The sequence below is a fragment of the Oncorhynchus nerka genome, linkage group LG2 (genome assembly GCF_034236695.1).
Source record: "Oncorhynchus nerka isolate Pitt River linkage group LG2, Oner_Uvic_2.0, whole genome shotgun sequence".
Lineage (NCBI taxonomy): Eukaryota > Metazoa > Chordata > Actinopteri > Salmoniformes > Salmonidae > Oncorhynchus > Oncorhynchus nerka.
The window spans coordinates 86,137,998-86,282,176 of record NC_088397.1 but is presented as its reverse complement, the minus strand read 5'-3'; the positions used below and the strand labels follow the sequence as shown (position 1 = coordinate 86,282,176).

Sequence of the window (144,179 nt, the reverse complement as noted above, 5' to 3'; positions counted from 1 at the left end):
GACCAGTATCCAGCTCTGTCCCCCCCCATGTCATAGGACCAGTATCCAGCTCCCCCCGCCATGTCATAGGACAGGTATCCAGCTCTGTCCCCCATGTCATAGGACCAGTATCCAGCTCTTCCCCCATGTCATAGGACCAGTATCCAGCTCTGTCTCCCCCACCATGTCATAGGACCGGTATCCAGCTCTTCCCCCATGTCATAGGACCAGTATCCAGCTCTGTCCCCCATGTCATAGGACCAGTATCCAGCTCTGTCCCCATGTCATAGGACCAGTATCCAGCTCTCCCCCCATGTCATAGGACCAGTATCCAGCTCTGCCCCCATGTCATAGGACCAGTATCCAGCTCTGTCCCCATGTCATAGGACCAGTATCCAGCTCTGTCCCCCATGTTATAGGACCAGTATCCAGCTCTCCCCCATGTCATAGGACCAGTATCCAGCTCTGTCCACCATGTCATAGGACCAGTATACAGCTCTGCCCCCATGTCATAGGACCAGTATCCAGCTCTGCCCCCCATGTCATAGGACCGGTATCCAGCTCTGTCCCCCATGTCATAGGACCAGTATCCAGCTCTGCCCCCCATGTCATAGGACCAGTATCCAGCTCTGTCCCCATGTCATAGGACCAGTATCCAGCTCTGCCCCCATGTCATAGGACCAGTATCCAGCTCTGCCCCCATGTCATAGGACCGGTATCCAGCTCTGTCCCCATGTCATAGGACCAGTATCCAGCTCTGCCCCCCCATGTCATAGGACCAGTATCCAGCTCTGTCCCCCCATGTCATAGGACCAGTATCCAGCTCTGCCCCCCATGTCATAGGACCAGTATCCAGCTCTGTCCCCATGTCATAGGACCAGTATCCAGCTCTGTCCCCCATGTTATAGGACCAGTATCCAGCTCTCCCCCCATGTCATAGGACCAGTATCCAGCTCTGCCCCCATGTCATAGGACCGGTATCCAGCTCTGTCCCCCATGTCATAGGACCAGTATCCAGCTCTGCCCCCATGTCATAGGACCAGTATCCAGCTCTGTCCCCCATGTCATAGGACCAGTATCCAGCTCTGCCCCCCCCATGTCATAGGACCAGTATCCAGCTCTGCCCCCCCCATGTCATAGGACCGGTATCCAGCTCTGTCCCCATGTCATAGGACCAGTATCCAGCTCTGCCCCCCCATGTCATAGGACCAGTATCCAGCTCTGTCCCCATGTCATAGGACCAGTATCCAGCTCTGCCCCCATGTCATAGGACCAGTATCCAGCTCTGCCCCCCCATGTCATAGGACCGGTATCCAGCTCTGTCCCCCATGTCATAGGACCAGTATCCAGCTCTGCCCCCCCATGTCATAGGACCAGTATCCAGCTCTGCCCCCATGTCATAGGACCAGTATCCAGCTCTGTCCCCCCATGTCATAGGACCAGTATCCAGCTCTGTCCCCCCCCATGTCATAGGACCAGTATACAAATCTGTGTCCCATGTCTATGACCAGTATCCTTCTCTGTCCCCCCTTGTCATAGGACCAGTATCCTGCTAAAAATATGCCCCCAAATACAGAGGGGAACTCAACTGTGCTCAACTGAAAACCTTTCCCCTCTGTAAAGTAACGAGTGTCAAAGTGAATATAGTGATGAGAATCAAACACATTTACACGGTCATAAAACGGAGTTGAGGGGGCAAGTGTAACCCTGAAATGACTACAGATCTAGCAAGACAGAATGGAATAAAGTAGAGAAGAAATGTAGTGGTAAATCTTGCAAAGGAAACACGTTCATCTTGGGGGATCTAAAAACAATGAAGTGTATGTCAGTGCTCCCCAATCAAAACAATTCAGGCTGATTGCAGCCTTGTTTAGTTTGTCCAGTGACCACCGTAAATGGATGATATACCAGTCCAGATTAAAAGCCAAAGCAGTTTATTTACAAGGAGCTGTCACAAGTGATGTAGACGGCCGCTTCAGGTCCAAGTCACCACAGATACTGTAGTTCGTGTCCGTGTGGACGTGTGTGAAAGGGGAAGCATGTGGCATGTCATGGATGTACACCAATGAATTGCTGGCCTGTGCATCTGCCAGTGTGTGTGTGTACGTGTGTTTTCTACAGAGTGTTTAAGTGAGAGTGTCAGTGCCTGTTCTGTTGTGTGTCTCTATTCCCTGCCGCAAAGACTTCTAAGAGAAGGCGAAGAGTGTCAAAAGGGATTTGGCCAGGATGGGGCCGCATGGCACGCTGCCATTCACATCGAATCAGGCGCACGGGGTGAGCCCCACTCAGCCTCCGGGAACACCCAGCGCCCTCTTTACTAGTAGAACCCCCTTCCTCACCTCCACCCCCTCCCCCCACTCCCCGCACCACAACCCCCCACCCCGGACCACATCCGCCCCCTAAGACCACATCCGCCCCCTTTTCCTGCCTGAGAGCCCCATCTCTACCACGCCTCAGCGCGCAGCCCCCAGTCAACCCCCTTGCTCAATCTGCACACACACACACACACACAACACACACACACACACACACACACACCATGCCAGTGCTGTCCACTTCCATTTATCGCCCTTACATCCCTGGCACCCACCACTCTCTCTTTCTCTATATTTTTCCCTGGATTTCAGAGGAAATAGCTAAGGGCCAGATTAGGGTTTGGCTGCCTCTTTGAGTTACCAGCTAAAATAAATATTCCCAGGATGACTCCTATTGCCCAGAGGACGTTTACTCTTGTATATGCAGCTCGACACACACACACACACACACACACCACACTGCTGCATTTCCGACATACAATGTGAGACAGTAGACGAGGCAAAGGGATATCCCCTCCACTCATCCTGTCCCCTAAACCCTTAACCTCATCAAGACCTCCCCTCCCCTCCCCTCATCCCCTAAACCCTTAACCTCATCATCACCTCCACTCATCCTGTCCCCTAAACCCTTTATCCTGTCATCACCTCCACTCATCCCCCTAAACCCTTAACCCCATCATCCCCTCGACTCATCCTGTCCCCCTAAACCCTTAACCTCTTCATCACATCCAATCATCCCCTAAACCCCTCACCTCATCATCACCTCCACTCATCATGTCCCCCTAAACCCTTTACCTCATCATCACCTCCACTCATCCTGTCCCCCTAAACCCTTAACCTCTTCATCACATCCACTCATCCTGTCCCCCTAAACCCTTAACCTCTTCATCACATCCACTCATCCTGTCCACCTAAACCCTTAACCTCTTCATCACATTCAATCATCCCCTAAACCCCTCACCTCATCATCACCTCCACTCATCATGTCCCCCTAAACCCTTTACCTCATCATCACCTCCACTCATCCTGTCCCCCTAAACCCTTAACCTCTTCATCACATCCACTCATCCTGTCCCCTAAACCCTTAACCCCATCATCCCCTCCACTCATCCTGTCCCCCTAAACCCTTAACCTCTTCATCACATCCAATCATCCCCCTAAACCCCTCACCTCATCATCACCTCCACTCATCATGTCCCCCTAAACCCTTTACCTCATCATCACCTCCACTCATCCTGTCCCCCTAAACCCTTAACCTCTTCATCACATCCACTCATCATGTCCCCCTAAACCCTGTACCTCATCATCACCTCCACTCATCCCCTAAACCCTTAACCTCATCATCACCACCACTCATCCCCTAGACCCTGTACCTCATCATCACCTCCACTCATCATGTCCCCCTAAACCCCTCACCTCACCATCACCACCACTCATCCCCCTAAACCCTTTACTTCATCATCACCTCCACTCATCCCCTAAACCCTTAACCTCATCATCACCTCCACTCATCCCCTAAACCCTTAACCTCATCATCACCTCCACTCATCCTGTCCCCTAAAACCCTTTATCTCATCATCACCACCACTCATCCCCTAAACCCTTTATCCTATCATCACCTCCACTCATCCCCCTAAACCCTTTACCTCATCATCACCTCCACTCATCCCCCTAAACCCTTAACCCCATCATCCCCTCCACTCATCCTGTCCCCCTAAACCCTTAACCTCATAATCACCTCCACTCATCCCCTAAACCCTTAACCCCATCATCCCCTCCACTCATCCTGTCCCCTAAACCCTTAACCTCATCAAGACCTCCCTCCCCTCCCCTCATCCCCTAAACCCTTAACCTCATCATCACCTCCACTCATCCTGTCCCCTAAAACCCTTTATCTCATCATCACCACCACTCATCCCCTAAACCCTTTATCCTATCATCACCTCCACTCATCCCCCTAAACCCGTAACCCCATCATCCCCTCCACTCATCCTGTCCCCCTAAACCCTTAACCTCATCATCACCTCCACTCATCCCCTAAACCCTTAACCCCATCATCCCCTCCACTCATCCTGTCCCCCTAAACCCTTAACCTCTTCATCACTTCCACTCATCATGTCCCCCTAAACCCTGTACCTCATCATCACCTCCACTCATCCCTAAACCCTTTATCCTATCATCACCTCCACTCATCCCCCTAAAACCTTAACCCCATCATCCCCTCCACTCATCCTGTCCCCTAAACCCTTAACCTCATCATCACCTCCACTCATCCCCCTAAACCCTTAACCCCATCATCCCCTCCACTCATCCTGTCCCCTAAACCCTTAACCTCTTCATCACATCCAACCATCCCCCTAAACCCCTCACCTCATCATCACCTCCATTCATCCTGTCCCCCTAAACCCTTACCCTCATCATCCCCTCCACTCATCCTGTCCCCCTAAACCCTTAACCTCATCATCACCTATACTCATCATGTCCCCCTAAACCCGGTACCTCATCATCACCTCCACTCATCCCCTAAACCCTTAACCTCATCATCACCTCCACTCATCCTGTCCCCCTAAACCCTTAACCCCATCATCCCCTTCACTCATCCTGTCCCCCTAAACCCTTAACCTCTTCATCACATCCAATCATCCCCCTAAACCCCTCACCTCATCATCACCTCCACTCACCCTGTCCCCCTAAACCCTTAACCTCTTCATCACATCCACTCATCATGTCCCCTAAACCCCTCACCTCATCATCACCTCCACTCATCCTGTCCCCCTAAACCCTTAACCTCTTCACCACATCCACTCATCATGTCCCCCTAAACCCTGTACCTCATCATCACCTCCACTCATCCTGTCCCCCTAAACCCTTAACCTCTTCATCACATCCAATCATCCCCTAAACCCTTTATCTCATCATCACCACCACTCATCCCCAACCCCTTTATCCTATCACCTCCACTCATCCCCCTAAACCCTTAACCCCATCATCCCCTCCACTCATCCTGTCCCCCTAAACCCTTAACCTCTTCATCACCTCCACTCATCCCCCTAAACCCTTAACCCCATCATCCCCTTCACTCATCCTGTCCCCCTAAACCCTTAACCTCTTCATCACATCCAATCATCCCCTAAACCCCTCACCTCATCATCACCTCCACTCACCCTGTCCCCTAAACCCTTAACCTCTTCATCCCATCCAATCATCCCCTAAACCCCTCACCTCATCATCACCTCCACTCATCCTGTCCCCCTAAACCCTTAACCTCTTCATCATCCACTCATCATGTCCCCTAAACCCCTCACCTCATCATCACCTCCACTCATCCTGTCCCCCTAAACCCTTAACCTCTTCATCACATACACTCATCATGTCCCCTAAACCCCTCACCTCATCATCACCTCCACTCATCCTGTCCCCCTAAACCCACATTTACATTACATTTAAGTCATTTAGCAGACGCTCTTATCCAGAGCGACTTACAAATTGGTGCTTTCACCTTATGACATCCAGTGGAACAGCCACTTTACAATAGTGCATCTAGGTCTTTTAAGGGGGAGGGGAGAAGGATTACTTTATCCTATCCTAGGTATTCCTTAAAGAGGCGGGGTTTCAGGTGTCTCCGGAAGGTAGTGATTGACTCCGCTGTCCTGGCGTCGTGAGGGAGTTTGTTCCACCATTGGGGGGCCAGAGCAGCGAACAGTTTTGACTGGGCTGAGCGGGAACTGTACTTCCTCAGTGGTAGGGAGGCGAGCAGGCCAGAGGTGGATGAACGCAGTGCCCTTGTTTGGGTGTAGGGCCTGATCAGAGCCTGGAGGTAGTGAGGTGCCGTTCCCCCTCACAGCTCCGTAGGCAAGCACCATGGTCTTGTAGCGGATGCGAGCTTCAACTGGAAGCCAGTGGAGAGAGCGGAGGAGCGGGGTGACGTGAGAGAACTTGGGAAGGTTGAACACCAGACGGGCTGCGGCGTTCTGGATGAGTTGTAGGGGTTTAATGGCACAGGCAGGGAGCCCAGCCAACAGCGAGTTGCAGTAATCCAGACGGGAGATGACAAGTGCCTGGATTAGGACCTGCGCCGCTTCCTGTGTGAGGCAGGGTCGTACTCTGCGGATGTTGTAGAGCATGAACCTACAGGAACGGGCCACCGCCTTGATGTTATTTGAGAACGACAGGGTGTTGTCCAGGATCACGCCAAGGTTCTTAGCGCTCTGGGACGAGGACACAATGGAGTTGTCAACCGTGATGGCGAGATCATGGAACGGGCAGTCCTTCCCGGGAGGAAGAGCAGCTCCGTCTTGCCGAGGTTCAGCTTGAGGTGATGATCCGTCATCCACACTGATATGTCTGCCAGACATGCAGAGATGCGATTCGCCACCTGGTCGTCAGAAGGGGAAAGGAGAAGATTAATTGTGTGTCGTCTGCATAGCAATGATAGGAGAGACCATGTGAGGTTATGACAGAGCCAAGTGACTTGGTGTATAGCGAGAATAGGAGAGGGCCTAGAACAGAGCCCTGGGGACACCAGTGGTGAGAGCACGTGGTGAGGAGACGGATTCTCGCCACGCCACCTGGTAGGAGCGACCTGTCAGGTAGGACGCAATCCAAGCGTGGGCCGCGCCGGAGATGCCCAACTCGGAGAGGGTGGAGAGGAGGATCTGATGGTTCACAGTATCGAAGGCAGCCGATAGGTCTAGAAGGATGAGAGCAGAGGAGAGAGAGTTAGCTTTAGCAGTGCGGAGCGCGTCCGTGATACAGAGAAGAGCAGTCTCAGTTGAATGACTAGTCTTGAAACCTGACTGATTTGGATCAAGAAGGTCATTCTGAGAGAGATAGCGGGAGAGCTGGCCAAGGACGGCACGTTCAAGAGTTTTGGAGAGAAAAGAAAGAAGGGATACTGGTCTGTAGTTGTTGACATCGGAGGGATCGAGTGTAGGTTTTTTCAGAAGGGGTGCAACTCTCGCTCTCTTGAAGACGGGAGGGACGTAGCCAGCGGTCAGGGATGAGTTGATGAGCGAGGTGAGGTAAGGGAGAAGGTCACCGGAGATGGTCTGGAGAAGGAGGGAGGGGATAGGGTCAAGCGGGCAGGTTGTTGGGCGGCCGGCCGTCACAAGACGCGAGATGTCATCTGGAGAGAGAGGGGAGAAAGAGGTCAGAGCACAGGGTAGGGCAGTGTGAGCAGAACCAGCGGTGTCGTTTGACTTAGCAAGCGAGGATCGGATGTCGTCGACCTTCTTTTCAAAATGGTTGACGAAGTCATCTGCAGAGAGGGAGGAGGGGGGGAGGGGGAGGAGGATTCAAGAGGGAGGAGAAGGTGGCAAAGAGCTTCCTAGGGTTAGAGGCAGATGCTTGGAATTTAGAGTGGTAGAAAGTGGCTTTAGCAGCAGAGACAGAGGAGGAAAATGTAGAGAGGAGGGAGTGAAAGGATGCCAGGTCTGCAGGGAGGCGAGTTTTCCTCCATTTCCGCTCGGCTGCCCGGAGCCCTGTTCTGTGAGCTCGCAATGAGTCGTCGAGCCACGGAGCAGGAGGGAGGACCGAGCCGGCCTGGAGGATAGGGGACATAGAGAGTCAAAGGATGCAGAAAGGGAGGAGAGGAGGGTTGAGGAGGCAGAATCAGGAGATAGGTTGGAGAAGGTTTGAGCAGAGGGAAGAGATGATAGGATGGAAGAGGAGAGAGTAGCGGGGAGAGAGAGCGAAGGTTGGGACGGCGCGATACCATCCGAGTAGGGGCAGTGTGGGAAGTGTTGGATGAGAGCGAGAGGGAAAAGGATACAAGGTAGTGGTCGGAGACTTGGAGGGAGTTGCAATGAGGTTAGTGGAGGAACAGCATCTAGTAAAGATGAGGTCGGGCGTATTGCCTGCCTTGTGAGTAGGGGGAAGGTGAGAGGGTGAGGTCAAAAGAGGAGAGGAGTGGAAAGAAGGAGGCAGAGAGGAATGAGTCAAAGGTAGACGTGGGGAGGTTAAAGTCGCCCAGAACTGTGAGAGGTGAGCCGTCCTCAGGAAAGGAGCTTATCAAGGCATCAAGCTCATTGATGAACTCTCCGAGGGAACCTGGAGGGCGATAAAATGATAAGGATGTTAAGCTTGAAAGGGCTGGTAACTGTGACAGCATGGAATTCAAAGGAGGCGATAGACAGATGGGTAAGGGAGAAAGAGAGAATGACCACTTGGGAGAGATGAGGATCCCGGTGCCACCACCCCGCTGACCAGAAGCTCTCGGGGTGTGCGAGAGCACGTGGGCGGACGAAGAGAGAGCAGTAGGAGTAGCGGTGTTGTCTGTGGTGATCCATGTTTCCGTCAGAGCCAAGAAGTCGAGGGACTGGAGGGAGACATAGGCTGAGATGAACTCTGCCTTGTTGGCCGCAGATCGGCAGTTCCAGAGGCTACCGGAGACCTGGAACTCCACGTGGGTCGTGCGCGCTGGGACCACCAGATTAGGGTGGCTGCGGCCATGCGGTGTGGAGCGTTTGTATGGTCTGTGCAGAGAGGAGAGAACAGGGATAGACAGACACATAGTTGACAGGCTAGAGAAGAGGCTACGCTAATGCAGAGGAGATTGGAATGACAAGTGGACTACACGTCTCGAATGTTCAGAAAGTTAAGCTTACGTAGCAAGAATCTAATTGACTAAAATGATTAAAATGATAGAGTACTGCTGGGGTAGGCTAGCTGCGTTGTTGACACTACCCTAATCAAGTCGTACCGTTGAGTGTGAAGTTTCTACAATGCTGCTTATCGGGAGCTAGCTGGCTAGCTAGCAGTGTTGGTTACGTTACGTTGCGTTAGGAGAACGACAATAGCTGGCTAGCTAACCTAGAAAATCGCTCTAGACTACACAATTATCTTTGAAACAAAGACGACTATGTAGCTAGCTATGTAGCTAGCTACGATCAAACAAATCACACCGTTGGGACTGTAATGAAATGAAGTGAAAAAGTGATACTACCTGTGGAGCGACGGGAATGCGACCGGAATGCGAAAGTTCTATTCAGTAGACGTTGGCTGGCTATTGGCTAGCTAGGAGTGTCTCCTACGTTAAGGACGACAAAATAGCTGGCTAGCTAACCTCGGTGAATTAAGATAATCACTCTAAGACTACACACTCTAAACTACACAATTATCTTGGATACGAAGACAGCAAAGACAACTATGTAGCTATCTAATACTACACTAATCAAGTCGTTCGGTTGAGTGTGATAGTTACTACAGTGCTACGGTAGCCGGTGAACGTATGCTAGCTGGCTAGCTGCTAGGCAGATAGGAGGGCGACGAAATACGATAATAACGCAATTATCACTCTAAGACTCCACACTCTAAGCTACACAATTATCTTGGATACGAAGACAGCAAAGACAACTATGTAGCTAGCTATGTAGCTAGCTAACACTACACTAATCAAGTCGTTCAGTTGAGTGTGATAGTTACTACAGTGCTACGGTAGACGGTGAACGTGTTGGACAGATAGGAGACGACAGATAGGAGACGACGAAATACGATAATTACGCAATTATCTTTGATACAACGACGACTATGTAGCTAGCTAAGAGGAAATTGCTAAGATTAGGCAAATCAGACCGTTGTACTATAATGAAATGTAATGAAATGTAATGAAAAAGTTATACAACCTGCAGACCGAAGCGCGGATGCTCCAACTTCATCACATCCACTCACCATGTCCCCTAAACCCTTTACCTCATCATCACCTCCACTCATCCCCTAAACCCTTAACCTCATCATCACCTCCCCTCATCCTGTCCCCCTAAACCCTTAACCTCATCATCACCTCCACTCATCCCCCTAAACCCTTAACCTCATCATCACCTCCACTCATCCTGTCCCCCTAAACCCTTAACCTCTTCATCACATCCAATCATCCCCCTAAACCCTTTATCTCATCATCACCACCACTCATCCCTAACCCCTTTATCCTATCATCACCTCCACTCATCCCCTAAACCCTTAACCCCATCATCCCCTCCACTCATCCTGTCCCCCTAAACCCTTAACCTCTTCATCACCTCCACTCATCCCCCTAAACCCTTAACCCCATCATCCCCTTCACTCATCCTGTCCCCCTAAACCCTTAACCTCTTCATCACATCCAATCATCCCCTAAACCCCTCACCTCATCATCACCTCCACTCACCCTGTCCCCTAAACCCTTAACCTCTTCATCCCATCCAATCATCCCCCTAAACCCCTCACCTCATCATCACCTCCACTCATCCTGTCCCCCTAAACCCTTAACCTCTTCATCACATCCACTCATCATGTCCCCTAAACCCCTCACCTCATCATCACCTCCACTCATCCTGTCCCCCTAAACCCTTAACCTCTTCATCACATACACTCATCATGTCCCCTAAACCCCTCACCTCATCATCACCTCCACTCATCCTGTCCCCTAAACCCTTAACCTCTTCATCACATCCACTCACCATGTCCCCTAAACCCTTTACCTCATCATCACCTCCACTCATCCCTAAACCCTTAACCTCATCATCACCTCCCCTCATCCTGTCCCCCTAAACCCTTTACCTCATCATCACCTCCACTCATCATGTCCCCCTAAACCCTTTACCTCATCATCACCTCCACTCATCCCCCTAAATCCTTAACCTCATCATCACCTCCACTCATCCTGTCCCCCTAAACCCTTTACCTCATTATCACCTCCACTCATCCTGTCCCCCTAAACCCTTTACCTCATCATCACCTCCACTCATCCCCTAAACCCTTAACCTCATCATCACCTCCCCTCATCCTGTCCCCCTAAACCCTTTACCTCATCATCACCTCCACTCATCATGTCCCCCTAAACCCTTTACCTCATCATCACCTCCACTCATCCCCCTAAATCCTTAACCTCATCATCACCTCCACTCATCCTGTCCCCCTAAACCCTTTACCTCATCATCACCTCCACTCATCCCCCTAAACCCTTAACCTCATCATCACCTCCACTCATCCTGTCCCCCTAAACCCTTTACCTCATCATCACCCCCACTCATCCTGTCCCCTAAACCCTTAACCTCATCATGACCTCCACTCATCATGTCCCCTAAACCCTTTACCTCATCATCACCTCCACTCATCATGTCCCCCTAAACCCTTTACCTTATCATCACCTCCACTCATCCTGTCCCCTAAACCCTTAACCTCTTCATCACATCCAATCATCCCCCTAAACCCCTCACCACATCATCACCTCAATTCATCCTGTCCCCTAAACCCTTAACCTCTTCATCACATCCAATCATCCCCTAAACCCTTTATCTCATCATCACCACCACTCATCCCCTAACCCCTTTATCCTATCATCACCTCCACCCATCCCCCTAAACCCTTAACCCCATCATCCCCTCCACTCATCCTGTCCCCCTAAACCCTTAACCTCTTCATCACCTCCACTCATCCCCCTAAACCCTTAACCCCATCATCCCCTTCACTCATCCTGTCCCCCTAAACCCTTAACCTCTTCATCACATCCAATCATCCCCCTAAACCCCTCACCTCATCATCACCTCCACTCACCCTGTCCCCTAAACCCTTAACCTCTTCATCCCATCCAATCATCCCCCTAAACCCCTCACCTCATCATCACCTCCACTCATCCTGTCCCCCTAAACCCTTAACCTCTTCATCACATCCACTCATCATGTCCCCTAAACCCCTCACCTCATCATCACCTCCACTCATCCTGTCCCCTAAACCCTTTACCTCATCATCACCTCCACTCATCCTGTCCCCTAAACCCTTAACCTCATCATCACCTCCCCTCATCCTGTCCCCTAAACCCTTAACCTCATCATCACCTCCCCTCATCCTGTCCCCTAAACCCTTTACCTCATCATCACCTCCACTCATCATGTCCCCCTAAACCCTTTACCTCATCATCACCTCCACTCATCCCCCTAAACCCTTTACCTCATCATCACCTCCACTCATCCCCCTAAACCCTTAACCTCATCATCACCTCCACTCATCCTGTCCCCTAAACCCTTTACCTCATCATCACCCCACTCATCCTGTCCCCCTAAACCCTTAACCTCATCATGATCTCCACTCATCATGTCCCCTAAACCCTTTACCTCATCATCACCTCCACTCATCATGTCCCCTAAACCCTTTACCTTATCATCACCTCCACTCATCCTGTCCCCTAAACCCTTAACCTCTTCATCACATCCAACCATCCCCCTAAACCCCTCACCACATCATCACCTCAATTCATCCTGTCCCCTAAACCCTTAACCTCATCATCACCTCCACTCATCATGTCCCCCTAAACCCTTAACCTCATCATCCCTCCACTCATCCTGTCCCCCTAAACCCTTAACCTCTTCATCACATCCAATCATCCCCCTAAACCCCTCACCACATCATCACCTCAATTCATCCTGTCCCCTAAACCCTTAACCTCTTCATCACATCCAATCATCCCCCTAAACCCTTTATCTCATCATCACCACCACTCATCCCCTAACCCCTTTATCCTATCATCACCTCCACCCATCCCCCTAAACCCTTAACCCCATCATCCCCTCCACTCATCCTGTCCCCCTAAACCCTTAACCTCTTCATCACCTCCACTCATCCCCCTAAACCCTTAACCCCATCATCCCCTTCACTCATCCTGTCCCCCTAAACCCTTAACCTCTTCATCACATCCAATCATCCCCTAAACCCCTCACCTCATCATCACCTCCACTCACCCTGTCCCCCTAAACCCTTAACCTCTTCATCCCATCCAATCATCCCCCTAAACCCCTCACCTCATCATCACCTCCACTCATCCTGTCCCCCTAAACCCTTAACCTCTTCATCACATCCACTCATCATGTCCCCTAAACCCCTCACCTCATCATCACCTCCACTCATCCTGTCCCCCTAAACCCTTTACCTCATCATCACCTCCACTCATCCTGTCCCCCTAAACCCTTAACCTCATCATCACCTCCCCTCATCCTGTCCCCTAAACCCTTAACCTCATCATCACCTCCCCTCATCCTGTCCCCCTAAACCCTTTACCTCATCATCACCTCCACTCATCATGTCCCCCTAAACCCTTTACCTCATCATCACCTCCACTCATCCCCTAAACCCTTTACCTCATCATCACCTCCACTCATCCCCCTAAACCCTTAACCTCATCATCACCTCCACTCATCCTGTCCCCTAAACCCTTTACCTCATCATCACCCCCACTCATCCTGTCCCCTAAACCCTTAACCTCATCATGACCTCCACTCATCATGTCCCCCTAAACCCTTTACCTCATCATCACCTCCACTCATCATGTCCCCCTAAACCCTTTACCTTATCATCACCTCCACTCATCCTGTCCCCCTAAACCCTTAACCTCTTCATCACATCCAATCATCCCCCTAAACCCCTCACCACATCATCACCTCAATTCATCCTGTCCCCTAAACCCTTAACCTCTTCATCACATCCAATCATCCCCTAAACCCTTTATCTCATCATCACCACCACTCATCCCTAACCCCTTTATCCTATCATCACCTCCACCCATACCCCTAAACCCTTAACCCCATCATCCCCTCCACTCATCCTGTCCCCTAAACCCTTAACCTCTTCATCACCTCCACTCATCCCCCCTAAACCCTTAACCCCATCATCCCCTTCACTCATCATGTCCCCCTAAACCCTTAACCTCTTCATCACATCCAATCATCCCCCTAAACCCCTCACCTCATCATCACCTCCACTCACCCTGTCCCCCTAAACCCTTAACCTCTTCATCCCATCCAATCATCCCCCTAAACCCCTCACCTCATCATCACCTCCACTCATCCTGTCCCCCTAAACCCTTAACCTCTTCATCACATCCACTCATCATGTCCCCTAAACCCCTCACCTCATCATCACCTCCACTCATCCTGTCCCCCTAAACCCTTTACCTCATCATCACCTCCACTCATCCTGTCCCCCTAAACCCTTAACCTCATCATCACCTCCCCTCATCCTGTCCCCTAAACCCTTAACCTCATCATCACCTCCCCTCATCCTGTCCCCCTAAACCCTTTACCTCATCATCACCTCCACTCATCATGTCCCCCTAAACCCTTTACCTCATCATCACCTCCACTCATCCCCCTAAACCCTTAACCTCATCATCACCTCCACTCATCCTGTCCCCCTAAACCCTTTACCTCATCATCACCTCCACTCATCCTGTCCCCCTAAACCCTTAACCTCGTCATCACCTCCCCTCATCCTGTCCCCTAAACCCTTTACCTCATCATCACCTCCACTCATCATGTCCCCCTAAACCCTTTACCTCATCATCACCTCCACTCATCATGTCCCCCTAAACCCTTTACCTCATCATCACCTCCACTCATCCCCCTAAACCCTTAACCTCATCATCACCTCCACTCATCCTGTCCCCCTAAACCCTTTACCTCATCATCACCCCCACTCATCCTGTCCCCCTAAACCCTTAACCTCATCATCACCTCCACTCATCATGTCCCCTAAACCCTTTACCTCATGATCACCTCCACTCATCATGTCCCCTAAACCCTTTACCTTATCATCACCTCCACTCATCCTGTCCCCTAAACCCTTAACCTCTTCATCACATCCAACCATCCCCTAAACCCCTCACCACATCATCACCTCAATTCATCCTGTCCCCTAAACCCTTAACCTCATCATCACCTCCACTCATCATGTCCCCCTAAACCCTTAACCTCATCATCCCCTCCACTCATCCTGTCCCCTAAACCCTTAACCTCATCATCACCTCCACTCATCATGTCCCCCTAAACCCGGTACCTCATCATCACCTCCACTCATCCCCTAAACCCTTAACCTCATCATCACCTCCACTCATCCTGCCCCTAAACCCTTAACCCCATCATCCCCTTCACTCATCCTGTCCCCCTAAACCCTTAACCTCTTCATCACATCCAATCATCCCCTAAACCCCTCACCTCATCATCACCTCCACTCACCCTGTCCCCCTAAACCCTTAACCTCTTCATCACATCCACTCATCATGTCCCCTAAACCCCTCACCTCATCATCACCTCCACTCATCCTGTCCCCCTAAACCCTTAACCTCTTCATCACATCCACTCATCATGTCCCCTAAACCCCTCACCTCATCATCACCTCCACTCATCATGTCCCCTAAACCCTGTACCTCATCATCACCTCCACTCATCATGTCGCCCTAAACCCTTTACTTCATTATCACCTCCACTAATCCCCTAAACCCTTAACCTCATCATCACCTCCACTCATCCTGTCCCCTAAAACCCTTTATCTCATCATCACCACCACTCATCCCCTAACCCCTTTATCCTATCATCACCTCCACTCATCCCCCCTAAACCCTTAACCCCATCATCCCCTCCACTCATCCTGTCCCCCTAAACCCTTAACCTCTTCATCACCTCCACTCATACCCCTAAAGCCTTAACCCCATCATCCCCTTCACTCATCCTGTCCCGCTAAACCCTTAACCTCTTCATCACATCCAATCATCCCCTAAACCCCTCACCTCATCATCACCTCCACTCACCCTGTCCCCCTAAACCCTTAACCTCTTCATCCCATCCAATCATCCCCTAAACCCCTCACCTCATCATCACCTCCACTCATCCTGTCCCCTAAACCCTTAACCTCTTCATCACATCCACTCATCATGTCCCCTAAACCCCTCACCTCATCATCACCTCCACTCATCCCCCTAAACCCTTAACCTCATCATTACCTCCACTCATCCTGTCCCCCTAAACCCTTTACCTCATCACCTCCACTCATCCCCCTAAACCCTTAACCTCATCATCACCTCCACTCATCCTGTCCCCTAAACCCTTAACCTCATCATCACCTCCCCTCATCCTGTCCCCCTAAACCCTTTACCTCATCATCACCTCCACTCATCATGTCCCCCTAAACCCTTTACCTCATCATCACCTCCACTCATCCCCCTAAACCCTTAACCTCATCATCACCTCCACTCATCCCCCTAAACCCTTAACCTCATCATCACCTCCACTCATCCTGTCCCCTAAACCCTTTACCTCATCATCACCCCCACTCATCCTGTCCCCCTAAACCCTTAACCTCATCATCACCTCCACTCATCATGTCCCCTAAACCCTTTACCTCATCATCACCTCCACTCATCATGCCCCCTAAACCCTTTACCTCATCATCACCTCCACTCATCCTGTCCCCTAAACCCTTAACCTCTTCATCACATCCAACCATCCCCTAAACCCCTCACCTCATCATCACCTCCATTCATCCTGTCCCCTAAACCCTTAACCTCATCATCACCTCCACTCATCATGTCCCCCTAAACCCTTAACCTCATCATCCCCTCCACTCATCCTGTCCCCCTAAACCCTTAACCTCATCATCACCTCCACTCATCATGTCCCCTAAACCCGGTACCTCATCATCACCTCCACTCATCCCCTAAACCCTTAACCTCATCATCACCTCCACTCATCCTGTCCCCTAAACCCTTAACCCCATCATCCCCTTCACTCATCCTGTCCCCCTAAACCCTTAACCTCTTCATCACATCCAATCATCCCCTAAACCCCTCACCTCATCATCACCTCCACTCACCCTGTCCCCTAAACCCTTAACCTCTTCATCACATCCACTCATCATGTCCCCTAAACCCCTCACCTCATCATCACCTCCACTCATCCTGTCCCCCTAAACCCTTAACCTCTTCATCACATCCACTCATCATGTCCCCTAAACCCCTCACCTCATCATCACCTCCACTCATCATGTCCCCTAAACCCTGTACCTCATCATCACCTCCACTCATCATGTCCCCCTAAACCCTTTACTTCATCATCACCTCCACTCATCCCCTAAACCCTTAACCTCATCATCACCTCCACTCATCCTGTCCCCTAAAACCCTTTATCTCATCATCACCACCACTCATCCCCTAACCCCTTTATCCGATCATCACCTCCACTCATCCCCCTAAACCCTTAACATTTACATTTACATTTAAGTCATTTAGCAGACGCTCTTATCCAGAGCGACTTACAAATTGGTGCATTCACCTTATGACCTCCAGTGGAACAGTAGTGCATCTAAATCTTTTCAGGGGGAGGGGGGGTGAGAGGGATTACTTTATCCTATCCTAGGTATTCCTTAAAGAGGTGGGGTTTCAGGTGTCTCCGGAAGGTGGTGATTGACTCCGCTGTCCTGGCGTCGTGAGGGAGTTTGTTCCACCATTGGGGGGCCAGAGCAGCGAACAGTTTTGACTGGGCTGAGCGGGAACTGTACTTCCTCAGTGGTAGGGAGGCGAGCAGGCCAGAGGTGGATGAACGCAGTGCCCTTGTTTGGGTGTAGGGCCTGATCAGAGCCTGGAGGTACTGAGGTGCCGTTCCCCTCACCGCTCCGTAGGCAAGCACCATGGTCTTGTAGCGGATGCGAGCTTCAACTGGAAGCCAGTGGAGGGAGCGGAGGAGCGGGGTGACGTGAGAGAACTTGGGAAGGTTGAACACCAGACGGGCTGCGGCGTTCTGGATGAGTTGTAGGGGTTTAATGGCACAGGCAGGGAGCCCAGCCAACAGCGAGTTGCAGTAATCCAGACGGGAGATGACAAGTGCCTGGATTAGGACCTGCGCCGCTTCCTGTGTGAGGCAGGGTCGTACTCTGCGGATGTTGTAGAGCATGAACCTACAGGAACGGGCCACCGCCTTGATGTTAGTTGAGAACGACAGGGTGTTGTCCAGGATCACGCCAAGGTTCTTAGCGCTCTGGGAGGAGGACACAATGGAGTTGTCAACCGTGATGGCGAGATCATGGAACGGGCAGTCCTTCCCGGGAGGAAGAGCAGCTCCGTCTTGCCGAGGTTCAGCTTGAGGTGGTGATCCGTCATCCACACGGATATGTCTGCCAGACATGCAGAGATGCGATTCGCCACCTGGTCATCAGAAGGGGGAAAGGAGAAGATTAATTGTGTGTCGTCTGCATAGCAATGATAGGAGAGACCATGTGAGGTTATGACAGAGCCAAGTGACTTGGTGTATAGCGAGAATAGGAGAGGGCCTAGAACAGAGCCCTGGGGGACACCAGTGGTGAGAGCACGTGGTGTGGAGACGGATTCTCGCCACGCCACCTGGTAGGAGCGACCTGTCAGGTAGGACGCAATCCAAGCGTGGGCCGCGCGGAGATGCCCAACTCGGAGAGGGTGGAGAGGAGGATCTGATGGTTCACAGTATCGAAGGCAGCCGATAGGTCTAGAAGGATGAGAGCAGAGGAGAGAGAGTTAGCTTTAGCAGTGCGGAGCGCCTCCGTGATACAGAGAAGAGCAGTCTCAGTTGAATGACTAGTCTTGAAACCTGACTGATTTGGATCAAGAAGGTCATTCTGAGAGAGATAGCGGGAGAGCTGGCCAAGGACGACACGTTCAAGAGTTTTGGAGAGAAAAGAAAGAAGGGATACTGGTCTGTAGTTGTTGACATCGGAGGGATCGAGTGTAGGTTTTTTCAGAAGGGTGCAACTCTCGCTCTCTTGAAGACGGAAGGGACGTAGCCAGCGGTCAGGGATGAGTTGATGAGCGAGGTGAGGTAAGGGAGAAGGTCTCCGGAAATGGTCTGGAGAAGAGAGGAGGGGATAGGGTCAAGCGGGCAGGTTGTTGGGCGGCCGGCCGTCACAAGACGCGAGATTTCATCTGGAGAGAGAGGGGAGAAAGAGGTCAGAGCACAGGGTAGGGCAGTGTGAGCAGAACCAGCGGTGTCGTTTGACTTAGCAAACGAGGATCGGATGTCGTCGACCTTCTTTTCAAAATGGTTGACAAAGTCATCTGCAGAGAGGGAGGAGGGGGGAGGGGGAGGAGGATTCAGGAGGGAGGAGAAGGTTGCAAAGAGCTTCCTAGGGTTAGAGGCAGATGCTTGGAATTTAGAGTGGTAGAAAGTGGCTTTAGCAGCAGAGAGAGAAGAGGAAAATGTAGAGAGGAGGGAGTGAAAGGATGTCAGGTCCGCAGGGAGGCGAGTTTTCCTCCATTTCCGCTCGGCTGCCCGGAGCCCTGTTCTGTGAGCTCGCAATGAGTCGTCGAGCCACGGAGCGGGAGGGGAGGACCGAGCCGGCCTGGAGGATAGGGGACATAGAGAGTCAAAGGATGCAGAAAGGGAGGAGAGGAGGGTTGAGGAGGCAGAATCAGGAGATAGGTTGGAGAAGGTTTGAGCAGAGGGAAGAGATGATAGGATGGAAGAGGAGAGAGTAGCGGGGAGAGAGAGCGAAGGTTGGGACGGCGCGATACCATCCGAGTAGGGGCAGTGTGGGAAGTGTTGGATGAGAGCGAGAGGGAAAAGGATACAAGGTAGTGGTCGGAGACTTGGAGGGGAGTTGCAATGAGGTTAGTGGAGGAACAGCATCTAGTAAAGATGAGGTCGAGCGTATTGCCTGCCTTGTGAGTAGGGGGGAAGGTGAGAGGGTGAGGTCAAAAGAGGAGAGGAGTGGAAAGAAGGAGGCAGAGAGGAATGAGTCAAAGGTAGACGTGGGGAGGTTAAAGTCGCCCAGAACTGTGAGAGGTGAGCCGTCCTCAGGAAAGGAGCTTATCAAGGCATCAAGCTCATTGATGAACTCTCCGAGGGAACCTGGAGGGCGATAAATGATAAGGATGTTAAGCTTGAAAGGGCTGGTAACTGTGACAGCATGGAATTCAAAGGAGGCGATAGACAGATGGGTAAGGGGAGAAAGAGAGAATGACCACTTGGGAGAGATGAGGATCCCGGTGCCACCACCCCGCTGACCAGAAGCTCTCGGGGTGTGCGAGAGCACGTGGGCGGACGAAGAGAGAGCAGTAGGAGTAGCGGTGTTGTCTGTGGTGATCCATGTTTCCGTCAGAGCCAAGAAGTCGAGGGACTGGAGGGAGACATAGGCTGAGATGAACTCTGCCTTGTTGGCCGCAGATCGGCAGTTCCAGAGGCTACCGGAGACCTGGAACTCCACGTGGGTCGTGCGCGCTGGGACCACCAGATTAGGGTGGCTGCGGCCATGCGGTGTGGAGCGTTTGTATGGTCTGTGCAGAGAGGAGAGAACAGGGATAGACAGACACATAGTTGACAGGCTAGAGAAGAGGCTACGCTAATGCAGAGGAGATTGGAATGACAAGTGGACTACACGTCTCGAATGTTCAGAAAGTTAAGCTTACGTAGCAAGAATCTAATTGACTAAAATGATTAAAATGATAGAGTACTGCTGGGGTAGGCTAGCTGCGTTGTTGACACTACCCTAATCAAGTCGTACCGTTGAGTGTGAAGTTTCTACAATGCTGCTTATCGGGAGCTAGCTGGCTAGCTAGCAGTGTTGGTTACGTTACGTTGCGTTAGGAGAACGACAACATCTGGCTAGCTAACCTAGAAAATCGCTCTAGACTACACAATTATCTTTGAAACAAAGACGACTATGTAGCTAGCTATGTAGCTAGCTACGATCAAACAAATCACACCGTTGGGACTGTAATGAAATGAAGTGAAAAAGTGATACTACCTGTGGAGCGACGCGGAATGCGACCGGAATGCGAAAGTTCTATTCAGTAGACGTTGGCTGGCTATTGGCTAGCTAGGAGTGTCTCCTACGTTAAGGACGACAAAATAGCTGGCTAGCTAACCTCGGTGAATTAAGATAATCACTCTAAGACTACACACTCTAAACTACACAATTATCTTGGATACGAAGACAGCAAAGACAACTATGTAGCTATCTAATACTACACTAATCAAGTCGTTCGGTTGAGTGTGATAGTTACTACAGTGCTACGGTAGCCGGTGAACGTATGCTAGCTGGCTAGCTGCTAGGCAGATAGGAGGGCGACGAAATACGATAATAACGCAATTATCACTCTAAGACTCCACACTCTAAGCTACACAATTATCTTGGATACGAAGACAGCAAAGACAACTATGTAGCTAGCTATATAGCTAGCTAACACTACACTAATCAAGTCGTTCAGTTGAGTGTGATAGTTACTACAGTGCTACGGTAGACGGTGAACGTGTTGGACAGATAGGAGACGACAGATAGGAGACGACGAAATACGATAATTACGCAATTATCTTTGATACAACGACGACTATGTAGCTAGCTAAGAGGAAATTGCTAAGATTAGGCAAATCAGACCGTTGTACTATAATGAAATGTAATGAAATGTAATGAAAAAGTTATACAACCTGCAGACCGAAGCGCGGATGCTCCAACTTCATCACATCCACTCACCATGTCCCCTAAACCCTTTACCTCATCATCACCTCCACTCATCCCCTAAACCCTTAACCTCATCATCACCTCCCCTCATCCTGTCCCCCTAAACCCTTTACCTCATCATCACCTCCACTCATCATGTCCCCCTAAACCCTTTACCTCATCATCACCTCCACTCATCCCCCTAAACCCTTAACCTCATCATCACCTCCACTCATCCTGTCCCCCTAAACCCTTTACCTCTTCATCACATCCAATCATCCCCCTAAACCCCTCACCTCATCATCACCTCCACTCACCCTGTCCCCCTAAACCCTTAACCTCTTCATCACATCCACTCATCATGTCCCCTAAACCCCTCACCTCATCATCACCTCCACTCATCCTGTCCCCCTAAACCCTTAACCTCTTCACCACATCCACTCATCATGTCCCCCTAAACCCTGTACCTCATCATCACCTCCACTCATCATGTCCCCCTAAACCCTTTACTTCATCATCACCTCCACTCATCCCCTAAACCCTTAACCTCATCATCACCTCCACTCATCCTGTCCCCCTAAACCCTTAACCTCTTCATCACATCCAATCATCCCCCTAAACCCTTTATCTCATCATCACCACCACTCATCCCCTAACCCCTTTATCCTATCATCACCTCCACTCATCCCCCTAAACCCTTAACCCCATCATCCCCTCCACTCATCCTGTCCCCCTAAACCCTTAACCTCTTCATCACCTCCACTCATCCCCCTAAACCCTTAACCCCATCATCCCCTTCACTCATCCTGTCCCCTAAACCCTTAACCTCTTCATCACATCCAATCATCCCCTAAACCCCTCACCTCATCATCACCTCCACTCACCCTGTCCCCTAAACCCTTAACCTCTTCATCCCATCCAATCATCCCCCTAAACCCCTCACCTCATCATCACCTCCACTCATCCTGTCCCCTAAACCCTTAACCTCTTCATCACATCCACTCATCATGTCCCCTAAACCCCTCACCTCATCATCACCTCCACTCATCCTGTCCCCCTAAACCCTTAACCTCTTCATCACATACACTCATCATGTCCCCTAAACCCCTCACCTCATCATCACCTCCACTCATCCTGTCCCCCTAAACCCTTAACCTCTTCATCACATCCACTCACCATGTCCCCTAAACCCTTTACCTCATCATCACCTCCACTCATCCCTAAACCCTTAACCTCATCATCACCTCCCCTCATCCTGTCCCCTAAACCCTTTACCTCATCATCACCTCCACTCATCATGTCCCCTAAACCCTTTACCTCATCATCACCTCCACTCATCCCCTAAATCCTTAACCTCATCATCACCTCCACTCATCCTGTCCCCCTCAACCCTTTACCTCATTATCACCTCCACTCATCCTGTCCCCCTAAACCCTTAACCTCATCATCACCTCCCTCATCCTGTCCCCTAAACCCTTTACCTCATCATCACCTCCACTCATCCCCTAAACCCTTAACCTCATCATCACCTCCCCTCATCCTGTCCCCCTAAACCCTTTACCTCATCATCACCTCCACTCATCATGTCCCCCTAAACCCTTTACCTCATCATCACCTCCACTCATCCCCCTAAATCCTTAACCTCATCATCACCTCCACTCATCCTGTCCCCTAAACCCTTTACCTCATCATCACTTCCACTCATCCCCCTAAACCCTTAACCTCATCATCACCTCCACTCATCCTGTCCCCCTAAACCCTTTACCTCATCATCACCCCCACTCATCCTGTCCCCCTAAACCCTTAACCTCATCATGACCTCCACTCATCATGTCCCCCTAAACCCTTTACCTCATCATCACCTCCACTCATCATGTCCCCCTAAACCCTTTACCTTATCATCACCTCCACTCATCCTGTCCCCTAAACCCTTAACCTCTTCATCACATCCAATCATCCCCCTAAACCCCTCACCACATCATCACCTCAATTCATCCTGTCCCCCTAAACCCTTAACCTCTTCATCACATCCAATCATCCCCCTAAACCCTTTATCTCATCATCACCACCACTCATCCCTAACCCCTTTATCCTATCATCACCTCCACCCATCCCCTAAACCCTTAACCCCATCATCCCCTCCACTCATCCTGTCCCCCTAAACCCTTAACCTCTTCATCACCTCCACTCATCCCCCTAAACCCTTAACCCCATCATCCCCTTCACTCATCCTGTCCCCTAAACCCTTAACCTCTTCATCACATCCAATCATCCCCTAAACCCCTCACCTCATCATCACCTCCACTCACCCTGTCCCCCTAAACCCTTAACCTCTTCATCCCATCCAATCATCCCCCTAAACCCCTCACCTCATCATCACCTCCACTCATCCTGTCCCCCTAAACCCTTAACCTCTTCATCACATCCACTCATCATGTCCCCTAAACCCCTCACCTCATCATCACCTCCACTCATCCTGTCCCCCTAAACCCTTTACCTCATCATCACCTCCACTCATCCTGTCCCCCTAAACCCTTAACCTCATCATCACCTCCCCTCATCCTGTCCCCTAAACCCTTAACCTCATCATCACCTCCCCTCATCCTGTCCCCCTAAACCCTTTACCTCATCATCACCTCCACTCATCATGTCCCCCTAAACCCTTTACCTCATCATCACCTCCACTCATCCCCTAAACCCTTTACCTCATCATCACCTCCACTCATCCCCCTAAACCCTTAACCTCATCATCACCTCCACTCATCCTGTCCCCTAAACCCTTTACCTCATCATCACCCCCACTCATCCTGTCCCCCTAAACCCTTAACCTCATCATGATCTCCACTCATCATGTCCCCTAAACCCTTTACCTCATCATCACCTCCACTCATCATGTCCCCTAAACCCTTTACCTTATCATCACCTCCACTCATCCTGTCCCCCTAAACCCTTAACCTCTTCATCACATCCAACCATCCCCCTAAACCCCTCACCACATCATCACCTCAATTCATCCTGTCCCCCTAAACCCTTAACCTCATCATCACCTCCACTCATCATGTCCCCCTAAACCCTTAACCTCATCATCCCCTCCACTCATCCTGTCCCCCTAAACCCTTAACCTCTTCATCACATCCAATCATCCCCCTAAACCCCTCACCACATCATCACCTCAATTCATCCTGTCCCCCTAAACCCTTAACCTCTTCATCACATCCAATCATCCCCCTAAACCCTTTATCTCATCATCACCACCACTCATCCCCTAACCCCTTTATCCTATCATCACCTCCACCCATCCCCCTAAACCCTTAACCCCATCATCCCCTCCACTCATCCTGTCCCCTAAACCCTTAACCTCTTCATCACCTCCACTCATCCCCCTAAACCCTTAACCCCATCATCCCCTTCACTCATCCTGTCCCCCTAAACCCTTAACCTCTTCATCACATCCAATCATCCCCCTAAACCCCTCACCTCATCATCACCTCCACTCACCCTGTCCCCCTAAACCCTTAACCTCTTCATCCCATCCAATCATCCCCCTAAACCCCTCACCTCATCATCACCTCCACTCATCCTGTCCCCTAAACCCTTAACCTCTTCATCACATCCACTCATCATGTCCCCTAAACCCCTCACCTCATCATCACCTCCACTCATCCTGTCCCCTAAACCCTTTACCTCATCATCACCTCCACTCATCCTGTCCCCCTAAACCCTTAACCTCATCATCACCTCCCCTCATCCTGTCCCCTAAACCCTTAACCTCATCATCACCTCCCCTCATCCTGTCCCCTAAAGCCTTTACCTCATCATCACCTCCACTCATCATGTCCCCTAAACCCTTTACCTCATCATCACCTCCACTCATCCCCTAAACCCTTTACCTCATCATCACCTCCACTCATCCCCCCTAAACCCTTAACCTCATCATCACCTCCACTCATCCTGTCCCCTAAACCCTTTACCTCATCATCACCCCCACTCATCCTGTCCCCTAAACCCTTAACCTCATCATGACCTCCACTCATCATGTCCCCCTAAACCCTTTACCTCATCATCACCTCCACTCATCATGTCCCCTAAACCCTTTACCTTATCATCACCTCCACTCATCCTGTCCCCCTAAACCCTTAACCTCTTCATCACATCCAATCATCCCCCTAAACCCCTCACCACATCATCACCTCAATTCATCCTGTCCCCTAAACCCTTAACCTCTTCATCACATCCAATCATCCCCCTAAACCCTTTATCTCATCATCACCACCACTCATCCCTAACCCCTTTATCCTATCATCACCTCCACCCATACCCCTAAACCCTTAACCCCATCATCCCCTCCACTCATCCTGTCCCCTAAACCCTTAACCTCTTCATCACCTCCACTCATCCCCCTAAACCCTTAACCCCATCATCCCCTTCACTCATCATGTCCCCTAAACCCTTAACCTCTTCATCACATCCAATCATCCCCTAAACCCCTCACCTCATCATCACCTCCACTCATCCTGTCCCCCTAAACCCTTAACCTCTTCATCCCATCCAATCATCCCCCTAAACCCCTCACCTCATCATCACCTCCACTCATCCTGTCCCCCTAAACCCTTAACCTCTTCATCACATCCACTCATCATGTCCCCTAAACCCCTCACCTCATCATCACCTCCACTCATCCTGTCCCCTAAACCCTTTACCTCATCATCACCTCCACTCATCCTGTCCCCTAAACCCTTAACCTCATCATCACCTCCCCTCATCCTGTCCCCTAAACCCTTAACCTCATCATCACCTCCCCTCATCCTGTCCCCCTAAACCCTTTACCTCATCATCACCTCCACTCATCATGTCCCCCTAAACCCTTTACCTCATCATCACCTCCACTCATCCCCCTAAACCCTTAACCTCATCATCACCTCCACTCATCCTGTCCCCTAAACCCTTTACCTCATCATCACCTCCACTCATCCTGTCCCCCTAAACCCTTAACCTCGTCATCACCTCCCCCTCATCCTGTCCCCCTAAACCCTTTACCTCATCATCACCTCCCCTCATCCTGTCCCCCTAAACCCTTAACCTCATCATCACCTCCCCTCATCCTGTCCCCTAAACCCTTTACCTCATCATCACCTCCACTCATCCCCCTAAACCCTTAACCTCATCATTACCTCCACTCATCCTGTCCCCCTAAACCCTTTACCTCATCACCTCCACTCATCCCCCTAAACCCTTAACCTCATCATCACCTCCACTCATCCTGTCCCCTAAACCCTTAACCTCATCATCACCTCCCCTCATCCTGTCCCCCTAAACCCTTTACCTCATCATCACCTCCACTCATCATGTCCCCCTAAACCCTTTACCTCATCATCACCTCCACTCATCCCCCTAAACCCTTAACCTCATCATCACCTCCACTCATCCCCCTAAACCCTTAACCTCATCATCAACTCCACTCATCCTGTCCCCCTAAACCCTTTACCTCATCATCACCCCACTCATCCTGTCCCCCTAAACCCTTAACCTCATCATCACCTCCACTCATCATGTCCCCTAAACCCTTTACCTCATCATCACCTCCACTCATCATGCCCCCTAAACCCTTTACCTCATCATCACCTCCACTCATCCTGTCCCCTAAACCCTTAACCTCTTCATCACATCCAACCATCCCCCTAAACCCCTCACCTCATCATCACCTCCATTCATCCTGTCCCCCTAAACCCTTAACCTCATCATCACCTCCACTCATCATGTCCCCTAAACCCTTAACCTCATCATCCCCTACACTCATCCTGTCCCCCTAAACCCTTAACCTCATCATCACCTCCACTCATCATGTCCCCCTAAACCCGGTACCTCATCATCACCTCCACTCATCCCCTAAACCCTTAACCTCATCATCACCTCCACTCATCCTGTCCCCCTAAACCCTTAACCCCATCATCCCCTTCACTCATCCTGTCCCCCTAAACCCTTAACCTCTTCATCACATCCAATCATCCCCCTAAACCCCTCACCTCATCATCACCTCCACTCACCCTGTCCCCCTAAACCCTTAACCTCTTCATCACATCCACTCATCATGTCCCCTAAACCCCTCACCTCATCATCACCTCCACTCATCATGTCCCCCTAAACCCTGTACCTCATCATCACCTCCACTCATCATGTCCCCCTAAACCCTTTACTTCATCATCACCTCCACTCATCCCCTAAACCCTTAACCTCATCATCACCTCCACTCATCCTGTCCCCTAAAACCCTTTATCTCATCATCACCACCACTCATCCCCTAACCCCTTTATCCGATCATCACCTCCACTCATCCCCCTAAACCCTTAACATTTACATTTACATTTAAGTCATTTAGCAGACGCTCTTATCCAGAGCGACTTACAAATTGGTGCATTCACCTTATGCCCTCCAGTGGAACAGTAGTGCATCTAAATCTTTTCAGGGGGAGGGGGGGTGAGAGGGATTACTTTATCCTATCCTAGGTATTCCTTAAAGAGGTGGGGTTTCAGGTGTCTCCGGAAGGTGGTGATTGACTCCGCTGTCCTGGCGTCGTGAGGGAGTTTGTTCCACCATTGGGGGCCAGAGCAGCGAACAGTTTTGACTGGGCTGAGCGGGAACTGTACTTCCTCAGTGGTAGGGAGGCGAGCAGGCCAGAGGTGGATGAACGCAGTGCCCTTGTTTGGGTGTAGGGCCTGATCAGAGCCTGGAGGTACTGAGGTGCCGTTCCCCTCACCGCTCCGTAGGCAAGCACCATGGTCTTGTAGGGGATGCGAGCTTCAACTGGAAGCCAGTGGAGGGAGCGGAGGAGCGGGGTGACGTGAGAGAACTTGGGAAGGTTGAACACCAGACGGGCTGCGGCGTTCTGGATGAGTTGTAGGGGTTTAATGGCACAGGCAGGGAGCCCAGCCAACAGCGAGTTGCAGTAATCCAGACGGGAGATGACAAGTGCCTGGATTAGGACCTGCGCCGCTTCCTGTGTGAGGCAGGGTCGTACTCTGCGGATGTTGTAGAGCATGAACCTACAGGAACGGGCCACCGCCTTGATGTTAGTTGAGAACGACAGGGTGTTGTCCAGGATCACGCCAAGGTTCTTAGCGCTCTGGGAGGAGGACACAATGGAGTTGTCAACCGTGATGGCGAGATCATGGAACGGGCAGTCCTTCCCGGGAGGAAGAGCAGCTCCGTCTTGCCGAGGTTCAGCTTGAGGTGGTGATCCGTCATCCACACGGATATGTCTGCCAGACATGCAGAGATGCGATTCGCCACCTGGTCATCAGAAGGGGGAAAGGAGAAGATTAATTGTGTGTCGTCTGCATAGCAATGATAGGAGAGACCATGTGAGGTTATGACAGAGCCAAGTGACTTGGTGTATAGCGAGAATAGGAGAGGGCCTAGAACAGAGCCCTGGGGGACACCAGTGGTGAGAGCACGTGGTGTGGAGACGGATTCTCGCCACGCCACCTGGTAGGAGCGACCTGTCAGGTAGGACGCAATCCAAGCGTGGGCCGCGCCGGAGATGCCCAACTCGGAGAGGGTGGAGAGGAGGATCTGATGGTTCACAGTATCGAAGGCAGCCGATAGGTCTAGAAGGATGAGAGCAGAGGAGAGAGAGTTAGCTTTAGCAGTGCGGAGCGCCTCCGTGATACAGAGAAGAGCAGTCTCAGTTCAATGACTAGTCTTGAAACCTGACTGATTTGGATCAAGAAGGTCATTCTGAGAGAGATAGCGGGAGAGCTGGCCAAGGACGACACGTTCAAGAGTTTTGGAGAGAAAAGAAAGAAGGGATACTGGTCTGTAGTTGTTGACATCGGAGGGATCGAGTGTAGGTTTTTTCAGAAGGGGTGCAACTCTCGCTCTCTTGAAGACGGAAGGGACGTAGCCAGCGGTCAGGGATGAGTTGATGAGCGAGGTGAGGTAAGGGAGAAGGTCTCCGGAAATGGTCTGGAGAAGAGAGGAGGGGATAGGGTCAAGCGGGCAGGTTGTTGGGCGGCCGGCCGTCACAAGACGCGAGATTTCATCTGGAGAGAGAGGGAGAAAGAGGTCAGAGCACAGGGTAGGGCAGTGTGAGCAGAACCAGCGGTGTCGTTTGACTTAGCAAACGAGGATCGGATGTCGTCGACCTTCTTTTCAAAATGGTTGACAAAGTCATCTGCAGAGAGGGAGGAGGGGGAGGGGGGAGGAGGATTCAGGAGGGAGGAGAAGGTTGCAAAGAGCTTCCTAGGGTTAGAGGCAGATGCTTGGAATTTAGAGTGGTAGAAAGTGGCTTTAGCAGCAGAGAGAGAAGAGGAAAATGTAGAGAGGAGGGAGTGAAAGGATGTCAGGTCCGCAGGGAGGCGAGTTTTCCTCCATTTCCGCTCGGCTGCCCGGAGCCCTGTTCTGTGAGCTCGCAATGAGTCGTCGAGCCACGGAGCGGGAGGGGAGGACCGAGCCGGCCTGGAGGATAGGGGACATAGAGAGTCAAAGGATGCAGAAAGGGAGGAGAGGAGGGTTGAGGAGGCAGAATCAGGAGATAGGTTGGAGAAGGTTTGAGCAGAGGAAGAGATGATAGGATGGAAGAGGAGAGAGTAGCGGGGAGAGAGAGCGAAGGTTGGGACGGCGCGATACCATCCGAGTAGGGGCAGTGTGGGAAGTGTTGGATGAGAGCGAGAGGGAAAAGGATACAAGGTAGTGGTCGGAGACTTGGAGGGGAGTTGCAACGAGGTTAGTGGAAGAACAGCATCTAGTAAAGATGAGGTCGAGCGTATTTCCTGCCTTGTGAGTAGGGGGGGAAGGTGAGAGGGTGAGGTCAAAAGAGGAGAGGAGTGGAAAGAAGGAGGCAGAGAGGAATGAGTCAAAGGTAGGCGTGGGGAGGTTAAAGTCGCCCAGAACTGTGAGAGGTGAGCCGTCCTCAGGAAAGGAGCTTATCAAGGCAACCCCATCATCCCCTCCACTCATCCTGTCCCCCTAAACCCTTAACCTCTTCATCACCTCCACTCATCCCCCTAAACCCTTAACCCCATCATCCCCTTCACTCATCCTGTCCCGCTAAACCCTTAACCTCTTCATCACATCCAATCATCCCCCTAAACCCCTCACCTCATCATCACCTCCACTCATCCTGTCCCCCTAAACCCTTAACCTCATCATCACCTCCACTCATCCTGTCCCCCGAAACCCTTAACCTCATCATCACCTCCCCTCATCCTGTCCCCCTAAACCCTTTACCTCATCATCACCTCCACTCATCATGTCCCCCTAAACCCTTTACCTCATCATCACCTCCACTCATCATGTCCCCCTAAACCCTTTACCTCATCATCACCTCCACTCATCCCCCTAAACCCTTAACCTCATCATCACCTCCACTCATCCTGTCCCCTAAACCCTTTACCTCATCATCACCCTCACTCATCCTGTCCCCCTAAACCCTTAACCTCATCATCACATCCACTCATCATGTCCCCTAAACCCCTCACCTCATCATCACCTCCACTCATCCTGTCCCCCTAAACCCTTTACCTCATCATCACCTCCACTCATCCTGTCCCCCTAAACCCTTAACCTCATCATCACCTCCCCTCATCCTGTCCCCTAAACCCTTTACCTCATCATCACCTCCACTCATCATGTCCTCCTAAACCCTTTACCTCATCATCACCTCCACTCATCATGTCCCCCTAAACCCTTTACCTCATCATCACCTCCACTCATCCCCTAAACCCTTAACCTCATCATCACCTCCACTCATCCTGTCCCCCTAAACCCTTTACCTCATCATCACCCTCACTCATCCTGTCCCCCTAAACCCTTAACCTCATCATCACCTCCACTCATCATGTCCCCCTAAACCCTTTACCTCATCATCACCTCCACTCATCATGTCCCCCTAAACCCTTTACCTTATCATCACCTCCACTCATCCTGTCCCCCTAAACCCTTAACCTCTTCATCACATCCAACCATCCCCCTAAACCCCTCACCACATCATCACCTCAATTCATCCTGTCCCCCTAAACCCTTAACCTCATCATCACCTCCACTCATCATGTCCCCCTAAACCCTTAACCTCATCATCCCCTCCACTCATCCTGTCCCCCTAAACCCTTAACCTCATCATCACCTCCACTCATCATGTCCCCCTAAACCCGGTACCTCATCATCACCTCCACTCATCCCCTAAACCCTTAACCTCATCATCACCTCCACTCATCCTGCCCCCTAAACCCTTAACCCCATCATCCCCTTCACTCATCCTGTCCCCCTAAACCCTTAACCTCTTCATCACATCCAATCATCCCCCTAAACACCTCACCTCATCATCACCTCCACTCACCCTGTCCCCCTAAACCCTTAACCTCTTCATCACATCCACTCATCATGTCCCCTAAACCCCTCACCTCATCATCACCTCCACTCATCCTGTCCCCTAAACCCTTAACCTCTTCATCACATCCACTCATCATGTCCCCTAAACCCCTCACCTCATCATCACCTCCACTCATCATGTCCCCCTAAACCCTGTACCTCATCATCACCTCCACTCATCATGTCCCCCTAAACCCTTTACTTCATCATCACCTCCACTAATCCCCTAAACCCTTAACCTCATCATCACCTCCACTCATCCTGTCCCCTAAAACCCTTTATCTCATCATCACCACCACTCATCCCCTAACCCCTTTATCCTATCATCACCTCCACTCATCCCCCTAAACCCTTAACCCCATCATCCCCTCCACTCATCCTGTCCCCCTAAACCCTTAACCTCTTCATCACCTCCACTCATCCCCTAAACCCTTAACCTCATCATCACCTCCACTCATCCTGCCCCCTAAACCCTTAACCCCATCATCCCCTTCACTCATCCTGTCCCCCTAAACCCTTAACCTCTTCATCACATCCAATCATCCCCTAAACACCTCACCTCATCATCACCTCCACTCACCCTGTCCCCTAAACCCTTAACCTCTTCATCACATCCACTCATCATGTCCCCTAAACCCCTCACCTCATCATCACCTCCACTCATCCTGTCCCCCTAAACCCTTAACCTCTTCATCACATCCACTCATCATGTCCCCTAAACCCCTCACCTCATCATCACCTCCACTCATCATGTCCCCCTAAACCCTGTACCTCATCATCACCTCCACTCATCATGTCCCCGTAAACCCTTTACTTCATCATCACCTCCACTAATCCCCTAAACCCTTAACCTCATCATCACCTCCACTCATCCTGTCCCCTAAAACCCTTTATCTCATCATCACCACCACTCATCCCCTAACCCCTTTATCCTATCATCACCTCCACTCATCCCCCTAAACCCTTAACCCCATCATCCCCTTCACTCATCCTGTCCCGCTAAACCCTTAACCTCTTCATCACATCCAATCATCCCCCTAAACCCCTCACCTCATCATCACCTCCACTCACCCTGTCCCCCTAAACCCTTAACCTCTTCATCCCATCCAATCATCCCCCTAAACCCCTCACCTCATCATCACCTCCACTCATCCTGTCCCCCTAAACCCTTAACCTCTTCATCACATCCACTCATCATGTCCCCTAAACCCCTCACCTCATCATCACCTCCACTCATCCTGTCCCCCTAAACCCTTAACCTCTTCATCACATCCACTCATCATGTCCCCTAAACCCCTCACCTCATCATCACCTCCACTCATCCCCCTAAACCCTTAACCTCATCATTACCTCCACTCATCCTGTCCCCCTAAACCCTTAACCTCATCATCACCTCCCCTCATCCTGTCCCCCTAAACCCTTTACCTCATCATCACCTCCACTCATCATGTCCCCCTAAACCCTTTACCTCATCATCACCTCCACTCATCCCCCTAAACCCTTAACCTCATCATCACCTCCACTCATCCTGTCCCCCTAAACCCTTTACCTCATCATCACCCCCACTCATCCTGTCCCCTAAACCCTTAACCTCATCATCACCTCCACTCATCATGTCCACCTAAACCCTTTACCTCATCATCACCTCCACTCATCATGCCCCCCTAAACCCTTTACCTCATCATCACCTCCACTCATCCTGTCCCCCTAAACCCTTAACCTCTTCATCACATCCAACCATCCCCCTAAACCCCTCACCTCATCATCACCTCCATTCATCCTGTCCCCCTAAACCCTTAACCTCATCATCACCTCCACTCATCATGTCCCCCTAAACCCTTAACCTCATCATCCCCTCCACTCATCCTGTCCCCCTAAACCCTTAACCTCATCATCACCTCCACTCATCATGTCCCCCTAAACCCGGTACCTCATCATCACCTCCACTCATCCCCTAAACCCTTAACCTCATCATCACCTCCACTCATCCTGTCCCCCTAAACCCTTAACCCCATCATCCCCTTCACTCATCCTGTCCCCCTAAACCCTTAACCTCTTCATCCCATCCAATCATCCCCCTAAACCCCTCACCTCATCATCACCTCCACTCATCCTGTCCCCCTAAACCCTTAAACTCTTCATCACATCCACTCATCATGTCCCCTAAACCCCTCACCTCATCATCACCTCCACTCATCCTGTCCCCCTAAACCCTTAACCTCTTCATCACATCCACTCATCATGTCCCCTAAACCCCTCACCTCATCATCACCTCCACTCATCCCCCTAAACCCCTCACCTCATCATCACCTCCACTCACCCTGTCCCCTAAACCCTTAACCTCTTCATCACATCCACTCATCATGTCCCCTAAACCCCTCACCTCATCATCACCTCCACTCATCATGTCCCCTAAACCCTGTACCTCATCATCACCTCCACTCATCATGTCCCCCTAAACCCTTAACCTCATCATCCCCTCCACTCATCCTGTCCCCCTAAACCCTTAACCTCATCATCACCTCCACTCATCATGTCCCCCTAAACCCGGTACCTCATCATCACCTCCACTCATCCCCTAAACCCTTAACCTCATCATCACCTCCACTCATCCTGTCCCCCTAAACCCTTAACCCCATCATCCCCTTCACTCATCCTGTCCCCTAAACCCTTAACCTCTTCATCCCATCCAATCATCCCCCTAAACCCCTCACCTCATCATCACCTCCACTCATCCTGTCCCCCTAAACCCTTAACCTCTTCATCACATCCACTCATCATGTCCCCTAAACCCCTCACCTCATCATCACCTCCACTCATCCTGTCCCCCTAAACCCTTAACCTCTTCATCACATCCACTCATCATGTCCCCTAAACCCCTCACCTCATCATCACCTCCACTCATCATGTCCCCTAAACCCCTCACCTCATCATCACCTCCACTCATCCCCTAAACCCTTAACCTCATCATCACCTCCACTCATCCTGTCCCCTAAAACCCTTTATCTCATCATCACCACCACTCATCCCCTAACCCCTTTATCCGATCATCACCTCCACTCATCCCCCTAAACCCTTAACCCCATCATCCCCTCCACTCATCCTGTCCCCCTAAACCCTTAACCTATTCATCACCTCCACTCATCCCCCTAAACCCTTAACCCCATCATCCCCTTCACTCATCCTGTCCCGCTAAACCCTTAACCTCTTCATCACATCCAATCATCCCCTAAACCCCTCACCTCATCATCACCTCCACTCATCCTGTCCCCCTAAACCCTTAACCTCTTCATCACATCCACTCATCATGTCCCCTAAACCCCTCACCTCATCATCACCTCCACTCATCCTGTCCCCCTAAACCCTTAACCTCTTCATCACATCCACTCATCATGTCCCCTAAACCCCTCACCTCATCATCACCTCCACTCATCCTGTCCCCCTAAACCCTTAACCTCTTCATCACATCCACTCATCATGTCCCCCTAAACCCTTTACCTCATCATCACCTCCACTCATCCCCCTAAACCCTTAACCTCATCATCACCTCCACTCATCCTGTCCCCCTAAACCCTTTACCTCATCATCACCTCCACTCATCCTGTCCCCCTAAACCCTTAACCTCATCATCACCTCCCCTCATCCTGTCCCCCTAAACCCTTTACCTCATCATCACCTCCACTCATCATGTCCCCCTAAACCCTTTACCTCATCATCACCTCCACTCATCCTGTCCCCCTAAACCCTTTACCTCATCATCACCTCCACTCATCCCCCTAAACCCTTAACCTCATCATCACCTCCACTCATCCTAAGTTTTGTGAGACAAAAAAAAGAACACAATAGAAACACATAAAAAACACAACAAACCAGCTCCAAGGGATTTAAATTGGGAAAATCTTTACCAACGTTTTCCCACGCATAATAGAGAGATATATGCGATTGTATACAAATATAAGCAAGGTTTGAAATGATCATGTTTTATGCAAAGATTACATCTGTTTGGGCTACAAATGATAGCATAAAATAATACTTACTAGTAGCATCACAAAGGTCATAAGGTGGAGGATAAAACAGCCCTGTATAATGTAGCCTAGAGTCAATATAGTAACATTGTATTTAAAGTATAAGTATGTTCCTATGTTGACTTGAGGCTGAGGTTCAATCCGATCGGGGGTTTTACACATTGCTGATGCATGTGTAAACGCTGCATACGCCGGCTCAATTTAAATGGCTTATTAAAGCTGCAGTGTTTCTAACCTCCAATCAGATTGTATCCCGGCCATAATCTAATGAGACCATGTTGGTATAACCTCACAAGGCAGCTGCTGCATATGACAGGAAGAGGAACACCCCTGTTAGGTTATCCACCGTGGCACAGACACTAAATACAGCATTTCACCTTTAAAAACAAACACTACCACCTCCTGCTTCTGTGACAGCTGTCGACTGTCTTACTTCCGAGAAAACTTACCAAGGCTTGGAAGTCAGATAACATGAGCACTTAATAATCAAGTATGCCTTGTATATCCGTTCAGTTTGTCGGCTAGATCCTAAAGATCCAAATGGCACCCTATTCCCCATGGGCCCTGGTCAAAAGTAGTGCACTAAATAGGGAATAGGGTGCCATTTAGGATGTATGCCGTGTTTCCAGTGCATTAGTCAGCTATTGATTTGTGTTTCTTCTCTTTGCGTTGACGTGTTTACTGTATATACCCTTTAGAAGTGAAGAGGAGAGGTTGTAGAGGGAAGCGCTAGGCTGTAGCTCAGAGCACAAATGACCTGTGATCAGCAGATGTGGCATCCTGGTTTTGTGAGGTCAACATTCCTAACAGATAAAAAATAATAATAATAATAAATCATGTCAAATGCTCTAACTGGGCTTGATTGAGTTTGGCTGTTACAGTATTACAGTAACTATTAGAACAATCCCAGTTCAAACCCTGTCCACTCAGCACTCCAGACAGGCTAAAGCAAACTCTCAACACAATTTAAAGTTCTTCGAATAGTATTTGAACCCAGGTCTGATTCCTAGTGAGCCAATTAAATGTTAACTATTTTGTGAGGTCAGCATTTCTAGGGGAGCTAATTCGACAACTAAGTCAACTAAGTATTTCAGACATGGATTTCACCTCTGAAAGTGTGTAAATAAGAACCAGGAAGGTCAGGATGTGCAACGCTTCCAAATGTCACTTTACAATTTGGCATCATCCCATGTTGCTCTAGTGTCTACCTTCTCCAAAGGTTTAGTAGACTTGCTCAGTGTGGTTAAAAACGTTTGAACGTGTCTGAACAGGACGATTGTTCACAGGCTGCGCATTTCCCCTTCTCAAGGGATTGCTGTTGACTGGCCTGCTATGGGGAGGAGGTGCAGCTGTAAACGTACTTGTATGTACTGTATACATAAAGTGTGTATTCACACCACATTCATTATTCCACATTTTGTTGTTTTACAGCCTGTATTCAAAATGGATTAAACATTTTTTTTCTCTCTCACCCATCTACACACAATAACCCATAATGACAAAGTTTAAATGTGTTTTTTAGAAATGTTGGCAAATGTATTAAATACAGAAATATCTCCTTTACATAATTATTCACACCCCTGAATCAATACATGTTAGAATCACTTTTGGCAGTGATTACAGCTGTGAGTCTTTCTGGGTAAGTCTCTAAGAGCTTTGCACTCATGGATTGTACAATGCTTGCACATTATTCTTTAAAAAATTGTTCAAGCTCCCAAGTTGGTTGTTGATCATTGCTAGACAGCCATTTTCAAGTCTTGCCAAAGACATTTAAGTCGATTAAAGTCAAAACTGTAACCAGGCCACTCAGGAACATTCTGTGTTGTCTTGGTAAGCAACTCCAGTGAATATTTGGGCCTTGTGTTTAAGGTTATTGTCCTGCTGAAAGGTATATTTGTCTCCCAGTGTCTGTTGGAAAGCAGACTGAGCAAGGTTTCACTCTAGGATTTTGCCTGTACTTAGCGCCATGCCGTTTCTTTTCATCCTAAAAAACTCCCTAGTCCTTGCCAATGACAAGCATACCCATAATATCATGCAGCCACCACCATGTTTGAAAATATAAATAGTGTGATGTATTGTGTTGGATTTTCCCCAAACATAACGCTTTGTATTCAGGACAAAAAGTTATTTTCTTTGACACATTTTTTATAGTTTTACTTTAGTGCCTTTTTGCAAACAGGATGCATGTTTTGGAATATTCTGTACATTTCACTCTGTCATTTAGGTTAGTGTTGCGTAGTAACTACAATGTTGTTGATCAGTCAGTTTTCTCCTATCACAGCCATTAAACTCTGTAACTGGCAACTGAGTTAGGAAGGATGCCAGTATGTTTGTAGTGACTGGGTGTATTGATACACCATCCAAAGTGTCATTAATAACTTCACCATGCTGAAAGGGATATTCAACATCTGCTTTTTTTTAGGTGCCTTTCTTTGTAAGGCTTTGGAAAACCTCCCTGGTCTTTGTGGATGAATCTGTGTTTGAAATGTACAGCTCGACTAAGGGACCTTTCAGACAATTGTATGTTTGGGGTACAGAGATGAGAAAGTCATTAAAAAATCATGTTAATCACTATTACTGCACGCAGAGTGAGTCCATGCAACTTATTATGTGCCTTGTTAAGCAACTATTTACAACTGAACTTATTTAGACTTGTCATAACAAAGGGGTTGAATACTAATTGACAAGACATTTCAGATTTACATTTTTAATTGATTTGTAAAAATGTCTAAAAACAGAATTCCACTTTGACATTATGTGGTGTGTAGGCAAATGACACAAAATCTTTGTGACACAACAAAATGTGGAAAAAGTCAAGGGGTGTGCTGAATATGTTTATGTGCTGTAGGTTTGTTTTAGTACAGTAGCTATATGTATAGTACAGTACCTGTATGTATAGTACAGTACCTGTATGTATAGTACAGTAGCTATATGTATAGTACAGTACCTGTATGTATAGTACAGTACCTGTATGTATAGTACAGTAGCTATATGTATAGTACAGTACCTGTATGTATAGTACAGTACCTGTATGTATAGTACAGTAGCTATATGTATAGTACAGTAGCTGTATGTATAGTACAGTAGCTATATGTATAGTACAGTAGCTATATGTATAGTACAGTACCTGTATGTATAGTACAGTAGTTATATGTATAGTACAGTACCTGTATGTATAGTACAGTAGCTATATGTATAGTACAGTACCTGTATGTATAGTACAGTAGCTGTATGTATAGTACAGTACCTGTATGTATAGTACAGTAGCTATATGTATAGTACAGTACCTGTATGTATAGTACAGTAGCTGTATGTATAGTACAGTACCTGTATGTATAGCACAGTACCTGTATGTATAGTACAGTAGCTGTATGTATAGTACAGTACCTGTATGTATAGTACAGTAGCTATATGTATAGTACAGTAGCTATATGTATAGTACAGTAGCTGTATGTATAGTACAGTAGCTGTATGTATAGTACAGTACCTGTATGTATAGTACAGTACCTGTATGTATAGTACAGTAGTTATATGTATAGTACAGTACCTGTATGTATAGTACAGTAGCTATATGTATAGTACAGTACCTGTATGTATAGTACAGTAGCTGTATGTATAGTACAGTACCTGTATGTATAGTACAGTAGTTATATGTATAGTACAGTACCTGTATGTATAGTACAGTAGTTATATGTATAGTACAGTACCTGTATGTATAGTACAGTAGCTATATGTATAGTACAGTAGCTGTATGTATAGTACAGTACCTGTATGTATAGTACAGTAGTTATATGTATAGTACAGTACCTGTATGTATAGTACAGTAGCTATATGTATAGTACAGTACCTGTATGTATAGTACAGTAGCTATATGTATAGTACAGTAGCTGTATGTATAGTACAGTAGCTGTATGTATAGTACAGTACCTGTATGTATAGTACAGTAGTTATATGTATAGTACAGTACCTGTATGTATAGTACAGTACCTGTATGTATAGTACAGTAGCTATATGTATAGTACAGTAGCTGTATGTATAGTGCAGTACCTGTATGTATAGTACAGTAGCTATATGTATAGTACAGTACCTGTATGTATAGTACAGTACCTGTATGTATAGTACAGTAGCTGTATGTATAGTACAGTAGCTGTATGTATAGTACAGTGGCTGTATGTATAGTACAGTAGCCGTATGTATAGTACAGTAGCTGTATGTACAGTACAGTACCTGTATGTATAGTACAGTAGCTATATGTATAGTACAGTAGCTATATGTATAGTACTGTAGTTAAATGCATAGTACAGTAGTCATATTTATAGTATTGTAGTTATAAGTATAGTACAGTAGCTGTATGTATAGTACAGTAGCTATATGTACAGTACAGTGGCTGTATGTATAGTACAGTAGCTATATGTATAGTACAGTAGCTATATGTATAGTACTGTAGTTAAATGCATAGTACAGTAGTCATATTTATAGTATTGTAGTTATAAGTATAGTACAGTACCTGTATGTATAGTACAGTAGCTGTATGTATAGTACAGTAACTGTATGTATAGTACAGTAGCTGTATGTATAGTACAGTAGTTATATGTATAGTACAGTACCTGTATGTATAGTACAGTAGCTATATGTATAGTACAGTAGCTGTATGTATAGTACAGTAGTTATATGTATAGTACAGTAGTTATATGTATAGTACAGTACCTGTATGTATAGTACAGTAGCTATATGTATAGTACAGTACCTGTATGTATAGTACAGTAGCTGTATGTATAGTACAGTAGTTATATGTATAGTACAGTACCTGTATGTATAGTACAGTAGCTATATGTATAGTACAGTACCTGTATGTATAGTACAGTAGCTGTATGTATAGTACAGTAGTTATATGTATAGTACAGTACCTGTATGTATAGTACAGTAGCTATATGTATAGTACAGTACCTGTATGTATAGTACAGTAGCTATATGTATAGTACAGTACCTGTATGTATAGTACAGTAGCTGTATGTATAGTACAGTAGCTATATGTATAGTACAGTACCTGTATGTATAGTACAGTACCTGTATGTATAGTACAGTAGCTATATGTATAGTACAGTAGCTATATGTATAGTACAGTACCTGTATGTATAGTACAGTAGCTATATGTATAGTACAGTACCTGTATGTATAGTACAGTAGTTATATGTATAGTACAGTACCTGTATGTATAGTACAGTAGCTATATGTATAGTACAGTACCTGTATGTATAGTACAGTAGCTATATGTATAGTACAGTACCTGTATGTATAGTACAGTAGCTATATGTATAGTACAGTAGCTGTATGTATAGTACAGTAGCTATATGTATAGTACAGTAGCTGTATGTATAGTACAGTACCTGTATGTATAGTACAGTAGTTATATGTATAGTACAGTACCTGTATGTATAGTACAGTAGCTATATGTATAGTACAGTACCTGTATGTATAGTACAGTAGCTATATGTATAGTACAGTAGCTGTATGTATAGTACAGTAGCTGTATGTATAGTACAGTAGCTGTATGTATAGTACAGTACCTGTATGTATAGTACAGTAGTTATATGTATAGTACAGTACCTGTATGTATAGTACAGTACCTGTATGTATAGTACAGTAGCTATATGTATAGTACAGTAGCTGTATGTATAGTGCAGTACCTGTATGTATAGTACAGTAGCTATATGTATAGTACAGTACCTGTATGTATAGTACAGTACCTGTATGTATAGTACAGTACCTGTATGTATAGTACAGTAGCTGTATGTATAGTACAGTGGCTGTATGTATAGTACAGTAGCCGTATGTATAGTACAGTAGCTGTATGTATAGTACAGTACCTGTATGTATAGTACAGTAGCTATATGTATAGTACAGTAGCTATATGTATAGTACTGTAGTTAAATGCATAGTACAGTCGTCATATTTATAGTATTGTAGTTATAAGTATAGTACAGTAGCTGTATGTATAGTACAGTAGCTATATGTACAGTACAGTGGCTGTATGTATAGTACAGTAGCTATATGTATAGTACAGTAGCTATATGTATAGTACTGTAGTTAAATGCATAGTACAGTAGTCATATTTATAGTATTGTAGTTATAAGTATAGTACAGTAGCTGTATGTATAGTACAGTAGCTATATGTACAGTACAGTGGCTGTATGTATAGTACAGTAGCTATATGTATAGTACAGTAGCTATATGTATAGTACTGTAGTTAAATGCATAGTACAGTAGTCACATTTATAGTATTGTAGTTATAAGTATAGTACAGTACCTGTATGTATAGTACAGTACCTGTATGTATAGTACAGTACCTGTATGTATAGTACAGTAGCTATATGTATAGTACAGTACCTGTATGTATAGTACAGTAGCTATATGTATAGTACAGTAGCTGTATGTATAGTACAGTACCTGTATGTATAGTACAGTAGCTGTATGTATAGTACAGTAGTTATATGTATAGTACAGTACCTGTATGTATAGTACAGTAGCTATATGTATAGTACAGTACCTGTATGTATAGTACAGTAGCTATATGTATAGTACAGTAGCTGTATGTATAGTACAGTAGCTGTATGTATAGTACAGTACCTGTATGTATAGTACAGTACCTGTATGTATAGTACAGTAGTTATATGTATAGTACAGTACCTGTATGTATAGTACAGTAGCTATATGTATAGTACAGTACCTGTATGTATAGTACAGTAGCTGTATGTATAGTACAGTACCTGTATGTATAGTACAGTAGTTATATGTATAGTACAGTACCTGTATGTATAGTACAGTAGTTATATGTATAGTACAGTACCTGTATGTATAGTACAGTAGCTATATGTATAGTACAGTAGCTGTATGTATAGTACAGTACCTGTATGTATAGTACAGTAGTTATATGTATAGTACAGTACCTGTATGTATAGTACAGTAGCTATATGTATAGTACAGTACCTGTATGTATAGTACAGTAGCTATATGTATAGTACAGTAGCTGTATGTATAGTACAGTAGCTGTATGTATAGTACAGTAGCTGTATGTATAGTACAGTACCTGTATGTATAGTACAGTAGTTATATGTATAGTACAGTACCTGTATGTATAGTACAGTACCTGTATGTATAGTACAGTAGCTATATGTATAGTACAGTAGCTGTATGTATAGTGCAGTACCTGTATGTATAGTACAGTAGCTATATGTATAGTACAGTACCTGTATGTATAGTACAGTACCTGTATGTATAGTACAGTAGCTGTATGTATAGTACAGTAGCTGTATGTATAGTACAGTGGCTGTATGTATAGTACAGTAGCCGTATGTATAGTACAGTAGCTGTATGTACAGTACAGTACCTGTATGTATAGTACAGTAGCTATATGTATAGTACAGTAGCTATATGTATAGTACTGTAGTTAAATGCATAGTACAGTAGTCATATTTATAGTATTGTAGTTATAAGTATAGTACAGTAGCTGTATGTATAGTACAGTAGCTATATGTACAGTACAGTGGCTGTATGTATAGTACAGTAGCTATATGTATAGTACAGTAGCTATATGTATAGTACTGTAGTTAAATGCATAGTACAGTAGTCATATTTATAGTATTGTAGTTATAAGTATAGTACAGTACCTGTATGTATAGTACAGTAGCTGTATGTATAGTACAGTAACTGTATGTATAGTACAGTAGCTGTATGTATAGTACAGTAGTTATATGTATAATACAGTACCTGTATGTATAGTACAGTAGCTATATGTATAGTACAGTAGCTGTATGTATAGTACAGTAGTTATATGTATAGTACAGTAGTTATATGTATAGTACAGTACCTGTATGTATAGTACAGTAGCTATATGTATAGTACAGTACCTGTATGTATAGTACAGTAGCTGTATGTATAGTACAGTAGTTATATGTATAGTACAGTACCTGTATGTATAGTACAGTAGCTATATGTATAGTACAGTACCTGTATGTATAGTACAGTAGCTGTATGTATAGTACAGTAGTTATATGTATAGTACAGTACCTGTATGTATAGTACAGTAGCTATATGTATAGTACAGTACCTGTATGTATAGTACAGTAGCTATATGTATAGTACAGTACCTGTATGTATAGTACAGTAGCTGTATGTATAGTACAGTAGCTATATGTATAGTACAGTACCTGTATGTATAGTACAGTAGCTGTATGTATAGTACAGTAGTTATATGTATAGTACAGTACCTGTATGTATAGTACAGTAGCTATATGTATAGTACAGTACCTGTATGTATAGTACAGTAGCTATATGTATAGTACAGTACCTGTATGTATAGTACAGTAGCTATATGTATAGTACAGTACCTGTATGTATAGTACAGTAGTTATATGTATAGTACAGTACCTGTATGTATAGTACAGTAGCTATATGTATAGTACAGTACCTGTATGTATAGTACAGTAGCTATATGTATAGTACAGTACCTGTATGTATAGTACAGTAGCTATATGTATAGTACAGTAGCTGTATGTATAGTACAGTACCTGTATGTATAGTACAGTAGTTATATGTATAGTACAGTACCTGTATGTATAGTACAGTAGCTATATGTATAGTACAGTACCTGTATGTATAGTACAGTAGCTATATGTATAGTACAGTAGCTGTATGTATAGTACAGTAGCTGTATGTATAGTACAGTAGCTGTATGTATAGTACAGTACCTGTATGTATAGTACAGTAGTTATATGTATAGTACAGTACCTGTATGTATAGTACAGTACCTGTATGTATAGTACAGTAGCTATATGTATAGTACAGTAGCTGTATGTATAGTGCAGTACCTGTATGTATAGTACAGTAGCTATATGTATAGTACAGTACCTGTATGTATAGTACAGTACCTGTATGTATAGTACAGTAGCTGTATGTATAGTACAGTGGCTGTATGTATAGTACAGTAGCCGTATGTATAGTACAGTAGCTGTATGTATAGTACAGTACCTGTATGTATAGTACAGTAGCTATATGTATAGTACAGTAGCTATATGTATAGTACTGTAGTTAAATGCATAGTACAGTCGTCATATTTATAGTATTGTAGTTATAAGTATAGTACAGTAGCTGTATGTATAGTACAGTAGCTATATGTACAGTACAGTGGCTGTATGTATAGTACAGTAGCTATATGTATAGTACAGTAGCTATATGTATAGTACTGTAGTTAAATGCATAGTACAGTAGTCACATTTATAGTATTGTAGTTATAAGTATAGTACAGTACCTGTATGTATAGTACAGTACCTGTATGTATAGTACAGTACCTGTATGTATAGTACAGTAGCTATATGTATAGTACAGTACCTGTATGTATAGTACAGTAGCTATATGTATAGTACAGTAGCTGTATGTATAGTACAGTACCTGTATGTATAGTACAGTAGCTGTATGTATAGTACAGTACCTGTATGTATAGTACAGTAGTTATATGTATAGTACAGTACCTGTATGTATAGTACAGTAGCTATATGTATAGTACAGTACCTGTATGTATAGTACAGTAGCTATATGTATAGTACAGTAGCTGTATGTATAGTACAGTACCTGTATGTATAGTACAGTAGTTATATGTATAGTACAGTACCTGTATGTATAGTACAGTAGCTATATGTATAGTACAGTACCTGTATGTATAGTACAGTAGCTATATGTATAGTACAGTAGCTGTATGTATAGTACAGTAGCTGTATGTATAGTACAGTAGCTGTATGTATAGTACAGTACCTGTATGTATAGTACAGTAGTTGTATGTATAGTACAGTACCTGTATGTATAGTACAGTACCTGTATGTATAGTACAGTAGCTATATGTATAGTACAGTAGCTGTATGTATAGTACAGTACCTGTATGTATAGTACAGTAGCTGTATGTATAGTACAGTGGCTGTATGTATAGTACAGTAGCCGTATGTATAGTACAGTAGCTGTATGTATAGTACAGTACCTGTATGTATAGTACAGTAGCTATATGTATAGTACAGTAGCTATATGTATAGTACTGTAGTTAAATGCATAGTACAGTAGTCATATTTATAGTATTGTAGTTATAAGTATAGTACAGTAGCTGTATGTATAGTACAGTAGCTATATGTACAGTACAGTGGCTGTATGTATAGTACAGTAGCTATATGTATAGTACAGTAGCTATATGTATAGTACAGTAGTCATATTTATAGTATTGTAGTTATAAGTATAGTACAGTACCTGTATGTATAGTACAGTACCTGTATGTATAGTACAGTGGCTGTATGTATAGTACAGTACCTGTATGTATAGTACAGTACCTGTATGTATAGTACAGTGGCTGTATGTATAGTACAGTACCTGTATGTATAGTACAGTAGCTATATGTATAGTACAGTAGCTATATGTATAGTACAGTAGCTATATGTACAGTACAGTGGCTGTATGTATAGTACAGTAGCCGTATTTAATGTATTTTACATTAAAATAACAGAGGAATTGCTTAATAAATGTTTGTGCATGTTGGTACTTGCGTGTGCGTGTGTGTGCGTGTGTGTGCGTGTGTGTGCTTGCGTGAGTGCGTGCGTGTGCGTGCGTGTGCATGCGTGTGTGTACTTGTGTGTGCGTGCGTGTGGCATGTCAATAAAACTGCTGACAACATCACGAAAGTGATGTGGGTGCTTCAAAGGGGCAGAAGGCCCTGTGTTGTTATGGTTCTGGATGTCCAGATAGTTATTTACAATGACAAGAAACTGCCATGTGGTAAATCGTAAGTGGCTTGTTTCAGCTTGTTTATCTTGTTTTTGATACCATGTCTTGTTTTGAGATGATTTGACTGATGTCACATCTATGCTAATTTGGCTAAAATGTGCTAGCTACTGTAGCTAGCTAACCAACAACTGTAACAATGTATTTGAGAGACAATAGCTCAATGTGCAACTTTATTTATGTTTTCAATAAACATTGGAGACTAAATATAGTTTACATATTGTGAACAGTCTAAGCCAACCAAGTCTATTTTGCCCCATAGCTGCTCATGTGTCGGTTTGGTTGCTAAACAACCAAGCAATATATATAGGGCGTTGCAATACACCACAAGACTCATTTGTGTTATGATACACAATGAGGAGGTTGCTAGATTTCCACAATGTAATTTAGTACAAGCTCCCTCATGCCCAAACAAAAAGTCTTGCAGTAAAACCCAAAGTGATAACGTGACGTGGTATCATTCTCAATCTGTATTATTCATGTTATAATAACTTAACACAATAACATTTACCCCTCGACACGTCTCTATGGTGACGACCGTCCGATACACACCCAACCCTCACACCTGCTGTGACAATACCCCAGCCAACTGATACCACTGCAGATATCAACACAAATACAGACAAGCACAGGGTTGCAAAACAAAACAGGCACTAACACACATGCATGAACATACACACAACGTTGAATAGCTGCACTGATGTCTTGTGAGAATGTGTTTTAACAGGATACTCTGAAATGTGCTCTGGGCACGCTGTTTATCAATGTTATGAGCCAGTAGTCGAATGATTGATTTATTATTATATATATACACATATATCATTTTGTTTTAAATAAAAATGTATTTTTTAGCAACACACAACAATTGGTGCCCAAAGGTTTTGTATAATATCAGCCAGTAGTTTTGAAAGTGGTGCTCAAGAGCCAAAACGGGTCCCCCGAAAATTGTGCACAATTGAGTACTACAGTACGTCAACCATGTTGTATGATATGTAAAAAAATATATATACAGTGCCTTGCGAAAGTATTCGGCCCCCTTGAACTTTGCCCCCTTAAGTTAATACTTTGTAGCGCCACCTTTTGCTGCGATTACAGCTGTAAGTCGCTTGGGGTATGTCTCTATCAGTTTTGCAGGTTGGATGGAGAGCATTTGTGAACAGCAGTTTTCAGTTCTTTCCACAGATTCTCGATTGGATTCAGGTCTGGACTTTGACTTGGCCATTCTAACACCTGGATATGTTTATTTTTGAACCATTCCATTGTAGATTTTGCTTTATGTTTTGGATCATTGTCTTGTTGGAAGACAAATCTCCGTCCCAGTCTCTTCAGTCTTTTGCAGACTCCATCAGGTTTTCTTCCAGAATGGTCCTGTATTTGGCTCCATCCATCTTCCCATCAATTTTAACCATCTTCCCTGTCCCTGCTGAAGAAAAGCAGGCCCAAACCATGATGCTGCCACCACCATGTTTGACAGTGGGGATGGTGTGTTCAGGGTGATGAGCTGTGTTGCTTTTACGCCAAACATAACGTTTTGCATTGTTGCCAAAAAAGTTCACTTTTGGTTTCATCTGACCAGAGCACGTTCTTCCACATGTTTGGTGTGTCTCCCAGGTGGCTTGTGGCAAACTTTAACCTGTTGCTTCTACTCGGGATGCTTGCGTCCCAACTAGAGCTCTGGAAATGCAAATGCGCTACGCTAAATGCTAATAGTATTAGTTAAAACTCAAAAGTTCATTAAAATACACATGCAGGGTATCGAATTAAAGCTACACTCGTTGTGAATCCAGGCAACAAGTCAGATTTTTAAAATGCTTTTCGGCGAAAGCATGAGAAGCTATTATCTGATAGCATGCAACACCCCAAAAGACCCACAGGGGACGTAAACAAAATAATTAGCATTTCGGCGTTACACAAACCGCACAATAAAATAGAAAACATTCATTACCTTTCACCATCTTCTTTGTTGGCACTCCTAGATGTCCCATAAACACTATTTGGGTCTTTATTTCGATTAAATCGGTCCATATAAAGCCTAGATATCGTTATATGTAGACTGTGTGATAAACGAAAAAAACATCGTTTCAAAACGTAACGTCATTTTTTAAATTCAAAAAGTCGACGATAAACTTTCACAAAACACTTCAAATACGTTTGTAATGCAACTTTAGGTATTAGTAAACGTTAATAAGCGATAAAATTCATCAGGAGGCGATGTAAAGATCATTAGCTGTCCGTCGGGAAAAATGTCTGGCTAGAAACTCAACGAAAATATCCGGTCCTAGACCGGAGGAGATACGGTGTCCTGCATGTGTTTGACCAAGAAAAAACTCGAAGGGAAATGACAAGACTCTAGACACCGTGTGGAAGCTGTAGGTACTGCAACCTCAGTCAATTAATTGTGGTTCACGTTTATCAATGGGTTCAAGTAGCGCATGGATATATTTTCCCATTTTCAGTGATCAGTTTTTCCTGTGCTTTTCGATGTAAATGCCGTTCTGGTAAAGCCACAGCAGTGATTTAACCAGTTTTTTAAACGTCTGAGTGTTTTCTATCCACACAGACTAAGCAAATGCATATACTATATTCCTGGCATGAGTAGCAGGGCGCTGAAATGTTGCGCGATTTTTAACAGAATGTTCAAAAAAGTAGAGGGTCGACTTAAGAGGTTAAACAACACTTTTTATGGATATCTTTAAGAAATGGCTTTCTTCTTGCCAGTCTTCCATAAAGGCCAGATTTGTGCATTATACGACTGATTGTTGTCCTATGGACAGAGTCTCCCACCTCAGCTGTAGATCTCTGCAGTTCATCCAGAGTGATCATGGGCCTCTTGGCTGCATCTCTGATCAGTCTTCTCCTTGTATGAGCTGAAAGTTTAGAGGGACGGCCAGGTCTTGGTAGATTTGCAGTGGTCTGATACTCCTTCCATTTCAATATTATCGCTTGCACAGTGCTCCTTGGGATGTTTAAAGCTTGGGAAATCTTTTTGTATCCAAATCCGGCTTTAAACTTCTTCACAACAGTATCTCGGACCTGCCTGGTGTGTTCCTTGTTCTTCATGATGCTCTCTGCGCTTTTAACGAACCTCTGAGACTATCACAGTGCAGGTGCATTTATACGGAGACTTGATTACACACAGGTGGATTGTATTTATCATCATTAGTCATTTAGGTCAACATTGGATCATTCAGAGATCCTCACTGAACTTCTGGAGAGAGTTTGCTGCACTGAAAGTAAAGGGGCTGAATAATTTTGCACGCCCAATTTTTCAGTTTTTGATTTGTTAAAAAGGTTTGAAATATCCAATAAATGTCGTTCCACTTCATGATTGTGTCCCACTTGTTGTTGATTCTTCACAAAAAATACAGTTTTATATCTTTATGTTTCAAGCCTGAAATGTGGCAAAAGGTCGCAAAGTTCAAGGGGGCCGAATACTTTCGCAAGGCACTGTATATATGCATTTCGTATGATATGTTACGAATTCCAATTAGTACAATATGCTACGATTTTCAGTTGCTTAAGATTCCTGTCAAGACACTATTTCTTTAAGGTGGTGTGCGCATTTTTTTTTAAATAATAATTTAACACATGAAATGCATAATTCATAATCAAAACAAAGTACAGCTATCAATCACATTATACAAAAAATACACATGTCATTTTCCTTGCAATGTCATTGTGTTCAGTTAAAATGCACATGACTCCTATTGTCAGGATTGGGTGGTAAGAAACTACTATCAGATAATGCAGACATAAAACCTTTAATCCGTTTGTTTTCTCTGAATACACCTTTGAGATACTATTTTTTTATATGGCAAATATAGAGTGGAGTGCTTTGATGCTGAGTCTTTATTTTGATGCTGATAATTGTACTGTAAGAAAGCTGCAGTTAGTCCACAGCGTAATCAGACAATACTGTGTGCAGCATCTCTCATTGTGAAAACATGCTGAGATAAGACGTTTATCAGCCTCACTGTCTCTGTCAGCTGGGATCCATCTACTGCTATCTCTCTCTTTATCCTCCCTCTCTCTCTCTCATTATCTCTCTACTATGCTTCTCTCTCTCAACCTCTCTCCCCCCTCCACTTGACTTCTCTCCCCCTCTCTCTCCATGTCCTCTTCTTCCTGTCAGTCTCTCTCTCTTTCTCTCAGTGCCCTCCCTCTCTTTTTCTCTCATGCTCTACTGTATTTTGGTCGTTTTTTCTCTCTGACATACCCATTTCTCCTGAAGTGGGGGCGTCAGCAGAACCGTTGTCTGTGGTAGTCACGCTCATTTAGTCTCTCTTTACCCAGGACAGACAGGTGCATGGGCGGAGTGCTCTCTCTCTCACACACACACACGCACACGCACACACCCGCACACACGCACAGCCCGCAGATACGAGAGAGAGAGATTTCTGCATTTGTTCTGTGGTTTGACATTTTAGGCCATCTATGTGTACCCTGCTGTTCATATCTAGCCATTGATGTGAAGTCTCCTCTCCCTCCCTCCCTCTGTTTCACTTTCTCTCTCACACAAGGTTTAATATTCAAAGGCATTGGAAGCCTACCACTTTAATCCATGAAAGCTGGTCTACCACAATTTGTTGCAGCAAAGTAAGCCAATTTAATGCCGTGCACATTACAACCATATATCCCTTTGAAGTTGGTTAACTTGCCAGTGAAGCGACTCTAAAGCAAATCTAACGTGATAATATTCCTAAGCCATCGAGAGCCAGAGTTTCAAAGTAAACAGTTGTACCACCAAAAGTGGAAAAATGTTCACCAAATGCTTTGCGCTATCCTGTATTATTTCAGAAAATGCAAGTTAAGTCAAGTTTTACCTCAAAGTTACATGATGTTTTACCTCAAAGTTACATGATGATTTTACCTCAAAGTTACATGATGTTTTACCTCAAAGTTACATGATGTTTTACCTCAAAGTTACATGATGTTTTACCTCAAAGTTACATGATGTTTTTACCTCAAAGTTACATGAACATTTCACTTAGCTTTTACTGAGCTTTAAGGACTGAGCATGTTGTGTGTGTGAACTAGAATGGACAGCAATACGCTATATCATACCATATCAGAGCTCTTTACACCTCTCAAGTCTCTTGACTTAATGGAACGATGGGTGGAGAACATCCTGATTTAGGTAGAGAGATCAGCAAGGCTTTTCTTCCTCCCTTCCCTGTTGTTTCAAGATGGGGGAAGCCAATTTGACAGGGTGGCATTGACACTTTTCGTCACCACCTTCCCTCTTTTGGCAAACATCTGTACCCTGGCCGGATGCCAGAGTATACTGTAAGCACTAGTCTTTCTCCAACACATGAATAAGTGGGTGTGGTGGTGAGTATGGAAACTGTTACGAAACAGTATTGTCACCGGTTATAGAATGATGAATAACCCATTTCTTAATCAATGTACAGTGGGGTCTGAAATTATTGGATTCCTTGATAAAGATGAACAAAAAAAAAGACTGTATAAATGAAATTATAAAGATGCTGAGCTCAGTATTTGTATTTTATTTTATACTGTCTTTTTTTAATCAAGGGATGCAATAATTCCGGACCCCCCTGTACATACTGCATCCAGCACTACTCTACCAGGTTCCTTCCCAATCCAAGAGTCTATCATACATCAATTGTTTACTTGAGACTAAAACAATTTGCTAGCTCAAATCAGGCATTTCTTTGGAGATATCCAATGTCAATCAAATAAGAATTTTTAAAAAAAAAACATCCCTCTCATCGCTCTTAGAAGATGTCCTAAATGTTTTTCTTTTGGTGTTGTCTATCTTGTCTAGTCCCTAAACTATTGTCATACGGTACATTTAAAGCACAGCCATGGCCCTACCCTGGATAATACAGTCCTCTGTCAGCTAATCTTTTCCCCCTCCATCCTGCACATTGCAAACAAGTCGGGACAGCTTGTATCGCATCTCTGCTGAATAAACACATGCAGGAAATGAATGTGGTTTCCAGTGATTCACTCCATACTGGAAGCATTTATTGTAAGAAAGCCCATTCAACACAGCTTTGGCCTCACATGTTCACTATTGCCTCTTTAACAGATACATATCTCATTTTTTACAAAAAATATATTGTAAGCTTCTGACTTATTAGTAGTTTATCGAGGGAATTTTTGTATTTAATATTGTATTCATCTTTGATAAAAATGTTGATGTAAATGTCTGTTTCTATCTCACTGTAACGATTGACTTTCCTCAACGTTTCAATGTAACCAGAACTGCTTTCTTGGTGAAATTGACGGTGTTCTCACATATTCTTTTTTAGGGGTTCTCCCTTGCTCTCCTCTGCTCTTCTATCTTTATAGTACAGCTGGTTAGGGACTGTCGGAGGGAGCAACGAGTGTTACCTTTAGCTGAACCATAAAGGCTTGTGCGTGCCTATGGGCATCCCCCCCCTATATTCTATCCCTCCCTCCCCTTACAGGACAGGCATTTTCCACACATCCAACTGTGCCACAGCAACAACGACCAATCAAACAACACAAACACTGAAAACAAACATGAAAGTGGTCAAGTCAAGACGTATCACAGAATAGCACAGAATATCTCATCCAGATTTGTTTTTGAATTATTGCTGGTTGTAGTAGTTACATGAACTGTATGGTATTACTGTTCAGAAAGAGTCGCTACAATTATCCTGTTGAAGTAAATTAAAATTACGATGATAACAAATGTATTTTATTAAACAACAGTACTGATGAACTTGACTTCCTTACAAGGGTCAACTAGTACACCGTCTACATGTCATCAAGGCCAAGATTTCACTGGGAGAAAACAATATTTAGTATGGGTTATCCCTTTAAAGGCAAAACTTAAAGATGACAGTTAAGATACTATCCTGTGAAAAGTGTGTATGATGCAAACATCTACAGGTATGACAGCGTATAACATAGACAGGGCATGAAGCCAAGGGTTGGGTAGGTTACTTTCTAAATGTAATCCATTGCAGTTGCTACAAAATTGGAATCAGTCATGTAATTTTTGGATTACGTAATCTGATTACTTTTGGATTACTTTCCTCCTAAGAGCCATTAGAAAAAGAAAAAAAGGATCCATCAAACGCATTTGGTGTGTCATCATATGACTTGTGTTCAGACTCACTCAGGTGGAACAAACTTGAATTTGCACCTTTTTTCAATTATTAATTTAATGTCATTGGGAAAATTACAGAACGGTGTCATAATGTATTTTTTTGCAAACTGAAGTCTGAATTGAAGTAATCATGTAGTTTTTAAAAGTATCTATTGTCTGATTACAATAGTTTTGCTGGTAACATAACAGATTACATGTAACTGATTACATACTATGCATTTGGAAAAGTATTCAGACTTCTTGACTTTTTCCACATCTTGTTACTTTACAGCCTTGTTCTAATATGGATTAAATAGTTTTTTCCCCTTCATCAATCTACACAGAATAACTCATAAGGACAATGGATTTTTTTTTTTTTTAAATGTTAGCTAATTTACTAAAGAAAAAAAAATGAAATATCACATTTACATATGTAAGTATTCAGACCCTTTACTCAGTACTTGTTGAAGCACCTATGGCAGTGATTACAGCCTCAAGTCTTCTTACGTATGATACTACAAGGTTGGCACACCTGTATTTGGGGAGTTCCTCCCATTCTTCTCTGCAGATCTTCTCAAGCTCTGTCAGGTTGGATGGGGTGCGTCACTGCACAGCTTTTTTCTTGTCTCTCCAAAGATGTGTGATCAGGCTCAAGTCCGGGCTCTGATTGGGCCAATCAAGGACATTCAGAGACTTGCCCGAAGCAACTTCTGCATTGTCTTGGCTGTGTTCTTAGGGTCGTTGTCTTGTTGGAAGGTGAACCTTTGTCCACTCTGAGGTCCTGAGCACTCTGGAGCAGATTTTTATCAAGGATCTCTCTGTACTTTGCTCCGTTCATCTTTCCCTCGATCCTGACTAGTCTCCCAGTCCCTGCCTGAAAAACATCCCCACAGTATGATGCTGCCACCACCATGCATCACCGTAGGGATGGTTCCAGGTTTCCTCCAGACGTGACACTTGACATTCAGGCCAAAGAATTCAATCTTGGTTTCATCAGACCAGAAAATGTTGTTTCTCATGGTTTGAGAGTCCTTTAGGTGCTTTTTTGCAAACTCCAAGCGGGCTTTCATGTGCCTTTTACTGAGGAGTGGCTTACTCTACCATAAAGGCCTGATTGGTGGAGTGCTGCAGAGATGGTTGTCCTTCTGTAAGGTTTCCCCATCTCCACAGAGGAAGTCTGGAGATTTGTCAGAGTGACAATCAGGAGTCTTGGTGGTTCCAAACTTCTTCCATTTAAGAATGATGGAGGCCACTGTGTTCTTGGGGACCTTCAATGCTGCAGAAATATTTTGGTACCCTTTCCCAGATCTGTGCCTCGGCACAATCCTGTGTCGGAGCTCTACGGACAATTCCTTCGACCTCATGACTTAGTTTGTGCTCTGACATGCACTGTCAACTGTGGGACCTTAAATCGACAGGTGTGCCTTTCCAAATCATGTCAAATCAATTGAATTTACCACAGGTGGACTCCAGTCAAGTTGTAGAAACATCTCAAGGATGATCAATGAAAACAGGATGCACCTGAGCTCTATTTCGAGTCTTACATCAAAGAGTCTGAATACTTATATAAATAAGTATTTATTTTTCATAAATTTGCAAAAAAAAATGTAAAACCTGTTTTTGCTTTGTCATTATAAGGTATTGTGTGTAGATTGATGATGATCATTTAAAAATATATATATTTTAGACTAAGGCTGGAACATAACAAAATGTGGAAAAAGGGACTGAATACTTTCCGAATGCACTGTATAATGGTGATGCCTTCACAGACCATGCATCAGACAATTAGTTCAAGACAGAACATGACTAGGGCTGTTGCGGTGACCCCATTACCACCACACCAGCTGACACAAGTCATGAAAGCAGTCAAATTCCAGTTGACAGTTTAGTCACAGTAAATAGGCTTCTCCAAGCTCTTATGCTGCTGCTGGTCATTAGAAGTCTACCAACTTGCTAACTGCCTGGTACTCAGCACTCTATTGTCACTCTAATCACTCTGACATCGATGCTAATTTAATGGAAAATCTATTTAAACACTTAGTGAGAGCCCATGTGTTCATGTTACATAACATTTCTGTAGGCTATGCAATTGCTCAAAAAACAGAGTGATGGCCTCTTCTAAAAAGAGGAGGATCCCATCAGCTTTCTATAGGCTAGGCCTACTATATTCATTTCTCAACTTTCCTAATATCAAGCACATTCATCATATTTACAACAGGAGTATAGCCAACCTGGCTGGCATGAAAATTAACCACAGGAAAAGTGACCGCCATTCGCTATTTAAGTGCATAAATTACATGTATTTTTCCCCCTGCCCCTGTTTCGAGAGATATATGATAATTGTCCATTCTAAATCAAAACAAATTTCACACATATATTATTTAGTATATGAAAGACAAGATAAAATCAAGAACAGTCTGATGGGTGAAAATATTAGCCTATAACTTGTGAATTATATATGATCACTTGTAAATAATGCCCAGCTTTAAGAAACAATGCCTTTTTTGCAACTTTTTCGAATCATAGTCGCACACCACATGTAGCATAGCCCATTGGCCTATATGTTTTGATAAGGTTTGTATCACAACTAAAGTGGCCAAATAACTTCTTAAAATTAAGCACATTAATCCGCATTACAAGGGGTATAGAGTCTAACTGCCATTTGCGGTCACTTTTGATAATGGTGTTTTCCCACTAATGGAACATTGGGGCTTATAGCCTACTGTCATGTGCACACTGCTGCGCTTATAATGTGAATAAATAGCCTAATAGTTTATCAACATTTTAAGCTAAACGTTCTGATCTGTTGCATTCATTTGGGATCTATCGCATCCCACAACTGTCTCAGACTATGTTTGGAGCCACAGCCCTAGAATTGATGCCTTCACAGACCATTCACATTAATTTGAGACAGGACGTGACTCCTTCACAGACCATGCACATTAGTTTGAGAGGACATGACTCCTTCATAGACCATGCACATTAGTTTGAGAGGACATGATTCCTTCACAGACCATGCACATTAGTTTGAGAGGACATGACTCCTTCACAGACCATTCACATTAATTTGAGACAGGACGTGACTCCTTCACAGACCATGCACATTAGTTTGAGAGGACATGACTCCTTCATAGACCATGCACATTAGTTTGAGACAGGACATGACTCCTTCACAGACCATGCACATTAGTTTGAGAGGACATGACTCCTTCATAGACCATGCACATTAGTTTGAGACAAGACATGACTCCTTCACAGACCATGCACAATAGTCATGACGTTCAATATATCCTTGGATGTAACATTTATTACTTGAACTAGTCTAACTATCCTTAGAGACAGACTGGTTATAGGGCAGTTCTGGCAAATACAAGATGGGCTGATCCATCTTTAGCCCAGGTGGCTGGTCTAAATTGTGGATTTTGGGCAGAATAATCCCAATTTGGCTGATAATGGGTGCCTCGAGGGAAAAACAATTGGCCAGTTTAATAGCACCAAATGGGCGAGTGTGTTAGAATTGCCTGGGCCAATTTCTGGTCCCAGTTCATCCCTGAAAATTGTTCATCTCAAGTGTTCACTCTACAGTTACAAACATTACCATACTTTGAAACCAAGGAGGTTAACTGTGTCAAGGTTCATTTGAAGGCATGATTGATGGTAAACAGACCAGAGAGGTTCATTTGAAGGTGTGATCGATTGTAAACAGACCAGAGAGGTTAAATTGAAGGCTGTATCTACTTTGTTTCATGGGTCATTTGAATTCTGCTACAGCATACAGTATCTTTCGCCGCAACGTGCTCTTGGTTATCTTTGCTCTTCCTGAAATCTTTGTTGGGCAAGACATTGCCTGGACTTATTAGATGGTTCAGTGGTCTGTAAAGAAGTTGAATTACAATATACTAAGGGGTTGAATTACAATATACAGTTGAAGTCGGAAGTTTACATACACTTAGGTTGGAGTCATTAAAACTTGTTTTTCAACCACTCCCCAAACTTCGTGTTAACAAACTATAGTTTTGGCAAGTCATTTAGCATATGTAATTTGTGCATGACACAAGTAATTTTTCCAACAATTGTTTACAGACAGATTATTTCACTTATAATTCACTGTATCACAATTCCAGTGGGTCAGAAGTTTACATACACTAAGTTGACTGTGCCTTTAAACAGCTTGGAAAATTCCAGAAAATTATGTTATGGCTTTAGAAGATTCTGATAGGCTAATTGACATAATTTAAGTCAATTGGAGGAGTACCTGTGGATGTATTTCAAGGCCTACCTTCAAACTCACTGCCTCTTTGCTTGACTTCATGGGAAAATCAAAAGAAATCAGCCAAGATCTCAGAAAAACAATTGTAGACCTCCACAAGTCTGGTTCATCCTTGGGAACAATTTCCAAAGGTCTGAAGATACCATGTTCATCTGTAACAAACAATAGTATGCAAGTATAAACACCATGGGACCATGCAGCCATGGAAGGAGACGCGTTCTGTCTCCTAGAGATGAACGTACTTTAGTGCGAAAAGTGCAAATTAATCCCAGAACAACAGCAAAGGACCTTGTGAAGATGCTGGAGGAAACAGGTACAAAATTATCTATATCCACAGTAAAACAAGTCCTATATCAACATAACCTGAAAGGACTCTCAGCAAGGAAGAGGCCACTGCTCCAAAACCGCCATAAAAAAGCCAGACTACGGTTTGCAACTGCACATGTGGACAAAGATCATACTTTTTGGAGAAATGTCCTCTGGTCTGATGAAACAAAAATAGAACTGTTTGGCCATAATGACCATCGTTATGTTTGGAGGAAAAAGGGGGAGGCTTACAAGCCGAAGAACACCATCCCAACCGTGAAGCACGGGGGTGGCAGCATCATGTTTGTGGGGGTGCATTGCTGCAGGAGGGACTGGTGCACTTGACAAAATAGATGGCATCATGAGGAGGTAAAATTATGTGGATATGTTGAAGCAACATCTCAAGACATCAGTCAGGAGGTTAAAGCTTGTTCGCAAATGGGTCTTCCAAATGGACAATGACCCCAAGCATACTTCCAAAGTTGTGGCAAAATGTCTTAAGGACAACAAAGTCAAGGTATTGGAGTGGCCATCACAAAGCCCTGACCTCAATCCTATAGAAAATTTGTGGGCAGAACTGAAAAAGCATGTGCGAGCAAGGAGGCCTACAAACTTGACTCAGTTACACCAGCTCTGTCAGGAGGAATGGGCCAAAATTCACCCAACTTATTGTGGGAAGCTTGTGGAAGGCTACCCGAAACGCTTGACTCAAGTTAAACAATTTAAAGGCAATGCTACCAAATACTAATTGAGTGTATGCAAACTTCTAACCCACTGGGAATGTGATGAAATAAATAAAATCTGAAATAAGTCATTCTCTCTACTGTTATTCTGAAATTTCACAATCTTAAAATAAAGTGGTGATCCTAACTGACCTAAGACATGGAGTTTTTACTGTGATTAAATGTGGGGAATTGTGAAAAACTGATTTTAAATGTATTTGGCTAAGGTGTATGTTAACTTCCAAATTCAACTGTACTTGTAAAGAGAGAAATCTGAGAAATCTCATCTATAACATTGCTACAAAGTCACAACCAGAATTCCTGCTTCATGATTCACTGCTACCAATCCACTGTTGGTTTTCAAATTATTTTATTCCTTTGAAAATATCAACACTATATGCTTTATGTTCTGTGTGTCAATAGGTCATCACATAGATCAGGTTTTGTCCCAAGTGACTTTTCTGATGCATAGAAATTACATTTACATTACATTTAAGTCATTTAGCAGACGCTCTTATCCAGAGCGACTTACAAATTGGTGCTTTCACCTTATGACATCCAGTGGAACAGCCACTTTACAATAGTGCATCTAGGTCTTTTAAGGGGGGGGGGAGAAGGATTACTTTATCCTATCCTAGGTATTCCATAAGGACCATAGGTGTCATGCACCTCAGTAATTTCCCTTCATTTTCTTTTCTTTTCTGTAATTTTCCACTTTTGCAATAACATAATGTACAACAGAATTTCATAAGGTGCTTCGTTTGGCTACATTTGAGTTGTATTCCATAAAACCTTTGCTTTTTGAAAATATGTGTTTGTAATTCTATCAGCCTAAATTCTTTTATTTTCATTTATAGTATGTGGGTGTCACACACTGATTGCCAGTTGGCATCACCAAGCCTTCCCATGATGCATTGGGCTGGGCTAGCTAACAGGTGGCTCCTGGGTGACTCCTGTCCCTCTCCCCCACAGAGTCCTCCCACTCAGTGCTAACGGCTAGCACATTACAGCGGCATTAGGAGTCTGCTAACAATCATTAACACCGTAGGCTTGGGAATCAGCCATGTGGTCAGCAATGAGGAGGAGACAAATAGAGAGAGAGGGAGACCTAGAGGAGAGAAGTGGAAGACAAATCAATCATCTTTTCATAATCCATAACCATAATCCATAAGGACCATAATCCATAGAAATTGAAGACAATACTGGACAAATGTCAAAGGATAATACTTATGCGAACAGACATTTCAACTCCATTGTTATGAAGGCTGTGTTTGTCAAGCCATTTGGGCTGTACAGTACCACATCTGTGCACATGTAGTTTGTTGACCAAACAGCTTGTTCCAATTACTGTTGCTGCTCAGTGCTAGATAGGTGGACGGGGCTGCCTGTGTGTTTGTTCGGGAGACGACAGACGCTTTTAATTTGGCTAGAGATGCTGTGTCGGCCATCTTGTAATTTATCTGTTTTTCTGTTGTTGTGCTAAATAGAAAGAGGGAGGAAGAGGAGGCCCTGGCAAATGGGGGGAATCTTGTCCTAGATAAAAGTGACCTCTTTCACATGCGGCAGAGTCCCAGTTTTTTAGCAGTTCCAGGAAGAGGGAAACATCCTTACTTTGGTTCCTAGCGGAGGTAGCTAGCAAAGCTAGTTCCCTGAGAAATCTAGACATCTGTTGTCTATGAGGGTAGTAAAAGGGATAGAAGGGTCGCTGTGGCCCCGGCGACATTGCAGCCTGGACTGCAGCCTAATTGGTAGAATTTGTGAGGAGCAGGGAAGGGAGGGGTATTGGGTCTCCTCTAGGTCTCCCGAGGAGGAAGAGGGACAGGCCACCATGTTCCCACAGAATGAGTCCAAAATAAAATAACAAAAAGCAGAGGAGTCACTTAGGCAGTGAGTGCAACCTCCTCCCTCCCCCTTCCCCACTTCCCTGGGTCTATGAGCCCCTCCACCCCAACCTAGCTAAACCCATTCTCATCTGTAATTTAGATGAATTTCTTCCACATTTTCTCTCCACATTTAGTTGTTTATCATCCCCGCTGTAATTCGATGTCCTTGTTATTCAACTGAGCCCCCCCCCCACTGACCCCCATGTTTTCAACCTTGTGCTATTCAGTGGTCGAGAGGTTCAGTACCGATTAGAGCGACTGCAAATTACTCTTAATGTAGAGCAGCAGAATTAAAAGGCGGTTATGTTGCGTCTGTTAGGAAACGGTTAAGAATTGAGTGGATAAAAGAAGTGATGAACTTCTAATTGACGTTGACATTTCTTCTATGAAACTGACATTGACATTTTGGAATGCAGTCAATCATACATGAACACATTCCCACTGAGGGGCTGTCAACTGAACCCATTTGTTAAAATCAAGACAGGATAGTTCATTTGCCCAAAAAATGTTACACACAACTTGGGTAACAATTGAGGATTCTTGTCATCTTTGAAGCCAGTGAGTGTTTCATGATCTGTCCTCCTCTATCTTGAAACAACAGTGTCATGTTACTTCTCGTGACCTAAATAGAAAGGTCATCGAGTCACGGCTTACATAAAATACGTTTATGGCCCGATGAATTGAGAGTTGATAACTAGCTCCGGGCGTCGAAATGAGATCAAACAATTATTATATATTAGCTCATCAATTATGTTTCAGAGAACAGACGCAAATTAGAATCAGTTACAGGTACGAGTAACAGGTCCAAACTTGCTTCACATATAAACCACCCTGTGTTGATTGAAAATGTGTAAGTGGGTGCAGCAGTTTGGCCATATAGTGATACAACTAAAAAACATAGTTTTATACTGCTGAACTGTCATGCTTCCTTTGCTATCAACAAAACACCATCAAAACAAATAGCATGTCTATGAAAAAGGGGAAGGAGGAAAGGGGTTTTCCATAACCCTTACTACCATGTTATGAGTGGACTATTGCCAATGCAAATGAGTATCTAGTTGTGATGAATGTGGGGAAGTGGAAGAGGGAAAACACTTTACAAGTTCATCAACAGGCACAAATACAGGATCATTCAGCTTTTATTGAATATTGTACATGTTGTTATGTAAAGGAGTGAAACGTGTCAAGCTAAACCCTAGCTACATAGAAGGCCAAGCTATCTCTGACATTACATTCTGAGTGTATGACAGTAAACTCACGAAACTAAGACATCCACTAGGGGCTTTCAAAAGGCCAAACAGCGATGGTGAGAACCTTAAACGGTTACTTAGCTAATAACTCGTTTGTGGCTTAAGCTAACAGCAGACAAACAACACCTGAGAGTAGACAAACATTAACAAGAGTTTGATAGCGGAGAGAAAATAAATAAAAGCTCCTCTGGTCGAAGAGGAAGGAAGTGTTGCCGTAACCGTGCTAGACCAGTAATCAAAGACAATTGAAGCAGTTCCTTGTCTCAGCTTTCAACCCCTCTGGAGAAATAAATAAATGTAACTGAAGGCAGTTACGGACAACCGCTAGCAGAGTTCAGCTACAGCGAGGTGACAGGTCTGGTCAAACAGGTTCTAAGGGAGACGCTCCTACTTGTTGGGCTGCTAGACATGACATGAGTCAAACAGCAAACTATTTGTCCAACTAGGCGGGTCTGTGTCCGAATACCCATACTAACGTACTACATACTTAAACTGCATACTCATTTCGGTGTTTGATCTACTGTGGTAGAATTCGCTTGTCTTTTCCGATTCACGTGTTTGACAACAGCTGATAATCAGATAAATTGACGCGCTGTACCAAAATGAACGAATGGCGGGGTTCAATGCAGTTGCACATTAGATGGCGCATTTTGAGTACTAGTTTAGACATTTCACATACTATGAAAAATATTTTCGCATACTATTTAGTACTCTAGTATAGGTATTCGGATACAACCAATGGTTTCTTAGTGAACAACACCGCAGGGCACAGGGTAGTAAAATAGGGATGTCAGTAGTAACACATTTCAATGAGGCGTTGGATAGCCCAGATAAGAGGTATGTTGTAGGCTTCCTACATACCATACCGTATGTGTCACTTAAGTGAAAGCTACTCTGAAATCCCGCTGTAATCTTGAGTCAAGTGTCTAACATGGATAATCATATGATACGTTTGTTTCACATGGGGGCAGGGATTTGTGTTGTGAGAGTTGATGTGATCCATGTAAATAGACTTGCTGCATGAATCAGTGGAAGATTATTAAGCTGCCTTGCTCAAGAGTCAACACATTGAGCACCACAGCACGTTTGTTCAATCGTTCTTTTCCTCACAGATCAAAATTATCTTCCCCCGATTGTGAAACATCCAACTCACACATTTGTCAGTGTGTCATAAGATAAAGTAGAGATCCGCTTAAATTAGGTAACACATGAAAACACCTGTTCCCCAGATGGGCATATGGATGTGAAAACGGGGAACTTCCTAAAAAATAAAGTTCACAAAATTAACCACAGTTTTAGGGGGACAAACAGGTATGTGTGCTGTGCACCAAATGGTTAACTAAGTGAAAACATAAACTAGCAATGTTTGGCTCGGACCTGAGTGCATGACCCTCAAATGAGTCCTTTTTCTACCATTTTCATGCACCAATCCACATTCCTTATTTGTGTAGCTAAATTACTACATATAAGGATGCCCAATGTTCCCATTATTTGTGGGACGCTTACTGTCTATTAATAGGAAAATCTTCACACACATGACTTGTCCATCATTTATGAAACACAAAGCTGAAAAACAGGGGCTGTTGTACTTTGTGTGTGTGTGTGTGTGTGTGTGTGTGTGTGTGTGTGTGCATGAGTGTGTGTGCGTGTGTGGTTGGTTGCGAGAAAGAGAGAAATGGCGAGAGGTACAGAAGTCCTCTGATAGCTCATTAATGTCTATGCAAGGCTCTATGCAAGGCTCTATTCAAGGCTCTCGCCCAGAGAGGAGAAAATCAACAAAGTCCTTATAACAGGGTTGTCTTTTTATTACTTTTCCTAGGACCTTAAAACAGTTTTACACATATTCAAAAAGCATATCATACCCACTGCCTAACCTCTACATTATAAAAACTAACCCATTTAGAAAAATTTAACACTTTGTAAAAAGTGAAGCCATACACCAGAATGATACCATTATTTACATATCCCATTAAATTACAACATCAATTAGAAAATATTTACATTCAGGGTAAAGGTAACGGACAAAAAAAAACACTTCTCAAAAGAAATATAAACATTTTGCATACACAGACACACACAAACAATGAAACACATACACTCTTTCTGGCGTACTGGCTGAAAGAGATACAGTTCAGATGAAAATGTCTTACAAGGGTTGGACACATTTAACATCAATATTGAATAGTTTTTGTACTGAAGGTGAGGGATATCTAATCTGGTCAAGGACTGATTCCTTTTACATTGCAAAGTTTACAAATACTAAAGGAACCAATGGGCAATATGAGTACTTAAAGACAGGGTTCAAAGTAGCAAAGAGCCCATTGCCTTTTGTCACAGCCCACAAGTAACCATCTGGTATCAAACACTGAGTAACCATCCCTGATCCAACACTAAATGGCTGCTATTGCAAATTGCCTTTAAGGTTTCTGGGGAAAACAGACAAACACACAAACAGGCTTCTTTTCCAGACCTACTAAAAAAACTCCCATGAAAAAAACACAATAACACTGTACCCATTGAAGTCATTTTGAAAATTCAAGCAATGAATAAAAAACGAATGAAGTGGATTTTCTTCTCTTCCGTAGAAAAAAAGTGTCCTTTGGTAAGTCCAATGGGAACTGAGCACCGCGGAAGAGACACAGGAAATCAGTGGCTTTGCCTCCAGACAGAAGAGGGGAAAAAAGCTGAAAAGAATTCACAGCCACAGCAACCCATCTTGAAATGATGTCCTCTAGGGAAACAACAAAGTCTGCTTTCTGTTCCTTACCCCATGTCAACTAAGTCCAGACCCTTTGGCTGTGCACAATTTAAGCACCCACTACTACAGTAGGCACCAAGGTAGGTCGATCTCGCATTGAAAGCAGCCCAAAGGTGGTAGGCGGGCAAAAGCAGTGTTATTTGAGAAACTAAACTTGTAAACATTGTCCATAATGGGGTAAAATGTTCAATTCAACTGGGTGGATACACAAAAATATCTAGAATCGGAATCATACAGATCATTTTCGCTTCTACATATCGATGTCATAGAAGTCCAAAGGGGAAAGGGGGGTCTGTACAGTCCAACAGAATAGTATTTCCTCATTTCCTGTGCTTCTCCATTTTGTCAGAGGCTTTGCTACCGTTGTCGGAGGAGCCCTGCGTGTCGCTGCCCGAGCTCAGGTACATTTTGTCCACCTGTTTGAGGGCCTCATTCAGGTAGTTCTGGAGGGAGGTCATGGCGGCGCAGATGGCTGGCGAGCCGAAGCCGTGGGTGATGAGGCTGAAGTGGGTCAGGCAGCCCTGGATCCCCTGATCCAGGATGGGCGCCGGCCGCGTGTTCCCCAGAGGCGAACGGTCCTGAGTCAGCAGATCGGTGAACTCTTTACAGATTTGCCTGGTGAAAAAAAGACGACAGAAATGTTGATAGCGAAATGTACATGACCCAGACATGGACTACTGGATTTATATATAGTTGACAATGATCCAATCAGAGAAGTACACGGCTTCATGTTGACACTATGAAATTGGGAGGTCTCAAAAGTAGCATAGTTATCAAGATGTTTTATAAGTCAAGAGCAGATTGAAAACTACAGAAATGTTTTTTGAAAAACTGAAAACCGAGTCAAAACTTCACATACCTTCAAAACCCTGCAGGGCTTTTATGAAAATTATATCCTTTAATTTGGAAGAGAGAGACAGATAGAGAGAGACAGAATGACAGAGAGAAACTCACTTAGCAGCAAGGAGCATGTTCTTGCGGGAGTTGACCTCATTACGTTCCACGTGTGGTCGACCAAGGTATTCAGCGATGGCCTTTGCCGGGAACTCTGTCTCACACGAGTAGCCAAAATCCCTTGCTAAGTGAACGGCTTCTCCTATAAAGACAAAGACACCGTTTGAAAACTCCACAAACAGATGCAAAATAAGACACCAAAACTCTTATCTAGGAGACCGAAATGCAAATGTGGTCTTGCTGACATACCACAGCCCACAGGGGCACTATATGTAGATAGTGGAACAGTGCAAGGAACAATAATCAGTCGTGCTCAGTCTCTTAGCTCGGGGGAAGACAAGCCACTGAGGGTGAATGTATCCCATCTTCAGGGAGGACTTCCTGCATGGTCTTTAATGGGCTGATGTGGCTAACTGCACCCGGACGGCCTGTAGCACCAAACAGAGTCACTTATTGATAAACACGCACATCACATGGGGAATGTAGCAATTCAGAAACGCTAGGCTTTAAGGTCAGTTGGCCCTCCTGGCAAGTGGAACACGTGATAACCAGCCTTAATTCAGACTTTGAAGGTCTCTAAATAACACCGGCCCCGAGTCATTCTCCTGCACCCATTTATAGGGATTAGGGATAAGAGGGGAAAAAGGAAATCACACGTGGCTATGAGAGGTTAGACGTGATTACATTCATATTGGGCACACAGCTATGCGTCATTGTTTAGACATTGTCTAGCCGAGGTATGACTGATGAGGGCGTCAAAGATGGGATTGATAAATAAACGGAGGTGACTATTCTGCCTCAAAACAACGAACGAATCTAGACAAGAGACATCTTCATGAAATACTTCATGAGAGGAGATGGGCAGGGCCGTTGCTACATACAGTTGAAGTCAGAAGTTAACATACACTTAAGTTGGAGTCATTAAAACTCGTTTTTCAACCACTCCACAAATTTTGTGTTAACAAACTATAGTTTTGGCAAGTCAGTTAGGACATCTATTTTGTGCATAACACAAGTAATTTTTCCAACAATTGTTTACAGACAGAATATTTCACTTATAATTCACTGTATCACAATTCCAGTGGGTCAGAAGTTTACATACACTAAGTTGACTGTGCCTTTACACAGCTTGTAAAATTCTATAAAATTATGTAATGGCTTTAGAAGCTTCTGATAGGCTAATTGACTTAATTTGAGTCAATTGGAGGAGGACCTGTGGAAGCAATTTGAAGGACTACCTTCAAACTCAGTGCCTCTTTGCTTGGCATCATGGGAAAATCAAAAGAAATAGAACTGTTTGGCCTTAATGACCATCGTTATGTTTGGAGGAAAAAGGGGGAGGCTTGCAAGCTGAAGAACACCATCCCAACCGTGAAGCACAGGGGTGGCAGCATCATATTGTGGGGGTGCATTGCTGCAGGAGGGACTGGTGCACTTGACAAAATAGATGCCATCATGAAGTAGGAAAATTATGTGGATATATTGAAGCAACATCTCAAATCAGTCAGGAAGTTAAAGCTTGGTCACAAATGGGTCTTCCAAATGGACAATGACCCCAAGCATACTTCCCAAGTTGCAAAATAGCTTAAGGACAACAAAGTCAAGGTATTGGAGGGGCCATCACAAAGCCCTGACTGCAATCCTATAGAAAATGTGTGGACAGAACTGAAAAAGCATGTGCGAGCAAGGAGGCCTACAAACCTGACTCAGTTACACCAGCTCTGTCAGGAGGAATGGACCAAAATTCACCCAACTTATTGTGGGAAGCTTGTGGAAGGCTACCCGAAACGCTTGACCCAAGTGAAACAATTTAAAGGCAATGCTACCAAATACCAATTGAGTATGCAAACTTCTGACCCACTGGGAATGTGATGAAATAAATCAAATCTGAAATAAATAATTCTCTCTACTACTATTCTGAAATGTCACAATCTTAAAATAAAGTGGTGATCCTAACTGACCTAAGACAGGGAATTTTTACCGTGATTAGATGTCAGGAATTGTGAAAAACTGAGTTTAAATGTACATGGTGTATGTAAACTTCCGACTTCAACTGTATGAGTACACTGGCAGTCAGGACCACAGTATGTATTATTATTTTTACATTTTTTTAAATAATACTGTTGAGTGTTATAGTAGTAGAATTCACAAGGTGCAATTTCCAAACTTGATTGTCTATCAGGAGCTTTCCTCTTGTTAAACTGAGAGTCAGTCAATTAGCCCATGTCAGTTAAAAAAAATAAATTAGTCTAGTTAGTCTAGCCAGCTAACTTGTAGTAATCATGGCTGAAATTTACCGACCGGGCACACAGGTCATGTGCCCAGGGGCCCTGACTTCGAGGGAGCCCCCATTGATTTCGTTATTCACTCTAACTTAGATACACTACCAAAAGTATGTGGACACCCCTTCAAATTCAGCTGTTTCAGCCACACCCATTGCTGACGGGTGTATATGTAACGGATGTGAAACGGCTAGCTTAGTTAGCGGTGCGCGCTAAATAGCATTTCAATCGGTGACGTCACTTGCTCTGAGACCTTGAAGTAGTAGTTCCTCTTGCTCTGCAAGGGCCACGGCTTTTGTGGAGCGACGGGTAACGACTGTTGTTGATGTGTGCAGAGGGTCCCTGGTTCGCGCCCGGGTATGGGCGAGGGGACGGTCTAAAGTTATACTGTTACATATATAATTTAGCCATGCAATCTCCATAGACAAACATTGGCAGTAGAATGGCCTGTACTAAAGAGCTCAGTGACTTTCAACGTGGCACTGTCGTAGGATGCCACCTTTCCAACAAGTCAGTTTGTAAAAAGTCTGCCCTACTAGAACTTCCCCGGTCAACTGGAAGTGCCTTAATTGTGAAGCGGAAACGTCTAGGAGCAACAACGGCCCGGCCGCAAAGTGGTAGGCCACACAAGCTCACAGAACGGGACCGTCGAGTGCTGAAACACGTAGCGTGTAAAAATCATCTGTCCTCAGTTGCAACACAATATCGAGATCCAAAATGCCTCTGGAAGCAACGTCAGCACAAGAACACAAGAACTGATTGTCGGGGGCTTCATGAAATGGGTTTCCATGGCCGAGCAGCCGCACACAAACATAATATCAAAATGCGCAATACCAAGCATCGGCTGGAGTGGTATAAAGCTCACCGCCATTGGACTCTGGAACAGTGGAAACGCGTTCTCTGGAGTGATGAATCACGCTTTACCATCTGGCAGTCCGACGGACAAATCTGGGCCTGGCGGATGACAGGAGGACGCTACCTGCCCCAATACATAGTGCCAACTGTCAAGTTTGGTGGTGGAGGAATAGTGGTCTGGGGCTGTTTTTCATGGTTCGGGCTAGGCCCCTTAGTTCCAGTGAAGGGAATCTTAAAGCAACAGCATACAATGAAATGCTAGACGATTCTGTGCTTCCAAGTTTGTGGAAACAGTTTGGGGAAGGCCCTTTCCTGTTTCAACATGACAATGCCCCCGTACAAAGCGAGGTCCATACAGAAATGGTTTGTCGAGATCAGTGTGGAAGAACTTGACATGGCCTGCATAGAGCCCTCACCTCAACCCCATAGAACACCTTTGGGATAAATTGGAACACCGACTGAGAGCCAGGCCTAATCACCCAACATCAGTGCCCAAACTCACTAATGCTCTTGTGGCTGAATGGAAACATGTCCCCTCAGCAATGTTCTAACATCTAGTAGAAAGCCTTCCCAGAAGAGGGGAGGCTGTTATATCATGATTTTGGAATGAGATGTTTGACGAGCACGTATCCACATACTTTTGGCCATGTATTGTATCATATTAACATGGCATAAGTCATGACAAAATGTGTAGAATTGCAGGAAATTAGCTGTAAAACGGCAACATTTTTCCCCACTCTGTAAAGCATTTGTTTACCTATTGTTAATACAATATTTTTTCTGATAACATCTATAACTGTTATATTTTTAAATTCCGGTGCTGAGTTAATGTGAATGAATGTGTATCGGCTAATTGTATAGCTAATAGACTTTGTAGATCGACTGAGGTGAATGAAGCTACAGTATCCAATGTGATAATGGCTTGGGCCATTTTAGTTTTTTTGCCATTCTCCAAATAGCATTTTAGAGTTATTAAATTGTATAGAAAACCCCACCCATACCAACACACACTCACACACATTAAAACTCACACCCTGGCTACAGCTCTGGAGATGTGTACTGTGTGGTGATTTCACATGTTCCCTTTACATCTTTGAAGAGTTTGTGTGATCTGTAAGACAGGAAGATTACAAGCTACACATTTCTTTGGTCATGTGTGTTGTATTAGATAGTGTCACAGCCGTAATAGACAGGCCTGGACTCGATAAAAGTTTCAGGGCTATTCTTGTGCTCTTCGGTCTTGCCAGCTTCTTGATAACCTCAAAATATCACCAAGACAGTCATTGTGGATAACGTCAACGTTGCCTTGATAGTCAAAGACAGAGGAAAGCCAGCAAGAACTCAAACATCAGATTGGTCACAGCCATTTTGACCAAAAATAAATAAATGACAAGAAAAGTACTAGCCACGGTTACTATATACTATATACAGCCAGTATTATAGTAATAATGTCACAGTAGCTTAGGGATCTCAACTTTTCTGTTTATCATAGAAATACTGTATAATGAATAGATAGATGGTAGAAACATCATTGGTGTAAGCAACGGTGTCTGATCACCATCTCAGACAACTTAATCAGATATTTCTGATCACATCTCTCCGTGCATAATATGTGCAATAATCAATTCAATTGACAGACCATTTTTAGACGAGCCAGCTTGTTCAAAGAGTAAAGATGGAGATGAGTTCTATGCATTGTATTTCTATGGTGTTATATGTTAAGACCACTCTGGGGCACATTTACCACAGTTTAAGTTTGAAGAGGAAATTGAGCGGCGTACCTTCTACCAGTGCAGTTAACAGGGTGACGTTAGCAGCCTTTCTCCTTCCAGCGGGCAAGTTGAGCCCAATCTTGTCCAGCTTCTCTCTCAATGACCGGCCACCATTTTTAGACTTGGCTCTGTAGGAAAAATAGCGTCATCATTAATTGACAATATTGTAAGCTTTATTCTCTCTCTCTCTCTCTCTCTCTCTCAAATGTCCTTGTTTTTAAAAGAAAAGCAAAAAAAAACATCACTCCTGTGTTCCAATGGCACGTTGTGTTAGCTAATCCAAGTTTAACATTTTAAAAGGCTAGTTGATCATTAGAAAACACTTTTGCAATTATGTTAGCACAGCTGAAAACTGTTGTACTGTTTAAAGAAGCAATAAAACTGTTCTTCTTTAGACTAGCTGAGTATCTGGAGTATCAGCATTTATGGGTTCGCTTACATGCTCAAACTGGCTTTTCTATGCAACTCTGCCTAGAAGGCCAGCTTCCCAGTGTCACCGCTTCACTGTTGAAGTTGAGACTGGTGTTTTGCGGGTACTATTTAATGAAGCTGCCAGTTAAGGACCTGTGAGGTGTCTGTTTCTCAAACTAGACACTCTAGTGTACTTGTCCTCTTGCTCAGTTGTGCACCGGGGCCTCCCGCTCCTCTTTCTATTCTGGTTAGAGCCAGTATGCCCTGTTGTGTGAAGGGAGTAGCACACAGCGTTGTATGAGATCTTCATTTTCTTGGCAATTTCTTGCATGGAATAGCCTTCATTTCTCTGAACAATAATAGACTGACCAGTTTCAGAATAAATCAAACTGTAATCGAGCTCACAAATGCTGATGCTCCAGATACTCAACTAGTCTAAAGAAGGCCAGTTTACTTCTTTAATTAGCACAACAGTTTTCAGCTGTGCTAATATAATCACAAAAGTGTTTTCTAATGATCAATTAGCCTTTTAAAATGATAAACTTGGATTAGCTAACACAACGTGCCATTGGAACACAGGAGTGATGGTTGATGATAATGGCCCTCTGTACGCCTATGTAGATATTCCATAAAGACATCTACTGTTTCCAGCTACAATAGTCATTTACAACATTATCAATGTCTACACTGTATTTCTGATCAATCTGATGTTATTTTACTAGACAGAAAAGTGCTTTTCTTTCAAAAGCAAGGACATTTCTAAGTGACCCTAAATTTTTGAACGGTAGTGTATATACAGTTAAAGTCGGAAGTTTACAGGTTGGAGTCAATAAAACTTGTTTTTTAACCACTCCCCAAATCTCTTGTTAACAAATTATAGTTTTGGCAAGTCGGTTAGGACATGTAATTTGTGCATGACACAAGTCATTTTTCCAACAATTGTTTACAGACAGATAACTTCACTTATAATTCACTGTATCACAATTCCAGTGTGTCAGAAATTTACATACACTAAGTTGACTGTGCCTTTAAACAGCTTGGGGAATTCCAGAAAATGATGTCATGGCTTTAGAAGCTTCTGATAGGCTAATTGATATAATTTGAGTCAATTGGAGGAGGACCTGTGGAAGCAATTTCAAGGCCTACCTTCAAACTCAGTGCCTCTTTGCTTAACATCATTGGAAAATCAAAAGAAATCAGACAAGACCCCAGGAAAAAAAAATGCAGACCTCCACAAGTCTGGTTCATCCTTGGGAGCAATTTCCAAACGCCTGAAGGTACCACGTTCATCTGTACAAACAATAGTATGCAAGTATAAACACCATGGGACCACGCAGCCGTCATACCGCTCAGGAAGGAGACGCGTTCTGTCTCCTAGAGATGAGTGTACTTTGGTGCGAAAAGTGCAAATCAATCCCAGAACAACAGCAAAGGACCTTGTGAAGATGCTGGAGGAAACCGGTACAAAAGTGTCTATATCCACAGTAAAACAAGTCCTATATTCGCATAACCCTAAAGTCCACTCAGCAAGGAAGAAGCCACTGCTCCAAAACCGCCATAAAAAAGCCAGACTACGGTTTGCAATTGCACATGGGGACAAATATCATACTTTTTGGAGAAATGTCCTCTGGTCTGATGAAACATAAATAAAACTGTTTGGCCATAATGACCATCATTATGTTTGGAGGAAAAAGGGGGAGGCTTGCAAGCCGAAGAACACCATCCAAACCGTGAAGCACGAGGGTGGCAGCATCATGTTGTGGAGGTGCTTTGCTGCAGGAGGGACTGGTGCACTTCACAACATAGATGACATCATGAGGAGTAATATTATGTGGATATAATGGGTCCTCCAAATGACCCCAAGCGTACTTCCAACATTGTGGCAAAATGGTTTAAGGACAACAATTTCAAGGTATTGGAGTGGCCATCACAAAGCCCTGACCTCAATCCTATAGAAAATATGTGGACAGAACTGAAAAAGTGTGTGCAAGCAAGGAGACCTATACACTTGACTCAGTTACACCAGCTCTGTCAGGAGGAATGGACCAAAATTCACCCAACTTATTGTGGGAAGCTTGTGGAAGGCTACCCAAAACATTTGACCAAAGTTAAACAATATAAAGGCAATGCTACCAAATACTAATTTAGTGTAGGTAAACTTCTGACCCACTGGGAATGTGATGAAAGAAATAAAAGCTGAAATAAATCATTCTCTCTACTATTATTCTGACATTTCACATTCTTACAATAAAGTGGTGATCCTAACTGGCCTAAGACAGGGAATTTTTACTCTGATTAAATGTCAGGAATTGTGTCAAATGTATTTGGCTCAGGTGTATGTAAACTCATACACTCAAACTCGGGTGTATGTAAACTTCCGACATCAACTGTATGTATATTTAAATATTATGTATATTATTATGTATATTATCTTTTTGGGGGGGCAAACTTAATATACTTTAAAATGACTGAAACCAAATAGAAACTGTGTAGAAATTATAATGGACCTACATTCATACAGTTTCTTGACTGTGTCCAGCTCGCCAAATAATCACTAATATGAAATCTAGACAATCAGGGAACCTTTTAGTGCGGCCCTCCGGGCATCTTTGAAGACCGAATGTGGCCCCCGTGGAAAAATGAGTTTGACAAATCTGCTCTAACTTTAGAATTTAGCATGTTCCATTCTATATGCTATTTGTGATGGAATGGTTTTTCTATAAAGAGCAGAGACAGCAACTCCAGACTTCCTGTAACCCTAACTCCAGACTTCCTGTATCCCTAACTCCAGACTTCCTGTAACCCTGACTCCAAACTTCCTGTAACCCTAACTCCAGACTTCCTGTAACCCTAACTCCAGACATCCTGTAACCCTAACTCCAGACTTCCTGTAACCCTAACTCCAGACATCCTGTAACCCTAACTCCAGACTTCCTGTAACCCTAACTCCAAACTTCCTGTAACCCTAACTCCAGACATCCTGTAACCCTAACTCCAGACATCCTGTAATCCTAACTCCAGACTTCCTGTAAACCCTAACTCCAAACTTCCTGTAACCCTAACTCCAAACTTCCTGTAACCCTAACTCCAGACTTCCTGTAACCCTAACTCCAGACTTCCTGTCACCCTAACTCCAGACTTCCTGTCACCCTAACTCCAGACTTCCTGTCACTGAGAGAGCATAGCAGTGAAAGGCCCATCCCTGAAGGAGGCCTCATCATACACTTTTGAAAACAAATAAATCAAACGAAAGAGCCTCCGATACCCTCCCTGACCTAAAAAAATAATAAAACACTGACACAAATTATGTTTTTCCCGCCTTCAGCACATAGCAGGGAAATCACACACACACACGATTCAGTTTTCCGCATGACTGATTGGCAGGCTTCGCTCCCTCTTTGGTGGTGAGAGAGACAGCGTCTTTGGGGAGGCATGTGTGTGACTGCCTCCCTCTCTCCACAGCCCCCACTTTATCCTATCGCTTCATGACCTACTTAACAGTGTCTCAGTGTGTGTGTGTGTGTGTGTGTGTGAGAGAGGCGTTTAACGTCTGTGGCACTGGCAGGGGCACATGGGAAGTGAGAAACATGCCTTCCCAGCAGAAACAGGCAGGGGCCCCTGGTCAGAATCCCATAGTCCCTCAACAGACTGCCTGCTGACATATGGGGCACAAGGTCAACTACTCATCAGCAATTAAAATAGCCCTGCAACCCCCCTGAACACACACTCTGTCTCTCTCGCTCTCTCATATACTGGTGCTAACTACTCTGATGTAACCTTTCCCCAAAGCGAAGTACCAGGAATTGCAGAGTATACAAAAAGGTAGTCAAGATGCTTTCAACCACACAATTACTGAAGAGGAACAGCTGCTTTTAGAGAACCCTTTTTAACGTATCCGTCAACGTTGCTTTACTGACCTACTGTCTGTCTATGAACCAGGTCGGAACTTTTCTTCACACTACAGACCTGCGAATGATACCAAGCTTTCATAATGTTTAGTATCCAGCAGCACCCTGAAGCACTGTGCCTTCACAAAGTATTCATACCCCTTAACTTATTTCACATTTGTTGTGTTACAGCCTGAATTCAAAATGGACAAAAATATATTTTTTTGTATCACCCGTCTATACAAAATGCCCTTTAATGACAAAGTGAAAACAATGCTTTTAGAAATGTTAGCAAATGTATTGAAAATACATAAATATGTAATTTTAATCTAGCATGCACACCACTGAGTCAACACATCTGAAGTAGCTCACTATTTAAAAATATATATATATTCTAAAAACCTTGTTTTGCTTTGTCATTATGGGGTATTGTGTGTAGATTGATGAGTTGTATTTATTTTTTATCCATACGGCCGCAAGGTAACAAAATGTGGAAAAAGTCAAGGGGTCTGAATACTTTTCGATTGCACTATACATCTGTAGCTCACTAGCTATAGAACAGTGGCATTATCCAACTTTTTATTTGTATTTTTTATTTGACCTTTATTTAAGTAGGCAAGTCAGTTAAGAACAAATTCTTATTTTCAATGACGGCCTAGGAACAATGGGTTCACTGCCTGTTCAGGGGCAGAACAACAGATTTGTACCTTGTCAGCTCGGGGATTCCAACTTGCAACCTTTAAGTTACTAGTTCAACGCTCTAACCACTAGGCTACCCTGCCGCCCCAGGGACATCTCTCGGAGACATGCATGTTATGTTATGTATGGACATCTCTCGGAGACATGCATGTTATGTTTTGTATGGACATCTCTCGGAGACATGCATGTTATGTATGGACATCTCTCGGAGACATGCATGTTATGTTTTGTATGGACATCTCTCGGAGACATGCATGTTATGTTTTGTATGGACATCTCTCGGAGACATGCATGTTATGTATGGACATCTCTCTGAGACATGCATGTTATGTTTTGTATGGACATCTCTCGGAGACATGCATGTTATGTTATGTATGGACATCTCTCGGAGACACGCATGTTATGTTATGTATGGACATCTCTCGGAGACATGCATGTTATGTTTTGTATGGACATCTCTCGGAGACATGCATGTTATGTTTTGTATGGACATCTCTCGGAGACATGCATGTTATGTTATGTATGGACATCTCTCGGAGACATGCATGTTATGTTATGTATGGACATCTCTCGGAGACATGCATGTTATGTTATGTATGGACATCTCTCGGAGACATGCATGTTATGTTTTGTATGGACATCTCTCGGAGACATGCATGTTATGTTTTGTATGGACATCTCTCGGAGACATGCATGTTATGTATGGACATCTCTCGGAGACATGCATGTTATGTTTTGTATGGACATCTCTCGGAGACATGCATGTTATGTTTTGTATGGACATCTCTCGGAGACATGCATGTTATGTTATGTATGGACATCTCTCGGAGACATGCATGTTATGTTATGTATGGACATCTCTCGGAGACATGCATGTTATGTTATGTATGGACATCTCTCGGAGACATGCATGTTATGTTATGTATGGACATCTCTCGGAGACATGCATGTTATGTTATGTATGGACATCTCTCTGAGACATGCATGTTATGTTATGTATGGACATCTCTCGGAGACATGCATGTTATGTTATGTATGGACATCTCTCTGAGACATGCATGTTATGTTTTGTATGGACATCTCTCGGAGACATGCATGTTATGTTATGTATGGACATCTCTCTGAGACATGCATGTTATGTTATGTATGGACATCTCTCTGAGACATGCATGTTATGTTATGTATGGACATCTCTCCATGATTTCCTAAATATACCAAATCAGCTGGAACAAAATTAGTGATCCTTTGAGCTGCTGTCAACCATATTTTAACAGACTAGATGTTGGCCATTGTTCACAATTGCATCCAATGAAAAAACAGTAACACCTGTCATTCTAATACATTATGATGCAGTTATAATGCATGTGTTTATTAAACCTTTGGGGTAACACTTTACCAGGTATAGCACATTATGGTTGATGTTATATTGCTTTGCAAGACCTGTCATAAGCATGTTTCACACCCTTAAAATGTCTTGTAACCATCTCATAATGAATTCATATTGTGTGGATACTGACCTACGTAGGACTCCCCCTAGCAAAGAGGCGTTGAGGCATTCGGGAGGAGACAGGCGCCGCTGCACCTCTGCCACAGTCACCTTGTACTTGGAGGTGGAGCTGAGAAGCGAGAGGCGTCCAGGCACTGAGCAGAACACCTCTGTGGGGTTGGACACCATGCCTAACAGGGACTCCTTTTGGAAGGGCAGGCCCAATGAGTTGCCCTTGGGGAGGGACAAGGGGCCTGGGGAAGGGGTGGAGAGAGAGAGGAGAGGTTAGTATGAGTGTTGGTTAATAATGTTAATAATGTTAAGAGAAATTATAATGAGAGGAAAAGTACTAGGAAAAGTTGGAGTATCAAGGTTAATATAGAGTATCTTTACTGTCCCATTGGAAATGATGGTTTGCAGAGAGGATAGACAGACATTAGACAACATTATTGGACTTTATGGAGGCTGTGCTTCATTGTAAACATGTTATGGGTGAAGAGACTGTTTCTTTGAGAAATTCCTAGAAAATGTTTAGTTTTTTAAAAGGATTTGATTCATCAAGACTGGCTTCATTTGCCGATAGTTGTAAAAAATCCCTCTCCACTGTCTGTTGTCGCCCCACAGTGCAGCTTGGATTCCAACTTTAACATGCTTTCTCTTATAATAAACTGTGAAATGTAACATCATCATGATGATTTGTAAAAAAAAATCTATATAACTCAGAATTATTACATGTAAACAACAAACCTGTTTCCTTTGCGGAAGCCAAGATGTACACCATAAGTGGCCATTCACTAAATAACTATGATGAACTGGTGTGTTTTTCACCAACAGTCATTCCTGAGGTTTCACAGCTAAAAGTCCCCTCATTCCTACCACCCACTGCCATGACATCCACACGCATACACAACTGTTCCATGCTACTTCACAGAGAGTCCCTTCTCCCTGCCTGGCCGTAGACCAACCCTGTCGCTACTTCTAATTGAGTGACTAAAATAAAGACTTGTTTTACAGAAACATGGCCCAAATTGGAGGGCCATTTTGGATCAAACGTTCAATGGTCTGTAGCTTCTAATCGAGTGAATAATAAGAACCTAACCTAAAAACTTCTGTTGTACGGCAACAGGGCCCAAACTAGCAAACTGGGTGGCCATTTTAGATCAAAACTTCAAGGGTCAAACAACACAAGTCACACCCAGACAAACATACAAGTACACTACATATACCTTCATCCTCACCCGCAAGAATGCCCCCCTCATAATAAGTCCTCTGTAAGCGATCAAGGTTTCTGCCCCCTCGTAGTCCTAGTACTGAGACAAGAATCACAAAAGGGGGACAAAATTACAATTTAGAGCTCATCTATAGGGTACAAGGCTAAGAGTGAAGTATTGCTGCCGCCGTTTACAAGAATGTAGGCTACCCACAGTCTGACCTTGAGTGGAAGATCAATAAAGTGAGCCAGCGCACACTGTACCGAAGACCGAAGACTATATGTCCTTTATCGTGCTGTACAACTTGCTACCTCCTTAATATTGTAGTTTTTTTTATCGGATTGTCGAATTGATTTAAAACTAATCATCAAAAATGTCCACCAATTTAATACAATCCAAAATGGCTGCCATTGAGAAAAATATGCAAAGCAAAGCATTGATACCATTTAGGTAGCTTTAACACAAATGCTTATACTGTAGCTGGATTTAATATTTTATTCAAGCTTTCAACTGCCTAAAAAATGGCCATCAAAAATCCGGCAGATTTTTGTACTAATTTAGTTTATTTGGGCTAAAAATACAAATAAATATGTGTGCATGCACGTTAGGTTATTCATTCTAAATAATGTTTACTATACATTTTTCCACTGTATCAGTCTCATACTTCATCCTGTGAAGCAAGCAGTTTAGCATTATACATGTAGCCTTTATTACAGAAAATATATGAACTATTCTTTACCGTTCTTGCTAATGTTGCAAAGGACATTCACACAAACTCTTGTCAAGCACCACATCACAATAATGTTATCTACCATCACAGTTCCTGAACCTGTATGTTCACAGTGATGTTGTTTTAACAAATCTCACTAACATCTATTATCAATTTACTTCTAATATGATAACCATGAATTCAATATCTACAATTCATTAATCTATACATTCATTTGGTTACAAAGGTGGTGCAGAATTTCAAATTAACGCACAAAATGACTGAATGAAAGACTGTTGAGGGTAGGGCCTACTAGATAACACTGAATCCTCCTCATTCAAAATATTTCATGTCCCAACAAATGACTGAATTGTCCTTTGCATGCAAGGAGGATGCCACACCCCAGCTAAAGCTGGTTCTGCAGAAAGTCAGCCAGCGAGTCTCAAGAAGAGCAGCGACCCATTGGACTGCTTTCAACTGGAATTCAAAAGGAGTCGAATGCACCAGCTTAGACCTCTAAAGACTTTCCAAAGCACTGCCTCTCCCTCTCTCTCTCAATGCAGTATTTCAACGGTTGCACAATGTCCTCAGTCCCATCTTGTCAGCCATAGGCTGCCATTTTGAAAAGGTTATTTTTCTGATGTTCTATTCAAACAACCTCAGCACAGGAATCCACAGAGGACCAAACTAGGCTTAGCTAAGTGAACCTCATGACTACTGGGATTATCAATGTATGTACCAACAAGTACAACTACCAGCCTTTCCTACTCAGATTTTCTATCATCAAATGCAAAGACATGTAACTGTACAAATAATTGCTAAATATTTGTAGAAGTAGAATTTTCCAGGTACAGTATGTACTTAGTAACAAGCAATCTCAGCTATGGAGTAAATGTAAACAGCTCTCAGGGTTTCTCTATTGCAATCTTGTTACCTGTTGCACACCAATTTCTGGCACTGTGCCCTTATACATCAAGCATGTGTAACTCACAAACCAGTAAGGGAATATTGTATTGAAATTGTGAAAGCATTTCTCATATGTCAATATATTGTAGGCTACATATTTGGAAAGTAAAATAAACCCACCTTTTTTGATGACTGTTTGATCTGCCATTATAATACTGTGGTCATCTACATGCTGAAAAATAAGTAAAAAAGCAATATGTCATACTTATTCTTAGAATAATAATTAAGGGAGTTAATGATGAAATATGACATTTACATTCCATTCATGACAATAAAACCATGCCTTTCCTTTGCAAGTCTATTTAGTTTTAGCCTGACCATTGTTTTAGACAGCATGCCTCATTCAATTTCACCCAGACAACAAAATCACAATCAAATCACTCACTTGAACATCATCCAGGCCATGGCCCATTTCATGCAGTCCTATGTTATCACCAATGATGGTTGACTCAATGCTATGGGCGTGAGGCGGTAACAGCTCTGGCCGACGGAAGCCTTCTCTTCTCAAGCCGGACGAGCCGCCGTCCAGGCCCAGAATCTGGCTCGCGAGTCCGCTTCGCGAATGAGGTCCCAGTCCTTCTTGACCATGTCGCCCCGGCCATGACTGCTGTTGGTTAGAGGACGACTGGTGTATGGAGTTGATGTTGAAAGGGTCGCCGAGGTGCGAGTAGGGGTCACTGGACTGGGGGTATGATATAGGCTGGTATGGAGGTGGGAAGTACGGGGGTTGGAAGTCTGAGTTGGCCGAGTGGGAGAGGGACGGCGACGGGCTGTAAATGTGCTGGCTCACTGCGGGGAGGTGAGGTAACCGGGGGTTCCCATTGCTACTCCCGTCGTGCCTTTCCTGGGAACAGAAGAGAGACCTTAGTTTAGGTTGATAATGATATAGGGATAAAATATAATATATTGTGCCTCTTGTCAATTAGACAAATCCGTAGTGAATCAACAGAATTTATTGGAAAGACAACTGTGTTGACAGCAAAGCCTGATGCAGACGACAATATTTATTTTTCACCATCGATTAGGAAAACATTTGGTGAAATGTTTTACACATTCATGCATAATATTTAGAGGCCGAAATGAATCTATATATATAATGTTATTTCAGTACACAATTATCAGAAGAAGGCTGCTTAGAACAACCTTGAAAAGGAAAACATGGTTTCACAATTCAAAGTAAAAATGCATATTTTGTTGCACAGAAAAATAGCTAAAATAATGTTCTTATTTCTGATAGCATGCAATCTATGTGGACTGTTGTGATATTGCTGTTACCACATCACCTCTCAAAAGACAGTCTGGGGGGGACTATTTTACTACCCTTGTGGCCTATATTATTATTAATAATAATAACAATAATAACAACAATACTTTGGTAATTGTAATTATTTAAAATAACCTGACTCAGCTCAGAACAATAGACCTGCCTAAGTAAATCAAAAAGCTTTATACTATCACCTAAATCCAACTCAAGTAACACAAAATATACTTTATTTAACACAAAGTAAAATGTTATTTATTGAAATCAAACCGCATGTCGTCAGTAGCTAACTGCGGAAAGAGTAGCCCATCTGGAATAGCCTATATACAATTTATAATGTTAGATTAAGAAACATATTTAGGCTACCATTCAAATAAGAAGAAAATCCTTTCTGCTAATGCACTTGAACTTACACTCGACAATGAAAAATAGCATAAGCTTCCTAGTTATAACCATTTCCCATGAAAATACTTTTCATTCCGTCAAACTTTTATCAAGTACTGTATCTAAAAGGGATTGCCGCGCGACAAATATCTATAGACAAAAAGTCTACCCATTAAAGACGCGATAAAGCGATGGGGCGCATGAGGGCCACAATATTTTATTATGAAATAATGTTCTTTCATATTTTCTAAACTTGTTGAAACGTAATGCCGTGCGGTTTGTGTAGCTAAAACTCACCTCACAGTCATCCTCGTACTTCACGTTATCTGCTAGTTTCCACAGCATAGTTTCTGACAGACAAAAGCTTAAACCGAGAAGCTTGACCAGGTAAATTGGTGGTCGTCTACGAGTTAATCCAGGTGGGAAACAAAGTAAGACTGTAGCCCACTTCCTAGAAATCACGAATAGACTTATTCAACTCGAGTGGGGCGGCGGTTCCTTGAAGCGCACCGACGTTGGAGCGTGATTCGGGCGGCTATCAACATAAATCTTAACAGCAACTATGAGTAAAAACAGTTTTTCAAGCAAGATCCCTTCCAGTAGTAAGCGGTAAGCAGTTACGCAGTGACTATGGGACGAGGCGCTGAATATATGAAACTCGACTCCCTCTGACGGACAAAGTGATGATGTTCAAACCCTTGCTCCTTACTGAATCCGCTTGAAAGTATGTGTACTATATTTACATAGGTTAGATATTTTTAGGGGGCGTGCCTTTTGTCGTGATGTCATCTTGAATATGGCCGAAGACAAAGTTTGCTGATTGGTTATTATTGGAATAAGTAGCCAATCATATTGCTGTCCGTCTGCAGTTGCTCTCTTAACAAAAACATTATAGGCATATACTTTCGATAATAATGTTTTATTATTATTATGCTATTATAAGTAATTGAGGCCGAATAACTGAATGTAGAATAATGCATAGCCTATAATAATATCATAGTTAGAAACCTTGATTTAAAAAATGATGATAATGGTGATAACAATAGCCTATGAATGTAATCGAGAAAATTGATATTTTTTAGCCATGTTAAGTTGACAATAAGATCTTCAATAGAAATTTGCAAAACAATAGCCTGCGAAAAGCCTTTAAACATGAATTAGCCAATTTCGCTAAAAGATAGACTCCTTAGTTGAAACAACCCCCTCCCCCCCCCATCCATGATATAAGAATGATAGTTTTAACCATGTTTTGAGGCTATACCGTGTTTGTTTACATTTACGTTGTTAACAAACACTGGAGAAAAAAGCGTATATTTGGGGTTCTGACAGTTGAACTAAACTCCCGATGCATTTATAGGTTATATTCTTCAAGAATCAATGGGTCAGAATTGGATCTACGATTCCAGTTTTAATAAAACAAGAGTCAACGCGCTCATATAAAATATTCCGATTTCCATCCTAAACATTTTAAATAATTGACACCTAGACTACTTATACGTACTTAAAAGGAATAGCTGCATTTCGGGGCTTTACCTTGACGTTTGGTACCTTCAAAACCTTAAAGCCCCAAGGCTTAAAAGCATAGTTCTTCTTCAAACCACTAAGCACCAGGCATCTCAACGAAAATCTCCCCCTTAGAGCTTCATTAACATTTTTGGTGGAGCATTGCAATGTCCAAAATAAAGGTGTCCTTGATGTTTGGATATGCATGACTTCACGCAAAAAGGGAGTTATAGCCTATTTTAAAGACCATATTTGTGTTTTTATTTTTGTTGTTTCCAATATCATTGTGAAATATGATTTAACCTATAGATACAGCAGTTAGTTAAGCTAAGGGTTTGAATAATTTTCTGTCTGATAATTGTTAATATGCCTGGAAAAACAATACACGTGTCTTTATCATTAAGGTTTTGGGAATGCTTAATAATGATTCGACGCCTGGGAAACAATAACGATTGGGGAAGATCAGCTCATCCATGAACGACGCAGTGGCTTTAAGCTGCGCGTGCTTCTTCTGAGCGTGTTAAGATATGAACCAGAAATGAATGCTCACTAATTAAGGGATGTTTACATCGCGGTGGTAGAGAGTAAATGAGGTTAGACACGCAACAATTGCCTATCCGTTGTGTTTTGAACAGGGTTTTTTATCATGTCAATTACAATCATGGCAATGCCAATTCGTTTAAACAAGAACTCTTGACAGAAAACCCCATTTTAAAGTAGGCCTAAATTGTTATCCATAAAGGCAATTAGTTACAAATGTTAGGCTTCACGTGGGCCATGTGGTTTAGGGTAAATATGAAATCCTCTTTCGAAATAGAACAAACACGTAGGTGAATTATGCAAAAATACTCTCACACTGAAGAAGCTAAACTCATGTAGAATATATAGTCTATGTTTGACTATATTCAGAGACAAATTACCCATTTTTATGGACATGCAATATCAATGTAACAGATTTTCTATTAATAGTCTAATATTATTTAGGCTACTAGTTTATTAGTGTAGCCTATATATTATTTTTAAAAATGTGCACATTTGGTCTAGGCTATAGGCAATTGAGTATTGTGAGACATAATGTTCTTGAAACGAATATTGGCAACTGGTTTACCAGAAAACCAGTTGCCAATATGAACTATAAATCTGAGTTGACGTTGGTTATATATTTTTAAATCTAACACGATATGTAATGACCAAGGTGTATGGCAAATGTAGGCCTATGACTGACTATCTCTTCTGCAGGGCTTTAACCTCCGAAGTCGTGAGCACCCGAGTATTTCAATAGATCAACGTTATAGGGTCTATTATCATAATTATTGGTTTAATAATAATAATTCATTGAAATTGTATATTTAGCAATAGTAAAGCCACTATCAATTGCCGCGTAGTAGCCTAGTACAAACGACCACAAGGTCCTAAAAACCTGTATCCTACAATTAATGTAACGTGCTGACTTATTAGGTCAAAAGATAAACAAGTAATAGTCATAAGCATTTTAAATAAAAAGCTAAACATGCATTTGCTTACCCGCCAGTCTGATTCGAGCCTCTCGAGTAAAGACATCTGTGAGGATCGCGGTATAATTCCAGTGGAAAGGCTATGAAAGAGAGAATTCGCAAGTCTATATTGCTGAATTCACCTGGTTCTCTTGGAATGCGCATGCGCCCTGCATGGTAATGCACCTGAGTGAAACCCTATGCACATTCCCGTGATAGGCCTACTCTAAGGTTGTTCGACTTTCCTACATATCTCTCTACACATTCGAGGGTAGCCTAAACGACGCGTATGAAAGTGTATCTTCATAGAATAAACGCATTTAAACCATCAGAGGAGCTTCTGAATAGCCAATAGGCTTATTTATTTTAGTTTCTTTCCATTTCAATTAACTACAGTTACATTTTATTTTCTAATGTGTTTTGTGGATTCCTTAGGCCTTCATATAAACGTTAAACGTATTTTAGCCTATCGTAAACTTGTGTAGGGTAGGCCTAATTATGAACACAATACAGAAAGGTCGCTGGTTGGAATACCGTCGCCGACTAGGGGAGAAATCTGTCGATGTGCTCATGAGCAATACACTTAACCCTAATTGCGCGTAAATCGCCCTGGATACGAGTCTGCGAAAATACTAAAATGTCAAATGTACAGAGATTCAAATATGTATCCTGAAATAGTCGCAACTCCAAAGCTTAGTGCCAGAGGATAACCAAAACTCTTTATTACAAAGGATAGCTTGCAGCGAAATACCGAGAATTGCCGCCTACAACATCAAGAAAGTTGCATTGATGCGTTCCAAGTTTCGTTCAACGAACGACTGAAGGCTTATAAGGCTAGCCTTTACTGTGACAAAGTAATGACTTAGGTGAATAAATGCATGGTCGCTCTATTTTATTTGATCCATCTTTAAGGAATACATGAAGATGCGTATGAACATACAGTATCTGTAAAAAAACGGAATAATTAACTAAACATTTACAAGATAGAAATGACAAGGGCAAAGACTATCTAATTTATTTACTTGAATGGGAAACAGAATTTCCCCAATGTGACTTTTTCTAGAGGTCATAGGTGACATTTGCACAATCGTTGGCCAAAGAGCTGATATGATTGGTCAAAAGACCAATCAGTGAAAAAAAGATGAGAATTGGTCTACCTGCGTAAACGCATATCCTAAATTAGTTGACTCTAGCCATCTGCAGAGTAGAATTCCAGAGGTGTGTCTACTCTACACTAAGTAGATTCTAAAGGCAAAGTTAAACCTCTGCTCCCATCTTGTGGCTTGACTCAATTATTAAAGCCAAGTATATATTTTTTCTGCGCTATCAATGTTTCTTTCACACTTTTGTGTGACCCTAAAACACATATTTGCACTCAATTTTGGCTACATTTCACACTTCCATGGTGTGTCCTAGAATAAAAAATAATGTAATATTAATTTAATATGAATTGAAATATAAAGCAAACGCTTTAACTCCAACACAAACCTGAAAACACAGAACATGAGACAAGGCAGTAATTTGGGGATATAACTAAAATACCATCAGAAGGGAACAAATTGATTGTTTCATTCGACTTAATGCACCTTAACTTGTACACAGTGCTATATGTTGTCCTATAATAAAAAGGAATACCCATTTTTAGGGAAAAAAAAACTTTATTTTGACATTGTTTGGATTGAGGGTTGAACAAACATGCCTGGAAAAAGTATTTAAAAGGTATCCGTTTAAATAAAAATCAAATATGAACATTGAAATGTTTATATCAATCTATATTTTGATTGCTGACAAGTTATGTGGAGGAAATGTCAATAGAGTATAAACAGTGTTTACTTACATAAGCAATAAGATGTTATGAATAAACACTCACTATTCCACTTTCTATAAACTAAATCCTTGTAATATAATTTCAAAACATTTTTATAATATATTGCATAGCAAACCATAATCTAAAGATGAATCATAGTGATCCACATCTATAAAAAACAACTAGATAGATAACCTAGATAAGACCATCATATAATACAGCCAATTCATAGAAAAAAGAGGAAAATTAGCAACCCTAACCTATAGCACATGTATTGATTCACCAGCCTGAGCCAAGGATACCTACAAGAAAAAGTCATGTCTAATTCAGTAACACTTTATTAAAATGACACCACCATAAGGGCCCCATCACCTACATACAACACATTCATAAGCAGTGTCAAGTTGATATTCCCTCTGTCACAGAAATGTGCACTTTTACTGCATATTTCAACTTGCCGTTGTTGACATAAGCATTTATGAAACGGGCATGTGCTCATGAATGCATTAAGTTTAGATTATAAATGACTTTATTTTTAGGTACCCTTTAAATAAAGGGTTACCTCAAAGTGTTTCTCACTGCAAATACACAGGAGCACCTGGTTGTGGGGGGGTGGAGTGTGTGTGTGTGTGGGGGTGATATAAGGGATGGTGGGGTCATTTAGAAGTGGTAGGGGGTGTGGGTGACCCAGTTGGACGTCTGGGCTTTGGTGCGCTTGGCTGAACTGTGGCTGGTGAAGAGAGATTTGTAGGTCTCTGACTTCTCTTCCATGGACTGGATGGACCTCTTGCTCCCGGATTCCGCCAAGCTTCCGGATGCCGCCAAGCTTCCGGATGCCGCCAAGCTTCCGGATGCCGCCAAGGGTTTGACCACCTTGGAGGAGGTGGAAGAACCAGAGGGCCCAGGGACTGCTAGGGTGAGAAGACAAAATTACCTATCATGACCACTATTGCTAGGCATAAAATAGAATACTTTGCCACTTTTGTGATAAAATGACAGACAACAGCTCTTAGCTCCCTCAGTAGATGCCTACTGGACAACATTTGTTTGTATTGCTTATAATCTTTTTTATGGAATTTATCTTATTAACACTTTGTTCTAGCTAGCTATTTGTGTAGGTAGCTATCAAGTATACACGATGCCTTCAAATGAACACACACACAGGAATCCGGTCCAGGATGGAGAACACTTTAGGGGTTATGTGCCTTGCTCAGGGGCGCAGTGACAGTTTTAGGGTTAAGACATCATGCTGTTGAGATATGAACTGTAAGGGGAGGAAAGTGTTGGAAAAAGCAATAAAAATGAGTGCAAGCTACACACTATGGTGCACTGCATTGAATGAGTGTTTGTTCAATCCATAAACACCTGGCTGGCTGCGGTCTTCGCCATTTTCTGTTGAAGTTTTGCCCTCTGCAAAAACGGTTTCAGTGGAGTCTGGATTTTCTACATAGGAACAAAACAGGTGAATATGAACAAGAAATACATACAAAGTTTTAACAATCCATAACATCAATCATTATCTATAAAGTCCCTCAATCGAGCAGTGAATTTGAAGCACAGATTCAACCACAAAGATCTTTCAAAGTCCTGTTGGGACTTACCTCTCATGGGAGAACAGATCCTAGTGCCTTGTTCTTTTGTTGTGATGTACAATTTGATGTTGTGATGTATGGTTTGTTTGTGTGAATCGTATCGACAATTGCTTTACAAAGTCATAAAATGAAGATAAGATCAAGCTAAGTTAAGACCAAGTTAATTTATAACTAATGTTTAATGTATTCAAAGCATTTGGGAATTTTCCATGAATAGCTACACGTCCTTTACAGCGTACAAACAACACGTTTTGGGTAAAAAAAAAAATTTTTTTAAAGTATGCTGTACGATTTCCATAAACAAGCCGTTAATAATATCATATGTTAAATCAATTGTGTTTAAAACATTTGAAAATGGCTTGATGTCAAAGTGGAAGTTGAATACCATAACAGCCTCTTCCTAATTTCCATTGGTTGGACCCTGTTCTCTTCAATTGAGAACATAGACAATGTAATAATATTCCATGGTGGTGCAAATGTTTAGGCCTTGTTACAGTTTTGACTTAAATCAGCTTGAAAAGCTATGGCAAGATTTGAAAACGGTTTTAAACAATGATCAACAACCAACCTGACAGAGATTGAAGATTTTTAAAAAGAATAATGGGCGTACTATTGTACAATCCAGGTGTGCAAAGCTCTTAGAAACATACCCCAAAAGACTCACAGCTGTAATTGCTGCCAACGGTGTATTGTCCCAGGGGGGTTCATACTTATGGGGTATTGTTTGTAGGCCAGAGACACAAAATGTCAAATTAATCCATTTTGAATTCAGGCTGTAACAACAACAAAAAAAATGTGGAAAAAGTCCAGGGATGTGAATAGTTACAGCTGAAGTCAGAAGTTTACATACAACTTAGCCAAATATATTTAAACTCTGTTTTTCACAATTCCTGACATTTAATTACAGTAAAAATTCCCTGTCTTAGGTCAGTTAGGATCACAACTTTAATTTAAGAATGTGAAATTTCAGAATAATAGTAGAGAGAATGATTTATTACAGCTGTTATTTCTTTCATCACATTCCCACTGGGTCAGAAGTTTGCATACACTCAATTAGTATTTGGTAGCATTGCCTTTAAATTGCTTAACTTGGGTCAAACGTTTCAGGTAGTCTTCCACAAACTTCCCACAATAAGGGGTGAATTTTGGCCCATTCCTCCTGAAAGAGCTGGTGTAACTGAGTCAGGTTTGTTGGCCTCCTTGCTCGCACACACTTTTTAAGTTCTGCCCACAAATGTTCTATAGGATTGAGGTTAGGGCTTTGTGATGGCCACTCCAATACCTTGACTTTGTTGTCCTTAAGCCATTTTGCCACAACTTTGGAAGTATGCGTGGGGTTTTTGTCCATTTGGAAGACACTTTTGTGACCAAGATTTAACTGTCTTGAGATGTTGCTTCAATATAACCACATCATTTTCATGATGCCATCTATTTTGCGAAGTGCACCAGTCCTTCCCACAGCAAAGCACCCCAACAACATGATGCTGCCACCCCCATGCTTCACGGTTGGGATGGTGTTCTTTGGCATGCAAGCATCTCCTTTTTCCTCCAAACATAACAATGGTCATTATGGCCAAAGAGTTCTATTTTTGTTTCATCAGACCAGAGGACATTTCTCCAAATGTATGATCTTTGTCCCCATTTGCAGTTGCAAAACGTAGTCTGGCTTTTTAAATTGCGGTTTTGGAGCAGTGGCTTCTTCCTTGCTGAGCGGCCTTTCAGGTTATGTCGATATAGGACTCGTTTTACTATGGATATAGATACTTTTGTACCGGTTTCCTCCAGCATCTTCACAAGGTCCTTTGCTGTTGTTCTGGGATTGATTTGCACTTTTCGCACTAAAGTACGTTCATCTCTAGGAGACAGAACGCATCTCCTTCCTGAACGGTATGACGGCTGCGTGGTCCCATGGTGTTTATACTTACGTACTATTGTTTGCAAAGATGAACGTGGTATCTTCAGGCATTTGGAAATTACTCCCAAGGATGAACCAGACTTGTGGAGGTCTACCATTTTTTTCTGAGGTCTTGGCTGATTTCTTTTGATTTTCCCATGATGTCAAGCAAAGAGGCACTCAGTTTGAAGTTAGGCCTTGAAATACATCCACAGGTACTCCTCCAATTGACTCAATGTCAATCAGCCTATCAGAAGCTTCTAAAGCCATGACATAATTTTCTCGAATTTTCCAAGCTGTATAAAACCTCTCTAGGGTATGTGGGGCGGTAGCTTCCCACCTGGCCAACATCCAGTGAAATTGCAGAGCGCCAAATTCAAAAACAGAAATACTCATAAAAATTCATGAAGCATACAAGTGTTATACATGGGTTTAAAGATAAACTTCTTCTTAATCCAACCATGGTGTTAGATTTCAAAAAGGCTTTATGGCGAAAGCATACCATGCGATTATCTGAGAACCGCGCCCAGCAGACAAATCATTACAAACAGTAACCAGCCAAGTAGAAGAGTTACACAAGTCAGAAATAGAGATAAAATGAATCACTTACCTTTGACGATCTTCATATGGTTGCACTCAACTAACTCGTAAAGTTAGTAGAAACATGTCAAACGATGTTTAGAATCAATCCTAAGGTTGTTTTTAGCCTAAATAATCGATAATATTTCAACCGGACAATAACGTCATCAATGTAAAAGGTAAACAAGAAAGGCACATTATCGGTCGCGCGCATGAAAAAGCTCTGTGACACTGGAGGGTCCAGTCATTCAGACTGCTCTTACTCCCTCATTTTACAGAATACAAGTCTGAAACAATTTCTAAAGACTGTTGACATCTAGTAGAAGGCATAGGAAGTGTAATTTGAGTCCTAAGTCAATGGATACTGTAGTGGCATTGAATAGAAAAAAAAGAGAAAAAAAATCCTACTTCCTGGATGGATTTTTCTCTGGTTTTCGCCTGCCAAATCAGTTCTGTTATACTCACAGTAATTATTTTTAACAGTTTTGGAAACTTTAAGAGGGTTTCCTACCATTATATGCATATCCTAGTTTCTGGGCCTGAATAGCAGGCAGTTTACTTTGGGCACACTTTTCATCTGGAGGTGAAAATAGTGCCCCCTACCCTAGAGAAGTTAAAGGCACAGTCAACTTAGTGTATGTAAACTTCTGACCCACTGGAATTGTGATACAGTGAATTATAAGTGAAATAATCTGTCTGTAAACAATTATTTGAAAAATGACTTGTGTCATGCACAAAGTAGATGTCCTAACCGACTTGCCAAAACTATAGTTTGTTAACAAGAAATTTGGGGAGTGGTTAAAAAACGAGTTTTAATGACTCCAACCTAAGTGTATGTAAAACTTCAACTGTACGTTCCCCAGCAAGAGTAATGTCGCCCAAACAGAAAGGGAACTAACAAAGAGTTACTGACAACAATCAAAACATAACAGGTGTGGTTTTAGGAGGGGTTCTGAAAGACACTCATGGGTGTGTCCACTGACTAGCAACAACAACTGGAACCTAAAAGACACCCACAATGAGCACCCACTAAATTTGCAGAAGAAGAGGCAATGAAAAGAAAAACCTACACAAAACTTAACAGGAAGCAGACCAAATAGTGGAGCAAAATTTAAAACAGGGAAGACCAGATAGAGGATTGTTTGTCTAGAAATCAAAATCGGGTTCGTCACATCTATCAAGACAACTGAAGCACTGGGCCAGCCACTTTTATTTAATATAACTAGGCAAGTCAGTTAAGAACTAATTCTTATTTACAATGGCGGCCTACCCCAGCCAAACCCAGACGACGCTGGGACAATTGTGCGACACACTATAAGACTCCCAATCATGGCCAGATGTGATACAGCCTGGATTCGAACCAGGGACTGTAGTGACACCCCTTGCACTGATGCAGTGCCTTAGACCGCTGCCAATAGCACTTGGGCCAGCACAGGTGAAACACCTTCCTACTAACGAGATGGCAACCAGTACAGGTGTAACACATACTAACGAGGTGAAACCAATCGGTGCGCCCTACGTGCTAAAGTCAAACCTCAAAACATAAATGGAAAAAACAAAACTTGTTTTTCATCAAACGCCTTGTTCACTCGTCAAGTAGTGCATTGTTTAATCATTTTAGGCTAAAACAGGAAACCACAGAGAGAGAAAGAGAGCTGAGCAGGGAGTCTTGCCTCTCTCCAAGCCAGACCGCAGAAGTACCTGCTCAAAATATGACTGTCTGAACCAAGTTCACACAGTGTTTGTACAGTGGTGGATAATATGGCGTATACTACTTTTTTCAGTGGGCATTGCATATTCTCACATCTTAATCCCCACTGATGCGAATCAAAGTAGTGTAGTGGAGGTATAAGCCGTATCAATTAATAAGGCTGATGGAACAGATCATGAATGTTAATCTTAAAATTGATAAATAATTTTTTATTCACATTTTAGGCACAGCAATATACACACTTAAGCCTACACGCAAATGATCCAAAATGCAATTTATGGGGGAAAAAACTGTTCTAAAATGCACATGTGACCGGCCTGTACAAACGGGAGATCTAAAGATGCAACAACTATCATGGGTTTCTAATATGACTAGGATAATGCCTTTGGCTGCTAAACAATTAAATGTTTTAAAAATATTTTAATTAGATATTTCTATGGTCGGATTATGGCTGGGTATGCCTCCATAATATGAAGTAAAACATCCAGGTTTCAAACAATTAAGGAACAGGAAAAATATAGATGCTAATGATATGTCTTCTGGTATATGGAAAGGCTTTCCCAAAAACCTCAATTTAATGTTAACTAGCCTTCCTGGTAGGATAATATCATGATTATTTGCATCAATCCAGTGGCCATTTGTTATGCAAACTCCATCTATTTTTTTTTATTTTAAATGTTACCTTTATTTAACTAGGCAAGTCAGTTAAGAACAAATTCTTATTTTCAATGACGGCCTTCAGGGGCATATGGGGTTAACTTGACGGCCTGTTCAGGGGCAGAACGACAGATTTGTACCTTGTCAGCTCGGGGATTTGAACTTGCAACCTTCCAGTTACTAGTCCAACGCTCTAACCACTAGGCTACCCTGCCGCCCCATGTGCAGTACAGAAACACCGGACATTTTCAGCTTCCAGGAATTGTGTACAGAGATCCTTGCGACATGGGGCTGTGAATTATCATACTGAAACGTGAGGTGGTGGGAGCGGATGGATGGCACAGCAATAGGCCTCAGGATCTTGTCAGTGTACATTTGCATTCAAATTTCCATAGAGAAAATTGTGTTCATTGTCCATAGCTTATGCCTCCCCATACAATATCCCTACCGCCATCCTGGGGCACCCTGTTCACAATGTTGACATCAGCAAACCGCTGGAGTAGGCTTATGGTAGAGAAATTAACATTAAATCCTCTGGCAACAGCTCTGGTGGACATTATTGCAGTCAACATGCCAATTGCACGCTCCAAAAAACTTAAGACATCTGTGGCATTGTGTTGTGTGACAAAACTGCACATTTGAGTGGTAATTAATTGTTCCCAGCACAAGGTGCACCTGTGTAATGATCATACTGTGTAATCAGCTTCTTTACATGCCACACCAGTCTTGTGGATGGATTATCTTGGCAAAGATGAAATGCTCAAGAACAGGGATATAAACAAATTTATGCACAAAATTTGAGAGAAATAAGCTTTTATTTCAGCTCCTGAAACATGGGACCAACATGTTTACATGTTGCGTTTATATTCAGTGTATGTCTTTACCTTAATTATTTTTGTACTGACCCCCTTGCTGGCTCTATGCACACTCACTAGACTCTGCCCACACACACTTTACGTACACTGCAGCTACACTGATTATTATATATCCTGATTGCCTGGTCACTTTTACCCCTACCTACACGTACATACTGTTACTTCAACTACCCCGTACGGCTGTACATTGACTCAGTACTGGTACTCCTTGTATATAGCCTCATTACTAACTTTAAAGTACTTTTTTAATTAAAATGTTGTGTTACTTTTTAACTCTGCACTGTTGGGAATGGGTAAGCATTACACAGTAGTCTACACCTGTTGTATTCGGTGCAGGTGACCAATACAATTTGATTTGACTATGTCCACATGGCCCATTTGAGTTTTGTAGATGAATAACATATGTATAAAACAAAAATAAGATATGTCCTCCACACTTCCTACTAGGAATGCACAATATATCGGTGAACATATCGGAATTGGACGATATTAGCTAAAAAGGCCTCGATGTCTAGTTTAACACCGATGTGAAAAACCGATGTCAAAGCTGACATGCATACCTATATAACGTAGGTACATGAAGTAATGACACCACGTAAAATTTTGCGCTACACGTGCAACACAGCATTCCTAACCTAGTCCACAATGTCTGCTGTGTGGATCGAGCAGTCAACAAGTCAAGCAGTCACTTGAAAGAGTAAGAACATTTCAGCGAGACAACTAAAAGGCGAAATCCATTAACGCCAAGATAATATAATTCACTGCCCTCAACAATCAACCGTCCTCTGTTGTGGGTGATGTTGGCTTTCGTGACTGGTCGAGCACCGGTACACACTAACGTTACCAAGTGCGCAATTTTTCAGATGTTGCCCTACCGGAGTTACACAGTAATAGCGCCACTGCTATTAACTTCACAACATACTATGGAAAGTCGTTTGGGTCTTTGGAAACGTCAAATAACACTATTTGACAATAACACTATTTGACGCGTTAAATAAGCTTTTAATTTGACACGTCAAATATCACCATTCTATAATAAAATGTTGTGTGTTTCTGAATTTGCACGTGCAAGCCAAGCTCCACCATTACTATCAGTAGCACTGTCAAAGCTGTACAAAAAAGTGTGCAAACAAGCAAACACCGGTCCCGAACGATGTGTTTACAATACCGCGTTGGTAATAAAACATTATTTGTTTTATTTGTTCTATCCCAGAAGACTGCAACTTCTGGGGTAGCTAGCTAGCTTTATCTTGGTACCTAGCTAGCAGTAATACAACCAGCCTGAAAACAATGACAATTCTTTGCAATGATTTAAGAATCCTTGAGAGTAAGTATTAGCTATTGAACTTCAGTTCATGAAAATAAATAGCTAGCCAGCTACTTAACCCTGTGGCCCAAAGCTAACATTATAAGCAGGCAGCTAGCTTCATCTGGCTAGTGAGGCTCGACCTGACCGGGTTATGTGTTGTGAAGCTAGCCACAATAAGGATTAGGCACAAGTGGAATTTGCGGGTTGCCTTCAAAATAAAAGTACCTCTTTATAAGTGATGCAGAAGGTTACAATTGGTGGAATCATGACATATTTAGACTAGATAATGTTAAACAATGTTGGAATGTGAAACAATGAAATGGGGTATCAGTCTACTCAGTGACACCCACAGAACACAACTGTGAGGAGTTTACGCAAATATTTGCGTTGTTGCTCTTATCGTGGGACTGTGATTGTGTGAAATCACCTCCCCAGTCAGCCTATTGTGTGTATTGACATTCATATTGCACTGTACAGCTTTACCTAAGGATTGGGGATCAATGAAATGGGATATCAGTCTACTCAATACCCAATATATTTTTTCCCAACGCCTCAGACTACAAAACATCCACGCAGTATTATTTGTCTTCTGGAATAGTGTTCAATACACATAGGTTGACAATAAATGTGGCTCAATTCACAGTCCCGCAATAAGAGCTACAATTCTAATGTTCTCTGGGTGTCACTGAGTAGACTGATAACCCATGTCATTGATCCACAATCCATAGGTAAGACTGTACAGTGAAATAAGTACGACCCCAATACAATTGTAAAGTATAATACATGCGTGATTTCAACAGATTTTTGTCAAATTAACAAATTATTATATTTTGTTGATTTCATATAACATTTCAACCTCGTTTAGCATGATCTATTCAATATTGGCATAATTCTACTATTTGTATTCATTCGCATCACTGTCAATTACATACTTTTATTTTGAAGGCTAACCGCAAAGTCCACTATTGTGGCTAATCCTTATTGTAGCTAGCTTCACATAGATGGGTCCGACCACCATTAATAAAATAATAACTGTGTTATAAATTAAGGTTATTTTAGATGATGACACCTAGCTATATAGTTAGCTAGCTAATGATAGCTACTGAAACAGATGTTGTTGTTTTGCTCTGTTTTTAGTGAAGAACAATGTTTGCATCCATGAGCTAGCTAGCTTTTTTTATGACCAGCACTGTAGGTGTGCGAGACAACTTTACGAGCATCATAGCATACATATCGATGAATCGTGGTGACATATTAAATACGAGTGATAGTGTAATCAATGTGTAATAACTACGTAAAAAATGTATGAACGTGTTAAATTATTATGAGAAGTACAGTCATATTCAGGTCCTGATTGGTCAACAAGCTTATTTGACATGTCAAATAGTGTTATTTGATGTGTATCTTTTTTGACATGCAAAGACCCAAACGGCGTTCCATAGAAATCCTGGTTGAGAATGAAACGACTGAACAACGAAACAGCACAGCATACAGTAAGTGAAAGAAATAGGTTTTGAATATGTTTTACTGGTAATGGGGACATACGTAAATGCCAACAAAATAACTTTTTGGTCAGTGTAGTGAATGTGTGTGTGTGTGTGTAACCTTTATTTAACTAGGCAAGTCAGTTATGAACAAATTCATATTTAAAATGACGGCCTACCCCGGCCAAGGCTGGGCCAATTGTGCGCCGCCCTGTGGGACTCCCAATCATAGCCGGATGCGATACAGCCTGGATCCGAACCAAGGACTGTAGTGACGCCTCTGGCACTGAGATGCAGTGCCTTAGACCACTGTGTCCATGTGTGTGTTAACTATTTAACTGTAATAGAATGCTTAAAAGGGCTGCTAAAATGTTAAATATTGGTTATCGGTATCGTTTTTTTTGCCAAGGAAAATATTGGATATCGGTATCGGCCAAAAATGTTTTATAGGTGCATCACTACTTCCTACCTTTTGACTCTGATGGCTTGGAAACAGTCTCAGAAAAGTTGCTCTTCTTTGATTTCTAAAAAAAAACAAAAAAATTAAAAAAACATTTTATCGTAAATTCCAGGCAACTCACATAACTAGGGGAGAATCCTAACTTCTACCTATGGTGAGTCAAATCTACACTTTGACATCAATGCATCATGAATAGGTGGAAAATTGACTGAAAGGGATAGTTCACCCATATTACAAATTTGTTTCCTTACTCTGTCAACCAGATGTGTCAAACTCATTCCACGGACGGCCAAGTGTCTGCAGGTTTTCGCTCCACCCTTCTACTTCATTGTTTAATTAAGTTCACTAATTAGTAAGGAACCCCCATCACCTGGTTGTCTAGGTCTGAATTTAATTGAAATCCCAGAAAGCCACAAACACTCGACCCTCCACGGAAAGATTTGACACCACTGCTGTAAACAGTCTATGGACAAAGTTTAAAATGCTAACTTTTTTGCATTTGTGGCACAAATCCATTGCAAGTCAATGGTACCTATATTACAATTTTCGCGCTTCATCTCCAAATCATACTAAAGTATCTTAAAATTGATTGTGTAACTCAATTAAGTTACTTAAATATGATTTGGACATGAAGCACAAAAATGTGAACCCTTTGGAATTACCTGTACTTCAGAAAAATTTTAATGACCAATTTATGCAGATCTTCATCTAAGTCACAACAAGACAAACACAGTCTGCTTAAACTAATAACACAAACAATTATATGTTTTCATGTCTTTATTGAACACACCGTGTAAACATTCACAGTGCAGGGTGGGAAAAGTATGTGAACCCTTGGATTTAATAACTGGTTGACCCTCCTTTGGCAGCAATAACCTCAACCAAACATTTTCTGTAGTTGCGGATCAGACCTACACGATGGTCAGGAGGAATTTTGGACCATTCCTCTTCACAAAACTGTTTCAGTTCAGCAATATTCTTGGGATGTCTGGTGTGAACCACTCTCGAGGTCATGCCACAGCATCTCAATGGGGTTGAGGTCAGGACTCTGACTGGGCCACTCCAGAAGGCTTATGTTCTTCTGTTGAAGCCATTCTGTTGTTGATTGACTCCTATGTTTTGGGTCAGTCCTTGAGCTTCAATAGGCGGACAGAAAGCCTTACATTCTCCTGCAAAATGTCTTGATAAACTTGGGAATTCGTTTTTCCGTCGATGATAGTAAGCTGTCCAGGCCCCGAGCAGCAAAGCAGCTTCAAACCATGATGCTCCCTTCACCATACTTTACAGTTGGGATGAGGTTTTGATGTTGGTATGATGTGCCTTTTTTTTCTCCACACATAGTGTTGTGTGTTCCTTCCAAACAACTCAACTTTAGTTTAATCTATCCACGTAATATTTTGCCAGTAGCACTGTGGAACATCCAGATGCTCTTTTGTGAACTTCAGATGTGCAGGAATGTTTTTTTTTGGACAGCAGTTACTTCTTCCGTGGTATCCTCCCATGAACACCATTCTTGTTGACCGTTTTATGTATCGTAGACTCGCCAACAGAGATGTTAGCATGTTCCAGAGATTTCTGTAAGTCTGACACACTAGGATTCTTAACCTCATTGAGCATTCTGCGCTGTGCTCTTGCATTCATCTTTGTAGGACGGTCACACTTAGGGAGAGTAGCAACAGTGCTGAATTTTCTCCATTTATAGACAATTTGTCTTACTGTGGACGGATGAACATCAAGGCTTTTAGAGATACTTTTGTAACCCTTTCCAGCTTTATGAAAGTCAACATTTCTTAATCTTGGGTCTTCTGAGATATATTTTATTCGTGGCATGGTTCACATCAGGCAATGCTTCTTGAGAATAGCAATAGTTTTTATAGGACAGGGTATCTCTAACCAACATCTCCAATCTTGTCTCATTGATTGGACTCCTCAGTAGCTGACTCCAATTAGCTTTTGGAGAAGTCATTAGCCTAGGCGTTCACATACTTCTTCCAACCTACACTGTGCATGTTTAAATGATGTATTCAACAGACAGAAATACAATAATTTGTGTGTTATTAGTTTAAGCAGACTGTGTTTGTCTGTTGTGATTTAGATGAAGATCAGATCTAATTTTATGATCAATTTATGAAGAAATCCAGATAATTCCAAAGGGTTCACATACTTTTTCTTGCCACTGTAGGTACCATTCTTGCATTGGAATTGTAGTGTGCCAAAAAAGCAAAAAAGCTAACAACCAACATGTAATTTTGTAATTTGGATGAACTATCCCTTTAAGTGGAAGTTAGGATTAACCCTTAACATTTGATTTGAAAACTCTAGGAACACAAACCTTTGTTGCCTTGGCCTTGGCTCTCTTCTCCTCCATTATCTCCCTCAGTTTCTCCACCTCCTCCTTGGTCCCGTTGAGGACGACGAGGTCTTCTTCTTTGAAAGGGTCGCCACACTACAACCAAGAGAAGGTTTAGCTAAGCCCTGACATTTTTCTACATTATTTTTATGACATACATGCTTTTCAGTATCTTATTTTAATTAATGAATTTAACATAACATTGATGGCTTAATGAAAAGCTTCATTTAGGGCTTCTCACCTACGGTATGTCTATTTTATGCACAATGTTCAAAAAAACAACAACAAGTTAAACATATGAAATACATTTGGTGTACTTTAGAGCCGCAACAACAAAGACATGAAGCAAAGGTCATAGTTCAGTCAGTGTACTGCGGATCAATAACACAATCCAAATGTCAGTGGTACATAGTTACAATCACAAAACAATAAATAGTTGAATAGCCTAAGCCTAGTACTAAGATATTACAACCCATAGAGATCCTATTATATTACTAGAGGGGCTATATCATAAACCCTCAAAGTTCCAAAATGGGGACAAAATGGCAGCCACCTTGGTCAGGGAGAAATCCAAAACCAGTCTAATTGGAATGAATGTCAGGAGGCATAGGTGCAGGAAAATAAAGTAAGGCATGTGATGTATCAGAAATTGTGTGATGGAATTATAGTCAACCTATAATATTGTTATATAATTATAAATACAGTTTATATGGGTTTTATACACATTTTCTATTTATAGCCTCTAAAATATATGTAAATAGACCATAAATGTCTCAGATTTTGTTTCCTTGGAAAGCTGTGAGTGTTATTATATGATCCAATATCAGTACTTGTTGCATTTACAACTTGTCTAAGTCCTATCATCAACTGATTTGAGCAAGTGTATGGCTGTCGATTGACTGCATTGTTTGAATGGTATGTTGGCATATTTGCAGTTAATTAAACAAAATTATGGAATCATTCCTCCAAAACTGGCTGGCTGTCGAGCTAAAAACACATACAGTGTAGATAAATTCTTCACATTCAATGTTTTGCAAAATATCTTATCACAGCACTAGAAAACCATGGGTGACCAACTCCCTGACCAACATGGCTGACGTTTGGACCATCATAAGAAGGCTCATGTCCATTCCAGTATTATAATTCTATGTTACAACCCCTGTCACACAAAGCTAACAGGCATGAATGGCATATGGGAATTTAGATCGGGAAGTTAGGAACAAATATACACAGGCTGTTAGGAAAGCTACGGCTAGCTTTTCAAACAGAAAGTTGCATCCTGTAGCACAAACTCCAAAAAGTTCAGGGACGCTGTAAAGTCCATGGAGAATAAGAGCACCTCCTCCCAGCTGCCCACTGCACTGAGGCTAGGAAACACTGTCACCACCGATAAATCCACTATAACTGATCATTTCAATGAGCATTTTTCTACGGCTGGCCATGCTTTCCACCTGGCTACCCCTACCCCGGTCAATAGCCCTGCACCCCCCACAGCAACTCGCCCAAGCCTCCCCCATTTCTCCTTCGAAACAAATCCAGATAGCTGATGTTCAGAAAGAGCTGCAAAATCTGAAAGCCTATAAATCAGCCGGGCTAGACAATCTGGACCCTCTCTTTCTAAAAATATCAGCCGAAATTGTTGCAACCCCAATTACTGTTCAACCTCTCTTTCGTATTGTCTGACATTCCCAAAGATTGGAAAGCAGCTGCGGTCATCCCCCTCTTCAAAGGGGGAGACACTCTAGACCCAAACTGCTACAGACCTATTTCTATCCTACCCTGCCTTTCTAACTAAGGTCTTCGAAAGCCAAGTTAAAAAACAGATTCCCGACCATTTCGAATCCCACCGTACCTTCCCCGCTATGAAATCTGGTTTCAGAGCTGGTCATGGGTGCACCTCAGCCACGCTCAAGGTCCTAAATGATATCATAACTGCCATCGATAAGAGACAATACTGTGCAGCCGTATTCATCGACCTTCATCGACCTGGCCAAGGCTTTCGACTTTGTCAATCACCGCATTATTATCAGCAGACTCGACAGCCTTGGCTTCTCAAATGATTGCCTCGCCTGGTTCACCAACTACTTCTCTGATTGAGTTCAGTGTGTCAAATCGGAGGGCCTGTTGTCCGGACCTCTGGCAGTCTCTATGGGGGTGCCACAGGGTTCCATTCTCGGGCTGACTCTCTTCTCTGTATACATCAATGATGTCGCTTTTGCTGCTGGTGATTCTCTGATCCACCTCTACGCTGACAACACCATTCTACATACATCTGGCGCTTCTTTGGACACTGTGTTAACTAACCTCCAGACGAGCTTCAATGCCATACAACTCTCCTTCCGTGGCCTCCAACTGCTCTTAAATGCAAGTAAAACTAAATGTATGCTCTTCAACCGATCTCTGCCCGCCCGTCCAGCATCACTACTCTAGACGGTTCTGACTTAGAATATGTGGACAACTACAAATACCTAGGTGTCTGGTTAGACTGTAAACTCTCCTTCCAGACTCACATTAAACATCTCCAATCCAAAATTAAATCTAGAATCAGCTTCCTATTTCACAACAAAGCCTCCTTCATTCACGCTGCCAAACATACCCTCTGGCCATACTACCTATCCTCGACTTTGGCGATGTCATTTACAAAATATCCTCCAAAATAACATTGAACCAGACATTGTAGTCTTCTGGTGACAGCGATGGGGAAGAAATGGCAATCAACAGTGTCGTTGTCACAGAAGTTGACCAAGTTTTGAAATCACTGCGATGCTCGGTGGAAGCAGAGTATGATGGCTAAGCAGATGGAGAAAGTTCTGGCATTTGATTGCAATTGCGGAGGGAGTCGAAAAGAGAACAAAGATGGCTTGTTGTATAAAACACCTGTCTTTCCGGATTACATCCTCATACTAAGGGCAACCACGGCATCCGTGACAGAGGGAGAAGCGTTCATCCATGTATGCGAACATAGCTAGCTAATAATGCCTGTGTACCAGTGCTGGTGTAGGTATTGGTAAGCATGTTTCCATAATTCTAACAGTTCACATATTAACTAGGCCTATATTTTTTGGCCCAAATGCTGCATGGACCAGTGTGGAAATGATAATAAAAGTGCAGGAATTCATTTTTTTATTTAACCTTTATTTAACTAGGCAAGTCAGTTAAGAAAAAAAATATTATTTACAATGACGGCCTACCCCTCCCCAAACCCGGACGACTCTGGGCCAATTGTACGCCGCCCTATGGGACTCCCTATCACGATTTGTCCATAAAAACAAAAAACACTGACCTATGTGGATCACTACTGAATGTTTAATTCATGAATAAAACGAGAGGTTAGACACATGCAGACTAATAACGTCACACTCAGCCAAAGGAAGACAAAAGCCAACCAGCAGGGGGGACCTATTGTGTCCTGGTGGCAGCTCAATGTGACCTCTGAACATGTTAACACAACAAGGGCTAATCTCAGTCGCTGATCAGGCAGCAAACAAACCTTGGCTGGGGCTGTCGTCGCTGCTGGCCTCCCTCTACTCAGTACTAAACAAACCACAGGCAGCATAACCACCAGAGAGGTCTCAAAATAAAATAAAAAAACACAGACAGATAGAGACCAAGACAGAAAGAGAAACAGACAGATAGAGACCAAGACAGAAAGAGAAACAGACAGAGGCAACAAAATGAGAAAGGCAAAGAGAAAGGCAAACAGAGGCAAGGAAATTATACTCCATGATTGCTGCACATCTGAAAATGGAAAAAAGGAGATTGGGGTGGCTTTTTAATTTAAAAAAAATCAGAAATAGGTAAATTAAAGGAAGGGAGATGGGGTGAGAGAGGAGAGAGGAAAAAGAAAAAGAGAGAAAGAAAGAAAGAGAGAGATGGGGTGAGAGGATGAGAGAGCGAAAGAGATAGGAGGAAGAGAAAGAAAAGGACATCAGGAGTAGTTTGAATGGGGAGGAGACTGTTGGTTGCCGGTGCTTGTGTGTGTGTGTGTGTGTGTGTGTGTGTGTGCGCCAAATGAGAGAGAAGCCGCCTGTTACCAGGCAGGGCCGGCCAATGTCTCAGGGGAAATGCAGAGGAAGTGCCTCAAAAACAGACGCGAGGGCAAGAAATGACAGACGCAGACGCACACACAAAACAAAAAAACTGGGAAACACGCGGAGCACAGCGACCTTGCGAGCCACGTGCTGCCCAGAGACAACTACAACAAAAGCAGCGCGCAGCAACAGCTTCAGCTCCACCCGCCCATCGCTTGCCGACCAATGGTTCCAGCTCCCTGTGTGCACCTGGCATGACTCCCTGCTGGTTCCGGCTCGCCATGTTTTGGTCAGGGGTTTAATGTTTAAGATCTTCTTCAGCACAAGGACCCGGGCTCAACTGCAATTAAGGTAACTGGCTAGCCTTAGCCTGAGGCTCTTTCTCTGTGTGTGTGTTTCATTAACTCTTGGAGTTGATGAAAGATTGTATTTATCGAAATGGTGGTGGTTACACACATCGTCCCGATGAGCTATTAATTACAAACACCTAAGAGTGTTTGAATATTGGGTTCATTAACTGGTGATAAAAAATAAACGTATGTCTCCATGAGAACCAGCAGTGTTAAATCTAATAATGGCAACAGGTGGTGGTAAAGTCAGCTCTTTTTGGCAATTATGACTTCCTATACTGATCTATAGTGACCTACCATATAAACTGATCTAGAATGACCTACCGGATAAACGGCTCTATAGTGACCTACCGAATCAACTGATCTATAGTAACACTGGATCAACTGATCTATAGTAACATACGGGATTAACTGATCTATATTAACATACTGATCTATACTGATCTATAGTAACATACTGGATTAAGTGATCTATAGTAACATACTGGATTAACTGATCTATAGTAACATACTGATCTATACTGACATACTGATCTATATGGATCTATAGTAACATACTGATCTATACTGATCTATAGTAACATACTGATCTATACAGATCTATAGTAACATACTGATCTATAGTAACATACTGGATCAACTGATCTATAGTGACATACTGATCTATACAGATCTATAGTAACATACTGGATCTACTGATCTATACTGACATACTGATCTATACAGATCTATAGTAACATACTGATCTATAGTAACATACTGGATCAACTGATCTATAGTGACATACTGATCTATAGTAACATACTGGATCTACTGATCTATACAGATCTATAGTAACATACTGATATATAGTAACATACTGATCTATAGTAACATACTGGATCAACTGATCTATAGTGACATACTGATCTATAGTAACATACTGGATCAACTGATCTATAGTGACATACTGATCTATAGTGACATACTGGATCAACTGATCTATAGTAACACACTGGATCAACTGATCTATAGTAACATACTGGATTAACTGATCTATAGTAACATACTGGATTAATTTATCTATAGCAACATACTGATCTATACTGTTCTATAGTAACATATTGGATTAACTGATCTATAGTGACATACTGGATAAACTGATCTATAGTAACATACTGATCTATAGTAACATACTGGATAAACTGATCTACAGTGACATACTGATCTATACTGACATACTGATCTATAGTAACATACTGGATCAACTGATCTATAGTGACATACTGGATCAACTGATCTATAGTAACATACTGGATAAATGGATCTATAGTAACATATGGGATTAACTGATCTATAGTGACATACTGGATCAACTGATCTATAGAAACATACTGATCTATAGTAACATACTGGATTAATTGATCTATACTGATCTATAGTAACATGCTGATCCATAGTAGCATACTGGATTAACTGATCTATAGTAACATACTGGATTAACTGATCTATAGTAACATACTGGATTAATTGATCTATAGTAACATACTGGATCAACTGATCTATAGAAACATACTGATCTATAGTAACATACTGGATTAATTGATCTATACTGATCTATAGTAACATACTGGATTAATTGATCTATAGTAACATACTGGATCAACTGATCTATAGAAACATACTGATCTATAGTAACATACTGGATTAATTGATCTATACTGATCTATAGTAACATACTGATCTATACTGATCTATAGTAACATGCTGATCCATAGTAACATACTGGATTAACTGATCTATAGTAACATACTGGATTAATTGATCTATACTGATCTATAGTGACATACTGGATCAACTGATCTATAGTGACATACTGTTTAAACGGATCTATACTGATCTACAGCAACATACTTGATGAACTATAGATCAGTTAACTGGATAAACTGCATTCTACACAATGTTTTGAGTTGTCGAAATTAAACAACTCCAGTCGACGATTTAACTTCCAGTTAAAATGTTTCCTATTAACGGTTACTGCAACAATGAATCAATGGCAGTTAAAACATTTGTCATAAGCAAACAAGACAGCTACTCTACTTCACGAGTCAGTATGCCTAGACAGCTTTCTCTGTCTGTTGACGTAGTTACTGCAGAGATCAAATTTGTTTGTTCTCTTCCTAATGTCACAATGGCCTGTGTCCTTTCTGTGAGAGACCCTTGTGATCTCATTATACTCTCACACGTTTCCATAACAAGCCCAATGTCCAAATCTCTGCGACGGGTTGCCACCGATTACAGGGTTTCAGCAAGTCTCAGGTGAATACGTCTCTCTAGTGTGCTGTTAGGCGACTCTAGAGGGTGTTAAAGAGCAAAACGTCTCCTTTTTCTAGACCATTCTTATTGATTCTCGGTGAACGAAGCAAAGCAGTGTAGCTCACTTCGTAGGGACATAATTCATCTGTTAGCAGGAGCAACTGGTAGACCGACGTGATGATTAAGCCGTGTCCACTTATTATTGAAAAATGTAAATGAATGAAGGTAACGACGGCCATGTGCTTCTATTTAGAGAAGGGATATTGTATTTAGGAGCTAGAGTGTTTCCGCTGTAGACATTTAAACATGGTGTGGCGCCACGGCAAAATCATAGCTAGATCCTTCAGAAAAAGATGTAATACGAAGAAATAAAAACACTTTGAAGATGCTAGAACAGTCAACATTTACTTTTCTTCTACAAACAAAACAGGTCATGAATATAAAAATCAGACTACCCCATAGTAGAAAAGTCTAGTTACAGTGCCTTCAGAAACTATTCACACCCCTCGACATTTTCCACATTCTGTTGTGTTACAGCCTGAATTTAAAATGAATAAAATTGTGATTTTGTGACACTGGCCTACACACAATACCCCATAATGTCAAAGTGGAATTACAAAATAATTATACTGAACAAAAACATCAACATGTGAAGTGTTGGTCCCATGTTTCATGAGCTAAAATAAAATATCCCAGAAATGTTACACAAGCACAAAAAGCTTATTTCTCACAAATGTTGTACACAAATTACACATGTGCACCTCGTGCTGGGGAGAAAAAAAAGGCCACTCTAAAATGTGCAGTTTTGTCACACAACACAATGCCACAGATGTCTGAAGTTGCAATTGGCATGCTGACTGCAGGAATGTCCACCAGAGCTGTTGCCAGAGAATTGAACTTACATTTCTTTACCGGAAGCCGCCTCCAACGTCATTTTAGAGAATTTGGCAGTACGTCCAACCGGCCTCACGTCCAACCGGCCTCACAACCGCAGACTACTTGTAACCACGTCAGCCCAGGACTTCCACATTCGGCTTCTTCACCTGCGGGATCATCTGAAACCAGTCATCTGGATAGCTTATGAAACTGTGGGTTTGCACAACCAAATTTCTACACAAACTGTCAGAAACCGTCTCAGGGACGCTTCGATGGCCACTGGCACGCTGGAGAAGTGTGCTCTTCAAGGATGAATCCCGGTTTCACCTGTACCGGGCAGATGGCAGATAGCGTGTATGGTGTCGTGTGGGCAAGCGGATTGCCCAATGGTGGCGGTGAGGTTATGGTATGGGCAGGCATAAGCTACAGAGCATGAATACAATTGTATTTTATCAATGGCAATTCGAATGCACAGAGATACCCTGATGAGATCCTGAGGCCCATTGTCATGTTATTCATCCGCCGCCACACCTCATGTTTCAGCATGATAATGTACAGCCCCATGTATCTGTACACAATTCCCGGAAGCTGAAAATGTCCCAGTTATGTCATGGACTGCATGCTCAATGTCACCCATTCAGCATGTTTGGGATGTTCTGGATCGATGTGTACGACAGCGTTTCCCAGTTCCCGCCAAGATCCAGCAACTTTGCACAGCCATTGAAGAGGAGTGGGACAACATTCCACAGACCACAATCAACAGCCTGATCAACTCTATAGGAAGATGTGTCATGCTGCATGAGGCAAATGGTCACACAGGATAGCGACTGGTTTTCTGCTCCACGTCCCTACCATTTTTCCTAAGGTATCTGGGACCAACATATGCATATCTGTATTCCCAGTCATGTGAAATCCATAGATTAGGGCCTAATTTATTTATTTTAAATTGACTGATTTCCTCATATGAAACTGTAACTCGGTAAAATTGTAGAAATTTTTGCATGTTGAGTTTATTTTTGTATAGACTAAAAATGAAAAGCTGAAATGTCGGGAGTCAATAAGTATTCCATCCATTTTATGTGCTTAACAAGTCACATAATAAGTTGCATGTACTCAGTATGTGCAATAATAGTGTTTAACATCATTTTTTTTATGACTACCTCATCTCTGTACCCCACAAAAATAATGATCTGTAAGGTCTCTCAGTCGAGCAGTGAATTTAAAATACAACCAAAGACCAGGGAGGTTTTTCCGAATGCCTCGCATTGAAGATCCCCCGTTGGTAGACAAAAAAATGAAATAAAAGAAGTAGACATTGAATATCCCTTTAAGCATGGTTAATTATACTTTGAATGGTTTATCAACACACCCAGTCACTACAAAGATACAGGCGTCCTTCCTAACTCAGTTGCCTCAAGAGGAAGGAAACCGTTCAACGATTTCACCATGAGGCCAATGGTGACTTTAAAACAGTTACAGAGTTGAATGGCTGTGATAGGAGAAAACTGATGATGGATCAACAACATTGTAGTTACTCCACAATACTAACCTAAATTACGGGGTGAACAGAAGGAAGCCTGTATAGACTACAAATACTCCAAAACATGCATCCTGTTTGCAATAAGGCACTAATGTAAAACAGCAAAAAATGTGGCAATGACATTCACTTTATATCCTGAATAAAAAGCATTATGTTTGGGACATATCCAACAACACGTCACTGAGTACCACTCTTCATATTTTCAAGCATGGTGGTGGCTGCATCATGGTATGGGTATGCTTGTCATCGGCCATGACTAGGGAGTATTTATTTTTGTATAAAAAATAATTGGAATAGAAGCAAGCACACAGGCAAAATCCTAGAGGAAAACCTGGTTCAGTCTGCTTTCCAACAGACACTGGGAGACAAATTCACCTTTCAGCAGGACAATAACGAAAAACACAAGGCCAAATAAACACAACATTCCTAAGTGGTACAGTTTTGACTTAAATTGACTTGAAAATCTATGGCAAGACTTGAAAATGGCTGTCTAGCAATGATCAACAACCAACTTGACAGAGCTTTAAGTTTTTTAAAGAATAATGTGCAAATATTGTACAATCCAGGTGTGCAAAGACACTTACCCAGAAAGACTCATAGCTGTAATCGCTGCCAAAGGTGATTCTAACATGTATTAACTCAGGGTTGTGAATACTTATGTAAATTAGATATCTGTATTTAATTTTCATTTAACATGCAAAAATGTTTTAAAACATTTGAACTTTTTCATTATGGGATATTGTGTGTAGATGGGTGAAAAGAAAAATCGATTTAATCCATTTTGATTTCAGGCTGTAACACAACAAAATGTGGACTAAGTAAAGGGGTATGAATACTTTCTGGAAGGCACTGTACCTAGTCGGCATTTTGTTGTGTGTTCTATACAAGATAAATATTCCTCTACAGGTGCATTCATGTGCCATAGGGAGGGAAACATGCATTCTGACAAGCAGTCAATGCACAAGTTTCGCAATCACGGGGAAAACAGCAGTTCTGATGGCCATTGTTAAAAATCGGGGGGATCCTAGTTTTCCATTCCTACTTTATTTATTTCTCAACTCCTAAATATGCAGAGCCATGGTTAAGCATGTTACCGCTCCACAATTTGCTATGAGTGCATAGAGGAGAGTGGGGCTAGAGGTAACAAGGCTCAATTACAGGGTAACGTGGTGTAAAACACCACCCCACCTAAAAATATGTTTATCTGAGAAGTAGAGTTACCCCGGGTAGCAGTTTACCAAGTTACCCTAAAAGGTAGTGCTACATTACATTCACTGTGTTTATGTATGTTTTTTGGGACATAAAATTCATCAATAGGATGCTATCTAGTTAAAAGATCACATTTGGTATCTAGAAAATGATTAGCCAAATAGGGTACAGTGGGTAAATGCAGATAGGCAACCCCATGCTTTAGCCTATTTATTTATTGCCAAAATACTGCATCAGTTGGGCAACAGGTGATAATGCTCATTGCTAAAAGCATACCTGATAATATGGAACATGCATAGGCTATATGCATGCTCCAATATGTTAAACATAATTTAAACAAATCATTTAGCCAATATGGTGTCAACATATTTTAAACAAAAATCATTTTTGGACTAGAATGTCCTTTTAAAAAGTCACCAGAACTGAGCTTCTCAGTCCTTCTTCATACATATTATTTTTTTAATGTTTTATTTAACCAGGAAGAAATCCCTCTTTTGCAATGTAGACCTGACCAAGAAAGCAGCAGCAGTCCATACAACATGAAAACATTTCGACATACAATACAAACAGCACAACACGTTATTAAGAGTGGATTACAGAAGGAGCACGAGTACATCTATGTGAAACGTAGTTTGCACACTGTTCCATGCCTCTGTTGCACAAAAGGAAAAGGCAATATTGCCTCACTTGGTAACGGCCCTGGGGACCTGGGAAGCAATTACCTAGTAGACTGCTAGTGGTAAAGGAGAGCAAGCTACCTGTACTGCTTAGTGTTTCATTTCTTCAACTTCCTGAGCCGGGTTCCATCCAGCTGCACTGACAATGTATTTTCTCTCTAAACACTTGTTTCATGAGTCTGAATCTGTTATTATCGGACTACTACGAGCTCCATAGAAAGCTGCTCTTTCTTGCTGTTTGCTGGATCGTTAAACGCCTCTAGAAAGAACCCCAACTAAGCAGCACCAAGGAAACAAAACAGAGTCTCAGATTGTAAAACATTGTCAATAATAATTTTGGTTCTTCTGTATGGAAGGGTCAGAGTCTTAGAGACTTTTACTGTCTCGAGTCGGGCTTTGTTGTTTCAAAGCACAGCCTAACTTTGGTCTTTTGTTACAGGTGGTTGCGTGGTGTCCGTCCGGTGCTGGACTATTATGCTCCAGCTGGAAGGCACCAAGTGCAGTTTCCTGTTCTGCCTGGGAATCTGCATGTTCATCTGCTCTGTGATCTACCTGCGTACCAAGGCCCCTACAGATCCCCAGGCTCAGCACGGGCCCTTGGGCTGCAGGCCCTTCTCCCAGTACTGCCAAGCCTTCCTCCCCAGCACTGACGGCTCTCCAGCATGGCAACGCCACGACTGCCAGGTGGAGAGCCATCTTCTGGGTATGGGGGGTAGAGGTGGGGACCTGGACTGCTCCCGCCTGGTGAGGGAGCTCCACTTCATCACCAGCCCGCTGAGTCGTGAGGAGGAAGACTACCCTCTGGCCTTCATCCTCACCGTCCACAAGGAGCTGGAGCTGCTTGTGCGCCTGCTGAGGGCCATCTACGCACCCCAGAATGTCTACTGTATCCATGTGGACGTCAAGGCTCCGCAGGAGTACAGTGAAGCCGTGGATAGCCTGGTGGGCTGCTTCCCTAACGTGTTCCTGGTCAGCCGCAGCGAGATGGTGACCTACGCCGGCTACTCGCGGCTACAGGCTGACATCAACTGTATGAGGGACCTGGTGGCATCTCCGGTGCCCTGGAGGAAGGTGGTCAACCTGTGCGGCCAGGACTTCCCCGTCAAAAGCAACCTGGAGCTGGTGCGCTACATGCAGAGCAAGAAGTGGAGGGACAGGAACATGACCCCGGGCATCAAGCAGCCGGCGTCCATGAGGCACCGGACTCAGCTGAGGTACAGGGAGATCAGGGGCTTCCTTGTGGCCCCCAAGCGAGGAGCACCAAAGAAGGGTGCTCCACCCCATGGGGTGCAGATTTACTTTGGAACAGCCTACTACGCGCTAACAAGGACCTTTGTGGAGTTTGTACTGAGAAGTCAGGTGTCCAGGGACTTGCTGGAGTGGTCCAAAGACACATTCAGCCCAGATGAGCACTACTGGGTGACACTCAATCACATCAAAGGTAAAGGCCAGGCTTTAGAACCGCTCATAAAAAGCAACTTTGTAATACAGTGGCCAATAGAAGTTCATATCCACAACACCATTGGTACTGAGCTTACGGCAATATATAGGGACATTTAGAACCGTTACATCTGTGAGGAAAACAGATGAGACTTCTACAACTCTAGACCTTTCCATATGCTACACACAACCTTTCCAATTTGAAATGCATTCCAAAAGCAAACACCTAGGAGACGAAAAAGCTATGCGAAGTCAATAAATCCTGGCGGCCCAGTACCTGTGAGTTCATGTAATTTCATGAAAGGCAAACAAATTTATTTGGGATGTTCACTGTTCAAATATTACTTTTAGCCTTTATAAAGCTTGAAACTTAAAGGAATGGGTTCAACATCCCCACATTGTTTCCAAGTACAGTAGGCCAACCTAGCTCAATCAATTTTAAAGCCATTTTTACATGAGCAGTTGTCAAAGTGCTTTACAGATGCTCAGCCTAAATCCCCAAAGAGCAAGTAATGCAGATGCACAGTGGCTAGGAAAAACTCCCTAAAAGGACTTAAAATTAAGTTTGGGGGAATTCATTCATACTGTAGGCTCCGATTTATTTGCAGCTTGCTTTATCTACAGTATATGAGTATATCAGTGTCCCATGAATCATTGATGACAATCAAAAGGCTTTGAATAATGAAATGTGAGAATGAGATTTAATCTGTTTTGGATCGGTTATCTGCTCCTAGAAGCGCCAGGAAGTCATGTAGACGGAGGTTGGAGCGGCGAGATCCGGGCAATAAAATGGAGGGACCAAGAGGGGATGGAACACAATGGATGCAAAGGTACCACAACTCCTGATCCCAGTCATTGTCAGTTTACAGTCTTGACCTCACTTGTCTAGGGCATGTTTTGCTCTTTGGTTCCAGATTAGATTAGCCTTCTGATTAGGAAGTAAACAGTTTACACAACAGCAGTTGACACTGATCTGATCTCATCTTGATGCCCTTTCTGCTGCTGCTCATCTTTCCGCAGGTCGTTATGTCAGGGACATCTGCATCTACGGTCTGGAGGATTTGCAGTGGATCATCAACAGAAACAGCATGTTTGCCAACAAGTTTGAGAGCAAGACGTTCCCAGATGCTTTGGACTGCCTGGAGCAGTGGCACAGGGAAAAGGTCCTGCAGCAAGCCACGGTTCCCATTCAGTCATGGTGGCAACTTGCCACGCAAGGCAACAAAACCGGTCTTTTCAACGCCACAGTGGGACTTTGACGAGTCCGTGGGGTTCCTCCTGACCGGAATGTACATCTCCAATAGACTTGTTGGTTACTGAATCGCTTTAGAGGGCTGTACTAAAGTGTGCTGCTAGGGTGTGCTGCTTGGTGCGTTAAGCCCAAATCTTGAGAATGTCACTGCATGGATACGTAATTAAAAGCTGAATTCCTCTCCAATCGTAGGAAACCGAATGCGAGGTGACCAGATAAGACTTGTTATTGACATATCTCAGTTGTCCTGAAATGCTTTTTGATAAAAAAAAAAATTTTAAAACTTGGTGTATCACTAAAGCCACATGCCTGAATAGTTTCTGCATATATTATGACAACATTGTGAACATTTTGTTTGTTTTTTCGGCTGTTTGAGCACACAACATTTTTTATTGAGTCAAATCAAAGTTCAGTAGCCGAAGTCTACGCCCATTCGTCAGTGATTGGTCTATAGTACTACTCCTACTAGGAGCGGGAATAGGGCTGGGCGATATGGACAAAATATCATATTACAATGTTTTTGACGGTATTTTATTTTTTTGAATAAAGGTTCTAAATATGCTTTATGAGTAGTTCTAGGATGGCTTCAGTGGGGGTTCTCTCTATTTATACCACGTATCAAACTCATTCCACGGCGGGCCGAGTGTGTTGGTTTTTGCTCCTCCCTTGTATTTGATTGATGAATTGAAATACTGTTATAGAAGGTCATGTAAAAACTCAAACCGGTCCGTGCATCAATACTGGTACTGTATATAGTAAAATAGGGTATACCGCCCAGCCCTATGTGAGAAGTATGGACTGGATTCTTCAATCACGTGTTTGTTGTCATTCAACGAGAGAGGACTAGTTTTCATGCACATTTTTTCTCTTGAGAAATACTGCACCAAACATCTTAGATGTAAAATTGCATAACTAAGACAACCTCTGCAAAAATGTCAACATTTATTACAGATTTCTTGATTAATCTTACATTCATTTGGGATATTTTGAGGAAGTGTACTGGCTATGTTGTTGCTAGGGTGGCTCAAGAGGGACAAATATTCACAAATATTCATTTTTGTAATATTGCCACTTTGTTTCTAGACGAGTTCTGCTTGGAGCAAACCAAACCTCGAACTATGTATAATGACGCCTTAAGGTGCACATTGGTTGAGAGGATGACGCAATCATAATCAGTAAGGAATTCATAAGTCCCCCCCCGCTGCGCCACACAAGGCCCTTCAGAGACATGTGGTGCACTTTGACAACAGACCCAAATAGGCCACTGTACCAAAGGGATTCAGTAAACTTTACAGGCGAGACCAATACACAACTCTCTGAACATGGTGGCTTGGATGTGTGGCAACAACTTGTATTGCCATTTAAAAAACGAAAAAAATATATGTTTTTTTGTTACACTGGATTACATGTTAAGAACAATCTATTTAAAGTAAGCTATTATATTTGTCCTGCTTAAAAAGCTGAATGTCTCCCTGTGTCTGTTGGAAAGCAGACTGAATCAAGTTTTCCTCTAGGATTTTGCCTGTCTCTATTCTGTTTATCCCCCCCCCCACTCCAAGAACCTCCCTAGTCCTTGCCAAGCATACCCATAACATGATGCAGCCACCACCATTGAAAATGTGAAGCGTGGTACACAGTGATGTGTTGTGTTGGATTTGCCCCAAACATTTTGTATTCAGGACATAAATGTTATTTTCTTTGCCACATTTTTTGCAGTTTTATTTGAGTGCCTTATTGTAAACAAGATGCCTATTTTTGAATATTTTTTATTCTGTACAGTCTTCTTTTCATTCTGTCATTTCAGTTAGTATTGTGGAGTAACTACGTTGTTGATCCGTCCTCAGTTCTCTCCTTTCACAGCCATTAAACCACGTTAATGTTACCATTGGCCTCATGGTTTCCTCCCTCTCCGGCAACGTCTCTGGCAAAGCCTGTAACATTGTAGTGACTGCGTATATCGACACACCATCCAAAGTGTAATTGATAACTTCACCATGCTCAAAAGGGATATTCAATGTCTGATTTTCTTCCTTCATTTTTTACAACTCTACCAATAGGTGCCCTCCCTTATCTTTGTGGTTGACTCTGGTGTTTGAAATTCACTGCTCGACTTTGGGACATTATAGATAATTGTATGTGTGGGGGTACGGAGATGAGGTAGTCATTCAAAATATCATGTTAAACACTATGGCACAGAGAGTGAGTCCATTTAACTTATGTGACTTGTTAAAAAAAAAAAATCCCCCTTAACATTTTTAGGCTTGCCATAAGAAAGGGGTTGAATACGTATTGACTCGACATTTGTTTTTGATTTTGTATTAATATGTAACAATTTCTAAAAACATAATTTCACTTTTAAATTATGAGGTACTACGTGTAGGCCAGCGACAGCACTGTGTGTAAAGCTGTCATCAAGGTGAAGGGTGGCTACTTTGAAGAATATCAAATATAAAATATCTGGATTTGTTGAATACTTTTTTTTGTTACTACATGATTCCAAGTGTGTTATTCCATAGTTTTGATATCTTCACTATTATTCTACATTTGCACCACCAATTGAAGAGAACAGGTTCCAACAATTGGAAATTAGGAAGAGGCTGTTATGGTATTCAACTTCCACTTTGACATCAAGCCATTTTCAAATGTTGTAAACACAATTGATTTAACATATGATATTATCAAGGGCTTTGTTTATGGAAATCGTACAGCATACATTTTTTTTTACCCAAAACTTGTTTGTTTTGAAGTGTAGCTATTCATGGAAATTCACCAAATGCTTTGAATACATTAAACATTGGAGTCAGAGAGGTGACCTGTTGTGTTGCTCCCTCTGCCTATACCACAGCAGCATCTGTTTCCTATCATCTGGCAGCTTCCTCATATAGCCTGGCTCAGCCTCCACTCAGCTGGCAGGAGGCATCATGGGAATAATGACAGGCACAGATCTGTGGGTTATCTGGTTTCCATGACACCGAGGGGGCTCAGCACTAAAGCACCGCTAGCGTGGTGGACGGCTAGGAGGTGGTTGTTCCTATCGTACGTTCACAGCACATAGATTTTCAGAGGGCATCTGTTGTTTCTCAATAGGACTCCGTGTGTATTGTGTGTCCTATTTCTCTTATCACATTGTTAAATAGAACATGTCGTCAATAAAAAGGCGAGAACACAGTGGGGCAAGCATGGCGGATGGAGTGGTGGATGGGGCAGGCATGGCGGATGGAGTGGTGGATGGAGTGGTGGATGGGGCAAGCATGGCGGATGGAGTGGTGGATGGGGCAAGCATGGCGGATGGAGTGGTGGATGGGGCAAGCATGGCGGATGGAGTGGTGGATGGGGCAGGTATGGCGGATGGAGTGGTGGATGGAGTGGTGGATGGGGCAAGCATGGCGGATGGAGTGGTGGATGGGGCAGGCATGGCGGATGGAGTGGTGGATGGGGCAAGCATGGCGGATGGAGTGGTGGATGGGGCAAGCATGGCGGATGGAGTGGTGGATGGGACAGGTATGGAGGAAGGCATGGCAGACCGGGAAAGCATGGTGTATGGGGTAGGCGGAAGGCGTGGTGGATTAGGCGGAAGGCGTGGTGGATGGGGCAGGCATGGTAGATGGAGAAGTAGAACTGGGCGATATAGACAAAATACATATCACAATAAATGTACCCATTTCTTGCGATAAATTATGTAAAATTATTTTGGGGGAAGTGCTAGAGCTGGGTGATATGGATAAAAAGTAATATTGTGACAAATGTAGCTATTTTGCTCGATGACAATAAATACAAAGATTTGAAGAAAGTTTTAATGTATGGCATCAAATCAGCCTCTAAAGTCCATTGCGTGCAAGATGTCGAGCAAGATGACACATCATTGAGCAAGCGAACACTGCGTTGTAAGTGTAGAAGATGGGGTCATGCGAGCAGAAGATCCCGCCCCCACACAGACCGGTCGAGAGCGCAGAATGTGGTCGAGCGAGCAGAGGATGGGTCCCGCCAGCACACAAGCCGGTCGAGAGCGCAGAATGTGGTCGAGCGAGCAGAGGATGGGTCCCGCCAGCACACAAGCCGGTCGAGAGCGCAGAATGTGGTCGAGCGAGCAGAGGATGGGTCCGGCCAGCACACAAGCTGGTCGAGAGCTCAGAATGTGGTCGAGCGAGCAGAGGATGGGTCCCGCCAGCACACAGACCAGTCGAGAGCTCAGAATGTTGTTGAGCGAGCAGAGGATGGGTCCCGCCAGCACACAGACCAGTCGAGAGCTCAGAATGTTGTTGAGCGAGCAGAGGATGGGTCCCGCCAGCACACAGACCAGTCGAGAGCTCAGAATGATGTTGAGCAAGCAGAGGATGGGTCCCGCCAGCACACAGACCAGTCGAGAGCTCAGAATGTTGTTGAGCGAGCAGAGGATGGGTCCCGCCAGCACACAGACCAGTCGAGAGCTCAGAATGTTGTTGAGCAAGCAGAGGATGGGTCCCGCCAGCACACAGACCAGTCGAGAGCTCAGAATGTTGTTGAGCAAGCAGAGGATGGGTCCCGCCAGCACACAGACCAGTCGAGAGCTCAGAATGTTGTTGAGCAAGCAGAGGATGGGTCCCGCCAGCACACAGACCAGTCGAGAGCTCAGAATGTTGTCGAGCAAGCAGAGGATGGGTCTCGCCAGCACACAGACCAGTCGAGAGCTCAGAATGTGGTCGAGCAAGCAGAGGATGGGTCTCGCCAGCACACAGACCAGTCGAGAGCTCAGAATGTGGTCGAGCAAGCAGAGGATGGGTCCGGCCAGCACACAAGCTGGTCGAGAGCTCAGAATGTGGTCGAGCGAGCAGAGGATGGGTCCCGCCAGCACACAGACCAGTCGAGAGCTCAGAATGTGGTCGAGCGAGCAGAGGATGGGTCCCGCCCCCACACAGACCAGTCGAGAGCTCAGAATGTTGTTGAGCGAGCAGAGGATGGGTCCCGCCAGCACACAGACCAGTCGAGAGCTCAGAATGTTGTTGAGCGAGCAGAGGATGGGTCCCGCCAGCACACAGACCAGTCGAGAGCTCAGAATGTTGTTGAGCGAGCAGAGGATGGGTCCCGCCAGCACACAGACCAGTCGAGAGCTCAGAATGTTGTTGAGCGAGCAGAGGATGGGTCCCGCCAGCACACAGACCAGTCGAGAGCTCAGAATGTTGTTGAGCAAGCAGAGGATGGGTCCCGCCAGCACACAGACCAGTCGAGAGCTCAGAATGTTGTTGAGCAAGCAGAGGATGGGTCCCGCCAGCACACAGACCAGTCGAGAGCTCAGAATGTTGTTGAGCAAGCAGAGGATGGGTCTCGCCAGCACACAGACCAGTCGAGAGCTCAGAATGTGGTCGAGCAAGCAGAGGATGGGTCTCGCCAGCACACAGACCAGTCGAGAGCTCAGAATGTGGTCGAGCAAGCAGAGGATGAGTTGAGGCTGGGTTTTCCAAGTCATTCAGTGCTTACTATTCAAGCTGGCTAGCAAGCTAAACATACGGTTCTGAAGCGCATCTGTTTGACATCATGCACACAAGAGGACTCAACCAATCACATGACAACACTGGACTGAAAAATGGCAAGCATTTGTTAGTTTGTCCATCACTCCAATGAAAGTAACCAATTTAAGGTGTTCTAGACACGCATCCGACTAAGTCAGCCCCCATCAGCCTGAAATCCAATCGAGAAAAAAAGAGAAATTGAAACCCAAAAGGTGTCAAGACTTGAGAGAGCAACATCAGAAATGTAAAGTTAAAACAAAGACAGTACAGTATGGTTTAGAAACTCTGTGGTGAAAACTTGACAAAGATGTGACTATTGTTGGACAATTTCAAATAAAAAATGTACACATTTGAATCATGTTTCTTTGCTTAAGGTTCTATATTTTTTTTATTTATTCAAACATACTTCTTTTTGATCTGTGGCAATGATGTTCTGCTTGCCCAAACTCACACTTGTCAGCTCTCAAGTTTGGCATATCCACTCGAGGAACATCTGCTCTCTCCAACAAATTTCTGCGCTCTCAACCAATATTCCCTCTAAGCTGTGCGCGGGGGTACGCAGCTCCCCCCGGGACTGAAATATCAGCTCGCATAGAGAAGCACGAGATTGAACTTCACTCAACTTTCGAGTTTTCCCCCTTAGTTAACACTAACCAACCTTTCTCTTCTTTGGGAATTGTGATCGAATCATCGCAATATTAGCCACTTTCAACGCAACATACCGAAACAAAACTAATTATGCAACCCTTAGTATGCAAAAGTAACTATGGAAGATTTTGTTGTAGGCAGAACGCATCGAAGTACGATTCTATTGCATTGACATACACAACTCAGCCAGTACTCTACACAGACCATAACCAATCAGAGGTGCAGTAGACCTGTATGCAAATAACTATTGCCATATATGGATCTGTGCCATTCACTTTGAACTGGATTGTGTTTATAGCATGAGCAGTTGTGATTATTCTCTGTAATAATGGTATTATATTAATGCATTTTGTTTTGTAAAGTGGTTTCTTGCATCAAACACAACAACATGTTCAGTCACCTCCTTGTCTGAAGGACGAAAGTCTAAATGTTGGCCTACCATTTTTCAATGAGGTTTCATCTTGCTCGACATGATGCTGATTTGACGCGATATTAATGGACGGTTACTTTACAACTGAGATGGCCTACTTTTGAATCATACCATTTCAAATATATCCAGGGAATGCATGATTGATATTTTGGATGTGCAACCTGTCAAAATAGGATACAGAATTATCTTTTTTTTTAATGCTCTACAGAGAAATTGACCAACATCTATATTTAGCCTATAGGCTATACTGTTCACCACCAGGAAGTGGGAACTCAAAACACTTAGGTAGATTGCTAACTCCAAATATGATATTGTTGCTATATAACCATGTAGGCTAATTGATTAACCTAATCAGTAACTGTTGGCTAATGTCCTACAAAAACCTTTTTCCCAGGCATTTTTTTTAACCCCCCACACGAAAAACAACTTACAGACGCCAACAAACAACATCTACCTCTCCTCTGCCCAGACCCACATGCTTACACCCCCATCCCTAGTGCATGCATTATTGCTTGCCACATGGCCTTAAATTGTACTAATTTGTCTTTCCTCGGTCGTCTATGCTATTTCAAAATTTCAATAATAAAATCATTAAATTTTTCCATTTTGGTAATGATGGCGTATTGACTTTTTCAGCGCTAGGCCTAGGCTACTTGAAGTAGGCCTATTCACTGCAAATGGCGCGCTCTACTCCGCGGGCACATCAAAGCCATACTTACAGCCTACCTCGGTTGTAAAGTGGTGCCATGAACTCAATATTAAAGGTGAGAAATACATTATATACTAGGCTACCCTGGGGCGGCAGGGTAGCCTAGTGGTTAGAGCGTTGAACTAGTAACATAAAGGTTGCCAGTTGGAATCCCCGAGCTGACAAGGTACAAATCTGTCGTTCTGCTCCTGAACAGGCAGTTAACCCACTGTTCCTAGGCTGTCATTGAAAATAAGAAATTGTTCTTAACTGACTTGCCTAGTTAAATAAAGGTTAAACACATTTTTTTAATAAATAAATACTCACAGAAAGCTGAGACTCTCCTCACAGAAAACAGTAGTTTCTTTGAAAACTGTATTTTCACAAAATTGCATTTTGAGCAATGGTCATATGCTTTTTCTTCTCAGAATGCATCCCTCCCTCCTCCATGAACACAGTGGGGAGAGGGAGTAAGCGTGGCTCGCTCACACAGCAGACGACTGAGAAACAGGGACAGGCAGACGCTTTCATAGCAAGAATCAAAGTAATGCATAGGCTATTACTGTGGACCAAATAATGGTTTTTAGAACCACCTACAGGAACATTGTGTAGAAGAAAAAAAATTGACGGAAATTACAGAAGTACACAAAATAGGAGGAAGGCAATGTAGGTGTCAGTAATTTTGGGTTCATGGTCACAGCTTTATGGGGCAGGCATGGTGGATGAGGCACCATGGTATACAGAAACAGTAGCTCCTACCTTTTACTTGCTTCATTTGGCTAAACAACACGCTGTGTCATTACGTTAACTCAAAAAGGGAGAGTTGTATGTTCATATCAAAGCAAATTATTGATGCATTAGCAACGGAAATGTGGCCAACTCAATGGAATCAAACAAGTCAAAAACAGTTAATCATTCACAAGTGAGCACAAACAGCTAAAAGGTCCACAGATAGAAACCCCCCCACCTCCATCTGACAGAAATTCCGCAGGGCACGACAGAGGACAAGCTGTACTGAAGGTTGAGTAATCTACAGTAGAAGAGTCACACAAACAGCACCACTCTCTCCATTAGCAAACTACCTGAAGTGCCTCAAATGTTATTCTCAAACTGTCAATATACAGATGACTGACTATAACAGAAGGTTTTGTATAACAACGAAAACCACGGGGGAGTGGGTAGTGTAAGTGAGGGTTAGGCTTGGGCAGTACACCGGGGTATTTGGAAATAGCCACAGGTAGGGCTTTGGCAGTCACAAATTTAGTCAGCCGGTGATTGTCAAGCAAATAACTGTCGGTCTCATATTTAGCATCTCCTGGCTTCCACACACTGATGCAGACCTCTGAAGCATCTACATTTTAAAAGTCAAATAAATAAATAAATAAATAAGAGCCTACACTTTCACAATAATTCCATGTAATATATCCTACACCTTCACAATAACTCCATGCAATATAGCCTACACTATCACAATAAATCCATTATTTATTTTAGATAGGTCTAAAGAAACATGATATAATGAAAATGTAGTCTATTTCAGAAGAACAGAATAGCATCCTCCGGGTTGTCCTTATGTTAGGTCCTGATCTGACTATGCCATATGGCTGTGGGCTAAAGTAGTTAATTTAGCAGACAAGATTTGCTTAGAATTCTGTGACATTATTTTATAGTATGAAGAATACAATTGAACAAAGCTGAATAAGATAGAATAGGATATTTTCTCTAAGCGATTTGAGGGAATGCGCACATGCAGCTATTCTGTGTTGAGCAGTTAACAACGAAATAGGTACTGCTATAAGCTTAATTTAGCGTTTAATTTAACAAGTTGTTCTACAAACGTGGGGGCTATATGTTTTGAATTTTTAATACATTGTAAGGCTTCATGATGTGACTAATGATGATTTGAAAAAAGTTGATTGAAAGGCATGAGCTCTGCTTTGTTTTTTGCAAAGGCTGTACTCACTTCGTCAGTCTCTCGTTCACAATTTGAGAAGCACTTGATAATGCCTCGAATTTCACGGTGGCATTCCCTTTGTGTGGCCATAATACACCCTAGAAAAATCCATGCCTGCCTTCCCCGAAGCACCTCTCATCTCACTCACATGTCTCTCCATCATGTGATCGGGTCTTTCTCACAGGCTACAAGTGAAGAGACACATCCTAGACGCAACTGCGCACGTCCTTATCCAATTCCGAGGTGCATATTGAAGATATTGGAAGAACTGTCCACATTTACTTTTCGTCAGCCAACAAGATGAGCAGGCCTAAGCACTAGCCTATGTCAATCAACTGTCTCCCACAGTACAAAAGTCGACCTATTCTATTCTGTGTGAGAAAATATGCTAAACATAGTCTGGGACAGTTGTGGGATGCGATAGATCCCAAATTAATACAACCACTAGCATCAAAACAAACGTTTTTAAGCAATGAGGCTGACACAGCAGATCACAATGTTTAGCTTAAAATGTTTAAACTATTAGGCTATTTCTTCACATGATAAGCGCAACAATGCGCACATGGCTAAGCACAAATGTTCCACTAGCGGGAAAACATCATTATCAAAAGTGACCAAAAAGCATTATGCATATAATGCTTTTATCAAAAAGGTGTATTTTTAATGGTGAAGATTATCTTCCCCAAACTTGAAACTCACATGCTGCTTATGTATACCAGTTAGACTCTATACCCCTTGTAAAGTGGATTAATGTGCTTACATTTTAAGAAGTTATTTGGCCACTTTAGCTGTGATACAAACCTTATCAAGTATGAAGGTGAACGGAAAGGTTCTGGAGCAACGAACCGCCCTTGCTGTCTCTGCCTGGCCGGTTCCCCTCTCTCCACTGGGATTCTCTGCCTCTAACCCTATTACAGGGGCTGAGTCACTGGCTTACTGGTGCTCTTTCATGCCGTCCCTAGGAGGGGTGCGTCACTTGAGTGGGTTGAGTCACTGATGTGATCTTCTTGTCTGGGTTGGCGCCCCCCCCTTGGGTTGTGCCGTGGCGGAGACCTTTGTGGGCTATACTCGGCCTTGTCTCAGGATGGTATGGTTGGTGGTTGAAGATATCCCTCTAGTGGTGTGGGGGCTGTGCTTTGGCAAAGTGAGTGGGGTTATATCCTTCCTGTTTGGCCCTGTCCGGGGGTATCATCGGATGGGGCCACAGTGTCTCCTGACCCCTCCTGTCTCAGCCTCCAGTATGTAAGCTGAGGTAGTTTATGTGTCGGGGGGCTAGGGTCAGTTTGTTATATCTGGAGTACTTCTCCTGTCTTATCCGGTGTCCTGTGTGAATTTAAGTATGCTCTCTCTAATTCTCTCTCTCGGTGTGGTAGAGATACTCTTAATGATCGGCTATGAAAAGGCAACTGACATTTACTGACATTTACTTACTTGAGGTGCTGACTTGCTGCACCCTTGACAACTACTGTGATTATTATTATTTGACCATGCTGGTCATTTATGAACATTTGATTATCTTGGCCATGTGCTGTTATAATCTCCACCCGACACAGCCAGAAGAGGACTGGCCAACCCTCATAGCCTGGTTCCTCTCTAGGTTTTGGCCTTTCTAGGGAGTTTTTCCTATCCACCGTGCTTCAACACCTGCATTGCTTGCTGTTTGTGGTTTTAGGCTGGGTTTCTGTACAGCACTTTAAGATATCAGCTGATGTACGAAGGGCTATATAAATACATTTGATTTGATTTATCAAAACATATAGGCCTATGGGCTAGGCTACATGAGGCGTGCGACTATGCTTAGAAAAAGTCGCACAAAAAGGCATTGTTTCTTGCCTTTAGCTGGGCATCATTCACAAGTGATAATATATAAATTCACAAGTGTAAGGCTAATAGTCACCCATCAGACTATTCTTGATTAAATCTCGTCTTTACATATACTAAATAATATATGTGTGAAATTCATTTTGATGTAGAATGGACCATTATCATGCACCTGTCTCGAAACAGGGTCAGGGGGAAAGAAATGTCATCTCTGCATCTCTGTCATAGCGAATAGAGGACGCTTTTCCTGTGGTTCATTTTCATGCCAGCCAGGAAGGCTATACTCTCCTGTTGTAAAGATAAGCAATGTGCTTAATATTTGCTTAGTACTAGGAAAGTTAAGAAATAAATATAGTAAGCGTAGCCTATAGAAATCTGAAGAGATCCTCTTTTTAATAGAGGCCATCATTCTGTTTTCTCACAAAATTGCATAGCCTATAGAAATGTGGTGAACCGTTGAGCTCTCATTAATAAGTGTTTGATTTTCAAATACATTTGCATTCATGTCAGAGTGGTTAGATGGACAATAGAGTGCAGAATACCAGGCAGTTAGCAAGTTTGGTAGACTACTAATGACCAGCAGCATCAGAACTTGGAGAAGCCTAATTACTGTAACTAAACAGTCACATGAAATTTGACTGCCTTCATGACCGCCGGTGTGGCAGTAATACGGTCGCTGCAACAACCCTAGCCACGGGATGGTTTTTCAGTTCCGTTGAAACTATTTACTTTAAAAAAATATATATAAATTGAAAAATTAGTAGCTACTTTTTAAGTAGTGCCTTCAGAATGTATTCATAGCCCTTGATTTTTCTCTCTCACCCATCTACACACAATAACCCATCATGACAGGGTGAAAACATGTTTACAGAAATGTTAGCAAATGTATTGAAAATACAGAAATCTCATTTACACAAGTATTCATGTCACACCCCTTTGCTATGACACTCCAAATTGAGATTAGGTGCATCCAATTTTCTTTGATCATCCTTGATGTCACTACAACTAGAGCTCTGGTACCCAACATGAGCCAGACTGACCCCGACGACTGACTTCATCAGGAAATGCATCGCCGACATTGTACCCTCAGTGAAGATTCACTGCTTCCCCAATAAAAAGCTCTGGATTAACACAAGAGGTTGGCACTAAGGTAAAGGACAGGGGCACCCACAAACAGAGCTATCACAGCCAACTCTGATGCCACGGCTGAGGACACAAACAAGTCCAAGAAGTCCTGCTACGACCTCTGCAGAGCCATCAAACAAGCAAAAGGACAATATGCTCAAAGTGGAATACTATTACACAGGCGCCGATGCCTGCTGCATGTGGCAGGGGCTACAGTCCATTACGGATTACAAAGGAAGACACAGCTGGGATCTGCCCAACAATGCCTCTCTACCAGACAAACTTAATGCATTTTATGCACGCTTTGACAAAAACAATACCAAGCCTTGCATGAGGGCCCCCCGCCAACCCAGAGGACTGGATGATCTCGCCCGTCGAAGCTGACGAGGGTAAGGTTTTCAATCAGGTCAACACTCGCAAGGCCACGGGGCTGGATGATTTTCCAGGGCACATCCTCAGTGCATGCGCAGAAGAGCTGGCAACCATATTCCTGGTCATTTTCAACCTCTCCTTGTCCCAGTCTGTAATCCCCAAGTCTCAAGCTGAACACCATCTTTCCTCTTCCCAAGAACTCTAACATGCTGACCACACCCCCCGCGTTGTATGCATGAGCGTTGCAAAACAAAATGTACACATACATGTTATTCAATCATTGCACCCACACTGCTCGCACGCGTCTGCATAGCCAGGCGCTAAAATTGAACTTGGTTCTATTTGTGACACTTGACACTCTGCAAGTTCCACCTCTCCCATCTCCTCATAGTTTTTTAGGAGCAAATACCCACGTGGGTGTTGAAAGATGAACTGAGGTCCACACTCCAGTCCAGTTGGTGGTGGTAATGCAAATTAAAGTTGTAAAACCAAAATATAAAGTCAGAAGAAGAAGCCTGAAGGAGGAGAGATTACTAGAAACAAACTTAGTTTACCCTTTTATCTGTGGATTAATTGTCGTTGTAGAGGAACTTGTGCATTTCAGGTAAAATAACAACCCAATGCTTATATTCCAGGACAAATTAGCTAGCTAGGTAAATTGCCAAAAATGTTAAATGCTTTTTGACCTGTCCCCAAATTAATATAGTTTCTTCAGAGTTCTTTTTGATATTTCAACCTGTGTGTCCTGATCACGTCTGGTGTGGGTGCAAAAAAAATCAACATGCGCACGAGCGATGTGGTCAGCACGTAAGGCTACCTGCCACAATGACTACCGCCCTGTAGACCCCTTGGATTTCTTAAAATGTGTTACAGTGTGATTAAAATTAATTGTAATGTCTTAGTCTGTAATCAGGAATCACTTTGAAAGGCTGGTTATTGCACACAACACCATCATCCCAGACCCACTCCAAATTGCATACCACACCAACCAACCCATAGACGACACAATCTCAATTGCACTCCACACTGCCCTCACCCACCCTAGATAAGTGGAATGCCTTGCAAAAGTATTCAGACCCCTTGGATTTCTTAAAATGTGTTACAGTGTGATTAAAATGAATTGTAATGTCTTAGTCAATCTACACAAAATACTTGAGTGTCAAAGTGGAAGAAAAAATATAACATTTAAGGGAAAGAAATGCATAACTAAAATATAAGTATAAAAAATATATATAAAGTATAAAATATAAGTTTGTGGATCATAAGTATTCAGGCCCATTGTTTAGGCAAGCCTCACTCAGTGTGAGTCCATGTAACTTAAAAACAACATATGTAAGGTCCCTCAGTTAAGTATTGAATTTCAATGCACATGCAATATCCCTTTGTCATCCAACACCATGAAGAAAGAACTGGCAGTTCAAAAGGGACTAAGACCGGGGAGATTTTTGAAAGCCTCAAAGAAGTTCAGTGATTGGTAACAATTACAAACCAGACACTGAATATCTCTTTAAGCATGGATATGCTATGGATTAGGTATTAAACCACCCAGACACATCAAAGATACAGTCGTCCTTCTGAACTGAGCCTCAGGACAGGAATGAAACTGCTTAGGGATATTACAATGGGGCTATTGGCTACAGAGTTCAATGGCTGTGATGGGAGAACACTTGAGGATGGATCAACAACATTGTAGTGACTCCACAATAATGACCTAAATGACAGAGTAAAAAGAAGAATACAAATATACAGAATACATTTTTTTCCAACCATGAATTTTGTATGCAAAGGCACTGAAGTAATACTGTGAAAAAAACATAGCAAGGGAGGTCCCATGTCAAATCCAAATGCCAGTACATCACTGGGGCCGAGCACCCTGACATCCAGGACCTCCATATCAGAGAGTGTAAAAGGAAGGCCCGGAAAATTGTTAAAGACCCCAGCCACCCAAGCCATAGAATGTTCTCTCTGCTTCTGTGCAGCAAGTGTTACCAGAGCAACAAGTGTTAAACCAACAGGCTCCTCAACAGCTTCTATTCCCAAGCCATAAGACTTAAATACAGTGGGCTCTAAAATTACTGGCAATGCACAAACAATACCTTAAATATATAAACAATATAATTAGAGATCAACTCAAAATAGCAACATGTGAGAATGTACTGTACTTTGTACTTTATTAAACCCACCAAAATACATTTCACCAAAATCAAGGTTTCATAATTATTGGCACTCATTTATAACTTAGTGCAACCACCTCTGGCAAGGATAAGAGCATGGTCTTTTCCTGTAATGTTTGACAAGGTTAAGGAACACATTTGGAGGGAGTTTGGACCATTCCTCTATGCAGATCCTTTCAAGATCCTTCACATTCTTGGGTTTTTCGCTTATCAACTGCCCTCTTCAACTCAGCCCACAGGTTTTTGATTGGATTGAGGTCTGGTGACTGACTTGGCCATGGCAGAACATTGATTTTGTTGTCACAGAACCATTTCTGTGTGGATCTTGAGTTATGTTTAGGGTCATTGTCTTGTTGGAAAGTCCACACATGGCCAAGTCCCAGCCTTCTGGCAGAGGCAACCAGATTGTCAGCCAAAATTGCCTGATACTTGGTGGAATTCATTATGCCATCAATCTTAACGAGTACCTCTGGAATTAAAAAAGCCCCAAAACATCACTGACCCATCACCATATTTCACCGTGGGTATGAGGTGCCTCTCCTTGTATGCATCTCTGTTTCGATGCCAAACATGCCGATGCTGTATCTGACCAAAACGTTCCATTTTGGTCTCATCTGACCAGAGCACCTTCCTCCAGTCATAATTTAAATGACATTTGGCAAACTCCAAGCGCTTGTGTCTGTGTCTCGGGGTCATTAAGGGCTTTCTTCTGACAACCCTTCCAAAGAGCCTGTGGTTGTGGAGGGTGCGTTTGATGGTGCTTTTTGAAACCTGGTGACCCCAAGACGCCACCAAGGCCTGCACAGTTATTCTTGGGGATTTTGTTGCTTCTCTCACGATCCTCCTCCCCATCCTGGGGGGCAAAATGCATTTGCGTCCTCTACCCGTGAAGTTTTCAACTGTTCCATAACATTTGAATTTTTTTAAATAATTGCCCTGACAGTGCTCAGTCATATATTCAATCGCTTGTGGATCTTCTTGTAGCCATTACCAGATTTATGAAGGTCTACGACCATCTGTCTCTTTTGAACTGCCAGTTCTTTTGTTTTCTTCATGGTGTTGGATGACAAAGGGATATTGCATGCTTGTTACCTCATTTGTATATCCTAGTGAAAAAGGAAGTGATGTAATGGCTCAATATAGTTCCTTAACACTTAGATACACTTAAATAAGTGGAATTTAATTCCTGGTTTAATTTTGGTAGATGTTATTTACAATAATATTCAAGGGTGCCATTAATTGTGAAACCTGGATTTGGAAGACATTGTTTTTTAATTAAAACAATAAATGATTTTGGTGGTTTCCATTGAAACACTAATAAAGTAACGTACTTTTCACATTTTGGTATTTTGAGTTTCTCTATAGTTATATAGTTATATTTTTAAGTATTGTTTGTTCATTGCCAGTCAGTGGGGCCAGTAATTTTGGAGCCCACTGTAGCTAACAAAAAGGCTACACAGACTGACTATGCACACAAATAGGATTCTACACACTGGCTGTGTCCGAATAACCAAACTAGCGTACTACATACTTTAACTGCATACTATGTACTCATCATCGCATACTATTTAGCACATAACGTCTAGTAAAAAGTATGTAGTATGCCACAGCTGCAACGCAGTAGCGTCTCCTGGCTGGCTGAGTAGATGGGGCTGGGTGGATTTTTCCAAATTCAACAGACATGCATCGCATTAACCAGCCTGATAATAGTTCATTTCCATTTCAATTAATTTCTCCAAACTCTGAATAGAGTAGGAATTGAGTTATAGGCCTACTCAGACTGGTTATAGGCAGACTATTAGGCAGCAACATAATAAAGTAAAGCACGGATCATTGGGAGCAAGATCAGAATGACTGCAAATGCTTGATACATGAATTCAATAATTCAACAGGAAGCCTAACATCCATATGTTTAAATCAAAAGGCTTGATTAACATGACGTTAAAAACGCAGCCACATCCAGAGTCCCCCGATGCCGACACGTTCAGAAAAAAAATGTGTTTAATATTTCGTTTAAAAGCTCTGACAACGGCCAAGAGAACAAGAAACACTTTTCAATGACACAAAAATTAATCCAGTATGGGTAAAAAGTTATAATAATATGCCTATTATGAAATACTCGTTATTTTAAGCAGACCAAAAACACCTTAGCCTACAGTACCAGTCAAAAGTTTGGAAACGCCTACTCATTCAAGGGTTTTTCTTAATTTTTTCCTATTTTCTACATTGTAGAATAATAGTGAAGACAATTAAATAATACATATGAATTCATGTAGTAACCAAAAAAGTGTTAAGCAAATCAAAATATATTTCATATTTGAAATTCTTCAAAGTATCCACAGTTTTCCTTGATGCTTTGCACACTCTTGGCATTCTCTCAACCAGCTTAATCTGGAATGTTTTTCCAACAGTCTTGGAGTTCCCACATATGCTGAGCACTTGTTGGCTGCTTTTCTTTCACTCTGCAGTCCAACTCATCCCAAACCATCTCAATTGGGTTGAGGTCAGGTGATTGTGGAGGCCAGGTCATCTGCTGCAGCACCCCATCACTCTCCTTCTTGGTCAAACAACCCTTACACAGCCTGGAGGTGTGTTGGGTCATTGTCCTGTTGAAAAACAAAATGATAGTCCCACAAAGCGCAAACCAGATGGGATGGCTTATTGCAGCAGATTTCTGTGGTAGCCATTCAGGAAGCCACGGTGGGAATTACACATGCGGAGATCATCCATTCTCCTACTCTGCATCTCAGAAAGACGGAGGTTGGAACCAAATTTGGACTCATCAGACCGAAGGACAGATTTCCACCGGTCTAATGTCCATTGCTCGTGTTTCGGGGTCCAAGCAAGTCTCTTATTATTATTGGTGTCCTTTAGTAGTGGTTTCTTTGCAGCAATTCAACCATGATGGCCTGATTCACACAGTCTCCTCTGAACAGTTGATGTTGATGTGTCTGTTACTATAACTCTGTGAAGCATTTATTTGGGCTGCAGTTTCTGAGGCTGGTAACTCTAATGAACTTATCCTCTGCAGCAGAGGTAACTCTGAGTCGTCCTTTCCTGTGGAAGTCCTCACGAGAGCCAGTTTCATCATAGTGCTTGATGGTTTTTGCAACTGCACTTGCAGAAACTTTCAAAGTCCTTGGAACTTTTCCAGATTGACTGACCTTCATGTCTTAAAATAATGATGTACGGTTGTTTCTCTTTGCTTATTTGAACTGTTCTTGCCATAATATGGACTTGGTCTTTTACCAAATAGGGCTATCTTCTGTATACCACCCCTACCTTGTCACAACACAACTGATTGGCTCAAACGCATTAATTAAGGAAATAAATTCCAGAAATGAACTTTTAACAAGGTATACGTTAATTGAAATTATTCCAGGTGACAACCTCATGAAGCTGGTTGAGAGAATGCCAAGAGTGTGCAAAGCTGTCATCAAGGCAAAGGGTGTCTACTTTGAGGAATCTCAAAATCTAAAATATATTTTGATTTGTTTAACGCTTATTTGGTTACTACATGATTCCATATGTGTTATTTCATAGTCTTGAGGTCTTCACTATTTTTCTACAATGTAGAAAATAATGAAAAACCCTGGAATGAGTAGGTGTCTCCAAACTTTTGACTGGTACTGTACATTTGAACACCACCACAGAAGCTTTGCTATTCGGCATCTTCCCAATTAAGTAGTCTAGTTTTGTTGTTTGGCTACTTGAAGAAAACTTGGGCCTAACATTCGCAGCCCACCTCTTCCAATGTATTGTGGACAAGTGTGCATCGAATTCTACGAGATGAAGAGCGGAAATGAGTATAAAATCCTGGTATTTAAAATATACCCGAATTTTGAAAATTCACATACTCCATTTTCGCATACAGAGAATGCATCATGACCAATTGCGTTGTTTCCCATTATTCGTTGATTTTGGTAGTGCATCCCCATAGCTAATTGATCAGCTGTTGTCAATGCCAAAAAGAGTATGACAGCCTGCATTTAAAGTAGGCTTGGGTGGTATACCGGGGTATTTGAAAAAGGCACGGGACGGTTTTTCAATAACGTCAATACAATTTCTGAGAAGATTTTCAATAAATGTGAATATTTGTAGATACTTTAGAAGTTAATACCTGCAGTCAACTTAAGCAATAAGTTAGGAGACTACGTTCTTCATTTCACCCGTCATATTTTACATTATGAAGAGTACCGTAGTACCCCAGAACAGTTATGCCAGTCACATGTTTGTTTGTAAATAGCACAACGGGAGATGGCAGGAGCTGTTGTGCGGTGCACACGAGGGGATGAAATATTTGCCATCAGATATCTTATAATAGCTTTCTGCCAGAAGTCAAAGACCTGTCTGTACAACTACCATTTGTTCCCTGTACTTCCTACAAGCGTTTTTTTCCTCCTCCGGTCTTCACCCCTCTGCTCCTTGTACACATGCATGCTTTTCTGAAGGAAGAACAGCATCACAACTTCGTTCATTTGCACAGCAGCCACGAGCTTTGTCTCGCGCGTTCATGTGAGAGCGAGCTGCGTTCCATTGCTTTTCTACAGACAAAGGAATTTTCCGGTTGGAACATTATTGAAGATTTCTAAAGATTGATTCTATACATCGTTTGACATGTTTCTACGGACTGTAACGGAACTTTTGGACGTTTCGTCTGCAACTAGTGTACGCGCTTCGTGAGTTTGGATTTGTTTACCAAACACGCTAACAAAAGAAGCTATTTGGACATAAATGATGAACATTATCAAACAAAAGAAACATTTATTGTGGAACTGGGATTCCTGGGAGTGCATTCTGATGAAGATCATCAAAGGTAAGTGGATATAAAGGTAAGTGGATATTTATAATGCCATCTCTGACTAATGTTGATTTCAACATGGCGGATATCAATTTGGCTTGTTTGTCGTCTGAGCACCGTACTCAGATTATTGCATGGTTTGCTTTTTCCGTAAAGTTTTTTAAAAATCTGACACAACGGTTGAATTAAGGAGAAGTATATATTTGATATCACTTGTATCGTTTATCAATGTTTATTATGAGTATTTCTGTAAATTGATGTGGCTCTCTGCAAAATCACCGGATGTTTTGGAACTACTGAACATAGCGTGCCAATGTAAACTCAGATTTTTTGATATAAATATGAACTTTACTGGAACAAAACATATAGGACTTCATGTTACACAATACATGCGAGTGTCATCTGATGAAGAGTATCAAAGGTTAGTGATTCATTTTATCTATATTTCTGACTCCTCTCTTTGGCTGTAAAAATGGCTGTGTTTTTCTGTGACTTGGCTCTGACCTAACAATCGTTGGATTTGCTTTCGTCGTAAAGCCTTTTTGAAATCAGACACTGTGGCTGGATTTACAACAAGTGTATCTTTAAAAGGGTGTAAAATACATATATGTTTGAGGAATTTTAAATTATGGCATCTCTGTTTTGAATTTGGCGCCGTGCAGTTTCACTGGCTGTTGACAGGTGGCACGCTACCATCCCACGTACCCTAGAGAGGTTAACACAAGAGTGTTGACGAGGACAAGGCTGGAGATCACTATCATGCTGATTGAGTTCGAATAACAGACTGGAAGCTCCAAAAGGAACGTGTTGCTTGGAATCATTGTTCTTCCTCTGTCATTGTTTTGCACAAAAAGGGATTCACAGGCAAGGATATTGCTTCCAGTAAGATTGCACCTAAATCAACCATTTATGGGGTCATCAAGAACTTCAAGGAGAGCGGTTCAATTGTTATGAAGAAGGCTTCAGGGCGCCCAAGAAAGTCCAGCAAGTGCCAGGTCCGTCTCCTAAAGTTGATTCGGCTGCGGGATCGGGGCAACACCAGTACAGAGCTGGCTCAGGAATGGCAGCAGGCAGGTGTCCATCTGTCCATCTGCACGCACAGTGTGGTAAAGACTTTTGGAGGATGGCCTGGTGTCAAGAAGGGCAGCAAAGAAGCCACTTCTCTCCAGGAAAAACATCAGGGACAGACTGATATTCTGCAAAAGGTACAGGGATTGGACTACTAAGGACTGGGGTAAAGTCATTTTCTCTGATGAATCCACTTTCCGATTGTTTGGGGCAGCCGGAAAATGCTTGTCCGGAGAAGACAAGGTGAGCGCTACCATTAGTCCTGTGTCATGCCAACAGTAAAGCATCCTGAGACCATTCATGTGTGGGGTTGCTTCTCAGCCAAGGCAGTGGGCTCATTCACAATTTTGCTTAAGAACACAGCCATGAATAAAGCATGGTACCAACACATCCTCCGAGAGCAACTTCTCCCAACCATCCAGGAACAGTTTGGTGACGAACAATGCCTTTTCCAGCATGATGGAGCACATTGGCATAAGGCAAAAGTGATAACTAAGTGGCTCGGGGAACAAAACATTGATATCTTGGGCCCATGGCCAGGAAACTCCCCAGATCTATAACCTAATTGAGAACTTGTGGTCAATCCTCAAGAGGCGGGTAGACAAACAAAACCCCACAAATTCTGACAAACTCCAAGCATTGATTAAGCAAGAATGGGCTGCCATCAGTCAGGATGTGGCCCAGAAGTTAATTGACAGCATGTCAGGGCTGATTGCAGAGGTCTTGAAAAAGAAGGGTCAACACTGCAAATACAGACTCTTTGCATCAACTTCATGTAATTGTCAAAGCCTTTAACACTTATGAAATGCTTGTAATTATACTTCAGTATTCCATAGTAACATCTGACAAAAATATCTAATGACACCGAAGCAGCAAACTTTGTGAAAATTTATTTTTGTGTAATTCTCAAAACTTTTGGCCACGACTGTACTATTCATATTTCTATTGTCACATACTCAAGCGGGACACAAACAAGCAGGCAGCAGAGTCCTGTTTTACCACCTGAGTAAGTACTAATTTAGGACACAAGTATGGGTAATCGGACAAGGCCACTCACTCACACTTCATTCTAACTCTACACAAACAGACTCATATACAATCATCAAATACACTGCTGCTAGTCTGTTTATCATATTTCCTGATACCTAGTCATACAAGTGCCTTCAGAAAGCATTCACACCCCTTTACTTTTTCCAAATTTAGTTGTGTTACAAAGTGGGATTAAAATGGATTTGTCATTTTTTGTCAAAGATCTACACAAAATACTCTAGTGTTAAAGTGGAAGACAAAATGTAACATATATGTATATATATAAAACACAAAAATATCTTCATTAGACAAGTATTCAATATACTGTATGTTAGAATCCCCTTTGGCAGTGATTACAGCTGTGAGTCTTTCTGGGTAAGTCTCTAAGAGCTTTCCACACCTGGATTGTACAATATTTACACATTATTCTTTTCATGTCAAATATATTGTTGATTTGTCCATTGCTGGACAACCATATACAGGTCTTGCCATAGATTTTCATGCAGATTTAAGTCAAAACTCTAACTCAGCCACTCAGGAACATTCACTGTCTTCTTGGTAAGCAACTCCAGTATAGATTTGGCCTTGTGTTTTAGGTTATTGTCCTGCTAAATGGTGAATTAATATCCAAGTGTCTGGTGGAAAGCAGACTGAACCAGGTATTCCTCTAGGATTTTGCATGTGCTTAGCTACATTTGTTTCGCTAAATAACTCCCCAGTCCTTAACGATTACAAGCATACCCATAACATGATGCAGCCACCATTATGCTTAAATATGGAGAGTGGTACTCCGTAATGTGTTCTATTGGATTTGTCCAAAACAAAACACCTTGTATTCAGGACAAAAAGTTAATTGTTTTGCCACATTTCTTGCAGTATTACTTTAGTGCCTTGTTGCAAACAGGATGCTTTAAAAAAGTTAAAAAATTTAAATAAAATATTCTGTACACTCTGTCAATGAGGTTAGTAAGTATTGGGGAGTATCTACAATGTTGTTTATCCTTCCTCAGTTTTCTCCTATCACAGCCATTAAACTCTATAACTGTTTTAACGTCACAACTGGATTCATGTCAAATCCCCGAGTGGTTTCCTACCTCTCCGGCAACTGAGACTAGGCGCATTGACACACCAGCCAAAGTGTAATTAATGACTTCACCATGCTCAAAGGGATATTCAATGTCTGCTTTTTATATTTTAACCCATCTACCAATAGGTGTCCTTCTTTGCAAGGCATTGGAAAACCTCCCTGGTCTTTGTGGTTGAATCTGTATTTGAAAATCACGGCTCGACTGAGGGACCTCACAGATTGTATATGTGGCGTACAGTGATGAGGTAGTCATTCAAAAATCATGTTAAACACTATTATTGTAGATTTAAAAAACAATGAACATAAATTATTGTTTCATTCAATTTCACATAATAATTTCATGATGCTCATTATATATTAAAGTTGAACCAAAATATTATATGTAACAAAATTTAAATGAAATACGAAATGATTGTGAATTGAATGAAGCAATAATGTATGTTGATGCTAATATGATGTACAATATTCCATTATGTTTCTATATGATAACAATAGCGTAATATATTTAATATGCCATATAACATTTTTTTCTACAGTTTCCCTAATTAATTTGAATTAACGTAATCATTATGACACACCCCTCACTACTGTCATTGGTTCCACTAATTGCATTGTAAATAAGGTATAGTTACTGACCCTGGAACTGACTCTGTATATAGCTTATCTACTTCTCACGTGTACTATGGATATTAGTTACTGCATTGTTGGGCGAGAGCTTGCAAGAAACTGTACAATAAAACTTGAAAGTCAGCAAACTGCAGAACAGCAGATAGCTTGTTGGAGAGGATGCTACATAAGTCTTGACCAACCTTGTGACATATCTCAGTCTTGACTTCCTTCAGGGCCCGGTCGGAAAACACACAACCACAGGTACGCAGAAAACAGAACCTGCGAGACAAGATCACACACAAGGGTTAAGGTTGTGATGCAACAAACCTCTATTGTCCCCCTTTTACTCTGTCTACCTGCCCGTCTACTTCCTTCTATTCCTATCCAGAAGGAGTTCAGAAATATATTGTCCTTAGAAAATGTCTTAAAGAAAGTGACAATGCTCAAATAGTGGAGTGGCTCACGTTATCACTCAATCTCATCTCTACAGTTTAGCGTCCTCTACAGTTTAGAGTACTACTGCACAGACCCTGGTCCCAGATCTGTGTGCGCTCTTGCCAACCCCGTTACTGTCATTGTGAAGTCAGGCCGAGACTCAGGCTAGAGGCAACTGCATTAGATTCAGTGCCAGTACTCTGTAAGATGCCGACATTGTGAGAACAAACTGCACCCATCTATGCTTCTCATTGAGTAAGATGGTGAGACTTTGACGAGATGCTAGTATCTAGGGTCCTATACATTAGTTCACACCGTAGCAAAACATTTTGCAAGGGAGAACAAGCCTTACTAATTGGACAAATTTAGGTAGGTCCCTCAGAGCGATGAAGAAATCCATGAGGAATGATGTGCACGCACACGCACAGTACCTATGTTTGCCATTCATCTCCAGGCCCACCACAGGACAGATGAACATGGCACAGTGCATGTCCTCGTAGCGGTCCCCTTTGGTGTTCCTCCTCTCGCCTTCCCAGGCTGGGTTGTCAGTCAGGTTCAGCTCCTTTATATCCTGTGGAATGACACACACACCATAATATTATGGGTTATCATTTCATTTGATTCCCTTTAGATAATGCAATGATATTAGGGCTGGGAATTGCCAGGGACCTCACAATACGATATTATCACGATACTTAAGTGGCGATACGATATGTATTGCGATTCTATATGTATTGTAATTTGGTACTGAGATTTTATTGCAATGTGATGTTCCAAACATATTGCTCACTATATGTCTGCTGCAGAAATACAAGAGAGCACGAGAAAACAAATTCTGATCAATCAGGGAAATAAAAGTGCAGGAAAGATGTTAGCTTGCTATTTCAGAAGAAGATGTAGAACAAGATATAGGATTAAAAAAATTTTTTTTTACAAGTCAACACTTAAAAGAGTCAATATAATATCATCCAAAAATAGTATTGCGATGTAACTGTATAGATTTTTTCCCCTATCACTAAATGATATGTGTGGCCTCTGCTGAAACCACGGATAATTTCCATACCTTAATGCCACGAAGGTGTGATACAACCTCACTGTTGGGTCTATCTGCGGATTTATCCAGAAGGAACTCAATCACGGCATCTTTGTTGTAAAGTCTGTAAACAAGAATAACATTTAGATTACAGAATACATGTGTGATAGTTCTATCTAATAGACCTGTTTTGACAAAAATTTGAGAACTGTTAAATGTTGAATCTTGGCCACTGACCATTTCCTGTTGCATGGGGCAAGATTTTTGATTTTATTTAACCTTTATTTAACTAGGCAAGTCGGTTAAGAACAAATTCTTATTTACAATGACGGCCTACCCTGGCCAAACCCTAACGACGCTGTGCCAATTGTGCGCCGCCCTATGGTGTAGCCCAATCACGGCTGGTTGTGATACAGCCTAGAGTCAAACCAGTAGCTAACTAGCTAGCTTGCCAGTAGATGGAGAGCAATTCTGGGGGGGTTTGATGCCTTGCTCATGGGCACAATGGTAGCAGATGATACATGGTATCATTGACCAGCAGCCTTCCAGTTGCCAGTTCAGTTCTATTCCCATATTTGTGTTGCCCCAGTCCGGGTCTTGAACCATCAACCTTCCAGTTGCTGGTCTGCCTTCTCAATCCTGGTCCTGGGGACCCAAATGTGTGCAAATAAAAAAAATTGTCCTAAGACTACACAACTGATTCAAATGATCAATGTATCAAGCTTTGATGATTTGAATCAGGTGTGTAGTGCTATTGCAAAAAATAAAATGTGCAACCCTTTGCAGGAAACACAGCTCTACAAGACCAATAAATTAGTTTGGTGCATAACTACAATGGTTTCTGCCCAGATGACTCTATTCCCACAATTGTTCTCCACCCAGGGGTGCTGCACTGCAGGCAGTTGGGAAAAGCAGAAGACATATTTCCGTTCTAACCAACAGACAATAAAGTATCTATTCTCTCCATGACGATGTCACAAGATGACTCGTTGCACATCTCTACACCCACAACATTGTTGTGAATGTCTATTACTATAACTACATAGAGTATTATTGTGAATTACTTGTTTATTGTGAAAGACTAATATTGTGAGAGACTAATATATTGCATTATAACATGTTTACTTTGCCAACAAATGAGAGAGTTGAAATGAGAGAGCTAAAATGACACTTGAACTTGAGATGGGTTAATGGATTACTAACTGAAATCTGGACACGGACAGGGCTAGAACATCTTACATGTAGCCAAATATGAAATTAACTCCTGCAGAATTAAGTATTTCTTCCAGGATAATGATACACCAAATTTTATTTTTTGTCTCAGGAAAAGTGGAGCAATATGCCAAGATGTATTTCTTACAGTATCTCAAGCAAAAGCGAATATGCATTCATTCATCCAGCTCTATACGGAAATAAGAAACAGGAAACCGCTCACCCAGAGGCGGCGCTCCTTGTGTCTGGGGACTTTAATGCAGGGAAACTTAAATCAGTTTTACCTTATTTCTATCAGCATGTTAAATGTTCAACCAAAGTGGAAAAAAATTCTAGATCCCCTTTACTCCACACACAGAGACGCGTACAAAGCCCTCCCTCACCCTCCATTTGGCAAATCTGACCATAATTATATCCTCCTGATTCCTGCTTACAAGCAAAAAGTAAAGCAGGAAGCACCAGTGACTCAGTCTATACAAAAAAAGTGGTCAGATGAAGCAGATGCTAAACTACAGGACTGTTTTGCTAGCACAGACTGGAATATGTTACGGGATTCTTCTGATGGCATTGAGGAGTACACCACATCAGTCACTGGCTTTATCAATAAGTGCATCGAGGACGTCGTCCCCACAGTGACTGTACATACATGCAGTGCTTTGAAAGGCTGGTAATGGCTCACATCAACACCATTATCCCAGAAATTTGCATACCGCTCAAACAGATCCACAGATGATGCAATCTCTATTGCACTCCACACTGCCCTTTCCCACCTGGACAAAAGGAACACCTATGTAAGAATGCTATTCACGGACTACAGCTCAGCGTTCAACACCATAGTGCCCTCAAAGCTCATCACTAAGCTAAGGATCCTGGGACTAAACACCTGCCTCTGCAACTGGATCCTGCACTTCCTGACAGGCCTCCCCAGGTGGTGAGTGTAGGTAGCAACACATCTGCCACGTTGATCCTCAACACTGGAGCCCCTCAGAGTTGCATGCTCAGTCCACTCCTGTACTTCCCTGTTCACCCACGACAGCATGGCCAGGCACGACTCCAACACCATCATTAAGTTTGCAGATGACGCAACAGTGGTAGGCCTGATTACAGACAACAACGAGACAGCCTATAGGGAGGTCAGAGACATGGCCGGGTGGTGCCACAATAACAACCTATCCCTCAATGTAATCAAGACAAAGGAGATGATTGTTGAATACAGGAAAAGGAGGACCAAGCATGCCTCCATTCTCATCGACGGGGCTGTAGTGGAGCAGGTTGAGAGTTCAAATTCCTTGGTGTCCACATCACCAACAAACTAGAATAGTCCAAACACACCAAGACAGTCGTGAAGAGGGCACAACAAAACCTATTCCCCCTCAGGAGACTGAAAGGATTTGGCATGGGTCCTCAGATCCTTAAAAGGTTCTACAGCTGCAACATCGAGAACATCCTGACTGGTTGCATCACTGGCTGGTACGGCAACTGCTCGGCCTCCAACAGCAAGGCACTGTAGTGCATACAGCCCAGTACATCACTGGGGCTAAGCTGCCTGCCATCCAGGACCTCTACACCAGGCGGTGTCAGAGGAAATCCCTAAAAATTGTCAAAGACCCCAGCCACCCCAGTCATAGACTGTTCTCTCTGCTACCGCATGGCAAGCGGTACCGGAGTGCCAAGTCTAGGTCCAAAAGGCTTCTCAACAGTTTTTACCCCCAAGCCATAAGACTCCTGAACGAGTAATCAAATGGCTACCCGGACTATTTGCATTGTGTCCCGCCACCCGCCAACCCCCTCTTTTACGGTGCTGCTACTCTCTGTTTATCATCTATACATAGTCACATTAACTATACCTACATGTACATATTACCTCAATCAGCCCGACTAACCGGTGCCCCCGCACATTGACTCTGTACTGGTACCACCTGTATATAGCCTCGCTAATGTTGTTTTCACAGTTTTTTATTTATTTATCTATTGTTTACCTAAAACCTATTTTTTTACTTAAAAATTGCACTGTTGTTTAGGGCTTGTAAGTAAGCATTTCACTGTAAGGTCTACTACACCTGTTGTTTTCAGCGCACGTGACAAATAAACTTTGATTTGATGTCTGCGTATCTTATTCAGTGATTGATCTTTTATATAACAGCTGTCAATATTTTAACCAAGGAAAATATGCATCAATGAAGAAGTGAATTCTTAACAGAAACATTCATTTTCATTGCTTTTCATTGCTTTTATCCTGAAAATGTTTGCAAGGAAATAGTATTCAGGATACATTGTTAAGAACTATTGCGCTTTCTCCGCGGTCCCGTCAAGAGGAGCAACATTGAAAGAGAAAACTTTACAGATGTCAGCTAGATGATTGATGCATTCATTCTACCATAAGACATTTATTTGTGAATACCGATTTATGTAATTCTCCTAATTATGTCTTCTAGGAAAATAAGTTATGACTGAAGAGAAGCTACAGGCCTTGGCCTATTTGACTAGACAAGTTAACAAAAACACGTAATGCGGTTGCTAAACTAATCGTCACGCAGTGAATTTATGCTACAATTTACCACAGTCGCTACTAATACCACCACGATTGAAGTAATTACTACCGCGATAATCCATCCACCTGACTGGTGTGGCATATCAAGAAACGGATTCAACAGCATGATCATTACACAGGCCCACCTTGTGCGGGGGACAATAAAAGGCCACTCTGAAATGTGCAGTTTGATCACACAACACAATGCCACAGATGTTTTGAGGGAGTGTGCAATCGGCATGCTGACTGCAGGAATGTCCACCAGAGCTGTATTTATGTCTGTAATAAAGCCCTTTGTGGGGAAAAACTCATTCTGATTGGCTGAGCCTGGCTCCCCAGTGGGTGTGCCTGGCTCCAAAGTGAGAGGGCCTATGCCCCATCAGGCCCACCCAGTTATGTAAAATCCAAATATTAGGGCCTAGTGAATTTATTTCATTTGACTGATTTCCTTATATAACTGTAACTCAGTAAAATTTTGGAAATTGTGTTTATATATTTTTGTTCAGTGTAAATACTTAACAGTGTCACACCAGCTATATGACTAGTACACAACAACAGAGATGTAATTTATAGATCGGCAGGTAAAGGTGCTCTCAAGCGGCTAGATGTCCTTTACCATTCAGCCATCAGATTTACCACAATGGTCCTTATAGGACACATCACTGCACTCTATACACCTCTGTAAACTGGTCATATCTGTATACGTGTCGCAAGCCCCACTTCTTGATGCTTATTTATAAAACCCTCTTAGGCCTCACTCCCCCCTATCTGAGATATCGACTGCAGCCCTCATCCTCCACATACACCCGTTTTGCCAGTCACATTCTGTTAAAGGTCCCCAAAGCACACACATCCCTGGGTCACTCATCTTTTCAGTTCACTGCAGCTAGTGGCTGGAATGAGCTGCAACGAACACTCAAACTGGACAGTTTTATCTCAATCTCTTCATTGAAAGACTCAATCATGGACACTCTTACTGACAGTTGTGGCTGCTTTGCGTGATGTATTGTTGTCTACATTCTTGCTCTTCGTGCTGTTGTCTGTGCCCAATAATGTTTGTATGATGTTTTGTGCTGCTACCATGTTGTTATGTGTTTCTGCCATGCTATGTTTTCGTCTTGGGTCTCTCTTTATGTAGTGTTAACTCGTCGTGATGTGTGTTTTGTTTGTTACCCATCCCTGTCCCCGCAGGGGGCTTTTGGTAGGCCATCATTGTAAATAATACTTTGTTAACTGAATTGTCTAGTTAAACAAAGGTCAAATAGAAAATAAACTGATGAAAATAATCCTCACCTTCCCAGATCACAAGTAACAATTGGGCGCCGGAGTTTCTCCGTACTGAGAGCACAATACTTCCACCGAGCAGCAAGCGCTGCATTTTTGTCAACCTTGAGTAGAGAGATTCACACTTTCAACTTAGTTCATGCCCACTGCTGTTCCGTTGCATTTGGTTACATCTTAAATACTTCGTCGTTAGCTAAATACAGTTAGTGATAGGAGACAACCAAGGAAGGAATTCTGATTGAGATGCAGGACCACTGCACTACCACCTGTCCCATAATGCTCCGTATTAACTTGCTAATTACACAGCCATGTCAAAGTATCTCATCAACTATGATGAATGTTGATGGTTTGTTATTTCTGAAACTAGCACAACAGGCTAGCTAGCTAGCAGACTTTACGTGGGCATGGCGAGTTAGTAAGCGAACTAACTGATTAATAAAAGCAAGCTAAATGATTACATGTATGTATCTAACATTAAGGTCGTTTGGGTGGACTATAGCTTCTGTTTTGTTTTTTTTACAAAACCTCCATAACGTTAGCTAGCTCAAACGCGTTAACTAACGTTAGCTAGTTTAAGCTAGCTAGCTATACGGTTACCTTCTCAACTTTCTTTGGGCCTTTCACCAACTCATGCCTTTTAGGAATAGTTCCACCATCACATCCCATTTTGACAAAGAGCACAAAAAGTGATTTCTTGGCCTGATATCGCCTGATAATTTTGCTCGGAGAAAATCCAAACAGGCTGGTTGTAAATAACCAAAGAATTTTCAAAGAACATCTCTCAATGTTCCATAAATTTGGATGTCGCTCTCTAGTGTTCAGAAATAGGTTTGCCTGTTAAAATATTTTCCAGTAATGACCACCAGGAAGCAGCATTTCGGTTTTTACTACGACTTCAACTAGTTAAAAAACTTGTCAAGAGGAAATTATACCAAAATAAGATGAATAGCTATGCTATTGTTAAAAAAGGGCATTTAAGTTCACATTCTTTGTCAAGTACGTTGTAAGAATTGGTCATTTTTTGTAAGCTTCTTTCTTGCACTTAAACTACAAGACATGTTCCCAAATAAACAAATTAATATTAATATTTCATCAGGTCACTTCTAACGCAATACTTAGAACTTTGCAGATCTACAGCATTCGATTGTAACTAGAAA

General features: G+C 42.8%; 3 protein-coding genes across 8 annotated transcripts; 1 reads left to right on the top strand and 2 right to left on the bottom strand.

Annotated features, from left to right (window-relative positions):
- Window positions 1-63,998: 63,998 nt before the first annotated feature.
- Window positions 63,999-84,937, bottom strand: LOC115144099 (transcription factor AP-2 gamma-like). 5 transcript variants are annotated; one of them, XM_029684841.2, is made up of 8 exons: window positions 84,880-84,937; window positions 80,593-81,051; window positions 80,328-80,379; window positions 78,548-78,631; window positions 77,353-77,575; window positions 70,848-70,966; window positions 65,930-66,071; window positions 63,999-65,590 (listed from the first exon to the last, which is right to left on the bottom strand). In XM_029684841.2, exons 1-8 carry the CDS (start codon window positions 84,913-84,915, stop codon window positions 65,296-65,298), a joined length of 1,410 nt encoding a protein of 469 aa, XP_029540701.1. In that variant the 5' UTR covers window positions 84,916-84,937; the 3' UTR covers window positions 63,999-65,295. The 5 variants fall into 5 exon arrangements, with proteins under 5 accessions (XP_029540701.1, XP_029540681.1, XP_029540690.1 ...); XM_029684821.2 differs by lacking the exon at window positions 84,880-84,937 and adding an exon at window positions 82,150-82,559; XM_029684830.2 differs by lacking the exon at window positions 84,880-84,937 and adding an exon at window positions 82,150-82,559 and having other exon boundaries at window positions 78,560-78,631.
- A 2,038-nt stretch (window positions 84,938-86,975) lies between these two features.
- On the bottom strand, window positions 86,976-143,792 carry LOC115144088 (replication termination factor 2-like). Of its 2 annotated transcripts, none has more exons than XM_029684799.2 (9): window positions 143,620-143,792; window positions 143,032-143,126; window positions 138,027-138,120; window positions 137,395-137,534; window positions 136,729-136,807; window positions 99,549-99,662; window positions 97,226-97,280; window positions 88,021-88,098; window positions 86,976-87,566 (listed from the first exon to the last, which is right to left on the bottom strand). In XM_029684799.2, exons 1-9 carry the CDS (start codon window positions 143,686-143,688, stop codon window positions 87,316-87,318), a joined length of 975 nt encoding a protein of 324 aa, XP_029540659.2. In that variant the 5' UTR covers window positions 143,689-143,792; the 3' UTR covers window positions 86,976-87,315. The 2 variants fall into 2 exon arrangements, with proteins under 2 accessions (XP_029540659.2, XP_029540668.2); XM_029684808.2 differs by having other exon boundaries at window positions 86,976-87,563.
- LOC115144083 (beta-1,3-galactosyl-O-glycosyl-glycoprotein beta-1,6-N-acetylglucosaminyltransferase 7-like) lies at window positions 103,432-115,118 on the top strand. The gene is made up of 4 exons (XM_029684785.2): window positions 103,432-103,948; window positions 110,984-111,985; window positions 112,719-112,814; window positions 113,005-115,118. The coding sequence occupies exons 2-4, from the start codon at window positions 111,019-111,021 to the stop codon at window positions 113,241-113,243; spliced, it is 1,302 nt and encodes a 433-aa protein (XP_029540645.1). The 5' UTR covers window positions 103,432-103,948; window positions 110,984-111,018; the 3' UTR covers window positions 113,244-115,118.
- Window positions 143,793-144,179: the final 387 nt, after the last annotated feature.

What these genes read in the sequence shown, in the direction of transcription:
- LOC115144088 (XM_029684799.2), bottom strand. Translation starts at nt 143,688, where the DNA reads ATGGGATGTGATGGTGGAACTATTCCTAAAAGGCATGAGTTGGTGAAA. An exon ending in AGACTGAGATATGTCACAAG is followed by an intron (nt 99,663 to 136,728) that starts GTTGGTCAAGAC and finishes TCTTGGTTGTAG; the next exon opens with TGTGGCGACCCTTTCAAAGA. An exon ending in CCAAGGCCAAGGCAACAAAG is followed by an intron (nt 97,281 to 99,548) that starts GTTTGTGTTCCT and finishes GTTTTTTTTTAG; the next exon opens with AAATCAAAGAAGAGCAACTT.
- LOC115144083 (XM_029684785.2), top strand. Translation starts at nt 111,019, where the DNA reads ATGCTCCAGCTGGAAGGCACCAAGTGCAGTTTCCTGTTCTGCCTGGGA. An exon ending in GACACTCAATCACATCAAAG is followed by an intron (nt 111,986 to 112,718) that starts GTAAAGGCCAGG and finishes ATCTGCTCCTAG; the next exon opens with AAGCGCCAGGAAGTCATGTA. An exon ending in GGAACACAATGGATGCAAAG is followed by an intron (nt 112,815 to 113,004) that starts GTACCACAACTC and finishes ATCTTTCCGCAG; the next exon opens with GTCGTTATGTCAGGGACATC.
- LOC115144099 (XM_029684821.2), bottom strand. Translation starts at nt 82,197, where the DNA reads ATGCTGTGGAAACTAGCAGATAACGTGAAGTACGAGGATGACTGTGAG. An exon ending in TCTTGCGGGTGAGGATGAAG is followed by an intron (nt 77,576 to 78,547) that starts GTATATGTAGTG and finishes CCCCTTCCCCAG; the next exon opens with GCCCCTTGTCCCTCCCCAAG. An exon ending in GTTAACTGCACTGGTAGAAG is followed by an intron (nt 66,072 to 70,847) that starts GTACGCCGCTCA and finishes TTGTCTTTATAG; the next exon opens with GAGAAGCCGTTCACTTAGCA.